We start from the raw sequence: 141036 nt of genomic DNA on the forward strand, positions 1-141036 counted from the left end.
AGGTGGTGAAGCAGAGCTGGTTGCAGATGCCAAGTCCCAAGGGTGAAGGTGCAGTTGTCCTTCCCCAGTGCCTCCCAGACTCCTGGAACTGGTGCTTGTGTCCCTTCTCCTGTGGCAGTGTATCCTGCTTCCCATGCCATATTGATGGGCAAGGGTTGCACAGGAGTCCCCTTGGAGTCAGGAAGCCCTGGCTGAGGAACGTTGGCAAGGTGCTGGGGCTTCCTCCTCTGCCACCTCTGCTTGCTGGTGTCTGTGCCCAAAGGCAGTGAAGAGCCCATCCTCACACTGGAGCAGATATCCCACAGCTCTCCTGAGCTTGATGTTATTCCTTCCCTCTTCTGCTGCCCTCCGAATCGTCCATCAGGACAAAGGCCACATCAAAGCATCAACTATACCATGAGTGTTTCTCTCTCACCCTTTGTGGTCCCCTCCAGGGCTGACAAAAGACCCAAAAGCTCCTGGATGCGAATTCCAGTTGCACAGCAAAACACCCCAGGTTGGAGCAGCAGCTCCTTGCACCCACCAAGAGCTGCATGGGATGGGAGGGGAGCAGGAGCCAGGCTCAGCTCCACTGCTCCTGCATTTGAACTCCTTTGCTGCTAACTTTCCAGCTGGAGGGAATGACTGACAGAGACTGATGGTGTCTTTGCCTGTGTGTAATCCTAGAGCCAGCTGGATTTGGGAAATCTTTCTTTGCTTTAAAAAAATAAGCAAGAGACTAGACTGAAGGGTCCCGATTAACTGGGAAAATGTGGGCAAAATGCAAGTGCCTTCTCAGATTCTCACTCCTGCAGGAGCCTGAGCCCCAGGGATGCACCAATCCTGACCACCCCACAGCCTCCCAACAGCTCCTCACTGCCCAGCCAGAGCTCTCCTCTGAGCCACGCAGCTCCAGAGAGGCCTCCGGGTGAGGAGCACTTCGTAGGGATGTGCTGCTGGTCCTGGAAGCCCTCCCCTGCCTGCTCCTGCCTGCCCTTCTCTGGGATGCTCTTGCCCTCCACTTTGCAACAGCTGCCTCTCTCCTGGACTTCTCACTCCTCAGGGAGTGAATACAGAGTTACAACCAGTCTGAGATGACATTATCACACTGAGTTATTCTCCACAGACAGGCTTTTTCAAACAGGGATTTTAGGGAGGATTTGGCACCCTTTGCCTGCTCCCTTCTCACGTGGTCCCTGAGTCACCCAGCCCCGTGCTTATTTCCTGACATCTCCACAGCAACTTAGGGACAAGTAAAGCTGGAACTGAATCGAGAGAAAACCGGTTCACTGGTAGAACACAGCTGAGAGAAGGCTGCATGGGTACAACATAAACTCCCTTAGGGGGTTGACCAAAGCCTACAGAAAGCTGGAAAGCTGGAGCTGCCACAGGTTTTGAACCAGGTAGCAGGGTTCCCAACCTGCACTCAGGAGAGGTAGGATGCTGCTGTGTGTCTTGTGTTAGAAAGATCTTTGTCAAACATTATAACCTTGTCTTCTGTAGCTGAAATAAATAGAATTAGCAGCCTGGAGTGAGAAATGCTGGGGGGGGAGGGGGCATCTGCAGCAGCGACTGTCCTGACTGCGTGGTGATAAGGCTGTGGGAGAAAACAGGGTTGAGAAGCTGGAGATTGCACCATCTCTGAGCTGCAGAGGATGCCCTGAGCATCCCCTGTTAGACCGTGCATGAAGGGTTCCAAGGTGAAAAGAAATCTCTTCCACAAGGAGAACCACCTGGACAGCAGCACCCTGCTCTGCACTTCCTGGTTTTGGGACAGTGCTAATCACTCCCAAGGGCTAAGCTCATCCCAGCGTTGGGTTCCCTGGGATTTAAAGACAAAATGAACTTGTCTGTCCTGCAGTTAGCGTGGAGCAGACTGTGGTCATGCTGTGGAGCAAGAGCTAGGGAAAAGAGGGAGAAGTGGATGGGATAGCTCCACAGCACAAGTGTCCTCCTATGAGCAAGCATGAGGCCACTTGCTGACATAAGATCCCATTTTCCATCCTGTGTCAGCCTGTGCCTCCTGCTGCCTTCCATTAGGTTCTCCTGGGAAGGGACACATGTCTGTGCAGTGAGAAATGTCCCTCCTGGAGCTACATGAAACAGGAGGAAGCAAACCCATGGAGCTTCTTTCTGACTGACCCTTGCCCCTTGTTGTCCAGGAGAGGCACCAGAAGTACCAGTTTAATTTACCAGAATTAAACCTTGCACACATGCTCCAAGGATTTCTCTGGCCTCCACAGACCCTGGCTTAGTGAGCAATGGGCCCAGCTCCTCAGAGGCACTGAGGTGATTTATGCTGTCTGAGCCCCCTAACCCTGCACTCCTCTGATGTACATGCCCTCCTAGGGCAGTGCCAGCAGGAAGAGATGCCTCTTGGGGGATGCTCTGAGATGATCAGGTCAAAGCAGCTCTCTAAGACCCAGAAGTTCTTTGCAGGGATGTGAGCTTGGAGGAGGTGTCTCCAAGACCCTGCAGTGTGCTGAGAAGAGGGCTGCAGGTGCAGTGTGGCAGGTCACCCAGGTCCCTTGGAACCTCAGCAAGGAGGAGTCCTGGTGCAGCACCAGTTCAGCCTCTGTGAAGCTCAATGTGGGTGACTGAACCACCCCACAGGGGTTGGCAGCCAGTGCTGAGCCCTGTCCTGGTTGTGAGCTGGAGTTCCCTTTGCTTCCTCTATCACACACCAGTTAGTTACAGCCACAACTTGATGCCCCTGGGACTATCACCACTATGGTGCTCCCTTGGACCTCAAGCTCACCATGGTGGGACATGGCCTGGCACCTGGATCTGGGGCACATTGACTTAGGGAAGGAGGCTTGAAAGCAGGCTGGGACCACTGGGATCCATCTTGCCAGGGGTCTATGGGAAGGAAAGCTTGAGTCAGTGCTTGGGGCAGGCTACAGGAGGCAGCAAAAGGACAGTGCTGTATCCTCCAGGAGTGTTTGCTGGGGGATGGATGTTTGCTCTGAGAGATGCATGGGGAGTGGGCTGGGAATAGGCTGTAGCTGGATATCTGGTCCGGCTGCAGATGGAGGGGATTCCTTGTAGCTGTGCTGGGCAATGGCTGGGTACATTGTGCAGGGCTGCAGCTTTTCCTGTGTGTCTGCATGTCCAGAGCTCTCATCACTGGCTACAAGGTCTTCCCACATTCCAGGGTGGCACAGGGCAGAAGGAAGGGCTTATCAGAGTAGGAAGGAAGGAAAAGTATGGCAAATGTTGCAAAGCCTTGTGTCACCTGAGACTGGTCATTTGGCTTTGGTTTACACTTGCAGCGATGTGCTTTCCCCAGAGAGTGGCTCTGGAGTCCCTGATCCAATCTGCTTCCCAGCGTGTCCATGGACCCAACGCATGTCCCAAAGGGAGGATCCAGTCCTTTTATTTGGGACATCTTCAAAAAATAGCTGCCCTGAGCAGTTCCCTCTGCCTTGGACTACTGCTGACAGCAACTGCCATGTACCATATGATGTGGCAGCATTGCTCCATGTCAACACATGTGACAGATGTATGCCAAGCGGGTAGAGATTTTGGAGCTCCATGTTGTTTTTTTACCACTGGCAGCTGTCCAGGCATTATTCCTGGTCTCTGCACAGAGGCACGTTCCTCAGGTCCCCTGGGAGAAGGGAGCTCACTCTGGTGAGGACCCTGTCCCAACATCCCGGCCAAGACCTCGGGCTCTGTGGTGAAGGCTTTCAGCTGGAGGGGCATCAGAAAGATCAAGCTGCTTCACTGGGGACTTTCCTTCCACAAATTCCCTCGCTGAAGGGTGAGGTCTCTTGCCCTGGGCCACAACGACTGATGCATGCGATGCAAAGTGCTGACATGTGCAGTGAAACAGCCCTCCTTCTGCCTTCCTGCAATGCTAGCACCTGCCCAGAGGACAGCAGCCCAGGCAGTATGGTCCATTCAGTGGAAAGTGTCATGGTCACTGTGCATGGATTGAGACCAACAAAACCTTTTGCTCAGGGCAGCCTTATCCATCAGCCCAGGCATCACCTGGTTGTGTAGGCCACAGCAAATGGGATGTAACTGACCTCAGGCTGTAAGGGAAGAGGAAGAAACCCCCCACTTAAACTTCTTCACATGTAATGGCAATAGAATAGGGTTTTTTTAAGCATTTAGGACATCTGGCACTACTGGAAATGTTCCAGAGTTTGGGAAAGACTGGAACCAGCAGAGCAATTGTTGGGCTCTTGGGACAGCAGGGAAATGGGGGACTGAAGGGGGTGAAAGAGAGTGTGGAATACCAAGGTGCTGCATCCAGCGTGCAGCCACAGTGCAGGCAATGAAGGATGAACTCCAGGCAGCTGATGGGCAACTGGAAAGTGCAGCTACACAGAGAACATGGAGATATGGGGCCAGGCCTATGCCAGGAAACCAGATGGGATCATAAATGGGTGAGGCAGTGATGGATGGGCCACAACACCATGATGCCAAGAGGAAGAAAGTGATAAGAAGCTTGAAAAACAGACAAATACTTCATGATAAGCACAAAAAAAAAGGATGCCATGAAGCTCAGAATAGTTAAACCACCCTACTTGGTATAGCAAAAATCTGTTTCTGAGGCACAAGTAATACCCTCCCTGGAGTTTCAGGTGTGTTTTCCTTCCCATCAGCTCTTTGGCACACCTGAACTTGGTGCAGTTGAGTGCCGAGGCGGTGCTGAGCTCCCAGGAGCATGAGGAGGTTCTATCAGCTCAGCTGCTCAGAGGAGACCTTTGCAAATGCACTTCCCACTGGGGCAGCACTGGGCAGCTGAGGGGGTTTGGTTGGAGCTGATGGCCTGTGGTGGTAGAGGAGGGAGCTGGGAGCAGAGTTTAAGTCCCTAAAGCAGAAGGTGGCTAGGGCCACCTTTCCTACCATCCCTTTTTCTCTTCCCATCCAATTCCTGAGCCTGTCCTGTTGGAATGGGAATAGGAACCTGTGAGCTGGTGAATAACTGCATTAACACTGGGACTACTGAACTACTTACAGAAATTAAATTTAAGTAGGTCTGTGATGAAAACAAGGAACACTGTGTGATTGTGTGTCCCATATGGGGTCAAATCCCCTCTGCTTCACAAGGCTTTGTGGCCATCCAGCCACCCGCAGGCTCAGAACTCTTTCTGCGCCCAGCAGACCGCACGGAAGCAACAAGCCCTGAGCTGCTGCAGGAGTGCGAGGCTGCTCTGTGGAGCCCTGCCAACCACTTGCCATGGCATACTTTGGGAACCATTCCTTTAGCCATACTGACGAGAGCAGGGTAATGTATTTCTACTGGAAAATAAACATATCTCTAATGAAAACCTGGTGTGCCATCATTTAGTCTTCCCCCCCCTTTTTTTTTTCTTTTTTTGTTCCTTAGGCGAAAATTAGGGATTCTGTCTTGTCAGACCCAAGCACCCAAGCTGTTCCTCATACTTGCTATGCCAACCCATCAGCATTATTTCTCAAGCATAAAGAGAGCTTGGAAAACTTAAGCAAAGAGAAAGCAAGAGAAAAACTCAAAAGAGCCAAAAAACGTTTGACTGGGAGCTCCTTTTCCTCTTCTCTTCTCTTCTCTTCTCTTCTCTTCTCTTCTCTTCTCTTCTCTTCTCTTCTCTTCTCTTCTCTTCTCTTCTCTTCTCTTCTCTTCTCTTCTCTTTTCTTTTCTCCTCCCTTCCCTTCCCTTCCCTTCCCTTCCCTTCCCTTCCCTTCCCTTCCCTTCCCTTCCCTTCCCTCCCCTTCCCTTCCTCCTTTCCCTTCCCTTCCCTTCCCTTCCCTTCCCTTCCCGTCCCTTCCCTTCCTCCCTTCCCTTCCCTTCCCTTCCCTTCCCATCCCTTCCCATCCCTTCCCATCCCATCCTATCCCATCCCTTCCCACCCCTCCCCTCCCCTCCCCTCCTTTCCCTTCCCTCCCCTTCCCTTCCCTTCCCTTCCCTTCCCTTCCCTTCCCTTCCCTTCCCTTCCCTTCCCTCCCCTCCCCTCCCCTCCCCTCCCCTCCCCTCCCCTCCCCTCCCCTCCCCTCCCCTCCCCTCCTCTCCTCTCCCTCTCCTCTCCTCTCCTCTCCTCTCCTCTCCTCTCTTTCTTTCTCTTCTCCTATCTCATTTTTAGATTTCCAAGCATGGGCTTCCTGCTCTCTATACTTTTCCATGGTCAAAGATGAAGGTGTAGATTTGAAGCTTTTGTGCCTACAGCTGAAGGAGTAAGAATGATTTTGTAACAAAGATCATTTTGTTCTGCATCTTCACCCCAGCTTTGACTTGAATTAGTGCTGCCCAAAGCAAGCTAAAGGATAAAAAACCCTGTCAGTTGAATAACTGTGTTGCTAGGACAGTACCGCTAATGTTTTGCTGTTACAAATTTCCTTGCTTGTGGAGCCTTACAGTGAAAACAGAGTAGGCACTGCCCAAGCTTCAAATGTAAAGTAGAAATGCCCTTTTTCTTTTGTTACAACACTTTTTGGGTCTTTAGATGGCAAAAGGATTCCAGATGAGAGAAAGGAGCAAAACTAAGCAGTTTGCAACCATTTTAGCCTTCAGAAGGTACCTTTAGCATCACACCTTTCTTCTTACATGGAATCATTTTGATAAGGTTTTTCTGTATGTGATATGTAAACTTTCCAACTTTAAATCCTCTAATGAAGGGCTAGATTGTGATATGGGCCCACAGAGGGGGAAGGTAGATGAACGCACCACTCAGCCTCTCAGTCCCTGCTCACAGCCATAAGCAGGATTTTGCCCCAGTGCTTCTGGTTCTGAGGAGAACAGGAAGGGGCTGCCATGGTGGATCCCACAGGCACAATTAAGCCTTATAATTCCTTCCTGGGGGCTTGCCTTTATTCCCTACCCCCCCCCCCCCCCCCGAGACGTTGAGAACACTACCAAAAGAAGTGCTTCACACTGACCAGCACAAGAGCAAAGGGTTAGCCCACCACGGGCTGCCTGACAGGGAGTCGGGGAGTATTCCAAGCCTGCTGCAGACCTGGTGCCTCCCCCTTCTGCTCTGGGGACATGACATGCACTATTTTCTTTGCCTCCGAAAGGGGAAACCTCCTCACCCCTCCCTTGAGAGCTTCTGCTCTACTATGGCGACCTGTCAAGTGAGGTGCCTGGAGGAAAGGCATTTTAACTGGCATGGGATGATTCCAAAACATGTTTAGAAAGTCCAAGAGACAGCTGAAGGAGTTGAGTTACTCCAACGGTTTGGGGTCCTCCAGGATGAAAAATGCTGTATATATGCTGGATTTTATTATACATAGAATCATAGAATGGTTTGGATTGGAAAGGACCTTAAGATTATCCAGTTTCAACCCCCTGCCACAGGCAGGGACACCTTCCACTAGACCAGGTCACTCCAAGCCCCATCCAACCTGGCCTTGAACACTGCCAGGGATGGGGCAGCCACAGCTTCTCTGGGCACCCTTGTGCCAGCGCCTCAGCACCCTCACAGGGAAGAACTTCCTCCTTATGTCTAGCCTAAACTTCCCCTATTTTGGTTTAAACCCATTACCCCTTGTCCTATCACTACAGGCCCTGATGAAGAGTTCCTCTCCAATATCCTTGTAGGCGCCCTTCAGATACTGGAAGGCTGCTACAAGGTCTCCATGCGGCTTCTTCAGGCTCAACAGCCCCAACTTTCTCAGCCTGTCTTCATTTGGGATGTGCTCCAGTCCTCATGGCCTCCTCTGGACTTGCTCTAACAGTTCCATCTTCTCCTTACGTTGAGGACATCAGAACTGCAGAGCACAAGTGAGGTCTCACGAGAGCAGAGGGGGAGAATCCCCTTCCTCAATCTGTTGCTCATGCTCTGGGGATGCAGCCCAACACACAGGGGTGTTCTGGGCTGTTAGCACACACTGAAGCTGGCTCATGTTCAGTTTCTCATTGACCAATGCTCCCAGGTCCTTCTCCGCAGGGCTGCTCTGAATCTCTTCCCTGCCCAACCTGTAGCTGTGCCTGGGATTGCCCTGACCCACGTGTAGGACCTTGCATTTTGCATTGTTGAACTTCAGGAGGTTATTCCAATGACAGTGAGATGTTAATCCGCTTGCCAGGGTTTAGGAAGGCAGCAGTGCCAGCAGCAGCACACCTTGCCGTGTGACTGCCCACTACTGACTCCCAGGTGTATCTGCCCTGAGCTGCTTGTTTGAATTTCAACACTGCCAAGACACCGGTGTATCCCACCCCAGTGCAGGGCTTTGCTTCAAGCATCACACTGGGGTCAGGAAGTTGGTCATGAGTGTGTTTTCCTGATAATACTAGGTATCAAGGCATGACAATACCCATCTCCTTTGCAAATTGCTTTGAGAGCTAATGTTATCAGGGCTGGGGAACAGTGTTGTTTCATGGCTCTGTTGCAGAGTATGATCCAAATGATTGAAGAAGTTCAACAGAAATCCCAAGCTGGGACCATGTCAGGAATACACAGCAAGGGAAGAAAGGCTGGATACATTTAAACCATGTGCTTTAATATCATAACTGGAATGCAGGGTGGCTGGCTCTGAGCAGCAGTTTTGTTTCCCTGAAGTCCAGGGAATGCTCTGGCTTTATGCGGACTCAGGACTGGATCATTGGCCTCGCCATTTTGGGAGGGGCTTGTTTTCTTTCCTAACATTTGGAATTTCTGGGGTGATGGAGAGGCCAAAGGCTGGGGGACATGCTCCGTTTGCTAGTTTGCTGGATGAAAGCTGGCTCTGCAAGTTCTAGGCATGCCTCAGTGGGGTGCTCTTGGCTGGTCTGGCACTGCAGCCCATTGCTTTGACTGGTGGTTAACCAGCACATTGTGGTGAGAAGTTGATCATGGTCTGTGTTGCTCCCTCCCCACACCCGGCCTCACCCTTAGTGGGTAGCTGGTTACCTCATGCCCCTGGGAGGGAGTGACTGGCATGGGCAGGAATGTTCTTACACACCGTCAGCCTGGAGAAACCAGCAGTGTGTCCAATTCCTGGACATTGTTCAAGTGTGAGCTCCGTGCCAAGCAATGTGGAGGTAAAGGAGGTGAGAAGGGTTGTAGTTTGTGCCGTGTGGACACACACCAGGCTCGACCCCCTATGACTCAAAGGTGGAGGGTCCAGCTCTCCAACAAGAGCTTTAGCACTACACCAAGGAGAAGAGGGTGAAAAAAAGATCCAGCGATGTCATACCACGTGCACGGCAGGATGCAGGAACACTCCCTCGAGTGAAACGGATGCTGCTGGAAGGCTGCAGCCTCCCACCCAGAGCATGCCGCGATGCTGGAATACACTCGTTGGTGACATCCGGATGTGCTGGTGCGACGCGGTGTCATGCTCTCCTTCTAGCTCTGCGTGGAGCTGGAAGAGGGCTCTGGAGGTGGCTTCTGTGGAGCAGCAGCAGTGGTGGACACCAGAGGTAGAGCGAAGGACGGGCTGCCGGCAGGTCCGTGCCGGTGACCAGAACCCTCCTGGCCGATGCAGACGGAGGATGCCGAGGGCAGGCAAGAGGAGGCGGCACCTCCTGCGTCGGGGGCCACCGCCAGCAGCGCAGCGCCTGCCCGCCGCTGGTGCCGTGTCCGGGGGGAGAGGGGAGGGCGGCTGGACCCTGCGGGCGCGGCTGTCACTGTGCGCGCGGCGAAAGTGACAGCGGGGGCGGGGCGGGCGCGCGCCGGGCGCGTATTTAACTTGGGCAGCGGGCGGCGCGCGGCAGAGCGCGGCGGGCGGGCGGAGGGCGCGGGAGGGCCGTGCCCAGCTGAGCCGAGCCGAGCCGAGCCGAGCCGAGCGGCGTTGAGCCCAGTCGAGCCCAGCTGAGCCGAGCCGAGCAGAGCGGCGCGGAGCCGCGGCTGGATTCGTTGAGCCCAGCGTAGCCGGCCGGGACCCCGAAGCAACGGCAGCACCGGGCACCGGCAGCGGCAGCAGCATGGGTCGCCGGGGCTGCTGAGCGACCGAGCCCGCCCCTGCCCGCCCTCGCCGAGGAGCCGCGCGGAGCGGCGGGCGCCGCCAAGGACCGCACCGGGAGCCGGTGCCGGGGATACCTCCTCCATACACACACTCCGTCGCGCCGAGGATGCTCCGGGGGCCCGCAGGCCCCCCCCCGCCGCTCGCCATGAGGAGAAGCCCGGCCGGGCCGCGGGCGCTGCCGCAGCTGGCAGCAGCCGCCTGAGCCCCGCGCCTTGACGGTGCCCGCGCAGGGGCCGCCCGAACGGTCCGCCGTGACCCTTCCCCCCGCCCCTTGCCCTGCCCGCCCGGCTATAAAGGAGGGTTTATGCTCGGGCTCCGGTCTCACGCCAAACCCTGTCACACCGTCTAGACAAGCTGTCGTGGGGCTCGGCCCAGCTGTCACCATGGCGATGGAGACGAGTCCGCTGTGAATTTTGGGGGGGAGCGAGCGAGAGCGGCGGCAGCGGAGGAGGAGGAGGAAGGCTCGGCCGCCGCCGTGCCCTGCCCTGCCCCGCGGAGGAGGCACGGACCCCCCGGCGCTCTCGGCCGCGGCTGGAGCCGGCCCGGCGGGGAGCCCCGGGGAGCCAGCGGCCGCGGAGCGAGCCTCAGATGCGTCTGTCACACAACCCCGGCAGAGCTATTTAAAGTAACGGGCCTCGCCGGACTTTTGTCTCTGCCTATTTATGAGTCCCCCAGAGTTGGCAGGCACCGCCGGGCAGCGCTAGGAGCCGAGCCCGCGGGGACGCCAGCGGGGGCCCGCCCGGAGCATGACGGCGATCCGGGCGCTGCTGCTCTGCTCCTGCCTGGGGCTGCTGCGCCCGGTGGGCGGGCAGCCCTTCCTGCGACTGCGACCCTCGCCCAGCGACAACCTGCCCGTCAAAGACATTGTGGAGCACCCGGATCCCGAGTACGACCCCAAGGAGCATGACTTGGACGAGAGGACTCTGCGGAAGAAGCTGGGCAGCCATTTCGACCCCGGCTTCATGGCCGTGGCCGTGCCGGGACCGGCCAACGCGTCGGGCGCCGAGGCGGCGGCGGGGCGGGCGCGGGCGGCGCTGCCGGCAGAGCTGCGGCGGCTGGAGCTGGGCCCGCCCCAGGGACCGCGGCTCAGGGTGGGCAAGAAGGCGCGGCGGAAGGTGCTGCAGTGGCTCTGGGCGTACACCTACTGCCCCGTCCTCTACACATGGAAGGACCTGGGCGTCCGGTTCTGGCCCCGCTACATCAAGGAGGGCAACTGCTTCGCCGAGAAGTCCTGCTCGCTGCCAGAGGGCATGTTTTGCAAGCCCGTCAAGTCGGTCACCAAGACCTTCCTGCGCTGGCATTGCCAGGGCTGGTCCAGCCAGAAGTACTGCACTTGGATCCCGGTGCAGTACCCGCTCATCTCCGAGTGCAAGTGCTCCTGCTAACCCCCTCTGGCCTCGCCCCACCGCCTGGCATCGCCCGCATGATTTTGGGAAAGGGGCTGTGAGTGTTTTCACACTGCCCAGCGCTGGGTGTTGGGGCGAGGAACCGGCTTGTATGGTTTTCTTTCTTTTGTTTTTCTGGACTTATTTTAATGTTATTTGAAAGGGGAAAAGCGAACCCAGGAACTGCAGGGCAGGCCAAAGGCACAGTAAAGCACTACAATCAGATGTCTATTTTTATACGTATATAGCCTTCTAACAAAAGGAAAATAAAAAAAAAAAATTACCAGCCGTGTAAATAGAGAGATTTTAAAGGAAAGGGAGGAAATCGCAGTTGTTGGGGTTTTTTATTATTATTATAATTATTGTTATTATTATTATTTTAAAGACATAGGACCACATTTTAAACCCATCCCCACAGAACCTGAGCACTTCTGTGCTGTAGGGAAGGGGAAAGATTTCCCATGAAGATGATTTTATCAAAAGGAGAAAGGGAGAGAAGGGGGGGTAAAAGAAAGCAAAGCAGGAACGGCAGCAGCCCCCAAGATGGTTGTTTCTCTGTGCTGTATTTTGTCTTCTTCAGACCTTGTCACTGATGTTTGAACTAATTTGCCACGCTCTCTAGGGTTGGTTTTTAAAGTGTATAACAATTCAGGAGTAAATTTTAAAGAAAAGTACAAATCTATGAAAGAGTGGAATCGTTTTGTTGTGTGGGAATGCATATAGTCATGTAGAGACGTTAAAGGAAATTTTCTGTGTACAGTTTATTTATTTTTAACGTTTGTGTATAGGAAAAAAAACCCCAAACAAGCTAGAGATTATGCCAGAAACTATTGGAAATGTTTACTTGAATATTCCTTTAAAAACATATCAATGTAAATATGAGCTATCACTGAGCAGAAAAAAAAAAAAAAAGAAAAAAAGAGCATTTTCAGCAATAAACTCTATCTTTGAAGGAACCCCCTCCCGTATGGTGCACCCCACTTCCCCACAGGAACTGCCAAGACCCCAGGTCTTGCTCGGAGCAGGTGATGAGTAAAGGGCTCTGGCCATGTGAATTGTGACACGCTCCTGAGTCTGGTGGAGCTCCACTGGCTTCTGTGCCTGGGATCACACTCTGAGCTCTCTATGTTTAACCTGATGGGGAGAGAGAAACAAAAAATGCGGAGAGAAATGGCTCATAACACGCAAAAAGAGTGCGATATCCCAGCCAGGAGGTGTCATCTGAAGTCCTTGGGAGATTCAGCTCTTCTCCCACTGGCAGAAGAAGTGATCGAGGTTATGGCCCCAGCCATCAAAGCGCCTGACACAGCTAGGCAGCCCCGCTTGTGTCATAACAAATGTTTTTTCCTTGGCTGCTGCTGCTAGCACAGAAGGGGAGGATACTGACAAGCCCCCGTGCCCAGCCCTGCTGCTGCCACGGAGCCCAGGGCCTGTTGTAAGCTAGGGTGAGGAGGAACTGCAGATCCCACCATGGATCTGCATGCCCTCAGTTTCCCATCCTGGTATGCCAGGGCCACTGGGACCCTTGCTGCTCTTCCACTGGAGCTCATGGAGCCAGGGACAGGGACAGACATCCTGGCAGGCTGTGGGCAACGGAACCACTTGGGAGGAGCCCAGCACTGGTGAGCAGGGACCTTGGCAGTGCAAATCCATTCCCGATGGACATCTGTCTGTCTGTCTGTCTGTCTGTCATAGAGCTTGGAGTGGGGCCCTGACAGGCTGCTAGGCCGTCCCCCTGTGTGCTCCACGTGGGCTGCTGGTGGTGGAAGGGAAGGTCTGGCCATTCCCTAGAGTGTCTGAAACGTGCCCAGCATCCCTGAGGAACAAACTGCTGTCGAAGGCCCTTGCCAGCAAGGAGCCAAGCTCCGCCAAGCTGTCTGCAGAGCAGCAGGGAGACCCCGTCCCCCTCTGGCCTGGCACACAGAGGAGAGCAGTGTGACACCAAGTCCGTATCCCATGGGAAGGAACCGAGACCCTCTGAGGGGTCTGGCTCGCTTCTCTCCATCATCCTCTGAGGGGATTGCAGTCCAGTGAGCCCCCCTGGAGCAGGCCTGCAGACTTTGGAGGTTTTGCATAGACTGAGGCTGAAACTGGGAAAGAACTTTTTTAGTGGGCACAGTGGAGACAAGGCCAGAGGGACAGTGACATTCTTCAGCCCATGTCCCTCTGAGGCCATCCACTCGGCTCCGTGCGAGGAGCAGGTTGGCCTTTCCATGCATTTGTCAGCGAGGGACCAGGGAAGGGGGAGATGCAGAGGGCAGTGTGAAAAGGAGAGCTCGGTGAAGGCAATGTGCAAAACATCAGGGGCATTTGGGAGAGGAAGGGGAAAGCTCATTTTGCAAGAGGAACAACATCTGTGGTGTGGGGGCTGAACATCTGTAGGAGGGAGCATGGGGGGAGGGCATTCTGGGAAAATATTTCTGACATAATCCCAACAGTATCTGGTGTGTTGGGATTTGGTTACAAATGGCCCTCTAACGTCTTTGTGCGTTTTGTTCTGCTGGTTCCAGGGGCACACAGAGACCCCTGCTTTGTGCTAACCTGGGAAATAAACCATTCGCTGGGCTCAATGGCTGAGTTCAGTTGCACAGGGAAGAGGGGGTGGGAATGGGGAAGGCGAGATTTGTGTGAACTCCAGCAAAAAATAGCCTAAAAGCCTCTGTGCCATGTGCTGGAGGGAGGAGGGGGGGTGCCTCCATCTCTGGGGAGGACTCAGTGGTCCCACTTGAGATGGCAGCTTGTTTGGAGGGGAAAGCATGAGACTCGGGAGTGGAGGTGCTTGGGGTGGGCAGGGGCCCGGGAGCTGAGGGCAGCCCTATGGGGTGTTTGCCAGCTCCCCAGGCTCTGGTGTGCGGTCACTTTGTGCTGAGGAACCTCCTGCTTGGCTGCCCCAGGAGGGGATGAGTCGGCCGTGTGACAGCCGGGCCATGGGCATGATGGCTGGCCTGTGCTGCTGAGCCTCAAAGGAGAGAAAGACAAAGGGGAACCAGCCTGGTTCTTTGGTGCGGTTATTTCATTGTCTCCCCAAGCTGCTTGTGATTAAGGGACAAGCGGGGGGGGGGGAGGGGGAGAAAGGGGGCAGAGCCGGCAGAACCCCAAGATGTGGTGGGTGCTGACTTCTGAATATATGGGTTCTTCCCTTGTTCTGGCCTGGGAGATGGGCCCAGAGCACCAAAGGCAGGTGTTGTCCCCTAGGTTGGGTCCTGCTTGTCATCACGTTGGCAAGAGACAGACTGTGGCCACACACTGACAGGAGTATGCACACCTGCTTCTGGGTACCCAGCCATTCCTCTATTCACCCAGGATTTTCAGGGGGAGTGTGGCCTCCCCAGTGAGCCACATGCTTTGTGGTCTCCCTTCTCTGTGCTGAGCTTCAGGGCTTAAGCAGAAGGTGGTTAGCGGGAGGACCAGCAGTTTGACACCTTCTTCCTTCAAGCAGGGCAGAGCACATGTGGTGGAGGTGGCTCCATGGGACCCATGGGACCTACCTGATGGCTGCCCCATGTTCTGAGGTCACATGTCAACTGGCAAAGCTTTCCTCTCCACAGAGCTGGCCTGCTCTGACACCACGTGCTGTGCTTGGGCAGCTCCCATGGCTGGATCATGTCTCATCTCTTCCTTGTAGTCCCTACAGAGCCTGGTTCAGAGCAGAGATCTCCTCTCTTGGGTCCACAGAGGTCTTCATCTCTTCTGCATGTCAAAGCCCTTCATTCACCCCATGAATTGCTTTCCCATGCACAAACCCTAGATTTAGACAATCTTGTTTGTCTTGGAAGGGAATGCAGGCACAGAATGGCTTCTGACATTTGACTCACTGGTATGGAGCACATTCCCGTTTGTCTTTCACGTCCCACTTTGGCTTTGACACCAGCAGTGGGTTAATTCTTTGTCTCTGCTGGCAGAGAGTATTTCATCCTGTTTCCCATGCCACCTTGCCCGGTTTAGCTCAGGTCCCCTCAGCTAAGGCCAGTCTCCAGGAATGAGGTTTCTGTTGGCATGCTGTCTCTGCCAGGATGACCCAGGATTCATAGGTCCAGAGCTCGCAGGTGTCTAATGCCAGCTCTTGAGATATCTGACTCAGGCCCACATGATGATCTAAGCCCATCACTCATCATTCCTAGAAAGACAGATAAACGGTCTGGATGCAGTAATTGCCTCCTCAAACATTCAGGCTCAGGCTAAGCTGAGATTTCTCTCAATGTGCAAAATTGTTCTCAGCTCCTCCTTCAGCGTGAGTGTTGGCTGTCACTCATCTTTGCAGCCCAGCATGGCCACCAGGAGCCCTCAGGTAAAGCCAGTCTCCCTGCATCTTGCTTAGTTCACCAGCAGGTCCCTGGTGAGCCTGGTTGACTGCTGCTGGCCAAGACCTCCAACCAAGCTGGACCTGCTTCCTCCAGGCACTCCAAGCTCCCCATTCATAACCATAATGAAAAACATGCACTGGTGTTTAGGTGACCAGCACCAGTGCCAGCCGGTGCTCACCATGCTGAGCACAGACATGCCTCGTGGCATGGGCAGAGGTGGACTCTTGTCTCACCATCTCTTCAGGGCTGCTGGGTGCAAGGACAAGGGCTCTGCTTCCTTCCTTCTCTTCTTTTCTAAGACTCACCTTAGGCTGCCTTTCTCCCCACTCCGTCACAGTTCTCCTTAGCTGCCTGTGTCTCCATGCACAACAAAGCCAACCACATGCCCAGTTGCTGCTTGGTAGAGCTGGGCCCTGACCCCTCGCCAGCATGTGCCTCATGTACCTTCCAGGGGTACCTTGGGCTCTACTCACTGTCACCCCCTTCCCCCTCGAGAATGAAACCCAAACATTAACAGCAGCACCATCCAGGAGACACGGCTGCTCTTCAGCGTTAGCTGCCTGGTATTCTGCTTAAAAATGTCACTCCATCAAGGAGAAGGGACCACATCATGTGGCTCCCGGGTACCCAATCAGAGAGGCAGAGACATGAAGAGCGAATCCCGGTGAGCTGGGAGGCAGCGCATGCAGGACAACCATTGGCTATAGTGGCCCTTTCAGGGTCTGGTGAATGAATCCATTCACAAAAACACAGGGCTAGTTTGCGAACAGCAAAACAGCCTGGAGGAGTCTGCCAGGGAGACACCCAAGCCCTGCAGCAGATGTGTGGGATGTGGCTAGTGCAGCTGTGCCCAAGCCCAAGCAAAGGTGCAGTGAATTTGGGAGGGCCGATTCCACCTCTCCCAGTTTTCAGGCCCCGCTGCTCCTCTCAAGGAGGTTCGTTGCCCTGCCCCAAGAATCTCATCCTCCCGCCAGATTCCCGGGCATGGGGCACAGACCACCAGGGGCACACACACCACCACTGGGGCATATTAGGAGAGAGACCCTGACTGATCTCCAGCATCACACAGATATCCTGTAAAGGGAGAGAAGCCCTCACAGAAGCCCATGGTCCCAGAGATATGATGGAGCATACAATGGGAAAAGCTTCTTCTTGGATCTGGAAGCTAGGAGTGAAGGGTGTTACACTGGGTAATGCCAGACATAGGGCATGGTTGCTCTCAGAGGGCCTGACTAGGTCAGCCACACCAGTGGAAGGGTGGGTAGACATTGGAACAGGCTGCCCAGGTAGAGTAAGTGTCCCTGGAAATAACAAGTCATGTAGATGAGGCCCTTAGTGACATGGTTTAGTGGTGGCCTTGGCACTGCTGTGGCAACAGCTGGACTTGAATGATCTTAAAGGTCTTTTCCAACATGGCTGATTCCATGATTCTGATTCTATGAGCCTTGTTACCACGTGGTCTAAGGACCACGAACATGGTCCTTCTAAACAAGTTATCTCCTCATGCTGGAGAGCAGAGAACAAGGTGACCAGACAAGCTCACTGCCCCCCCCCCCTTAGTTAAGATCTGAAACTTTCCCCCCCGAGAAGTCTTTAAAGCCACTACAAAAAGCCAGGGCTTTGGAGCCAGTGCTGCCAGAGCTGTGGGAGGTCCACAGTGAGGACCCTGGAGCTCCCAGAATGGTAATCCCACCCACTGAGCAGCAGCATATCCAGTGCATGCTGCATCGCAACTCCTCTGTTCCAGTGTTGGCTGCTTTGGGAAGTTAGAAGGGGCCAAAGCTGAGCAGCAGGTATGCTGCAGAGGGAAGTAAAAGCTGCACCTCTGGGTGCCAGGGCAGGACAGCCTTTGGAAACCAGGCTCTGAGTCTGGAATGGGAAAAGAGAACAATGGTGCTGGAGAAAGAGCTCCTTGTCACAGATGGTAACTCACTCTGAGGGATCATGTACAGGTGTTGAAGTCTATAGGCTTCTTGGAAGGTTGTGCAGAGCCATCAGATCTCCTCCGAGGCTGGCTGTGTCCTCAGGCATTGTCTGGTCTGCTTCCATCCCATTTACTGCCAAAAGACACTTTCACTCCAGGAGATGGTACTAACAAAGGACTGGGCCTCCATCCTTGGCTCAGTTTATCTACTTTATTGGGAAAGGGACCATATTTCATCCTGGAGCTGAGGTTAAGCACTGAAGTGGACGTGGTGTTCCACTCTGTTTTAGGAAAGAGCCTACTTTTGCCTCCTCCTTTCACACCAGGATTGCAGCTAGCAATCGCCTCGGCCACCTCTTTGAGGCAGAGAAGGCAGTGTCCAAGCCAATGCGTAGCAGTGTAGCTGGACTTTGCCACTAATAACGAAGGATGTCGGTGATGGTGTGTGTAGTGTGGTGGTACCCAACAGAGCCCTCGGCTGAAGGAGGTGCCTTCAGCCCGGGCAGCTCTGCTGTGCTGCTCTGTGGAACCAGACACAGGGCGCTCTGACCTCTCCTGCCAGACGTTGCCCTGGAGGTGCTCCCAGCAGGGCACCGGTCACCCCACAGCCAGCAGAGGCCCAGGGTGGTGCTGGGGGCTGCTGGGCTGCTCTGCAGCACTGGAGGAACGCTGACACTCAGCTCTCAGGGCTCCAGAGAGGCCGGGGACCCGCGGGGAGGGGTGTCGGATGCGGGCAGTGGGGCCGGGTAGCCTTCCCCCACCCCCGGGGCGCTCCGGGGCAGGCACTGGGAAGAAGGCGGCCCCTGCCCGGGGGTTGCTGTCCGCGGCCTGCTGCAGCTCCAGGGCATGCCACGACCCCGCGGCCTCCCGTCTCCTGGGCGCCGGTGCCGGTCGGGCCGCGCAGGACCCATCCGAGGCCGCCTCCGCCGCGGGCGCCGTTCAGCCGGGAAAAGGGCGCCACCTGGCGGTCCGCGGGGCCAGGCTGGACCCGCCGGGACCTGATGGACGTTCCGTGCCGCTGGGTCTCACCTCGCCGGCCCCTCGGAGAGCGCCTCACTCTCCGCCCGCCTCACCGGGCCCTCAGACACTCCACCGGGGCCCTCACCCCACCGCTCCCCTCTGCCCGCCCCACAGGGACTGTGGCAGTGCCCGGCCTGTCCCGTGTCACCGCGGACAGGGACCAGTGGAGGCGGGGCCTGGCAGAGCCCCAGCAGCCTTCTCTGGGTTCAGGGCCCCGAGGAGCAGCGGCCTGGGCCCCGATGTGCCGAAGGGAGCAGAGCCTTTGCCCAGGTCGGGCTGAGGCACAGTGTAGGGGCTCCCTCAGCCTGTGTTGGGTGACACTTGTTGGACAAGCAGCTCTGTCACAAACCCAGTTTGTGTACACTACTCCTGTGCCCAACACAAGAGGGACGTGGAGCTGTTGGAGGGAGTCCAGAGGAGGCCATGGAGATGCTGTGAGCGCTGGAGCAGCTCTGCTCTGGAGTCAGGCTGAGAGAGCTGGGCTGGTTCAGCCTGGAGAAGAGAAGGATCCTTAAGGGGAGACCTTAGAGCAGCTCCAGTGCCTAAAGGGGCTACAAGGATGCTGGAGAGGGATACTTCATCAGGGAGTGTAGGGACAGGACAAGGGGTAATGGGTTCAGACATAAACAGGGCAGATTTAAGTTGGACATTAGGCAGAAGCTCTTCCCTGTGAGGGTGCTGAGGCGCTGGCACAGGGTGCCCAGAGAAGCTGTGGCTGCCCCATCCCTGGCAGTGCTCAAGGCCAGGTTGGACGGGGCTTGAAGCAACCTGGTCTGGTGGAAGGTGTCCCTGCCTGTGGCAGGGGTGTTTGGTCTGGATGAGCTTTAGGGTCCTTTCCAACCCAAACCATTCTGTGATACTAAGATTCTAATTCCAGCTTCCTACCAGCCACCATTGACCTACTATGGGATGTCCCATGAAGCCACCCCAGAGCTGCATGAGCCTCGTTTCCCTCTGCAGCAGCAGTAGCAGCCACTGGCCAGCAAACAGACCCTGGAAGTCCAAAACCCTCTACAGCTTTCGTCTGAGCTGAGATAAATATGTTCTACATGAGGAACTTCAGCATGCCTTGCATATAAATGCTTCCCATGGTGACTGACAAAGCAGCCCTCCATCCTCCCAAAGGGAGTGGTGTAAGAGGCACCACCAAAGATACCCTGCATAGAAGAAAGAAGATATCCTCCATGAATGCTCTGAGTGAAGTGGGATTCATCTAACCCCTCCATCTCTGTTGCCTACGCGCCGAGTGTCTGCACACAGTTGTTGTCCTGGTTCAGGTCCAGCCCTGTTGTCCAGCTCAGTTACTTCAATAAGCCTTCAAATTGCTTAACAAATACCACACAAATGTTTAAACCCTGAGAATTTGTACTCTGGGCTCAAAATGTGATTTATCTTCATCTATGCCTGCAAGATTTATCAGCCCCAATTAAGGGAATGGCTGCACTCTTTAAAGTGTGGTTCTAGTCAGAAAAACCAAGTGGAGTCTTGTCTCACTGAGCAGGACACATGGCCAAACCAGAAGGGAAAAACTGAGAAACGTTTTTCTAAAACAATCTTTGTGTTTTTTGGTCAAAATTTTTGAAGCATGGATGAATTTAGAAACATTTGATTAGCTCAGTTGTGAGCCAGGAGCCAGGAAAGGAATGGTGAAAATTCAGTCAGGTTTTTTCCTCTGTTCTTCATCAGAATTTAATATTTTTATTCCATTTTTCATCCAAAAGTGCTGGCAAGCACTGCATGGCACATCTGTCTGCTAAAGGCCATCTGCAAACCTCCACCCCTTTGTAACGCAGGTGAGAGATGTCTCTGTTGGTGCATACACACAAGAGAATAAAAGCATGTGTTGGTGCACTCTGGGCACAGCCTGGGACATGAGGCTTTAATCCCGGCCACGGAGGAGTGCACTGGTAATATGTGGCAGCAATTCCTACTAACAAACCCTGCAGACTTGTGGTTCTGTTCATTGCTACCAGACTTCTTCCTTTCTTCTTGCTTCCTTTTTCCTCAAGAGGACATGGAGCTGTTGGAGCAAGTCCAGAGGAGGCCACGAGGATGATCAGGGGCTGGATTATCTCCTGTATGAAGACAGGCTGAGAAAATGTGGGCTGTTCAGCCTGGAGACGAGAAGCTGCATGGAGACCTCATAGCAGCCTTCCAGTATCTGAAGGGGGCCTATGAGGATGTTGGAGAGGGATTCTTCATCAGAAACTGTAGCAACAGGACAAGGGGTAACGGGTTTAAATTGAAACAGGGGAAATTCAGGTTAGATATAAGGAAGAAGTTGTTCCCTGTGAGGGTGCTGAGGCACTGGCACAGGGTGCCCAGAGAAGCTGTGGCTGCCCCATCCCTGGCAGTGTTCAAGGCCAGGTTGGATGGGGCTTGGAGTGACCTGGTCTAGTGGAAGGTGTCCCTGTCCATGGCAGGGGGTTGGAACTGCATGAGCTTTAAGGTCCCTTCCAACCCAAACCATTCTATGATTCTAAGATTCTTGCTGTGACACTGAGCTCCCAAAGTGGGAGGCTGGCTCTGCTGTGCCCTGAGAACCATTGGAGCAAGGCTGGGAAATGCCAATGCCATGGGCAGCTTCAGAGAATATGGAGTTCTTTCTCCTTTCAAAAGCTTTTCAAGTGGGTCTCCGAGGTGCAGGATGTGCTGGCAATGACAGGTCCAGAAAAACACCCACCCAACCTCTAACAGGGTGAAACCTCAAACCAGGCAGAGCAGATCAAGAAATACAAGAAGATGGGGAATGGGTCATTGAAGAACTGTCACTAGAATCTAGAGAGACTAGCTTTGGAGCCAGATGACATTAAGCCATACTGTTAAATGCACCTCGTCTGGAGGTGGGGAGGCATGGCAAATGCATGTGGAAACCCACACCAGAAAGGAACAGCCCCAGAAACTGGGTTTGCTAATTGGCAGGAATTTTTTTCAGATAAGACTTAACTTGAAACTTTGTTTCAAACGTTGTTTGTCTACCTGTGCAATTACCCATCAAATCAAGTTGTAGGGGAAAAAAAATGCATTCTAGAGGTTTCCTTCAGACAGCATGAAAGCCTTTTGATCCAGCTTGAGCCTCCAGACGCCATACATTCAGACTGCAGTGCTAGTGTGGTTGCAGTGACACAAGGCAAAAAGGAAACGAAAGGTCCTTTCAGGATAGTAGGTGTGATCCTTTCCCAGTAAGTGCAAGGAGAATGTTTTATTCCTCATCAACTTGCCTGGATCAGGATGTCCTTCTTGCCCTAAGAAAATCCTTTGTAATTAAGCTTTTTTCTTTTTTTTTTTTTCTGCAGTATGTCAGGGTGCATAACAAAAAGGATTTTCCTGCCTGGAAGTAGTGTGATCTTAGACATTTCTAGATATAGCTCAGGCTGGAGGTACAAACAGAAATATGACCGTTTATGCCCACCATCTTTGAAGCTGGGAGGGTCCCGATTTCAACCTCAGCAACAAAGGGCACGTGTAAGTCAGTCTTGATTTAAAAGGTCTGAAACGACTCTCATCATCTCCTCTGGCTGCCTGTCTCATCCAGCCAGTTTCACCTCATCCCACAGAAACAGGCAGCTGGATCCCATCCATGCTGCCATCCTGGCCATCCTGTAGCTGAGATCACGGGGCCCAGATGTCCTGAGGGGCACTGTCCCCTGTTGGTACCCCTGTCACATAGCACAGCTATGCAGCATCATAGGCTCACTCAGCCAAGAAGGCAAGAAGGCACACAGGGGAGGGAAGAAGCCCCAGGACTGACTCTTTTTGGAGGCTGAGCCAGACCCTAGATAAGAGAGGAACCCCAGGAGATGGCCTTGTTTCCCCTACCAGCAATGTGTTCTGCAGCCAAAGACTGAAAGCAACCCCATCCCACTCTGTGGTCCCCATGTGTCACCACTGACGCTCTGCTGTAGTCATCCCTTTGGCTGCATCATGGAGGATGCTGAGCCGCTGCCATCCTGCTGTCACTGTCTCTCACACAGTTTGGCACACAAGCAGCCAAGGGCTGAGGAGATGTGCAATGACTAGTCAACCTTGCCATTGCCTTTCTCAATGCTTTTAACTAAGAAGAGATGATAAACCACCAGCTGGCAGGTGGCTGCCAGTGAGTGGAGCCTTGCACAGTGCTTCTGGCAGTTGGAGCACAGAAGGCAATATGCTCTCCACCACAGAACATCAGCTGGTGATGTGTGGTGATTTTTCTCAGACAGGGGATGGATGTGAGATGCTCCTGATGCTGCCAGCACTTCTGAGACAGCAGGTGAAACAAAAGCAAAGTCCTGCTACCTGTTACCTCAAGATGTGTTCTGTGCAGGTGGGCATGTCTAGGGAGATTAAGTCATGCTAACAAATGTGGTTTTGTCCTTACAGGATGTATCAGCTTGGCTACTGCTTGACTTGCTCTGGGACTCACACTTCAGCATCATAGCCCTCTGCCTTCAGTCAGCAATCTAAGAACTGCAGTGAAGGCTGTGCAGGCACCTCCCCAGGACGCCCTGGGCTTCTCCTGGGGCTGTCCCTAGAGTGGCTCTTTACCCTTGGTTTTTGTTTGGCATCCTCAGGCCTTTCCTATAACAGCAGCTGCTGGAAGTGTGGATTTCCATGCCTGAGGACTGCTCACTGGAGCATGTGCAGTACAAGAACCAGTGGAGAAAAGCACCAGGTCCCATCCCTTGCTGTAGCTGCAAAACTTGCCTCATTCTCATTGTAGAGAGTCTCACTGTGGGAATCTGCAGCTCTCCCGTGCCTCCTGGTTAGGAGTAGAGCTGTGGGGCTGTGAAGATCCCTTGGCTTTCACCTGCATGCACGTGGGCAGGTTTTGCTCTTATCTGTGCTAGTTCTGCTTTTGGACAGGCCAAGGGACTGTCTGATGAGCTGTTCAGGTGTTTGAGTCCAGAGCCTCATCCAGGGCTACAACTGTCCCAGCTCTGAGCTGCTTTGAAGACATCTGCCATCCAAGGCTGAGAAGAGGTTCCCAGGCCTGCTCAGAAGAAAACCATTGCTGCCTGCTTGGCACCGGAGCTTGGATGGGAATTCTCTTGTTTTTCATGAGCAGGCTGAGCGGTCAGCACATGCCATGAGCAACAGTCAGAGGAGCAATAAATAGCCTACCCAGACCAGAAGGAGACAACCTGTTCAGACTGGACAACTCACCTTCTGTGCTGGACAGAATAACTATTGCTCTGCATCAAGGTGTCATGTGCTGAGGAGAGAAAGCCTCTGGCCAGGCCCAGCTTGCAGCTAGCGGGTTCTCCAAGAGCAGCCATGGTTACTGCTTCAACCGGCACGTCCCAAGGATGTGGTAGGCAGCCATCAGGATTGTCTTTGTTCCAGTGAGATGTTTCACTCCTGCTCCCGAAGGTATGCCAAGAGGCAGATGCCATTGCTGCAGGCTGGCTGTGGACTTCTCCTCCAGGGCTGGTTCCCATTTGGGATTGCACCCAACCATACTTCTCCATTCCAGTGAAAGACCCAGCTTTGCTCATTCTCCAGAAAAAGGAGCACTTCGAAAATGTTAAGGTTCCACAACTCATACCAGGAAAACCTTCCCTAATAAGATTTCTTTGTGGTCTTATACCATGCACAAGACTGTGGGGAGAAGAGAGGTCCCAAATAGCCAGTGCAAGCCCATCACTTAGCATTTCCACTTCTCCCCTTTAAAGTCTACAACAGGAGCAGGCATGAAAGGCATTCCTGCAGCTACAGGCCAGTGCTTCCTCCCAGTCACCTCTTGCTGAGCAACAAATCTGAAATAGCAAGGGGTTGTAAAGTCCTCTGAACCTGAAAAGTGCTAACCAAGAGAATAAAGCACAACAAGAGTGATATTAATAAATGCCAGCTGCTGTTATATAACTGCTAATCATGAGCTGTGTCTTTTGGCCCCCATTGTTCCATTGTCAGGCTCCATTATCTGGGAACTCTTACCCACGGACCACAAGAAATAGCCTGGGCTCTGCGGGTTTGCAAACTTTCTTGTTGGAAAGCTTTTCATGCAATTGTTTTTGCTTTGCGCTGTTGCCGTCTTTATTGTACAGATGTGGGTGTGTATCGCAGCCCACACCCTCTGTCTTTTGCCTCAGGATAACTTTGAAAATGAGCTGATGCATCTCAGTGAGTGTTTTCCCTAAGAATTTGCTTTAAAAACAACAACATTCAAACAAAAACACCTCATTTTCCTGAAGTGAAGCTTGTGCTGAGGAACGATGCTGGCCTGGAATCCCAGCAGGATAAAGACTGCACTTTATCCTCAGAAGAGACTCCCCACAGGACTGTCAGTGCCGTAGCCCAGGCCTTAAGGAAGAATGGAGTGTGGGGTAGCCAGGTCTCTGGGACTCATTTGGAGCAGGGCATCTCTGTGGTTGCAGGGCTGGGCTATCAGTCCTCCCCTACCAGCTTATGAGCTTTCAGCAGTCCTGCTTCAAGTGCATCTTCACAGAATCCCAGACTGGTTTGGGCTGGAAGGGACCTTAAAGCTCATCCAGTTCCAATCCCCTGCCATGGGCAGAGACACCTTCCACTAGACCAGGTTGCTCCAAGCCCCGTCCAACCTGGCCTTGAACACTGCGAGGGATGGGGCAGCCACAGCTTCTCTGGGCACCCTGTGCCAGCGCCTCAGCACCCTCACAGGGAAGAGCTTCTGCCTAAGAGCTCATCTCAGTCTCCCCTCTGTCAGGTTAAAGACATTCCTCCTTGTCCTGATGGACACCTCAAGGAAGGCTTCTTCATGGCATTTCTACCTGAAAATCAGCATGAAGGTTATCTGGCACCAGTGCAACCTTGTGAGTCTCAGCTGTACTTACAGGCTAATCACAGAATCAAAGAATCACAGAACAGTTTGGGTTCGAAGCTTTGGACCTTAAAGCTCTGCCCTGCCCTGCCCCAGGCAGGGACTTTCACTAGACCAGGTTGCTGTGCAAAAAGAGGAGAGTGTAGTTCTTCGTGGCATCTTCATGCTGGCCAGTGTAAGATACACCAGCATGGGAAGCTCTGAGTGCTGGGTTATGGCTGTTAGGTTGATCGGGTCATGGCTGTTCATGCTGGTTGGGTCATGACTGTTCAGGTTAGAGGTGCAGTCATTTCCCAGAGCTCAGAACTGACCACACCAAAAAAAAAAAAAAACAAAAAAACAAACGGTTTCTGGTCAAAATTAAAATTTTGATTGAACTTTGCCTAAGTTTGGAAGAGAAATTATAAATCAAAACCGAGAAATGCCAGGCTGTTTTGAGTTCCTGAGGCCTGTATTTTCTCTATTAACTGTACGCTTTAAACATCATAGTGTTTTTTCTTCCTTTCACTGGAAAACCTGAAATGACACAGGAAGCTAAAAATAGGAACAGTACCCAACCAAGTCATCGGTGCTTTTCAGTCAGCTTCAATGCAAACATCAATGTTGGTTGGGGCAGGATTTGTTATTTTTTTTGACAAGGCTCTGTATTAGATTCATTAATATATCTGACCAAAATGGTCTAGGAAAGCCACCAACCCATTCCTGAATGGTTTTGCCTGGAGTTCACCCAGTGCTTCACATCTTCAGGCAGCAACAACCAGTAAGCGCAGTGATGTTCTTGGGATAGGGATGGAGATGAGGAACACCTACAGCAGTGCTGCAGTGTGACCACAGTGTGGTCCCCAAGCCTGGGGCTGCAGCCCTAGGGTCACCCTCCCTCATGCTCAGGAGAGATGGGCTCTGAGACGCTGTTCCCCCAGGACCATCCTTGGTGGCTGCATCTCCTCCCTAGATGAGTCCAAGCTGTCCGCAGTGGCCATCCGCTGGCCCATCCTGTGTTTTGCACTGAAAAGCAGGTGCAGAACATGCATGGCCATCACCAGGCATCTTCTCACCTCCTTCTGCCCTTCCAGTACCTTTAATATAGGTACTTTAATATCTTTAATGCAAGACGCAAGGCACAGAGGTTGTGTGTGCTGTGCAGGGAGCTGGGGCAGCCCAGGAGACTACTCTCTGCATGGCACAGAGACATCTACCTAACAATTGAGGGAATATTTTCCACCCAAAGAATCCATCTCATGGTCCCATCTTCATTTGTGACACAAGGGAAAATGTGAAGCAGCCAAGACGTGTGAATCACTGTCCCAAACAACATATAATGAACTCATAAAATCAAAGGCAGGGTTTGTTTCAGCCCGTGCTGCCAGGGCTCCTTGGACATTGTCTGGAATGAATTTAGGTTGTTACAAAACTCTCTGTGTCTGTGTCTCTCTTTCCCTCAACCCTCCAACCCGTCTTCTCTTCCCCCACCTCATGCTTTGCTTTCCTATGAGATTCTTCCCCCTCCTTTCCCTCCCACTTTTCCTCTCCGTTTCCTGCCTTCATTCTCTCCCTGCTTGCCCTGGTCCCTCCTTCCCAATCCTTTGCCCCAGCCCTTCCCCTCGGATCCCTGCTCCCCCAGCCATCCCTGTGGCTGCCAGCCAGGTACCCCACCATTTCCAAACAGGCCCATTTTCAGGACAACTTCAAAGGTGCAGCCATGCCAATGGACCTGCTGTGCTCTGCTCTGGTGGGATCTCAGCCTCAGGGCCATCAGCAGAGGCTGGGTGGAAAGGTGACCTTCCCCAGTAGTACCTGGGGCTGGAGGAGTGCAGCCACAGAAGATCAGAGTCAACCCCACCACAAGCACTCCAGCCACATGTAGCCCCAGCAACTGCCATGGTGTGGCTGAGGGCAGGGACATGCTGGCCTAGGCCATGGGCCACAGTGAGAGGCTTTGGCAGCCATGCTTGGGAAATGCCTGCACACCTCATTTGTCCACTCTGTACTCTACTTCACCGCTGGGAGCAGGGGCATGCTCCATGGTTTCCGCTGGGTGTGATGGTGTTGTCAGCAGCACAGACTTGATGGCACATTGATTTCACCAGGTGATCCTGCTCCTTCTGCTGCCTCCTAGAAATTACCTCCATCCCTACAGGTCTGCCCATGTTCTGGTGCTCCCAAAGACAAGGAAGCAGGCACTTAAATCCCACCATGACTTCAAAAAGCCGGATTTAATTACATCACACGAGGTGCTAATGCGGACAACTGAGCAGGCTCTGGAGCCGGAGGCTGCTTGCAGAGACAGTGGGACACTGCCTAAGGCAAGCTTGGGCAATAGCAGGTCCTGCTGCTTTGGAGACTTGGGCTGGCATCGCCATGTTGCAACTCACAGTTCCAGCAGCAGGCTTGGAGCAAACCAAAGACCCCCTGTACCATGTCCAATTGAGTGGCAGCAGCATGGCTCACGCTGCTGAGGCTTTCTGAACTCCCAGCCCAGATCTACCCAAACACTAAAGGCTGTATTGGTTTGGAGCAAGCAAGACACAGGCCAAACCTCAAACCAACCATGCCAGAGCCATCCTAGCAAGCTGCTCCTGGCTCACACAGGGCAGCCTTCATCAGCCAGGCAGGTCTGTGGGCCTTTCCCTTGGTGTCCAGCTGGGAACACCCCTGCTGCACCCAGAGCTGTGCTCCTATTGCAGCATCAGCAGCCACCTTCTGTGGGGAACAACAGCTCCTTCAACGCTGTGGATGAGGTGCTGTCCACCAGCCAGCACAGCTCAGATTCCTCCAGTGCACCAAGATGTTGCCCAGCTCCTCCACACACCTACAGCAAGCACAGGGGTGGTGGGCACCTGACCGGAGCTTGTAAGTGAGGAGTAAGGTCCCCTGCAGATGCTGAGATACCTCGTGAGGTTTAAAATAAGAGCTGCTTGTGCCTGCTGGCTTCAGGCCTGTGGGCAGTGTTTGCAAAGCAGCTCCCAAAGGTCACATGGGATGTTGTCCTGGAAAAACCGTTGCTCTGCATCCACATAACCCATCTCCAGCAGAGCTGCTGTTGGACAGTCGATGTTCCAGGGAGATCCACCACACAGGGAGCGTGCTAGAGACCCCACGATCACAAGCGCGGACACCACACAACATCTTCCCACTGCTGACAACACAAACGTAGGTGCAAGCGCCTCAGGGGACTGGCTTTTCCCTTGCTCACCCGCTCCCAAGCTGCCGGAGAACCGGGGCTGGGCCTGCAGCGGCAGGGGAACGGCACCACCTCGCGGCTGTTCTGCGGGGATGTGTGCCCACCGCGGCCGCATCGGGCCTCTCACCATGCCACCGCTCGCCCACGGAGCCGGGGATTCCTGGCCCTGGGAAGAGCAGGATGAGGTGCCTGCGGAGCTGCAGCTGGCTGCGGGGATAGAGGGTGGCGGTTGGGAAGTGGTGCACATCTTGACTGTTCATTGCACCCTCTTCCCACAGCATCCTGCTCATCCAAGATAGGAGAGGGAATCACACCAGCCCCTCAGCATCCCTCCAGCTTCCCTCTGGTGAGCTGAAGCTTCTGTTCCGTGCCAGACTTGTGCAATGTTCACATACAGCATCCTCCGAGTGGGGTGAGCAGGGTCAGAGTGGGAAAAAAACATGTAACATCCATCTGTGGTGGGGTTAAGTGCTGGATGTTGCACTTTGTTTTCCCAAGGCATGTTCACTCACACCTTTCACACAACAATCCCTATCCCCACTGGGGTCTGCCTCTCCTGTCTGCTTCTGCTTGGAAATGGGTATTTATGTCAGTGAGGAAATAGATCATGTATAAACGATTCCTGAGCCCCAGATGCTCAGCTCTCCTCTGGGAGCTGAAGGCAATAGCGTGTGTCTGTCTGTGTCTCTGCCTGTGGCAACCTCGTGATGATTTTACACAGGCTCATAGGGGCACCCAGACCTGAGAACCTCACCATGAGCTGCCCCAATGCCCCTCCTGGGTGGCAGAGAAGTGTGGTTAAAGCACAGTGCAGCACTGCTGCTCCCCAGGGAAGCCCCACTGGGGCTGCCTCCATACCACCATGGTGCTCAAACCCTGGGTGCTGCCTGTGCCTAGAGACCATGGTCTCTGGCCATGTAGAGCAAGAGGAAGGAATCCTGCCAACTATACCAATTTGTCATTAAACAAGTGGTTTAGGGTCACTCCAAGCATGACCATCAAAGCAAGAGGGATTTTAATATGATTTCTAAAGGTACAACCTGTGACCTAACAGAATCTGACGGCAAGGTTTAGTCAATTACTTATTACATGGACCCAGATGTGCTACGGGGTTGGGTTGGCTAGTGGTGAGCAGGCGGCTGGAGAGGACAAGAAACCCAAAAGCTGGTGAGTCACAGGTGAATCCCGAGCCTCTGGTGTGATGCAGCAGTGGCAGGTTGCCTTCGGCAAAGCATACCCCATGGCATGGGATGTTTGTACTTCTCTGCATGCCCTGAGAAGTCCATGTTTCAGTTCTTGGGGACCTGCACTCCAGAAAACACCGGGTGTGAGGACAGGCTCTGAACAAAGCGTGGAAAGGGAGGTGTGTCTGCCTGGAGACTGCCAGCCCAGCACAGGTGGAGGTGAAGTGCTGTTCTGAGAGTAAATGGCACAGAAAGAAGAGAAATGCAGGAATTATAGAATCAGTCTGAAGATGACCCAGTGGTGAAAATTGGCTCCTCTTTTTCCCCTGCAGTGGGGCAGGGACCTGTGGGACCAGCCAAAGGAAAGAGTTTTCCCTTGTCATAGAATCAGACTGGTTTGGGTTGGAAGGGACCTTAAGGCTCATGCAGTTCCAACCCCCTGCCACAGGTAGGGACACCTTCCACCAGACCAGGTTACTCCAAGCCCCGTCCAACCTGGCCTTGAACACTGCCAGGGATGGGGCAGCCACAGCTTCTCTGGGCACCCTGTGCCAGCGCCTCAGCACCCTCACAGGGAAGAGCTTCTGCCTAAGAGCTCATCTCAGTCTCCCCTCTGTCAGGTTAAAGCCATTCCCCCTTGTCCTGTCCCTACAGGCCCTTGTCCAAAGCCCCTCTCCAGGCTTCTTGTAGCCCCTTTAGGCACTGGAGCTGCTCTAAGGTCTCCCCTTAAGGAGCCTTCTCCAGGCTGAAACAGCCCAGCTCTCTCAGCCTGGCTCCAGAGCAGAGCTGCTCCAGCCTCCTCCAGTGAAGGATTAAAGAAGGACTCTAGGAAGGTAGCACATGGGGTCTCTTCCCTGCCTGCCCGGCCAGGAGGAAGGAGCCTGGAAACACGAACCTCTATCTCTTGGAGCCTTTCGTACCGGAACACGGAGGATGCGAGGGGCTGATGCTGCCGGTACGGGACCTTCTCTTCCCTCCGACGGGGCGAGGCAGCCCGGCAGGGGGCGAGCGAGGGCCGAGAACCGCGCAGCGGCGGCACCGGGACCAGCACCGGCACCGGAACTGGTTGTGAGAGGCCGGCCGTGCGGTGGCGGGCAGGGGTGAGAGGCACGGACCGGGGGAAAGAGGGAGAGAGGGAGGGAGTGCTGGGGCGGTGCGGCCCGAAGGAGAGGGAGTCCGGGAAGACCTGCCCACGACATGTCGCTATGGAAAGAGGACTTATAAGAAGGATGGAGAGGGGCTTTAGACAAAGGCCTGCAGGGACAGGGCAAGGGGGAATGGCTTTAACCTGACAGAGGGGAGACTGAGATGAGCTCTTAGGCAGAAGTTCTTCCCTGTGAGGGTGCTGAGGCGCTGGCACAGGGTGCCCAGAGAAGCTGTGGCTGCCCCATCCCTGGCAGTGTTCAAGGCCAGGTTGGACGGGGCTTGGAGCAACCTGGTCTGGTGGAAGGTGTCCCTGCCTGTGGCAGGAGGTTGGAAGTGGATGAGGTTTAAGGTCCCTTTCAATCCAAACCAGTCTGGGATTCTGTATCTGCCTCTGCTGACTCAGTGCCAGAGACACAGCTTTTGCTCTGATAGCTTGTGCGTCCTGCGTCCTTCCAGCAATCCTCCATTAAATGAGCATCCTGGCTGGCACCAGATGTTGGGCCTTCATGTGGCATGAGAAGCAGGAGCAGATGTACATGTAGAATGGGAGCTTGCAGAGCTGCCTGCAGACACCAGCATGACAAAAACCACACAGTGTATTTGCCTTCTCCTCCTCCCAGTCCTTGCAATTCAGTTCAGGAATTCAGTGAGCACTGGGAACAGGGTTCCATTAATGTTGGCAAACCAAGAGACACCCAGCAGAGTCTTAGCAATCTGAGTCCTACCATAGTGAGTATTCCATCCCTGCTGATGTCCTCAGCAGCCCCCTATTTGCCAAACCCAGATTCACATTTTTCTCTTGGGCTCTCCACCCTACAAAGGGGATATGCAGCAAAGAGTGGAAATGAGGAATCAGGGAACAGCTTCTGCCCTTCTCGGGTGGGGTTTAACTGATGTGAGGCCTGTAGACATCAGTTCCAGGACTTCCCTGTATGATAGCCAGCACCTCTAATATCGTTTGGGATTCAGGATGGAGGTAGATGAGTGTAAAAAGAGCAGCTATGGGGCTGCGGTGAGACAGCACCACTGTGGAGCAGCCAGGCCCAGGCCAGGCCAGGCCAGGCCAGCTCAGCATCACAGCTCATATTTATAGTAGTCCTTGTTCTTTCTGGTGAGGAAAACGCCTTCAGGACCATCCATGGGACAATTCCTTCTTTGTGCCACCTCAGGATCTTGGAGCTGAGTACAATGGGGCTTTTGCCCTATTGCCTTGGTCATCCCAGCTGTTCCCAGCGCCATGCACAAAGTCACACTTTCCTGACAATCACTGCCCTCACTGTGGCCCTTCACAAACACACACTGGCCCTGCACTTGCTTTTCCACTGGTATCTGCATCTGGGCTGCTGGGGCTTTGCAGCTTGTGGCTTGGCCTTCTGACTCTCCAAATGCACAAGAACACTTGTGGCATCAGACTTACAGACCCCTAAGGTTCCCCTGTCCACAGTCCGGGTCTCCTCTGCCCTGTCACCCGGTGGCTTTGTGCTTGTTTATCCATACTGCTGCTCCTGGAATAGTGTGAAAATGTGTTTTGTGCAACACGGCTGACAGCAGCAAACATCATTTTCCCTGGGATTTGAGGCCAGCTGGGGTCTTGTCCTTCAGCAAGCATCTGCCAGACGGATGGAGAGAGGCTTCTTCTGCAACCTGCTGCACTGGAGCAACAGGATGTGGGGACCATGGGTCTCCTCCATAACTAGGGGTCCTCAGGTCTGGGGTGATGCTGGTGATGCCTTGAACATAATGGGTGAGCACTGTATGGGCACCTTGCTCTTCTCATCACCTCTGGTACCCTCCTCTGTCCTCAGAGCATCCATGGGAAGGATGTTCTCCAGGCCAAGCTAGAAGATGTGGGGGATTCACTGCTGTGAACACAACCCTAGTGAATGAGGGGATCCAGGTCCAGGTTTTCTGCTCTCCTCCACTGCCTCACACAAACGCTGATTAGATTAGTTTCACCTTTTTCCTGCCCCACTCACAGGTGGCCTGGGATGAATGGGGTGGTCAGACTTCCCCCTGGGGAAGCCTGGAGGCAGCAGGGATGAGTAGTCTGTCACAGTGGGTTCCCTATTTCTGTCTTCCCTGCGAGTGAAAACCAGAGGTTGAGATTGGTGTTGGTGTAGCAGCTCTGGCATTGCAAACTGGAGCAGAAACTCCATTCTCCTACTCCTTCGTAAGAGGAGGCTGCTCCGGCCTGGTAAATACCTCATTTCTTCTGCTTTGGGAAGCACGGGGAGGATTATCTGCGGCACCGGCTGAGCCCATGGCGTCCGGGGCCGCAGCAGCGATGGGCCCACTCCGGGCAGAACTCCCGGGTGGCGGCGGGGCTGGAGCGGGCAGCAGGTGGGAGCCCGCCCCGCAAGGTGCCCCGACGGGGAGGGTTGTCCGCCGACTAGGCGGCCCCTTCCTCCCGGCCTGGCCAGCTTCGATGCCGGCCCCTTCCCGCTCCGGTCCCGGCGGGGCGGCGGCGGAGGGCGGAGGCAGGGCGGGCAGCGCGGCGGCGGGCGGTGCGCACACACACACCTCCCTGCATGCGATTAAATGGCTCGAAATCTGCTTCTGATTTCCTCGGGGAGGTGACTTTTCCCTTCTTTTCAACCCGGGATTTATTAGAGCCTTTTTACTCCGCTCCCAGGCAGCGGTCGCAGCTCAGTTCCTCCACTTCTTGCTTTTCTTTTTATATATATCACTCTCTCTATATAGATATATTCACATATATATATATATGTATTAATTTTATTGGGTGTTTTTCCCTTTCCTCTCTCTTTCTCTCGCTCTCTCGCAGCCGGAGCAGCCGCGGGCGGTGCGGTGGAGCGGGCAGGAGCGCGGCCGGCTGCGGGCACGGCGCTGGGGACCCGCCCGCACTGCCGGGAGCAGCCCTCCCTCTTCGCATGATTTCGCTTTATTTTGCTTTCTCTTTATCCCACCTTCCTTGGCAATTTGTTATTATTGCTGGGTTTTGGTTTTCTGTTGTTTTTTGTTGTTGTTGTTGTTGTTGGGGTTTTTTTTGGTGGGGGGGTGGTCCTTCCTTTTTTTTTTTTTTTTTTTTTTTTTTGGGGGGGGTGGTGGGGGTGTTTCTTGGGTGGTTTTTGTTCCCCCCCCCGCCTTTTTTCCTGTGCTGCGATCAGCCAAGGGAAGGGGGAGCTGTCCCACGCCGCCTGCCCCGCTGCTGCTGCTGCCCCGGCTCCTCTCGCTCTTGGACCTGCTGCCCGGACTGACCCTGCTACCTGCCCGCCCGGGGTAAGCTGCTCTTCCAACTTCCCGGCCGAGCGGCTCCTGCTCTGCTCCCCACCGCTCCCTCCCTCGCTGCCTTTTATTCCTCTCTCTCCCCCCCCCCCCCCTTGTCCCCCCTCCCGCCCTTTATTTCCCTTTCCATGCTTTCACCGCTGCTAACGGGACCTCCCCGCGGTGGGGCTGGGGGTGCCGCCCGCCCACACGCCCGCAGCCGGGCACGGCCCCGGTATCTCCGGCTGCCGCCTCTCTGCGCGTTGACCCGGCTCGGCTCAGTTCGCAGCCGCCGCGCCGGCCGGTGGACGCGGGGCGCCCGGCGCTGCACGGAGGCCCGCGTTGTCTGATCCCCTTCCCGCTGCTGCGAGGCTGGCTGGGTACCCGGTGCGGGAGCGCTCCCATGTGCTGCCTGTAGTGCCCGGGCACGGGGCAGACACGTGCTGCCCGCAGCGCCTGCGCGAGGCCTTCAACCGCTCCAAAGGTCCCCACCAGCATAAAGCCACTGGGCACCTTGGTAGTGTGGTGTCCTCACCCTTGCCACCAGCCCAGGCTTGGGGTTATCGCTGGTCCCTTCCTGACACTGCTGCCCCGGGGAGACCTCTCTGCAGGGCAGCTCAGAACTGGACTTCCCTGTGGAAACAGCTCCTGCTGTGTTGCAGTCCTGGGGCCAAGCTGAGACCCCTTCAGCACTCCCAGCACCCTGCCCCACATGAGAGCACACAGCTCCAGCAAGGGCACGTGGAGGGGGTGCTGGTACAGGGAGAAGGGTAGCTGGGGTTTCTGCTTTTCTGTCTTGGAGCTGCTGAGCCCTCATTCCTTCAAAGTGCTGTCCCTCCCACAGCTTCCTGGCCCACTGGGGAGTGGGTGGGTGGAATAACTTTCCTGGGATAAGGAATAACGGGTGTGATGGGGAATGTGGTGCTCAGCAGTCTGCTGCCTCGCTTGGTTCTCACTGAGCAGGTAGGTGAGGAAGGCCCCGTGGGGAGGAGCCAGAGCTTGTGGGTCCTGCTGGCTGGACGCTCATCTAGGCAGTGTTTGTGCATGAGCTCTCTTCTACCTGATGAGGAGCTGAGCATTCCCACCTCTGACCATGCCATTTGTTTTGGACCTGAGATGATACTGAGCATAAACCTGGTGTGCCAACCCTGGGCATGGAAGTGACACAGAGCCTTCTTCCCCAGCCGGGTTCACTATTACCCCCTCTCAAAGCCATGAGAGACTGGAGCTCCCTGCAACCAGTGCAGCAGGAATGTGGCTTAAGCTGTGCTCCAAAACCACCCTCCAAGGCATTTGGATGGATGGATGGCAACTCTTTTTGTTGGGTTTTTGTTTGTTTGTTTGTTTGTTTGTTTTTCCCTAGCAATATCCCATTTATAGAACAGAGGGAGCCGGTGTGCTGCTCTGACCACCTGGCTGGAGCAAGCTGGTGAGGGGACAGGAGGTCCTGGGGTCCAAGTGCAGGGTGGGCTGTGGGGGTCCCAACATCCCTTCCTCCTCTGCCTGTACATGGGGCAAGGGCAAGTTGGTCCCTGCAGAGCAGAGGGCAGGTGTAATGCTGGGCTGGGAAGGAGCCAAGGTGAGTTTGCAGCCTAGAGAAGAAAGAAGCTGAGCACAGGGATGCAGCTGAGCATGCTGTGGCCTGAAGCGAGGAGCCCACCAAAACTGCAAGCTGCTAGGAGTGTGGGCTGAGGAACGTTGCTGCTGCTCCTTGGCACCAGAACATGGTGTCTTTAGCCTGAGCTGGCTGGAACAGAGGCCCCACCTTGGGTGGCAGCTGGTGGTGTGGGTCTGACCAGGGTTTCCCAGCCTGGAATGAGGTGAGCATCGGCACAGACGTTGGAGCACACACTGAGATGGCTTCAACTTCCTTCGGCGGAGAAGAGGCTGCCATGCTGAGGGTGTCCATTGCACCTCTGCCTTCTCTTACCCCACCCTGTTAGCCAGGCCCTGCTCCATAAGGAAGCAATTATTTTGTGCCCCCACAAGCCCCTCCCTGAGCCTGCGCAGGACACTTGCACTCTGTATGGAAACGCGACAGATTTTCCATATTCTGCTTTGCCCTGTGATGTTGAAAAATATACGTGACAGCCTCTTCCAAAGGCTGCAGACTTGGCTGGTACTCAAGCAACAAGGGGCTGTGGGACACCAGGGGCATGAAATATCCTACCAACAGCCAGAGAGGGAGTAAAACAAAAAAGCTAAAGCTGAGATGTCAAAGTGCAGCGTGTTTCCGGCCCCATTGTCGTGAGCCATATTCGACCCAATGTGAGAGATCTTTCAAAGCCAGCCAAATGCTGTCATCTCTGAATGCCATTTTAAATATTCATCCAGACTATTTTCAACATCTGTGCCCGGCATGTTGTGAAAAGGCAACAAGGGACGTTATGGAAACCAGATCACTGTATTCCCGTATGGAGGGGTGGAAAGGGATTGAAGCAATGAGGACTCTAGGCTGGGACCATGCAAGTCCTGTGCATCCGCTGGGAGCAGCAGGAGGAAAACCCTCTGCACCTCCAGGGATACTTCTGGGGAGCACATGGCATGGCAGGATTGTGCAATGGGTTCAGGGAGCTGGGGTGGGCTTAGAGTTGGGTGAAGCTACAAGTCAAGCAGTAATGGAGGTTAACAGGGTAGCAACAAGGCAGCTGTGTTTTCTGCTCCTGCAGGGCTCCAGATGTCTCCTTGAGCCAATGTTGTGTTGGGAGCACAAGGAGGAGATTCCCAGCCTGTGCTGGCTGAAGGATGCAAGAGTGTTTCAGCAAAAGGGATTCAGCTCCACAGCATGTAGATGATTCCAGGCTGAAATCTCTGCTCCCAGGAGCAGGACCGTCTGCCCCCAGGGCTGCTGGTGAGCAGAGCAGGAGCAGGGCACCCACGGGGGAGTCTCCTTCCCATGGCCAGTGTGACTTACGAGCTACCAAAATGGGTGAGCAGGGATGGATGTAAACATCCAGCCTTTGACAGCTCAGTGCACATGGTGGAGTAGTCTGGGGACTGTTTGCTTCGTGGTGGGTTTCTTTTTGGTTTTTTTTTTTTTCATTCTTTTTGGTTGTTTTAGATAACCCAGGAAATCTGGGCTCCGTTTCTGCCTTTTGTAATGTCAGGCTGCAGCTAATTCAAGCCAGGCCAGATTCTGACCACAGGTATGCCAGTGTAAATTTGAATGGAGTCGCTTACGTCTTGGTTTGGCGTGATGTGAATGGAGTTACTGCTGGATGATGCCAAAGGGCTGAGGTCAGAATCTGGCCCATCCTTTCCTGCGTGCAATGTAATTTGTGTGTGTCTCCTGGCACTGCTGAGGTATCATATGGCTTGTGTAATGCTGGTTCCAGCCTGCCAGAGAGCATCGTGATACCTAGTGCCGGGGGTGCCTGCTGCAGGAGGACGCTGCTGTGTAATTGCCCACGTGAGATGCACAGACTCTGGGGAGGAGGGGCTGAAAGCCCGAGGGGCTGTGCGTGGTGAATGGCTCTGTGGATGCGGATCCATATGCTGCTGGAAGCTTCTGATGTTTAAATATCAGAAGAGAGGAGGAGCCTGTAGAGCAAAGTGAGGCATCTTCTCAGTGCCATTAGCTGCGTCCCAAGTGGGCACTAGTTGCTCTATTAGCAGCTGGGAAGGCAATCAGCATTTTGTGCCGCATCTCTCTGGCCTCTCTCCACTATGTGTGCTCCCTCCTGCTGGAAAGCCAAGCCCAGTCCCAATGTCTTGGCTGCGTGAGGTTTTTCCTTTCGTTTTAAATATTTCTAAGTTGTGTTTTTTTTTTTTGTCCCAGCAACACATGGAATGATTTATCCATGGCCAGAGCACAGCTTGGTCCTGATGAGCTCTGCTGGTTGAGTGGGGGGATGTAGCATCCCCCAGCTAGCATCAGTGTGGTGGGTGGGGAACTGGTGTCTGTGGATGGGTTGGAAGTGGTGGGGACCTGGGGATCCCGGCAGCTTTCCAAGATGGGTTCTGTTTATGGGGCTGGAGCAGATCTGCAGTGGGTCACTCCAGTAGCACAGGTAGCAGGGATGCCCTCATTAGAAAGGGCTCATGACAAGGTGGGAATATGCAAGGTCTGGTAGCAGGTACATCCTGGTTAAGGCACATGCTCTGGTTGTTTGGGCTTGGCTACAGTTTCTCTGAGCACATAATTCTTCTTCTGCTTTGGGTCCCCTCCTGTCCCCTCATTGCCCTTCTGCTCAGAGCTGCTGGTGGGCTTTACTGGGGATGGCACCCTGCAGGGATGTGCAGTCCTCATCAGCCCTGTTTGGATACTTTGGATCTAGTTGCTGGATCCCCTCAAGTATGTGGGTGCTCTGCCCTTTGCCTGGGGGTTCCTCTGCCTGCTGCTCCCTGGCTGTGCCATGCCATGAGGAGTTTTTTGGTGCCCTGGGTGGATGGGTGGCTCTGTCCCTACCCTGTACTAGCACTAGGGACCTTGTCCCTGTGATGTGGCACCTCATAGATTCCAGGCGCCCCCATCTTGACTGTGTAAGACCACATGCTTTCCTTGTGTGCTGTCAACATCCCATGCACAAGAGGAGAAACCCAGCCCACTGTGCCATACCAGTGGTGTTGGGAAGGACCTGGGGGAACCATGCAGGACCCTGTCAGGAAGGAAGCACCATTTCCTGCCCTTTCTAAGGGCTTTCCCTTTCCCAATCCATGCTAGTTGCTCAGCTTTAGCCATCCCTGCTCTATAAGCCCAGGCTTTTGGGCAGCAGGGCTCAGCAGATGGCAGAGCACTGCTCAGGCTGCTCACACCTTCCCACTCAGCTTTAATTGGAGAAGGCTGTTCTCATGCCACAAAGGTCCTGGGATCAAATCTGCCTAATAACCCCCTTCCCTCCCCACCCAAAGTCATTCTACTTAATCGTGTAATTACCTCTGCAAAGCTGTCATGGCCCCTAGTCTGTTGGGTGGTGACCCTAGGCCTGCTGTAAGCACCAGCATCTGTATTTGGGGAATTCTGTTCTTTTTGCCCTGGCTCACCTGTATTTGTTCTCACACATTCCATTTTGGGGACCAAGCTCCCATTTGATGGGTAGGCATCCAGAGCCCTGGAACCTGGCATTGCTCTTGGCAGCACTGCTTCTGGGGAAGATGATGCGAAGGGGAACTCAAGGCGGGCTGGAGCAGCACCCTGACAAACTTCCCACAAGGCGGGGAAATGCTGAGCATGCTTGGGAAGCATGTTGCTGTAGGGAGCAGGGATGTGGAGGTGCTGGATGCAGTAGCTGATTCTTTCCTTTCTAAAGCGCTTGTGAAGCACTGCGACAGCATGACTTCCTTCCAAGCCGCATGGCTCTTAGCATTCCTGAGCGGAGGAGGGAGGAAATTTCCCACCTCAGAAATGAAGCCTCTTCTGGGGAGGAGTTGGGAGCGGAGTCGCTTCCTCAGGAAGGGTGAGCCCTGTGGTGCTGCTGTCGGCCACCTGAGAGCATTGCTGGGGACACCGCTGCGGTGCTGTCACTGGGAGCTGCACCCCCTCCTTGTGCTGGATTTGTGTCAACAGGCTTGTCCCATTTCATAGAATCCCAGACTGGTTTGGTTTGGAAAGGACCTTAAGCTCATCCAGTTCCAGCGCTCTGCCATGAGCACGGACACACCAGGTTGCTCCAAGCCCCATCCAAACTGGCCTTGAGCACTGCTAGGGATGGGACATTTCTCCTTCCTCAGTCAGCACCCTCCGTTTGCGCTGAACCCAGGGGCAGTGAAGATGGGAAGTGGAAGGCAGGGAAAGATAGGGGCTGGGGAGAGAAATCCCCACTGCAAGGCCTCCCCAGCAGCTTGCCAGCAGTGAGGGGTCATGCTGAATATGCGTAAGAGGAGCATGCTGCGGCTTCTCTCCAATACAAGGTGAGGCCCGCAGACACCAGTGGCCCTGGCTCTCTTTCAGCAGGATAATGGGGTGAGCCGGGTGCGGAGCGCGTGTGCCTGTGTGTGGTCTCACAGATGATAATGATTTCCATTCCTGCCCTGCCTCCACAGCACCAACGAGCCAGCACTGGCTCCCTGCAGGAGCAGAGCCCCCAGAGTTTGCCCACTGAACCTCTGAGGCTTGCACCATGCTACAGCAGGCAGGAGAGACTGAGCTTCCCATTGGATGGGGAGGATGGGTGGGAGATGCTTGTTCCCCTGAGAGCCCCAAAAGCAGTGGTAACCCTGGTCCAAGCCCTAGACCTGCTGCCCCAGCCCTGCTCGTAACACCTTCACCTCTGGGCTCTTCCCTTGCCACCACTGGGTGTGGGTGCTATCTCTCTCCTCTGGGCAGGGGTTTCGGGGTTTCTTTCTACCTTTGTGTCTTACCAGGAATTAGAAGGCGTTTGCAGGTGGCACACTGAGCATGGCCCTACTCCTGTCATCTTGCTACCATGTAGCATAGAGGAGATGGTGTGTGCCTCGTTTGATACACCCAAGTTCCCCTGGAGTGGATTGATGCAGATTCTATGGCATCTCAGGGGTTTTCTCCTCTTTTCTGATGGGGTTGTGCTGGTCCCATGTGCTGCGCTGGCACTGGTGGGATGGGAGGTGGTGGTGGCTGCACCCAGCCAGGTCCCCTCCGTGGGGTGTGCAGTTGGACTGCATGATGGGTGAGCTGCAGCATCACAAGACTGAAGGGCCATGCTGGCCTCTGCAGGCATTTGCATGGTCAGGTAGTACTGGCATTGCAGGGGGGGGTCCAGTGCTGGGTTGAGTGCAGGAACCCTGTGAGTTGGCAGGGGCTCTGGTTCACTGCCTGCTGCTCTGCACTAGGCTGGTGCTGAGGATGGTTCCATCAGGATTGTGTTTAGGGGTTAACCAGAGGCTGTCTTCACTCAGCAGTTCCCAGACAGGCAGATGCAGGGGAGCTTGGAGCAACCAGGGCTTCACCTCCTGCCCTGGAGGCAGCTGCCTGCAGTGGGGATGCTGTTCACTGCCTTGTGCTTGGGACACGATGCTTCCTCCGCTGTGCTGATAACCACATCCCTGATGCCCCCTCTGCTCCTGTGGAATAGGGGGTTGTCAGTGCTCTGGGCACCCCAGAGACAGCATCCCTCATCTTGGGCTGCTGTGTCCCCAAAGGGCTCTGTAGTACTGCCACACAGTGAGGGACATGCTGCCCGCATGATGCAGAGACCACCAAGGGAGCCACTGGCTTTTCAGCAGGCAGCATCTCCTTTTCCATCAGCAGATTACGCAGTGAGGAAACAGCGTGGAGGTGGCAGGGCAGGGATTTGTCCTGGGGAGATGTCTAGGTATGGGCTGAGACCCCTGTCCCTGCTCCCTTCTCACTGGGCATGCATGGGCTCTGGCACTGGCTGCCTGCCTGAGCGTGGCTGGGAAGGGAGGAACTTCCCCTATTAGTTGTTTGGCAGCTGGACAGAGGCAGCTTCCTTCCAAAGCCATGCTCCTTGGTGGTTTTTTTGTGAAAGGGAACAAAGCAAAAAACCCCAGGCCCCTGCATCATTTGGAATGGGCTGCCCCCTGCCAGACTCCTTAGGCCAAGTGGGCAGCTGGACAGGCCAGGGTTGTGTTGGGGGCTGTAGATGGGGAGCAGAACATCACTGTGCTTGGGTTGTGCTGTTGGTGCAGAGCTTTATTCTTTGAGTGAAGCACAAAATCCAAGTCATGCAGAATCCCAGGCTGGTTTGGGTTGGGAGCAACGTTAAAGCTCATCCAGTTCCAAGTCTAAAGCTCATCCAGTCCCAAACCCCTGCCATGGGCAGGGACACCTTCCACCAGACCAGGTTGCTTCAAGCCCCATCCAACCTGGCCTTGAACACTGCCAGGGATGAGGCAGCCACAGCTTCTCTGGGCACCCTGTGCCAGCACCTCAGCACCCTCACAGGGAAGAGCTTCTACCTAAGAGCTCATCTCAGTCTCCCCTCTGTCAGGTTAAAGCCGTTCCCCCTTGTCCTGTCCCTACAGGCCCTTGATAATTAACTTAATGAAGCAAGTGTAGGTTATGCTGTTTAAAACCTATTATGCTATTTCCCTGTTGATCAAAAATCCCCATCTGATCTGCACTGCTGTTTGGGTCTGAAATGTATTTTCATAGCAGCAGTCCAGTGATTGCAAAAGGTTATGGTGAAAGTGCAGATGGCCCTAAATCTCACCTGAGGAGCAGAGTCATGGGTGTGCTACACCAGTGCACCTCAAGATACGCTGTCAGGTGTTGACAAGCACCTTCAAGCTGATTTTAATCCAAAATTACGTCAAATGTTGCTGGTGGGCGTTGTCCAAGTTTATCAGCAACCACCAACTGAACATTCAAGTATTTACTCTTTGAGTTTCCTCTAGATTCTATCAGTCATTGCAAAACTTTTGAAGACACTTGAATGTGGACAATGATGGTCTTTACCTTCCCCTCCATTAACAGACAGGCCAGACTCAGAGTATCTGGGGGTGAGGCCAGAATAACCTTCTTTTGCCAGTGGGAATACTTGGCCAGTGTAGTGGTGGGATTTGGAAGTGATGTAGCATCTGGTTCAGGAAAGCTACCATGCCCAAGGCTACTGGGATGTTGCTTGGGCTATGTCACAGCAGGGAAAGTGGTGTTGGACCCAAAGCCTTCATCCTGGTGAGCTCCTGCCTGTTGTGAAATACCCCCACAAGGTGTTTTCACTGGTGCTCGTTTCTCCTGCGCCAGTAGGAGCTGTTTCGGGCTGTGGTTGGGTAACCTGGGTTTGCAGCTCCTGTCACAGCTGAAAGGTCTCCCCAGCTCTTACCTACCTCCCATCCTTGGTATTTTGCTCCCACTGATGAGCAGCAAGGGATAAGTGTGGATAAGTAATCATCTCCCTGCTGCACTCCCAGGAGGCTACATCAGTAAGTGTGGGGTGGGAAGGTGAGCACAGGTCGAGAGGTAGTCCCCATCCCTTACCAGCCTCCTGCATGCGCAGTGCTGCGGTTGTGCTGCTCATGGCAGAGCTGCAGAAGCCGTTCTCTCTCTTTGCTGTCCACCCAGGGAGGAGCCACTTCCCTCACCCGGGAGAATGGAAGTCCTATATCTCCTGCGCCTGCTCCTCACCACTGCCATGCTGGGCCTCTCTCAGACCGTGAACCCCTTCATGGCCCAGCAGACCCTTCCGGACCCTTGCTACGATGAGAGTGGTGCTCCTCGCCGCTGCATCCCTGAATTCGTCAATGCCGCCTTCGGGAAGGAGGTCCAAGCCTCCAGCACGTGTGGGAAGCCCCCAACGCGGCATTGCAACGCCTCGGACCCGCGCCGAGCCCACCCGCCTGCCTACCTGACCGACCTCAACACCGCATCCAATATGACATGCTGGCGCTCTGAGACCCTCCACCACTCACCCCAGAATGTCACCCTCACCCTCTCCCTCGGCAAGAAGTTTGAGGTGGTCTATGTCAGCCTCCAGTTCTGCTCTCCTCGGCCAGAATCCACCGCCATCCTCAAGTCCATGGACTACGGCAAGACCTGGGTGCCATACCAGTACTACTCTTCCCAGTGCCGTAAGATCTATGGCAAGCCCAGCAAAGCCACCGTCACCAAGCAGAATGAGCAGGAGGCCCTCTGCACTGATGGCCTCACCGACCTCTACCCGCTCACCGGCGGGCTCATCGCCTTCAGCACCCTTGATGGGCGACCCTCTGCCCAGGACTTCGACAGTAGCCCTGTGCTCCAGGACTGGGTGACAGCCACCGACATCCGTGTGGTCTTCAGCCGCCCGCACCTCTTCCGCGACCTGGGCAGCCGCGATGCTGGGGAGGACGAGGGGGGCACCAGCTCCACCCCGTATTACTACGCGGTAGGGGAGCTGCAGGTCGGTGGGCGCTGCAAGTGCAATGGGCATGCAGCGCGCTGTGTGAAGGACAAGGAGCAGAAGCTGGTGTGTGACTGCAAGCACAACACTGAGGGGCCCGAGTGCGACCGCTGCAAGCCCTTCCACTATGATCGACCCTGGCAGCGAGCCACAGCTCGTGAGGCCAATGAGTGTCTGGGTGAGTGAGATTTCATTTTTCACTTACATTTTTTACAGGGTTAAAACCCTTAAATGGGTTGTTGGGGGAGGATGGGATGGGTGCTGAGCCAAAGTGATAGAGTGCGCTTGTCCAGAGGTACTCGGGAGCATCCCCCTCCCTGGAGAGTTTGGAAAGGCTCAAGCATCTGCCCTGTCTCTGCTGAGCTGAGCCTTTCACAGCCCTCCAGCAAGTTGCCATTGGCCAAAGCACTGAAACACTCTAAAAAATTAGTGTTGTCTTCCAGCAGGTCAGCAAACCTTGGTGTGGGATACACAATGCCCATCTAGGGGTTTTCCCTTGGGCATCAAACAAGCTGTCCCTGGGCCAGGAGGGGGAATCACAGTGGTCTCCCATGAGATGTGCTGTGGGGTAGGGAGCAGGCAGCAAAACCCAGCAGAGATTGAGGAAATACCTGAGTCAACATTTTACCATTCATGGGGGGTTTGGCATGGCGCTTTGCATGGTGGTTTTAGATTGTCTGTCCTTGCAGAGGTTAAAAGTATTGTCATTGAAATGAAATGGTTCCAAAATATCACACTGGCTTTGCTCAACTCTCCCACTCCTGACTTTGTGAGATTTTGATGGAGGTTTTTTTCTTTTGTCCTAATTTGGGATGGGGTTGGGGAATGCCACAGCACTGCAAAGGTCTGGGAGAGGGAGGAACAGCCCCTCACTCCTCCTGTACTGAGGCCTGGGTCCCAGGGGTAGCGGGAAGATGGAGACGAGGGAAAGCCGTACCATTAATCAGCCTCTGAAAGGCTCAGTGGATGTGCCAGAGGTCAGGGGGACTTGTTAGTATTTGTGATCGATGTCCTGTTGAGATCCCAGCTGTCAGCTCATATATATATATGTTACAGTGGATTTATTCTGAGAATGGCTAAAAAGGCAGCAGGCTCAAAGCAAGTGCTGGAGTCAATGCTTTAAACCACCTCACTTCCTGTGGGAATGTGTCAGCCCTTGCATTCTCCCACTTGTCTCAGAAAGATGTTTTGGAGCAAATCTCAGAAAAAAAGCCATCAACTCTGCACCCTGCCCATGGCTGCTGCCTCCGGGGGAAGGGCTCTGAATGGAAGTGAACCCTTGGAAACCCCCTGGGATAAAAAGCAGGACCCCAACCTGAGGACCCTTGGAGCACCCCACAGCACATCTGCCTTGCCATTGAGTCCTCTGTTACAGCAGGTTGATGGCAGCGGCGATGGTTCTGCTGGCACAGAAGAAGTTAAACTGAGGGGAGCATCTACAGATCTCCTGTCCCTCTGCCCATCTTGGCCATCACAGGGTGAAGGTCCTGCACCACAGGGCTGTGCTCCTGAGCATACTGCCCTCAGCTGCACCACCCTTTCGGCAGATGGGGCTGAAAAGGTAAATGAGAGAGAGAAGAGAAGCGGGGGCACAGTGCAGTCCCTTCAAACCCCCCCCCCCCAACAAGCCCCCTGCACAAAGACCCTTCCCCAATCTGTGTGTGAAAGTAGTTTTTTCCTGTTGATTCGCTCCCCTTCTTTCTCCCTTTCCCCTCTCAGGCTTTGTGCCCTCTCTGAAGGGACCTGAAAAGAGCTTCTTCATCACCCGCCTCCAAAGGGTTTAGCAGCTGAAAGCTGGATTAGCTCCCCGAGCCTTCCCCTCTGTGCCTTTCAACAATGACATCTCCCCAGCCAGCATGAACAGATGCAGCAATTAGTACCAATTAAAAGGAGAGGCTGCTGGGGAAGTTCCCTTTGCTCAGCCTAGGGCTGCAGGCTTTCAGACTCCATCCTACAGCCGGGTACTGGTGATGCTGGCGTGTGGTGGTTGGTGATCATGTGTGGCTATTGAGGGGTGAGAAGGAGGAGGGTGGATGGATGCAGGAGCTTGGCAGCTCAGTGCCAGCCAAGGGGCAGGCCTGGGGGCTACAACACCTCAAAAGTGGATTTGGATGGAGCCATGGGGCTGGTACAGCTTCAGGTCGTGTTGGAGTGTAACCTCTTGGCTCTGTGCTCCCCAGCATCCTGCATGAGGGTTTGTCTCACTCCAGGAGTTTCTATCTGCTCTGGCATGGGGACAAATTTATGTCCCTCACCATGTCACGGTGCTGGGACATCCATCCACACAGCTGAGGACAAACTTTTTAATTCACAAGAATTTCTGCCTCTGGCTGGGGTGGGAAATGCAGAGGTGAAACAGGCAGGTGATGGCTGAGGTCTGAGCATGGGCAATGGGCATGACCCCACCACGCTGCCATGGGGTGGCTATGCTGTGCTGAGGCATTGGGGGGGGGGCGCAGCGTAGCTTTGGCAAGTAGGAAGTTTTGGGGATGTCACCAGCCAGGATGGTGACAGTGGATTTACCACACTGCTGGCTTGGCAAGAGGGCCCAGTGCCTGCTCCATGTCGCAGGGTGCATGGCCCTGTGCCTGGTGGTTAGAGAGTGGTGCCATTGGTCCATGGGCACAGGGGGCTCTCTGATACCCCAGAAGGGCTAAATGTTCTACTAGGTGTTTGCCCTGCCAATATTAGGATGCTTTGCTGTGCCCTCCCCAAAACGGGACAGAGGAGGGCAGGAAGGGCAGACACGTATCCTCATCCATGTGTCCCTCCAGCTTTTAGCCCTTCAGTGAAGGATAATCCCAGCAGAGTGGCCAGTGCGAGCAGGATCGCCAAAGTCCCGAGCTCCCCCCATGAGATGCATCAGCTTTATTCTTGTGCCTCCTCCTCCCCACCACTGCTTGCACATGCGGAGCTGCTCAGGGGCAGCCTATCACTGCTCCCCCGGCAGGCAACCCCCTAGCTCCCATCCTGGAGAAGAAGGGGAAGCGGATTAGCACAGGGCAGCCACTGGAAGTAATTGATGCAGTCGCTGGGGTTGCGGGAGCTCTTGTTCCCTTTGTGGCCGCCGCTGCGGGAGAGCTCCCGGAGCACTGGGATAAATGCACAGGGCTGGCTCGGATGCAGGGGGTTCCTTGAGGAAGGGGGGGCTGTGCCCTCCTGGGAGGACATTGCTGGCTGCTGCTCCCTCTGCTCTGTGCTGGAGGGCTCTGGAGATTGATCTGGGATGCCAGAGCCTGAAAACACTGATCATCAGAGCAGTGATGGGATTTAGAGGATACCGTGTGCTTCCCCCATGTCCTCTGCCCCTCCTTGTACATCTTTGCTTTCTTCCTCTCTCTCAGTACCTCCCATGCAAAAATCATCTCAGAAGCGCCCCCTTGAGCTGCCCTGGCCTGTTTTACTCGTGGAGCGGGATCTGTGCTGTTGGCAGCCCCTACCCTGGCAGGATGCTCCTTGCTTTCTCCCTATGGAAAACAGCAGCACCAAGCATGGTCCTTCCCTGGGAGCGCAGTGGGCAGTAATTCGGGGTTGGTGGTGGCTTTGGGAGGTGGCAAGCGAGCAGCATCCCCCTGAACCCCCAGTCTGCTGGGATGCTGCACCACATGGACAGCGGGTGCCAAGGCAGGAGTGCTGGGAGTAGGCAGCCACCACGATGGAGGGGATTCACACTTGTCTGAGCATCTTTGAGTCCTGCTCCTCCCTGGCTGGGGCTGGAGTGGCTCAGCCTTGCCCCTCGCATCCCCTCGCACCCCCTCAGGGAGGGCTCTCCACCACTTCTGCTTCCTCTCCTGCTTCTTGGCAGCAGAGGCATAAGCCCTGGCCCCTCTTTTCCCAAGCACATTCCGCATGAGGAGAGGCAGTGCGGATGGGAGAGTTCCCATCCCAGGGTGGAGGTGCAGCCTTATCCTTCCCCAGGCTCTCCTCCAGCCAAAGCAGGGGTGTAGCTCGAATCCACTGCGGGTTGGCAGCAGCAGCAGGTCTAGGGTTTCACTGAGCCGGCTGCCTTCCCTAATTATTCCCAGGGAACTTCCAGGGGCAGCAGCCATGCTCCTGCCCTGCAGGCTCCAACCATCGCCTGCCACACATGTGCCCTGCTGCACAGCGCTGCTGTCCTGTGCCGGGCTTCCTGCCCCAAACTGCCTTGTGCTAGCACCCTGCACTCTTCACCCACAGCAGCCTGGAGGAGGAGAGGTTGTGGGGTGGCCAGAGCCTGTGCAGGGGTTCAACCACCATCAAAAAAGGGGACAGAACGTTGCTCCTATGCAAGGTGTCAACATTTAATTAGTCTATTATTGCAAATTATTAGATGTTGTGATTGTTTAATTGATCATATGGTTGTTTAATTGGGCATACTGTATGAGGGCGGAAGCAAGCTACCATATAATTAGCCCCAAACTGTGCAATTAAATTCTTATTAATACCCCAAATGGCAGGGAACATTCAAGCCTTTAATTAGTGATTAACAGGAGACAGAGCTTGCAACGTAGCTGGCACTGAGGAACAGGGAACTATTTATCTGGGTAGGAGGGGGACCTGGCTGCCCCAATTAGTGCCAGATGGCTGCACTGTGGATCCTGTGCTGGTGTGATCCTGTCCCTGAGCAGGGGACAGCCACCCATCCCAGCCTGGCCACATCCCCACCTTGGCTGGCCAGGACCATGCCAAAATCCCAGGTTGGCTCCAGCTCAGCTGGAGACAGTTTCCTGACCCCCAACCCAGACTGGGAGCAGCAACCCAGAGTGGGCAGCAGTACCATCCCAGAGGGGATGATGCTGGGCAGCAAGAGGAAGTTTCTTCCCAAAAGCCAGCTCCTGGGAGGATCTGCACCATGTTCCCAGGGAAAGGTGCCACCCAGGAGGGCCCGTGCTCTGCAGCAGGTTTGGTGATGCTGTGAAACGTCCCACACACTTACTCTCTCACCAATTAAACTGGAAACAGGAAGGGACCTGTGCCAAGGGCAGCAAATCTTTCACCTGACCTTTCTCTGCTGCCCATAGACTCCCCTCTGGGCTGCCATCTGCCTTCTTTTCCCAGAGGAAAGCTGCTGGGATGACTAAGGCCTCCTTGGAATTAAAGCTGGCGAGAGGGGTCAAGGACAGCAGAAAGAGCTTTTTCAAATACATGGCAGGTAAAACTAACACCAGAGGCAATGTAGGCCCGCTGATGAACGGGACGGGTGCCCTGGTGACAGAAGATACAGAGATGGCAGAGTTACTGAATTACTTCTTTGTCTCTGTCTACTCTGCCGGAGGCAGTCCTGAAGAGCCCTGTACCGCTGAGACCTCAGATGAAGACAGGTCAATGGAGCGGTCTGCCTTAGTCAATGAGGAATGGGTTAAAGACCAGTTGAGCAATCTGGACATCCATAAATCCATGGGTCCAGATGGGATGCACCCGCGGGTGCTGAGGGAACTGGTGGAGGTCATTGCTAGACCGCTCTCCATCATCTTTACCAAGTCTTGGGAAACGGGAGAGGTGCCTGAGGACTGGAGGAAAGCAAATGTCACTCCCGTCTTCAAAAAGGGCAAGAAGGAGGACCCGGGTAACTATAGACCGGTCAGCCTCACCTCCATTCCTGGGAAAGTGATGGAACACCTTATCCTTGGTGCCATCTTAAGGCATATCAAGGATAAGAGGGTTATGAGGGGCAGTCAACATGGCTTCACCAAGGGGAAGTCATGCTTGACCAATCTCGTAGCCTTTTATGAGGAAATAACACGGTGGATGGATGATGGCAGAGCAGTGGATGTGGTCTACCTTGACTTCAGCAAAGCGTTTGACACGGTCTCCCACAGCATCCTTGCGGCTAAATTGAGGAAGTGTGGTCTGGATGATCGGGTAGTGAGGTGAACTGTGAACTGGCTGAAGGAGAGAAGCCAGAGAGTTGTAGTCTATGGGGCGGAGTCTAGTTGGAGGCCTGTATCTAGTGGAGTGCCTCAAGGGTCGGTACTGGGACCAGTATTATTTAATATATTCATCAACGATTTAGATGAGGGAATTGAGTGTACTATCAGCAAGTTTGCTGATGACACTAAGCTGGGAGGGGTGGCCGACACGCCAGAAGGCTGTGCTGCCATCCAGAGAGACCTGGACAGGCTGGAGAGTTGGGCGGGGAATAACTTGATGAAATATAACAAGGGAAAGTGTAGAGTCCTGCATCTGGGCAGGAACAACCCCAGGTTCCAGTATAGGCTGGGGAACGACCTGTTAGAGAGCAGTGTAGGGGAGAGGGACCTGGGGGTCCTGGTGGACGACAGGGTGACCATGAGCCGACACTGTGCCCTTGTGGCCAAGAAGGCCAATGGCATCCTGGGTTGTATTAGAAGGGGGGTGGTTAGTAGGTCGAGAGAGGTCCTCCTTCCCCTCTACTCTGCCCTGGTGAGACCTCATCTGGAATATTGTGTCCAGTTCTGGGCCCCTCAGTTTAAGAAGGACAGGGACCTGCTGGAGAGAGTCCAGCGCAGGGCAACTAAGATGATTAAGGGAGTGGAGCATCTCCCTTATGAGGAGAGGCTGAGGGAGCTGGGTCTCTATAGTTTGGAGAAGAGGAGATTAAGGGGTGACCTTATTAGTGTATATAAATATATAAAGGGGGAGTGTCACGAGGATGGAGCCAGGCTCTTCTCAGTGGCAAACAATGAAAGGACAAGGGGTAATGGGTACAAATTGGAGCACAAGAGGTTCCACTTAAACCTGAGAAGAAACTTCTTCTCAGTGAGGGTGACGGAACACTGGAACAGGCTGCCCAGGGAGGTTGTGGAATCTCCTTCTTTGGAGACATTCAAAACCCGCCTGGACACGTTCCTGTGTAACCTTATCTAGGTGTTCCTGCTCCGGCAGGGGGATTGGACTAGATGATCTTTTGAGGTCCCTTCCAATCTCTAACCTACTGTGATACTGTGAGAGGATGCTGGGGACAAACAGGGGTGGCCCCAAGCATTCCCAATGGGACAGCAGAGCTGCCCTTTGGGGTGACCCAGCTGGCCTTTCAGTGATGAAAGGGAATAGTGAGGCCCCTCCACCACCCAAAATTGCTCCTTTGCTGCAGTTCCATGCAGCTGCCTCAGTTCAGTGGCACAAACCACCTGGCTTGTCCCTGTCCTGCTATCTGGTGCGTGCAAGGACAGCCTGGATGTTGGGGTACTTTACCACCTCTCCTGGCCCTGGCAAAGCCTGGCCAAGTGTCAGCATCCCTGGCACAGAGCATCCCAGACTGTTTGGACCATAGGCAGTGTTTGCTGCTCTCCCTACAGGAGCTGCATCCCAGCATCCAGTTAGAATTTGCCTCAGAAGTCCCTGTTTTCACCATCACCAGGGAAACAAACAAAAAAGAGGTCAAAAAACAGAAGCCCCCGAGGCACCTACCGACACACCGAGTGTTATTTTGATGCCTGCCGTGTGATTTTTACAGTAATCTCAGCTTGGAGGAGCTCTGGGGGAGCTGAGGGTTTGAACGTGTGGTGCCAGCACCAGTCTTCACTCACTTAAGCCTCCAAAAGGCTCTTTTTGTTTTTAGGGGCAGGGTTTTCTCTTTTTCCTTCACCAGCATCCTTGCAACCAGGCGGGTGAGGGAGTGTTTGATCTGCAGGACTGAAGCTCCTGCCGGCTGTGGGGGAGACAATTTCACACACCCTCCAAGGCAGGCCTGAGCAGTTAAGTCTGGTCTGACACATTAATGAATTTCACAGGACGCCTGGAAAAGCTCTCACCCAACCTCAATTTACCGGCTCCGGGGGAAGGGCGCCGTGTTTCGCCAAAAGAAATCTTGTTCCCATTATCCTTGCAAGTGTTAAGCAGGAGCGGTTGTTGCTTTGCTTTTTATCTCGTACACTTGGAGCCGGGCAGGGGGAGCTGATGAAAGAACAGCATTCGTGTGGGTCTGCAGCAGCACACACATGTGTGCGTGTGCCAGCGTCTGTGCATGCATATTCATGCATGTGTGTGAGCATGCATTCATGCACATGTGTGTGCACATTTGTGTATGTACACATGTGCCCATAGCAGGGGGTTGGAACTGTATGAGCTTTAAGGTCCTTTCCAACCCAAAGCAGTCTGTGGTTCTGTGATTCTGTGTAATGGCATGTAGCTGTTTCTGTGTACATCTGTGTGTGTGCATGTGCATGTGTGCACATGTAATGGTATGGGGACATTTAGGTGCACATGGACACATGTATGTACACATGTATGTGGATATTTAGGGGCACGGTTTTTGTGTATACATGTTCACATATACATGATTGTGTGCACATGAGTTTGTGTGTGTCCTTGTGCACATTTGTTTGTGCACATGTGTGCACGCACACATGGGTTGCTGTGTGGGCTGCTATGTATGTGCGCACGTGCATACAGGGTAGAGCCTTAAATGTAAGGGGCTTGGGGGCTCCATTGTTGATGGTGAGGGTGGTGCCCTGTGAGGCAGCAGGAGCAAGGCCAGTGCACCCACCTATGAGGGTGGGAAGGGAGATGGGGGACAACGGGGCTGCGGGTGGCTGGGTGTGCTGCCAGACCCCATATCTGCACCCCTCCACCCTGTACTTGCCTCCACCTGAGCCATGCCCCAGCCCTACACATGCCCTTTCTCCTCCATCCTGACCCCCTTGCACTGGCTGATGCTGCACATCTGGATGGCACATTGGGGGCCAGCTGTGCCCTGCCTGTCCTGTTCATTGGCACTGGAGCAGCTCCAACTAACCTCAGAGGGTCCCAGGTTGCAACCCCAGCCCTCATCCTCTCCCCTTCCCTTGCAGCCTGTAACTGCAACCTGCACGCCCGGCGCTGCCGCTTCAACATGGAGCTGTACAAGCTCTCAGGCAGGAAGAGTGGCGGTGTGTGCCTCAACTGTCGGCACAACACCGCGGGGCGGCACTGCCACTACTGCAAGGAGGGCTTCTACCGGGACCTCAGCAAGTCCATCACAGACCGCAAGGCCTGCAAAGGTAAGCTGGGGCGGGTTCTCCATGCAGGCAGCATGGGTCATACAATCTTTCTTGCTCTCCCTCCCATCTTTACAACATGCTTTTGCTCAGAGCCTGGCTGCAGGTCACCTCCAGCCTCCATCATCCAGGTCACCTCTGCCATCCCAAGAGTACCAGGCAGGGACATCATTTCAAGCCTCAAGGCTTGAAATCCCTCACAGGATGGGGAGGACAATGAGCAGGGAATGAGCATGTTCCCTGAGCTCCATCCATCCTGGCAGGGTCCTGGTGTCTGGACCATGGAGGTGCTTGGAAGTGTTCAAGCTGCTTCACAAAATGACCCGCAATGGCTTCCCTGCCTTACAGGGCTGGGGATGCTGGCAGAGGTGTCCATCATCCTGTTGGGCTGTGGAGCAAGACCCCGGTGTGTGTTTTAGCTATGGGGTAGCTCTGGGGAGCTGTTTTGGAGAGGATGCTGAGCCCACAATGGCTTCCCTGCCTTACAGGGCTGGGGATGCTGGCAGAGGTGTCCATCATCCTGTTGGGCTGTGGAGCAGGACCCCGGTGTGTGTTTTAGCTATGGGGTAGCTCTGGGGAGCTGTTTTGGAGAGGATGCTGAGCACCATGGCTCATAGTGCCTGCAGGCAGGGTGGCTTGTCCCTGAGCTGGCCAAGAGATGCAATTGCTGCAAACCGTTGAGCCACAGCTTGACCTTAAAAGGTCCACAGCCTGTGCCAGACATCATGTGCTCTGAATTCATCCCTGATCCCTCTTTTTCCAGCTTAGAGTGCAAGTACTCCCCAGAATGGAGTGCAGTATCTCATGGGCACCAGGCACCTCTGCTGCTGTGAGGACATAAACATAGCATGTTTATGTAGGGTCCACAGGAACTGCTGAAGCTATTTTTGGACCATTAATGTTGTGGCTGCAGACATGAATTGAAGGATTTGACTTTTAGAGTTCCCGTCTGTGGTGCCCTAGTTTTGTTGGTTATTCTGGCTCATGTAATAGGTGACATCTGTCCCTTGCCCATGCTGTGTTCCATGGGAGCAGCTGAAGAGATAAAGGAAGAAACTTTCCATGTTTGGTGCAGCAGCAACAGCACGGCTGAGCACTGACAGGGGCAGCCTTGGCTGCAGCCACCTCCTTAGCTCATCAGTTGTAATCACCCAAGCAGCTGACAGATGGACAGATACCTCCTCAGCAGCCCGGCCCAACAGCATGGCCAAACCATGTCACTGCTATGGCTCTGGACATGGCAGCCCCCCAGCAGCAGCAAGAGTTTCCTGTTGCCGGGCTTCATGCCAGGCAGCAACCAGGTCCCAAAGCCATGCCAGGTACCACCGTCCTTGGGGTGACACTGGGAGAGAGGAAGAGGAGGAGGGAGGAAAAGGCATGGAGAAAAGGATCTGCATGGAGACTTGATAACAGCCTTCCAGTATCTGAAGGGGGCCTATAGGGATGCTGGAGAGGGACTTGTCACTAGGGACTGTAGCCACAGAACAAGGGGGAATGGGTTTAAACTGAAACAGGCGAAGTTCAGGTTAGATATAAGGAAGAAGTTCTTTACTGTGAGGGGGGTGAGACGTTGGCACAGGTTGCCCAGAGAAGCTGTGGCTGCCCCATCCCTGGCAGTGTTCAAGACCAGGTTGGACAAGGCTTTGGTGACATGGTCTAGTGGGAGGTGTCCCTGCCCATGGCAGGAGGAGGTTTGGAACTGGATGATCTTAAGCTCCTTTCCAACCCAAACCATTCTATGATTCCATGCATCCTGAAGGTCTATAGCCCAGCATCCTGGGCCCTGTCCCATTCCCGGAGGGGTCCTGACTCTGACTGAGGCCAGGGAGGGATGGCAGCATCCCCCAGCTCCTGCTGCAGCACTGCTGGACTTGGGCAGCTGCAGCAAAATTCCCTTTTCTGTGAGGATTGTCCTCAAGCACTGGGGGATCACAAGCAGTCCTGACTCACCCCAGCTGGCACCAGGGCTTGTGAGGCTACTGGGGTGGCTGTGCCACCTCCCCTTGCATTCTCTGCAGTCAGTATCCAGCCTCCCCAGTCTGCCCTGAATGAGGGGTTTCTGCTTCTCTTTGGTTCACCAGCTCCTTCTGCCTTTGTTACCAAAATTATCCCATGAGATCCCAAGCAAAGTGGAATCCTTGCAGGTGTTTCCTTCCCTGTGGCACACAGCATCCCCAGTGCTGCCTTTGTGCTGGGCACTGAGGTTTCTGTTTCTGCTCCAGCCAGGGAAGAGAGCAAAAACTAATGATAAATAAAGCAAGCAGTATTTGGCTGGGTGCTGGAACCAGGGAGGAGGATAGTTAAATATGAACGAGGGATACTCCAGGTGCAGCGTTTCCTACCCAGGCTCTGGCTCAGGTCCCCCCATTTTCAGGGCTGAGGGTGGAGGAAGCAGAGGGGCTATGGCTGCCTCCTTCTGCCTGTGCCTGGTCCTGCTTCACTGTCTTCCCAGGCCTGTAATGGTGGAGCATTAAGTTGATGGAAAGCATCTCAGATTGAAGGTGGCTGCTCTGGAGAGGATGGAGTGTGCAGAGCACCCAGGGGTGCTCAGGAGCTGGTAGGACAGGGCGAGGACTGATGCTGCTGTGCAGGACAAACACCAGTGCATGCTGCAGAGGAGTGGGGTGCTGCAGGGTCCCTCTCCTGCCCGTCCCTGTACCGAGCCAGGGCAGGTCTCTGCCAGCCAGGAGTGGGAGGTGCTGTTTCCAGAGGGCTGGCAGGGTTTGCCCCAGGTTTGGAAGTGCTGCAAAAGTTGAGCCTCACCAGATGAGCATGCACAAAGGCTGTTCCCTACCACAGTGCATATGTTGAGGAGGATCTGGCAGTAAAGGCGGTTCTTGGGTCTTGGGAGCCAGTTCCTGTCTCTGCCTCAGGGAACCAAGCTAATAATAAAATCCCTGATGCTTCTGTTCCTTTGGCTGTCCCTTCTTCAGTAAAGCAGAGCACATTTCCACCCATTCCTTGTACTTATTGAGTGGTGGATCTTGTTGGGATTGGTAGGTCTTTGGAGCAGGACCAGCACCTGAGAGCCTACCTGCCCAGTGCCATGAAGGGGATTTGTTGCTGCTAGAGATATGATCAGGGGTCTGGAGCACCTCTGCTCTGAGACAGGTCTCTCTGTGGGAGAGCTGGGCTTCTTCAGCCTGGAGAAGAGAAGGCTCTGGGAAGACCTTAGAGCAGCTCCCAGTGCCTGAAGGGGCTACAAGAAAGCTGGAGAGGGCTTTGGGCAAGGGCCTGTAGGGACAGGACAAGGGGGAATGGCTTTAACCTGACAGAGGGGAGACTGAGATGAGCTCTTAGGCAGAAGCTCTTCCCTGTGAGGGTGCTGAGGCACTGGCACAGGGTGCCCAGAGGAGCTGTGGCTGCCCCATCCCTGGCAGTGTTCAAGGCCAGGTTGGACGGGGCTTGGAGCAACCTGGTCTAGTGGAAGGTGTCCCTGCCTATGGCAGGGGGTTGGAACTGGGTCCCTTCCAACAAAAACCAGTCTGAGATTCTGTGACTAGAGAGTTTGTGCTTGTTTTTTCCAAAGATGTGTCGTGTACCTACAGCTCAGGTATCTACACTTCTGCAAGAAAACAAAAAGGAAAAGCACAGCTCATGACAACAGATGTTAAAAGCAATTGTGGATTAAGCTGCTGGGAACTGAGGGGTGCGGCTTTGGATGAAGACATTTGCATGTGCCACGGTGATGGTCCAGGGCAGAAGCTGAACATCCTAGCAAAGAGAGATACTGCAGGTACTAGGGATGAAGCTCAGTTCATATTCAGGAGATGAAAAGTCAGCCCAGAGGCCAGGAACTGTTTCGTTTTATTTAACAGACCCCAGTGCACATTACTGGGCTATCCATCCGTGGTTCATTTCTGCTTGGGATGCAACATCTTTGAAACAGGCACAGAAATATCAACCGTACATTGCAGAAGCCCGTGTCTCCTGCTGGCACCAGAATGTAGCCCTCAGTCACTAGGGCAAGCTCTTCCCTCCCAGATGGGCCTCCCTGTCCTGGTGTTACCACTGGGCACTGTGAGATGGAAAATCTAAGAGAATGGAAAAGGCAGAACAACCTGCAGGATTAATTCAGTGATGGTAATTGCAAAGTCAAATGAAGAATGGGTGTGCATTAATCCCTGTAGTTTAAACAAAGCTGTAAACCCTGAGCTTTCTGCAATGAAAACTGGGGAAGCAGTAGCAGCTAAGCCTTAAGATGCAAAAATACCCTCAATATTAGGTGCAAGACATGCTTGCTGGCAAGCACAGCTCAATGAGTTAAGCTCCAAGCTAGTGACTTAATCCACTATTCAAGCTCTGTGGGCCAGATCCTGGCACCTGGAAAGGCTGTGAGCAGCAGGGCTCAATGTGAGCACAGCGGACATGGATCTGGATCTGGGAATGAAGATGAGGATGGGGAATAGGGATGGAGCTGGAGCTGCAGCTGGGGATGGAGCTGTGGAGGTAGAGCTGGGGATGGAGCTGGAGTTCCCCAGTTCCTTCATCCCTGAGCCAGCTGCTACTGTTGGTCACCTCAGGTTGAGAAGGGATGGAGATGTTGAGGCAGAGTGGTGGGATGCGGCCATGCTGGGATGTGGGACTGGTCAGGGGAAGCACTGGGTGCTGCCTGGGATGCTCTTCCCATCCAAATGGGAAGGAGCAAAGGATTTCTGTGAGACTGTGGGAAATCCCACCATGGCAGGGAAAGGGGCTGGAGGTTGGTCTGGCAGAGACCAAGGTCATCTCCCAAAACCACATATCTGCTGTGGACTTAAGATGAACAAAGCTGTCTTAATGGCTGATTCAGGTAAAATGTCAAGAATCATTGAAAGCTTTCTTCTACTGCATGAAGAGAGATCTGCTCAGATGAGTTGGATCCTGATTGTGCTGAGATTTATGTCCCTTCTTAAAATTCACTCCAAGAATCCAGCACTGGTGCCCAAGAAAGCCTCCATGTTTCCAATGGCCCTGCATCATGCCAAGGCTCCCTGCTCACTGCCATTTGTTATCACAGCTGAGCCCCCAAAATATCCCTGTCAGAAAGATGTCCGCTTCCAGTCCCAGCCAAGATCTGATAAGGTGAAGCATCTGGTCCCCATTACAGGCTGCTTGCTCTGGTTTCTGGCAGTGTGGGAGGGGGCCTGAAGGAGCAGTGCCTTGGTGCTCCCACCAGCCCCATCTGTTGAGAATTAGGGAAATGATAACATCGGGGGGCTGTGAGGGAAAGCGAGGGGTGTTGGGTTTTTTTTTTTTTGCTTTGGAATCATGTTCAACTCTTTCTTACACTGGTGGGAGCCAAGATAACCTCTTCCAGCTCATAGCCAGCCCAGCCCCGGGCAGGAAGATGCTCCTGAGTGAACATCTCCTTCCTGCATCCCTCCATGTAGACAACCCTCAGTAGGTCTGTCATCCACTGATGGAGAATAACTTTGGGTCTGTTCTGAGGGTGAAGACCCAGCTTTCACCCACCTCATCTGTGGCTTGGCCCTGGGGAGGCTGCATTAGAAAGGCAATAAGAACATCCTTTGTTCATAGTCTCCAAGAGCCAGGATGAACACTGAAGCTCATGAGCTTGGGAAGCTTTGAGAAGACCCACTTCAGACTATCCTAAAATCAAGGGAAGGCCAGACTTTGTGTGAAATCTCAGTGTTGGTTCAGCTTCATGGACTGAAAAGCTCACAGGTGGGGGAGCGAGTGGAGAGAATTCCTTTTACTGCTGCAGCAGGAGCATTGCCCTTCGGTTGAGGTGGGGGAAAAGCAGACCTGGGCATGTATCTGTTTACTTTCTGTCCCTGCAGTGGCCCCAATTCCATGCTGGCCATAAACCAGGGTTTGCAGAGCCCCACGTGGGCCTTTTGGTTGCACAGGAAAAGGTTACACAGGAAAGGGCTGCCTGTGGAAATCCCTCCTCTTTCCTGTGTGCACAATGGACTATCCCCAGAGCAGTGGGCAGGAAGAAACTGTTCTCCTGGTGTCTGGACTTTAGATGTGAGCTGGTATCAGCAGGTGCCTGTGTGACCTCCAGGTTTTCCAGGGGCTCATCCTGAGCATCCCGGTCAGTGGAGCTGTACTCTGGCCAAGCCTTTTGTCTGCTTGCCCTCCTGCCCATGCTGCTCGCAGCATACATGGAGCCACAGTCTGGACCCGCAGGTCTTGGTTATGCCAGCCCTGGCAGCTCCTTTCCACTAGTGTGCTGGCCCACCTCTTCCTCACCTCTCCAGGGGGGGACACATTGGGTCCAGTTTGAGGTCTGTGTTGTGCATCACCTTTAATGAAACCTCTTCTCTCTCCCTCTCACCCAGCTTGTGACTGCCACCCTGTTGGCGCAGCCGGCAAGACCTGCAACCAGACGACGGGGCAGTGCCCATGCAAGGACGGCGTGACAGGTCTCACCTGCAACCGCTGTGCTAAGGGCTACCAGCAGAGCCGCTCACCAGTGGCCCCCTGCATCAGTGAGTGCCCCCACCAGCACCCGCGGCTGCTGTCCTTGAGCTGGCTCCACTGGCTGACTCTTTGTCCCCAACCCATGTGTGTGCAATTTGTGGTGGATGGGAGGCTGAGATGAGAGCATCTTTATGTATGTTCTCCAGGAGGTGATCAAGTTAGGATGGTTGGGTCACCTTCTGGTGGCACAGAAGGCTCTGAAAAGACCCTTTGGGTTAGTGCTTCCAGGTGGCTGGAACAGCTGTACTGGGTCACATCTTCAGCTGCAGCAAGGTGCACCCCTCACCCAGCTGAGCCCCGAGCATGGTCAGGGCTGGAGCAAGGCCAGATCCTGTGGTCAGCATAAAAACCATGTTATTGTTGCAGTGACTGTGACTTTCTCACAAGTGGCAGAGGAACAACTTCCTGCCCTGAGCACTGCTGGAGCTGGCGGGGGTGGATCCTCTCCCCCTCTTCTTCCCCAAATTTAGGGTTAGGACAGAATTTCCCCCAAGGTTTTGTCACAGGAAGTCCTGATAAAATTTTTTTGCCCATGCAGCCTGGATGGAATATGCTCAGATCAGCCAAGCATCCATCCAGTGCCCAAACTGAATTCAGATGAGCTGAGCATCCAAGGAGCGTTCTTCCCTGGAGCACATGTCCTTTGCAGCAGTGCCTTAGGGCTCATGGGGCATGCAATATCTCAGTCTGTCCCAGTTCACTGAGCTCAGTTTGGGCATCTTTGGGCCTATTTAGTGGCCTGTGCTGTTGTGGTCAGACTCGTTTTGTTTCCTTTCTTAGAGAGCTGATGGAGAAGACCCAAAAGATCCCCTCTGCACCCTGCTTGCAGGAGGCTTTTGCCCAAGTGACACCACCACAGCTGGGGACCCCTTTCCTTAAAACATCTCTCTTTTTCTCTTCCAGAGATCCCTGCCATCAACCCCACCTCCCTGGTCACCAGCACAGAGGCGCCTGCGGGTAAGTGCTTCATGTCCCAGGCTGTGCCCATGGCCCCAGCCCTGCCCAGAGACATCCCATCCCATCTCCCCTCTACCCAGCACACAGGCGAGAAGGCCTGAGCCCTGCCAAACCCATGGGCAAAAAGATTAATGGCAAAAAACAAAGCGGTGAAAGTGATGACTGAGATTTGAAATCCTGTGTATTTCTGGAAAGGGACCAACAAAGCTTGACAGGGCCTTGGGGAAAGAGTTGATCCATCCCCTCCAGGGAGGAAAGCAGGTATGCAACCCCCAGGGCCTTGCCACCCCTCAGCAGGTTATGGCTGGGGTTGTGGTGTGGGTGCTTCTGAGGTGGCTTTTTATTACTCTCCTTTTGTTATTGCCAGTGCCAGAGGTTTCTCCTCAGTGCCCTCTGCCCCTGAGGGCTCTGGCTCTCTGAGCAGTGCTGGGGAGAGCAGGGGGGTCTGGCAGGCTCAGGAGCCCCTGTGCCAAGGCACTGCTGCCAGGTTTACCCTGGGAGATCAGTGGGTACAGGTCTGGAGGAGTGAAGTGTTTGGGTATGAGCTGCTTATCCCGGCTGCGCAGGGTGATAGGACCATGGAAGGATCAGTGTCCCTGCTGCTGTCACCCAGAAAAGGAGGGACAGCTTCAGCAGCAGGCTGCAAACCTTGCTCTTCCCTCCTCTCCTTCTGCAGTCCTGTTGGCACTGAAGCATGGCTGCTCCTGGCCATACCACTGTAGGGATCCCAAGCCAGGACAAGAGGTTGAAGTTAGGGAAAGAAGCAGCCACTTACATCCTCAGGTCACCCTTCACCCTGCTTTCCCCAGGACCTTGGTGTTCTTCCACATGCCAGTGTGGGGGAATAGACATCCTGCACCATCCTTCACTTCATCCCATGGCATGTGGTCCTGGGAAAAGAGCAGGAGCACCTCCAGCTCCCCACACCCATATGCACTGAGGAACTTCCCCATGCCTCATTTCATAGAATCATGAAATCCCAGACTGGTTTGGGTTGAAGGGACCTTAAAGCTCATCCAGTCCCAAACCCCTGCCATGGGCAGGGACACCTTCCACTAGACCAGGTTGCTCCAAGCCCCGTCCAACCTGGCCTTGAACACTGCCAGGGATGGGGCAGCCACAGCTCCTCTGGGCACCCTGTGCCAGTGCCTCAGCACCCTCACAGGGAAGAGCTTCTGCCTAAGAGCTCATCTCAGTCTCCCCTCTGTCAAGTTAAAGCCATTCCCCCTTCTCCTGTCCCTACAGGCCCTTGTCCAAAACCCGTCTCCAAGTTCTTTGTATCTCCTTCAGGCATTGGAAGCTGCTCTAAGGTCTCCCTCAGAGCCCTCTTCTTGAAGTTTGGAGTACATCTATCCCAGGGGCAGCCTAATCCCTCCTTGGAGAACCAATGCACTGTGAACATCCTTCTCCCTATCTCTCCTTCCTGCAGCCACCTTGTCTTGGGAGTGGAAAATGCTAACAGGCCCTCCCCAGGCTATTGTGTGCCTGGGACGTGCTTTCCATCATTTTGGGAATGTTTTCCAGCATGGTGCCTGTGACACATACATGTACTCAGCGGCTGTAGGAGGAGAATGGATGCGCACAAGGGATGTGGAACATACGGACCTATGGCAGGATTAAAGCATGAGGATGGGGGACGGAGAGGGGAGATGCACAGGAGGAAGCTAGTAGCTCAGCTCCTTGCAGAATTATGCTGGCCCCATACACATGCAGGCCACATGTATTGATGCAGAGAGTGGCAGCACTGCACATCTTGTGTGATAGGACGAATGTAAGAGCTGAGCTGCCTGGGATGGTAACACTGCTGGGACAGAGCAGACCACCTCTTTTGCTCCTGCATGCCCTGCCTGCTGAAAGGGAGGGAGTTGGGAACACCAGGCTTTGTGAAAAGGAAACAAATGGGAAGAGGGAAAGGGGATTTGGATGGTTTTATTGCAAACAGAGAGCAACGCATGGAGCCGAGTTAAGGTGACTCCTCTCCAGTGCTTTATAAATAGGAGCAGTCTTTGAGTGATGTTTAGTCTTTTCAGCTGCATAAAAATAAATGGCACTAGCTGGAGATCCGGGTGTTTACTTTGTTTTAGCAGGGCAGGTCTGCCTTAAACTGTTTTAGTTTTATCTGTGACTTTGTGGTGTCAAGAATTCTGGCTTCTAGTTTGAATATCCTTAATGCAAAGTTGCTCACTTCTGCCCAGAGCCTGCACCGGGGGAGCAGGGGATCCCCTTGGAGTCCTGCTGCCCCCTTGGCCAGCAGGGATCAGAGATGGGGTGGGTGATGCTGCCTTGCCCAGCTCTGCCTCAGTTTCTCTGTCTCCAGTGTGCTGGTGCTGCGGGCAGGGCTGGCCACAGTGGTGCAGTCTGCCTGCTTCCTGCATCCTGCCTGCTCCCTTCCTGCACCCTCCTGCACCCTGATGCCCCTCGGGCTGCTTTTCTGTGCTGCAGGACCTCCAAGCTCCCCCATAAGCAGGGCACTCCCCAAGAGGACACTCAGCACTCAGCCTCTCAATCCCCACAGTCCTCCCAACCGAGGCAGCCTCCAAGCCCCTTCCCCCATTTCCCCACATCCCTCCCTGCCGCTGGCAGCAGGTGCTGGGCTGCAGGAACAGGGGGACATTGTTTGGGGCCGTCGTGCTCAGGTGCTGGACTTCCCCCCTCTCTCCATCCTCCTCCTTGCAGGGTCCTGTCCCCGGGTGCGTCCGGGCTTTTTGCTGACTTTGCCATCTACTGCACCACTCTTCCCAGCTTTCTCCTGCCTTTCCCACCCGCTGGAGCCTTTGAGGTCTGACTTTGATCTCTCTGCCCAAGCAGCTGACCGTCTCAAAGCTGAAACGTCCTAGGTCCACTTCTTGTAATATTTATTATTATTATCTTAAAATATTTTCCAATAAGTGAAAAAAAATAATAACACCTAGAAAATCCCATTCCCCATTAGCAGAATTAACAAAAACCGTGGCACACAAAACAGGGCTTTAAAGGAATTCTAAGTCAGCAGTAAAAGATTTGCAGCCATAACACCTAATTAAGTTACATCTCTCTTAAAACAAAATATTCCTCTTTTTTTTTTTTTTTCCAAGGTGAGGAGAAGTAAACCAGATGTGCAAAGCAAACTCACTGCCTCTTGCAAATGCTGCACCACAGACTGGGGATGCCTGCACCAGCCGGTGGCTCTCTGGTCACCGGCCACCTCCTCCCATGTGCATGCAGCATCAACCTTCTTTGTCCATCCATCCAGCCATCCATCCATCCACCTTCCCATGTGCTGGCTCCCCACCAGCAGCAGAGGTGTTGCCTGTTTGCAGGGCATCATAGAATCGCAGAATCCCAGATCGGTTTGGGTTGGAAGGGACCTTAAAGCTCAACCAGTACCAGCCCCCTCCCATGGGCAGGGACACCTTCCACTAGACCAGGTTGCTCCAAGCCCTGTCCAACCTGGCCTTGAACACTGCCAGGGATGGGGCAGCCACAGCTTCTCTGGGCACCCTGTGCCAGCGCCTCAGCACCCTCACACAGAAGAACTTCTGCCTAAGAGCTCATCTCAGTCTCCCCTCTGTCAGGTTAAAGCCGTTCCCCCTTGTCCTGTCCCTACAGGCCCTTGTCCAAAGCCCCTCTCAGCTTCCATCACTCTGCATGGGGAGGAAAAGGTTGTCCATCCTGCTGGGCAAGCCACAGAACAAGGTGGGAGCTCCTTTTTAGAGTCCCTTTCTTATAGCAGGAAAGGGTGGAGCAGGGTGTCAGGGACAGGCCTGTAGCACGTCTCGGAGGATGCAGTGGGGTCCAGGATGAGGCTGAGGCAGCTCCCTGGGTTGCAGCAGATGGGGGCACCTTTAGTGCCACAGCTGAGCATTTCAGTGCACTCAGCAGCATCCCAGCATGGGGAGGCCCCACACCAGCTCCACAGCCACCACTGCAGTCCTGGGGGATGCAGTAGGGCTGGGGCACATCTGCCAGCCAGGGCAGAGGAGCTGAGCTGGGAACTGGGGCTCATCCCCCTCTTCTAAGAATTAGCTTCGTGCTGCACTGCTTTTCTCCAGGACAGATTTGGGACATGTGGCACAAAGTCCCAGATAAAGGAGAGCCAGGCAGAAAGGAGAGCAGCAGAGTCTGTGCTCCTGTTTTTTTCCCTCTTCTCTCCTCCTCCCTTTGGCACAGGGCACTGTTATTCCCCCAGCCCCTGGTCTCTGTCACCAGTAATCACTGTGGCAACCTGCAAACAAAGACAACTTCAGAGGCTGCTGGCTCTGTCCTGGTATGTGGGGCCAACCCAGAGAGAACCTGCAAGAGGGAGAGAAAAGAAGAAAGATGGGCTTAGAAAAAAAACAAAAACACAACCATGCCATTTGGAAAGAGACAAATTGAGATGTTCAAAGGAAAATGGCAGGGAGAAAGAAAGGAGAACAGGGCTGCTTCAGGCAATTGTTGGGATCAAAGCCTTTGGGGAGAAGGAAAGAGGCATTCCCTGCCCTCCCTCTGCTTGAGATGCAAAGTTGGGGTAGAAATGCACAGAAAAGACAGGACATGAGCTTTAGGACATGAGCCTTGCCTGAAGCTGGGACTGCAGGGAGAGGATGCTGTGGTGTTGACAGCATGGTGGCCTCCCCAGCCCATCTGAGCAGGGGATGCTTGGTCAGGAGGAGCAGTGGCAGAGCAGAGCCGTGTCCTTCACCCACCAGTTTTCCATGGCCCAAGTCCCCTTCCCCACTTCTGGGCCACTGGCAAGGCGCAGGTCCCTGGAGGGGCTGCCCCATGAGGATGCTTTCCACCACCCTGGCCCCTGAGGGCTGAGGATCACAACCCCATTGGTCTACGGTCAGACCGTCCTTTGGGCCTCCTCCCTGTGGGTGGTAGGGTTGGTGCTGAGTCCACTCTTTCTCACATTGCCCTGGTTTGCAGGGCCACAGCCATTCTGGTTGCCTTGGTCATGGCCCCTACCTGCTCTCCATGGTGGCCTCCATTAGCTCACCTACATTTCTCCCACACATCACCTTTTTGCATCCCAGAGGAGAGTCCCCAGGCTCCCTCTACTACTCCTGTGCTGACTTATCTTGCAGGACACCATCAGCACAGGAGGTGACACAGTCTGCTGGATAGGCCCAAAGCCACTTGATTTCTCTTCCTGGCTGATGTGGTGTTGGTATTTGTGCTGGGATTTGAGTTCCCAGCCCCTGTGAGCTGCCATCCACTCCACCGTCTTCTCTTGTGGTGGTACGGGACCCATGTCCTTCAAGCATCTTCATGCTCAACCCTCTGCTCTTCCTCCACAGACTGTGACTCCTACTGCAAGCCAGCCAAGGGCAACTACAAGATTAACATGAAAAAGTACTGCAAGAAGGACTATGGTAAGGACCTCCTCCCTCACTGGACCATGCTGGGCTTTGCTATAGGGGGCTGGCCACAGGCTGGCTGTGGGTAGGTGAGATGCAGATGTTCCAGGGCATGGGGAGCACCCAGCATGGAGATGGGTCCCCATATCAGTCCCCCAAAGGGTGCAATAGATGAGGTAGCTGGGGCTGCTGGTGATGGGCAGTTCCTATCACCAGAACTTCCATTGGGAAGCAAGGCAAAGCACCACCATGTCTCCTGCTCCTTTCCCTCAGTGGTCCAGGTGAACATCCTCGAAATGGAGACGGTGGCCAACTGGGCCAAGTTCACCATCAACATCCTCTCTGTCTACAAGTGCCGTGACGAGCGGGTCAAGCGTGGTGACAACATCTTGTGGATCCACCTGAAAGACCTGTCCTGCAAGTGCCCCAGGATCCAGATCAGCAAAAAGTACCTGGTCATGGGGATCAGTGAAAACTCCACTGACAGGCCGGGACTGATGGCTGACAAGAACAGCCTTGTCATCCAGTGGCGGGACGCCTGGACACGCCGCCTTCGGAAACTGCAGCGGCGGGAGAAGAAGGGAAAGTGTGTGAAGCCCTGAGGGGTTTCCACACTTCCATCCCACCCCCTGCTCAGTCCCAGCCTGGCTGTGCGCTGCCAAACTGCACCCAGAGACTCTGTACATATATATAGTGTGAACAGACTCTTCTGTCTATAGTGTATATTTTGGCAATGGTTTCCCCTCGTGTGCACGTGTGGTGCGCATGTGGGCCTCTTCCTCTAAGTGTGTATTAAAAATAACACAGTAATGACAAACCTTTAATGAGGAGCAAAACAGAGTGAGATTCCATGGTGCCTGAGGGAGCTTGAAGGGGATTGATGTGCTTCTCTGGGCGTGCTGTTGGTAGCACTTGTTTCTAGGCTTTTATTTTCCCGTTAGTCTTCTTCTGCCTGGTGGTGACATTTGAGTTGACAGTTCTCCCTTCTCCATCATCCAGGCCCTGCTTCTTCCTCGCTCTCTAAAAATGTGCTGCTGTTAGATCTCTCTCTGCCCCTTCTCCTTGCCCAGTAGAAGCAGGTCTGAGTCTTCTTCCATCGTACTGATGTGTGTACGGGCAGGATGAGTGGAAACCATCCTAATGCTGAAGAGGGACCAGCCCCAGGTTCTCCACCGGGAAGAACAAATGAACTTTGAATCATTCAGGCCTAATTGTCTAGTCACGTTGGGTTTACATGGACCAGTGCTGCCGCCTGTGGCAGGACCCGTGTGATGCTGCAGTGCCTTAGGGAAAAGACAGGCACTGGTTGGTGGCCATTAGCAGGAAGAGCTGTGTCCACCAAGGAGAAAGGGACAGACTTCACACCCCCACTGGCCATTACCTATGCTGGTGTATAGTCCAAGCAACCCAGTGGGAAAGACCTAGAGACACCCATTTTGCCCATCCATGTCCTCCAAGTCTGTGGCCTGCCAGCAGGACCGGTGGCGAACAGGGTGACCACAGCCATCATGTGTCATCATCCATCCACCCAGGTCTATGCCCCTGTATTCTTGGCTGGTACCAACTGATAATTCCACCCATTTCTGTTGAGCCGACGCCAAGTGACCGTCTGCCTTGGTGTGTATCCTTCAGAGCTGGCTTGGCTGCATAGTCCCCTGAAGGTGTTGCTGTGGCCAAGGTTGTCTGAAGAGATGCACAAGGCAGGGGTGGCAGGAAGAAAGAAGAGCTTTCAGTGACTCACCTCTAGTCTTTTATATCTTCTTCACCATGTATTAGCCTCCAGTTCAAGCAGACATCAGTTGAGATTGTAGCAGTCTTGGCATAATAAATATGAGTAGAAATACTAGGTGCTCTGACAGTAGATATTCCTTTGTCTACAAAAGTTGCCTTGCTTACTGAATGGCTCAGCGAGGTATTGCAGGATACATCACAATTTTCCAGTGCTTTAGGATGATGCTTTGCCCCTCGGAGCCCGCGGCAGTTTACGTGGACTCCCCATCCCATGGCTGGTCCAGTGCTTCTGGGCTCCATCATCCCAGCATAGTGCTGGAGTCTGCAGCTGAACAGACAGGTTCGGGACAGGGGAGTTTGGGAGTGAGGGTGCAGGGGGATGTCTGTGTGGACATGCAGATGCCCTACCCAGGGAGCTCAGTCCATTGGTGAAGTTGCTGGAGGTGGTGGAAGTGGCTTTTCAGAGATGTGGAGAGCCTGCAGTGCCATCTTTCAGGTCTTGTGGATGTTGGGGTGCCTACAGAGGGCATGAGCAGAGCTGAGAGGAGGGCAGAAGCTGAAGGGCAAAGGGTATGTGCAACCACTTGGCCTTGAATGAGCTCATCTTATGCCACACTCCTGACATAAAATCCACTTTCTCTCAGTTGAGCAGAGGGCATTCTCCCATCCCTGGTTCCTCTTGTTCTGGTTCTCCCAGGCTATTGGTTTCTGCCATGAGATGGCCCTTGAAGTATTAAGAGTATGGAACTCTGTCTGGGGACAGGTGAGGAGTTAACAGAGTTTGTGGGTCAGGGTTAAAGGCAAAACAGCAATTGGAGACATTACTGTGGGGATCTGTTACAGAACGCCAGATCAAGGAGAACCTGTGGATGAAGCGCTCTATAGACAGACAGGAAAAGAAAGCCTCACACTCACAGGCCCTCATTCTCATGGGTGACTTCAACCACCCTGACATCTGTTGGAATGACGGTAGGGCCCGTCACAAGCAATCCAGGAGGTTCCTCAGTTGTGTGGAAGACAACTTCCTTCTGCAAGTGAGAGAGGAGTCGACAAGGAGAGATGCCATGCTTGATTTCGTATTCACTAACAGGGAAGGGCTCATTGGAAATGTGGTGCTCCAGGGCAGCCTTGGATGCAGTGACCACAAGATGGTCGAATTTGAGATCCTCAGGACAGTGAGAAGAGCGTGCAGCAAGCTCACTGCCCTGGACTTCAAGAGAGCAGACTTCGGCCTCTTCAGGAACCTGCTTAGTAAGGTTCCATGGGATATAGCCCTAGAGGGAAGGGGGGCTCAAGACTCTTGGTTGGTCTTCAAGGATCACCTGCTACAAGCTCAGGAGTGTTGCATCCCAACTAGAAGGAAGTGCAGCAGGAGGGCCAGGAGACCTCCTCGGATGGATAAGGAGCTGCTGAGGAAAATTCAAATGAAAAGAGAGTCTTATGGAAAGTGGAAGCAAGGACAGGCAGCCTGGGAAGAGTACAGGGGTGTTGTCCGGGAAGCTAGGGACCAGGTTAGGAAAGCTAAGGCCCAGTTAGAATTAAACTTGGGTAGGGATATTAAGGATAACAGGAAGGGATTCTACGGGTACATAGCAAATAAAAAACAGACTAGGGAGAACATAGGCCCCCTCAGGAAGCTCTTGGGAGAACTAGCTACACAGGATTTGGAGAAGGCTGAGGTTCTGAATGACTTCTTTACCTTGGTCTTCCTGGCAAAGGCTCTGACCACACCACCCAAGTTTTGGAAGGCAGACGCAGGGACTGTGAGAATGAAGACCTTGGGCCCACTGGAGGAGAGGAACAGGTTTGAGACCATCTTAAAAATCTGAACGTGCACCAGTCCATGGGTCCTGATGAAATCCATCCGCGGGTCCTGAAGGAGCTGTTGAATGAAGTTGCTAAGCTGCTGGCCATCCCATTTGAAAAATCATGGCAGTCAGGTGAAGTTCCCGATGACTGGAAAAAGGGAAATATAACCCCCATTTTCAAGAAGGGGAAAGTGGATGACCCAGGGAATTACAGACCAGTCAGTCTCACCTCTGTGCCTGGCAAAATCTTGGAGCAGATTCTCCTGGAAGGCATGCTAAGGCTCATGAAAATCAACAAGGTGCTTGGTGACAGCCAGCATGGCTTCACTAAGGGGAAATCCTGCCTGACCAATTTGGTGGCCTTCCATGATGGGGCTACAGAACTGATGGACAGTGGTAGAGCAGTTGATGTCATCCACCTGGATTTGTGTAAAGTGTTCGACACTGTCCCACACGACATCCTTGTCTCTAAACTGGAGAGACATCAGTTTGATGAATGGACCACTCGGTGGATAAAGAACTGGCTGGATGGCCGCAGGCAAAGAGTTGTGGTCAATGGCTCAATGTCCAGCTGGAGACCAGTAATGAGTGGTGTCCCTCAGGGATCAGTGTTGGTACCAGTCTTGTTCAACATCTTCTTCACTGACATGGACAGTGGGATTGCGTGCACCCTCAGCAAATTTGCCAATGACACCAAGCTGTGTGGTTCGGTTGATACGCTGGAGGGAAGGGATGCCATCCAGAGGGACCTTGACACGCTTGTGAGGTGGGCTGATGCCAACCTCATGAAGTTTAACCATGCCAGGTGCAAGGTCCTACACCTGGGTCAGAGCAACCCCAGGCACAGCCACAGGCTGGGCAGAGAAGAGATTCAGAGCAGCCCTGCCGAGAAGGACTTGGGGGTGTTGGCTGGTGAGAAAATGAACATGAGCTGGCTTCAGTGTGCGCCTGCAGCCCAGAAAGGCAACCGTATCCTGGGCTGCATTAAGAGGAGCGTGACCAGCAGGTCGAAGGAGGTGATCCTGCCCCTTTATTCTGCTCTTGTGAGACCTCGCCTGGAGTATTGTGTGCAGTTCTGGTGTCCTCAACATAAAAAGGACATGGATCTGTTGGAACAAGTCCAGAGGAGGGCCACGAAGATGATCAGGGGACTGGAGCACCTCCCGTATGAAGATCGGCTGAGAAAGTTGGTGCTGTTCAGCCTGGAGAAGAGAAGGCTGCGTGAGGACCTCATAGCAGCCTTCCGGTATCTGAAGGGGGCCTATAGGGGTGCTGGGGATGGACTCTTCATTAGGGACTGTAGTGATAGGACAAGGGGTAATGGGTTGAAACTTAAACAGGGGATGTTTAGATTGGATATAAGGAGGAAATTCTTTCCTGTTAGGGTGGTGAGGCACTGGAATAGGTTGCCCAAGGAGGTTGTGAATGCTCCATCCCTGGCAGTGTTCAAGGCCAGGTTGGACGAGGCCTTGGGTGATACGGTTTATTGTGAGGTGTCCCTGCCCATGGCAGGGATTTGGAACTTGATGATCTTATGGTCCTTTCCAACCCTAACTATTCTATGATTCTATGAAGTATGTAGCCCACCCACCCCTCCTCTTCCACTTGCGGCTGCTTGCACTCCAGAAGCGGAGTGGCTGCCTTTGCCCCAGGTTCACGCTGACCCCATGATCCCTACAGTCCTCATGCAAGGGTCAGAGGTGGAACAGCCTTTGGTTGAGCACAGCCAGAATGATGATCCCATTAGGGTTATCCCCACAGCCCCAGAGGCTGCTCGGCATCACCGCATGGGATGTGGGGGCTCTTGAGGCCCTCTTAGCAGCTCAGCCCACGAAAGAGCAGGGCAGCACCACTGCATGGATGCTCATCAGTGTTTTCTCCAAGGCTACAAGGCATGTGTTTTCTCCAAGTGGCTACAGCCTTCAGAAGAGGTATAATGTGTCTGTGCTACCCAAAAAGTACTTACAGCCTGCTGGGGCAGGAGGATCCAGGGTTTCCTTTGGCACCTGATTTCTCCTCCCTTAAAACAGAGAACCTAAAACTTTGAGGACTTTGGTGTTGGTGGTTGACATTCTCGGTTTACCCTCCCATACAGCTCATCCCTCTTGTTTCAGCTCCGCCACTTGGGACTGCTGATGAGCAGGGGTGGCTCCCAGGTGGTGTCCCAGTACATATGTGTGTTCTGCTGGGGCAGATTGGAGACACTAGAGCAGGACCACCACATGTGCCACAGGCTGCTGCTGAGGAGAGGAGCTTACTCTTTCCTGGGGGATATCCTAAAGTCCTGGCTGAAGGACTGGAATAGGCCACTTTGCATCTTTACTAAGGCTGCTGCTGTTGTCCTGACTTCCCCTGCTTGTGTCACTCCAAAGACTGAAGCAAGAATTCATCTGTCATTCACCAGCCTGGAGAAGAGAAGGCTCCTTAAGGGGAGACCTTAGAGCAGTCTTCCAGTACCTAAAGTAGCCAACAAGAAACCTGGAGAGGGGCTTTGGGCAAGGGCCTGTAGGGACGGAACAAGGGGGAATGGCTTCAACCTGACAGAGGAGAGCTTGAGATGAGCTCTTAGGCAGAAGTTCTTCCCTGTGAGGGTGCTGAGGCGCTGGCACAGGGTGCCCAGAGAAGCTGTGGCTTCCCCATCCCTGGCAGTGTTCAAGGCCAGGTTGGACGGGGCTTGGAGCAACCTGGTCTGGTGGAAGGTGTCCCTGCCTGTGGCAGGGGGTTGGAAGTGAGTGATCTTTAAGGTCTCTTCCAACCCAAACCTGTCTGTGGTACTATGGCTCTATGGCTTGGGTGGCAGTCATGCAGTCCTGGTGGCCATGGCCAAAAGCAATAGCCTTTGCAAAGCCAAGAGACATTGCAGCATAAACAAACTTGACACAATGAAGATGAACATTTTCCAAACCAGCTCTCTGAGGTGAAAAAAAGTAAATGAATTTAACAAAGGATCTGAAAAGATTCAGCATACTCCGGTGTACTCTTATTCCCGGAGTGCAGACCCCGGCCCATGAGCATCAGGCTGAGCTCATGTGTGCTGAGGAATGCCATGCAGGGACCCTCTGCTCCAGCCTGCGAATGTCTTTTCCTAGTATTCAGCTGGGGCAAAATGATTGAGATTCAATCATTTTGAAGGAGAGGTCACTTTTGCAAGTTCGCCGTCGCTTTGGGACTGAATTTTGCAGCTGTTTGAAATTTTTCTCATTTCAAAAGGCCAGTGGATATTTTTCATGAAAACATGGAATTTGGACAAATAAAGAAGCAAAATGTGAGAATACTACAGGAAACTTGATGCTCTTTTTCCATGTAGTCCAGCCAGCTCCACTCACAAGATATCACAGGAGCTTGGACAGTGGTACCCAAACCTTAGTGGACAGAGAGATGGGTAGATGAGTAGACAGATGGATGCATATACATCTTATTTCCCACCACTTTTCTCTTGGTAACTGAAGTCCCTAAAAATCCCACAGGAAAACACCTCCAGCACAGTCAAGCAAAGAGCATTTTGCTTGGCCAATATGGCACAGCTCAGTGCTGGACTCTGGGACATGCTGCCTGGTAAGTAGCAAGATATACTTAGAAAGGCAAGACCTACTTGCTTGGCCCCTTGTCATGGCCTGATGTGGTCTCCTTAGTCCCTTGATGCTCCCTGGTATACAGAGCAACCCCTATCCATCCTGCAATGCAGATCAACATGGATCTTAGTAGTGGCTCCAGCTGCCATAGAGCAGTGATGGTGGCCCTGTCAGCCCAACCTTTCCATGCTTTTAGGGTTAACAGCATGGCACTTTGTCTCCTGTGGACATAGTGCACTAAGCATCAGTGTCCTGCTGGTATCCCTCAGCTGTGGTGACCTGTTGAACTGCCCCAGTCAATGCCACATCCTCCATTCTGGCTCTGCCAGGATTCTGGTATGGCAGCACTCTGCCCACCACCCCTTACCCCAGCACAGGGCTTTACTTGGCGCTTTACAACCCTCACAAGCCTCGTTAACCTCCCAAATTTTACTTCCTAAGCAAACCTCAGCTTCTCCTTTTCCCAGCTCTCCTCCTGCCCTCCCAACCCCGACCCTTCCACCCTAACCCAGGCACCCGAGGGGTTGTAGGACCAGGGCAGGATGCACTTTTTCTACTCATGACCCTGTCAGCCAAGTGTTCAGAGGGTTGAGCTGCTCCAGGCTACTCTTGTCCTTGCAAAACGGTGAGAAATGTGCCATTTTTCAAAATGTCAAGTGTATTTTTACAAGCCTTGGGGGCATTTATTACATCAGAGTTAACCACCACGTCATTCATTCATTTTTTCATTTATTCCTTCACCTGATCTATCTGTTTTGGGGGGTTGGAAATAGATGATCATTAAGTTCCCTTCCAACCCAAACCATTCCATGATTCTATGATCCCTCATCTTTATGAGAGCACAGTTCACTGGTTTAACACATTCTCCCCGTGTGTACAGGGTACCCGGGCTTATGCAGGGTGCAGGGACATGGGGAGGCAGGGGAAGTTCAGGGGATCCTGGGGAGCAGGGAAGCAACTTTCCAGTTCAGTTGTGCAGGGGGAACATGAAGAAACCATTAATCGATGGGCTGGCCTGTGCCATGTTTTCATAAGGAAGAGCCAAAAATGGGGAACCGCTGTGGTCAAGGGGGCACCATCTGGAGAAATCTGTTGTCTCCCTCCTGCTGAGTTTTTCCGACCTCAGTGGTGATGGAGAGGATGAGGCAGAAGAGAATAGTGGTCCCTACCAGCACCCAGGGGATGGGATGACCCTCCTGCAACTCCTGTAACCTCCACACCCCACAACCTGCACCTGCATTACACCAGCCCTAAAATACCTCTGTGATGCTGTGCCAGGAGGTTTGCCAGTGGCACATGGGTCATGGCACCTAAAAAGCATCCTACCCAGGGGTCCTGCTGCCCTGGAAGAGCCATGCTGGTCCCCCTGTGACTCGGTATTTTGCCTCCTTCCAGTTTTTTGCTGCTCAGCTGCTACCACAACCTCATTCTTCCCCATTCTTCCTCTGCTATTCACGTCCCCATAGAGGCACAGGACCCAGCAGGACTGCTATTTCAGAGAGATGCCATGTCTCCATTAAGTCAATGACAGGCTGGGGGCCTCTTCATGGGGCAGGATCAGGCCCCCACTGCCAAGCCACCGGCCAGCATCCATTAAAATGAGCCCTCTATTTACACAGCCACTGTGACACTCAAACAAACGCTGGTGTTTTCATCTTGGGCAAGATGTACTATCCATAAAGCCTGGAGAAAGGGCCTCTCCACTGTCCCACCACTTCCCCCCAGCACACCCATGTGATGGAAAATCATTGGGTGAAGCAGAGAGAGGTGTCACTCTCAGAAGATGGCTGGTGGTGGGGGAGCTCCACCAGATGATCACTGGGTTTGTCACAGCAAGGACCATGGTCCTGCTCACGGTGAGAGGAGAAAGGGGACGGAGATGGGGTAGAGCAGACCCAGCTCCGCACACCCAAGGCATCAGGAGGGTCGCATCTCTCCCAGCACCAGCTGACCTCTGAAGCAGCAGTGCAGAGCCAGGTGCTGTATCCTGCCTGTCCCCTGCCTGTGCCCTGACATACAGATGACAGTAGGAGCAAAGCTTTCCTGATGCTTGCAGCTCCATGGCTGTGCAATGAGTCACTAACCTGACCTCATGGCCACTTGAGGCCTTTGGTATGTGGTGATTCTTAAGTGTTCCTTCCCAGTGCTGCTGGCCACCCACACCGTGATCCCTGCAGCCTCGGGGCCAGTTGGAACGGGATTGGAGTTGATCGGGTCAGTGCCCCAGGAAGAGTGCTCTCCGCGTCATGGCAGACAGGGTTTGCTCATCCATCAGCAAGCCTAGCAAAGCCTGGCAAGCTCTGGGGTGGCTTTGGCCAGCACACTCATACAGAGCTTCACACTGACCCTTTTCCAGCAAAGCCAGACAGTACTGGATCTGGGAGGGAGATAGGGTAGCTGGAGAGGGTCAGTGGGGTAGCCAGGCAGCACTGTCCTCATCGCTAGCAATGCTCAGCCATTCCTCTTGCCCTGCCCCTGCTCCTCAGGTGCTGATCACAACCCTCATTCCCATCCCTCACTCCAGTGCTCAGCTCCTCACCTTCAATAGCAATCCCTTCCCATCAACCTGCTGGATCTTGTGAGAAAACTCCCAGTCTCGTCCATTATGCAAAATCAGCTCCCGGGGAGTGCCTGGTGAAATCGTGGGGCCTTCGTCTGCTCCAGGCACTTTCAGACTTTTCCCTGGCATTCAGTGGGATGACCATAAATCTCTGCTACTGCCTCCGAGTTGAACATTTCCTCCGAGCCTCATTATTAATTTTCTGAAAGATCCCATAAACCCCCAGATGGAAAAATATGGAGGTATTTGCACATGTGCCGTAAAACACATTGCCCATCTATTTCAAATGGATGTGGCAATATATAAAACATACTTAGGGCATGAGCCAGGTTTCATGGTATTTAAACAAGGCAGCATGATGTAATTGGAATTTACAGTATAGGAGCAGATTGAAGCTGGGATGTGGTTGCATACCATATATCTTCGATCTCCTGAAGATTTGGCCTGCTTTATAATGCCAAATGCCTTTTGTACTTGTCACCTATATTTTAAGTGGATGAACAGCTCCATTTGTGAAATATAATGGTTGGAAAATATGCATATTTTTTCCATCTGAATTTCACAGCCTCTCCAGAGAGATCTGTCTGATTTCCCCACAAACAGCATGTATTCCAGGGGATGCAGGTGGCCCAGGGCTTCGCTTCCTTCACCATCCTGCCCAGCCAGCTCCTGTCCCTGAGCAGCACAGTGCCACTGCTGCATGGCCTTATGCCACTCAATGCACTGTGGAGTGGGGGTGAGGACCTGTTGCCTGCAACCACTTCACCCTGGGGCAGGAGAAGGTGATGAGCCCAGATGCTGCTGCATGATGCTGGAAAGAGTAGCGAAAGCTCCAGGTGCTGCTGGCAGGGACGCAGGCAGGAGATGCTCCAAGCAGAGAGATCAATCCCTGGAAGAAATGTCACCATCAAGTGCTCAGAAAAGATAGATTCACAGAACCATAGAAGAGTTTGGGTTGGAAAGGACCATCCAGTTGGAAAGCTCATTCAGTCCCAAACGCCATGCCATGGGCAGGGGCACCTTCCACTAGACCAGGTTGCTCCAAGCCCAACCTGGCCTTGAACACTGCCAGGGATGGGGCAGCCACAGCTTCTCTGGGCACCCTGTGCCAGTGCCTCAGCACCCTCACAGGGAAGAACTTCTCCCTAAGAGCTCATCTCAGTCTCCCCTCTGTCAGGTTAAAGCCATTCCCCCTTGGCCTGTCCCTACAGGCCCTTGTCCAAAGCCTCTCTCCAGGTTTCCTGTAGCCCCTTTAGGCACTGGAGCTGCTCTAAGGTCTCCCCTTAAGGAGCCTTCTCTTCTCCAGGCTGAACCAGCCCAGCTCTCTCAGCCTGGCTCCAGGGCAGAGCTGCTCCAGCTCTCGCAGCATCTCTGTCTCCCTCTGATGCTCTGATAAAACCTGTTGGGTGTGCCTCATCTCCTTGTGGAACCCTGAAGCCAGCATGAGGGGCAGTGCAGAGTATCACTCCACAGCCAGGTGATGGGAGAGCTGGGGGTGCTCACAGGTCAACAAAAAGGTGCTGTAGGGCTCTGGGGTGGCTCTGGGCAGGATCTGGTCACTCAGGGTAGCCCATCTGCAAGCCTGGCACAGTGAGGAGGAGACAGGAGCTGGAGCCTGGCAGGGCTGGTGGACCTGGTATGGCCAAACTCACTAGCCCTCTCTCCACCCTCCTCCGAGTGACCAGGGAGTTCGGGATTAGGAATTTTTGAAAAATCAATAAACCAAGTTGCTCCCTTCCAGCAGAAGGAGGAAAACCCTCCAAAAAAAAAATATGTCAGAAATAATCCAAGTGATTTGTTTGGAAAATCTTGAAGCACAGGTCCTCCCAAGAGCCTGGATCGCCCCTCAGCCTCAGTCTCCAGAGCCAGAAACCTAGGTCCAAGACCCTGTCTCCAGAGCAGGAAGCCTAGAAACTCCCATAGCCACAGCTCGAGCTGGAGCCCAACGAAGCTTCAGGCCACCTGCAGCTGAGTCAGGACCAGGATCAACAACCCCACCTAGAGCCAGAACGGAGCCTTCCCAAGAGTGCCTGGACATGAGGGTCAAGCTGGGCTGAATGCTGAGGAGAGTCTAGTCAGCTGGCTCAGTTCAACAAACTGGCTTTTTCAGAGGGTAAAACCAGTTTGATTGAGAATTTTCTGACTAGCTCTGGCCCTTGATCATCAAGCATGGTGCTGGACATGGATAAGACATGGGGCAAACCCTGAGATTGCTGTCCCTCATCATGCTGTTCCTGATCCACAGTGCCAGACTTAATTTCTGCTCATGAAAGAGCAGAATTGCTCTGCAGAACTGTTAGCAGGCATTTGTTAGCTGTACAGTATTTGTGGTTTCTCAAGACCTCATCTATCATTTTCTGAAGGGCTTTTACTGCCAGACAGAAGGTCTCTGAGGGCTTCTCATGAGCTTCAAGTGTGTACAGCACAGTGAAAATTCAACAAGGTTGTGTGTGTGCATTTCCAGCTCTCAGGCCTCTTGGATACACAGCTATCATAGGATGTTGAGCATCAGCTCTGTGAAAGTCAGAAGCTTCTCTGTCATTGCCACAGGGGAGGCTAAACAGGCAATCATCTGCCTGTGCTTGAAAGTCTGGATGTCATAGAATCATAGAATCATAGAATAGTTAGGGTTGGAAAGGACCTTAAGATCATCAAGTTCCAAACCCCTGCCATGGGCAGGGACACCTCGCTCTAAACCATATCACCCAAGGCCTCGTCCGACCTGGCCTTGAACACTGCCAGGGATGGAGCATTCACAACCTCCCTGGGCAACCTATTCCAGTGCCTCACCACCCTAACAGGAAACAATTTCCTCCTTATATCCAATCTAAACTTCCCCTGTTTAAGTTTTAACCCATTACCCCTTGTCCTATCACTACAGTCCCTAATGAAGAGTCCATCCCCAGCATCCCTATAGGCCCCCTTCAGATACTGGAAGGCTGCTATGAGGTCCTCACGCAGCCTTCTCTTCTCCAGGCTGAACAGCACCAACTTTCTCAGCCGATCTTCATATGGGAGGTGCTCCAGTCCCCTGATCATCTTCGTGGCCCTCCTCTGGACTTGTTCCAACAGATCCATGTCCTTTTTATGTTGAGGACACCAGAACTGCACACAATACTCCAGGCGAGGTCTCACAAGAGCAGAATAAAGGGGCAGGATCACCTCCTTCGACCTGCTGGTCACGCTCCTCTTAATGCAGCCCAGGATACGGTTGGCTTTCTGGGCTGCAGGCGCACACTGAAGCCAGCTCATGTTCATTTTCTCACCAGCCAACACCCCCAAGTCCTTCTCGGCAGGGCTGCTCTGAATCTCTTCTCTGCCCAGCCTGTAGCTGTGCCTGGGATTGCTCCGACCCAGGTGTAGGACCTTGCACCTGGCATGGTTAAACTTCATGAGGTTGGCATCAGCCCACCTCACAAGCGTGTCAAGGTCCCTCTGGATGGCATCCCTTCCCTCCAGCGTATCAACCGAACCACACAGCTTGGTGTCATTGGCAAATTTGCTGAGGGTGCACGCAATCCCACTGTCCATGTCAGTGAAGAAGATGTTGAACAAGACTGGTACCAACACTGATCCCTGAGGGACACCACTCATTACTGGTCTCCAGCTGGACATTGAGCCATTGACCACAACTCTTTGCCTGCGGCCATCCAGCCAGTTCTTTATCCACTGAGTGGTCCATTCATCAAATTGATGTCTCTTTAATTTAGAGACAAGGATGTCGTGTGGGACAGTGTCGAATGCTTTACACAAGTCCAGGTAGATGACATCAACTGCTCTACCACTGTCCATCAGTTCTGTAGCCCCATCATGGAAGGCCACCAAATTGGTCAGGCAGGATTTGCCCTTAGTGAAGCCATGCTGGCTGTCACCAAGCACCTTGTTGATTTTCATGAGCCTTAGCATGCCTTCCAGGAGAATCTGCTCCAAGATTTTGCCAGGCACAGAGGTGAGACTGACTGGTCTGTAATTCCCTGGGTCATCCACTTTCCCCTTCTTGAAAATGGGGGTTATATTTCCCTTTTTCCAGTCGTCGGGAACTTCACCTGACTGCCATGATTTTTCAAATGGGATGGCCAGCAGCTTAGCAACTTCATTCAACAGCTCCTTCAGGCCCTGCGGATGGATTTCATCAGGACCCATGGACTGGTGCACGTTCAGATTTTTAAGATGGTCTCAAACCTGTTCCTCTCCTCCAGTGGGCCCAAGGTCTTCATTCTCACAGTCCCTGCGTCTGCCTTCCAAAACTTGGGTGGTGTGGTCAGAGCCTTTTTTAGAGAAGACCAAGGTAAAGAAGTCATTCAGAACCTCAGCCTTCTCCAAATCCTGTGTAGCTAGTTCTCCCAAGAGCTTCCTGAGGGGGCCTGTGTTCTCCCTAGTCTGTTTTTTATTTGCTATGTACCCGTAGAATCCCTTCCTGTTATCCTTAATATCCCTACCCAAGTTTAATTCTAACTGGGCCTTAGCTTTCCTAACCTGGTCCCTAGCTTCCCGGACAACACCCCTGTACTCTTCCCAGGCTGCCTGTCCTTGCTTCCACTTTCCATAAGACTCTCTTTTCATTTGAATTTTCCTCAGCAGCTCCTTATCCATCCAAGGAGGTCTCCTGGCCCTCCTGCTGCACTTCCTTCTAGTTGGGATGCAACACTCCTGAGCTTGTAGCAGGTGATCCTTGAAGACCAACCAAGAGTCTTGAGCCCCCCTTCCCTCTAGGGCTATATCCCATGGAACCTTACTAAGCAGGCTCCAGAAGAGGCCAGAGTCTGCTCTCTTGAAGTCCAGGGCAGTGAGCTTGCTGCACGCTCTTCTCACTGTCCTGAGGATCTCAAATTCGACCATCTTGTGGTCACTGCATCCAAGGCTGCCCTGGAGCACCACATTTCCAGCCAGCCCTTCCCTGTTGGTGAGCACAAGGTCAAGCATGGCAAGGTCACCAGGCCAAAGAATCAGTCTCAGTTACTGATGAAGTTTTGGCATTTGGATAACCCTCATGAGATGTGTCCTGTGAGTGTTGGCATGAGCACATTGGCACCACGTGGCAAGTTTGAAATCCTGGTGGAAGTGGTTGGCTCCTCGGTTGCTCCAGCATTCAGTGGCAGGGTTCTGGTGTGAGTGAAATGAAATAGAGCTGTGTTCTGTCATCCTAACTGCCTCTTAATGGCATGTTTCTCTGAGACAAACTCTGCCAGGCTTGTTGGTAGCCATCCACAGTGTGCCATCAGGTTTCTTCTCTAGGCTGACTACAGTGGTCATCCAGTATTTTGATGCATTAAGGACAAGGAAACAAATAGAGATTTTCTTGTGCTATCCCCATGGTGCTGTTTGTCAGGGTACCATTACAGATGTAGGAAGAGAAAAAAGCAGATGATTTAAGCCCCAAGGCTTTACTAAAAGGCCTACAATCCACCCCACTACCCTCCCATCCCCTCCCGCCAGGGAAGGAGTGAGATTCCCAAAGGCTGGGACCCTTCAAACCCAGGCAAAGCAGCTCTGACAAATGGGTGGAGCTGGAGGTGATGGCTCAGGATGGGATAGCGTAGATAATGGGAGACAGGCCTGAAGAGGTTGCAGATGGAGCGGCTCTAGGACATCAGAGAGACATGAGGCCTTTGTCTGTATGGCACATAGTGGGTACTGATACTGCGGGACTGACCGGCACAGAACAAGTCTTTCACAGGGGTCAAGAAACATGACATACAAAACATGTGTCTATACCTTTGGTCCTTCCTTTCATTTTATTGCCACCCTCCTCCATCTTCTTATTCATCTCTCTTGCCTTTGACCTCTCCCCTCCTCCTGTCAAACTTTCCCTTTTCCCAAGTTTCTTGCTGTTTGGATACTTGTTCTTCCATTCCCGTCAGGGATGATAAATCACCTCTTTGGATGAGCGTCAACATACCAGACCCATCCTTCTTTTGACCTCCTTGACTCTGAACCACTTACAGGGGGTAAGGACTGAACCCTTGTAATGCTGGAGAGGAAAGAGATCACCAGCTGATCCAGTGGAACAGGAACCAGTCCATTCCCCTTTATCTGTCCAGTCACAAGTCCTGCTTTCAGTGGAGACTGCACATCCCTCTGGCCATCAAGCTGTGCATCCAGCTGGGGCACTTCATGCTAAAAAGATGGACATGTACATGTGCTCCTTGCTTTCTCTTGAGTTCCCTTACCTTGCTCTCCCCTTTCCCTCCCCCAACACACATCTGCTGTCACAGTTCCAGAGAATTCGTTTCATATCACCATTGAGCCGTTTATTTCCTTCCAGAGTTAAAAGCCTGTCTCCCTTGATTTAGTGAGTCAGGAGTGGCTGGGAGGGAAGGGGGAGAAGAAAAGAATGAAAGAAAGAAATAAAATAATGAGAAAAAGGTCTCAGGAACATCTGGAGTTGCTCTTAAGCAAGATGCAATATTCTTGGCCAGATGTTGAGTGACTGACTTCTACTTGGGAAAAGTCAACATGGCAGATGTTGAAACCCCCCCCGACACTACCTTCCCTTGCCTCCTTCCCCTCTTCATCTCCTTCTTGTCCTGCTTTGGTTGTGCTCCTCACATGATCCCCCTGGGATGGCACCGAGAGGATGGGGTGGTTTATGTGGGACCTTGAAGGGTGTCACTGGGAGGCATCAATAGCTTGTCATTTGGAAACAACTGCTTTACCCAGCAGAGGGATATGGAGCTGCTGGGTGACCTCACAGTGGTGCTGCCTGTGTGGATGAGGCAGAGCCAGGCAGCTGAGAAGGCATCTACAAGGGGTTTCAAAGAGCTGAGAGCAGGGCTGCAGCAGGACAGTGTGGGTGGTGAAGCCATCTGAGATCTCTAGCGGCAAGGATTTCCCAGCAAGGCAAAGAAAAGACCTTTCTCAATCCCAGGGTGAGCATAGCTGAGCAGGCAGCTGCCAGTGAGGCAGAAAGGGCACAGGCAGGCTGGAGCTCTTTAACAGACCAGTCATACCCCTCTGCAGTGCCCTGGTCATGACCCATCACCTCCTACATTATGGTGCCCATACGTCACTGAGCCAGCACATCCAGCAGTGCCACCCGAGGACGCTCAGGAATGAAATATTCCTTCTTCCCACCAGTGATTTATAAATGACAAACCGTGACATGAAAAAGCAGAACTGAGGGTTAATCAGGGGAAAATCCCCATAGGCTGCTCAGGAGGAGGACAGGCACCCCGGGACAAGAGCAGTGCTGAGAGACACCCACCATGCCAGGCCAGCTCCTTCCCCATGCTGGATGCCCTGCAGAGCCTGAGGTCTATTCACTTCAGCCTGGCCACCTCTTCTACACCTCTGCCCTTAGCTCTCAGTGCTGTTACTCCAAGCCATGGCCTCCTCTAACCTGCATCTCTTCAGCTTCCTACATCCCAGGGTGTAGGATTGGCTGGTCCAGAGGAAAACCCATGGCCAGGACCATCCACCGCCCTTCACTGGTGCTGTCCTGAGGATCAATAAGGAAAAGGACCAGTACTGCTTCCAATCAAACCCAAGCACTGTCTATGGCCTTGTACACAGCTCCCACATCCCATTATAATGGGTGTCAGAAGCCCGAAGTTTATGGCCAGCCATATCGAGTTTTGGGGAGCTGGAATCTATCCTCATGCCTCAGTGATGTCCAAGTACCAGGACAAGCCTTCCAGGGCTCTTCTGGGACCTCCCACACATCAAAGATTACTCTGCAGAAAGCACCACCAATGTCTTCCCACCTCACTGAGCTGGACCAGATTAAGCAGAGACCTCCCTCCCTCCCTTCCCAGTGAAAATGGGAAATGAAAGGCAGAGAAGTAAAGGACAGCTGAGACACCCCTCCCATCACCAGACCCTGCCTCCACGTGGTCATCTCAGCAAGCACTGCTCCATGTCACACGGCTGCCATGGTTAGGACGTGCCCACAAGAGGCTCCGAATCACGCCAGTGGTGACCATGCCCAGATGAACCCTCCTGCTCAAGAGGCATCCCTCTGAGTGCTGCTCTCCCCATCTTGCCAATAGCTGCAGCTCCCAAAGCCCACTCACACCTTTCGGTTATTGTCTGAAGAGCTGAGGAGCCACAGTCAGAATGAGCATCTTCTGCCTTTGCAGGGCAGGGATGGAGCCACCTTAGCTGGCGTGTGAAAGAAACACACAGGACCAGGATGCGTGTCTGAGTCTGCCTGCAGCCTGCCCTGCACTTCTTTCCTTATCCTGGACTGAAAAAAATAACTGGAAGACATCTGCACAGGAGCAACATCCTCAGGGGCTTCCCATCTCCCTGTGCCCCAATCGCCTCCTCTCCCCCAGAACAGGCTGTGCTGCAGAAGGACACACTGTCTTCCCACCACTGCTGGTCTCAGTCCTGCATGTCCTTGGCTGGCCTCCCCATGGCCAAGAGAGGAGGGACCTGTTGAGGGGGTGTCATCTGTCCCAGTTGCACGCTGAAGGTCTGCAGTAGGAAGGCTTGGTCCTTGCCATGACATGGTACATTGGCAGGGGAGGGCTGGGGGTCACCACTCTACAGTGACCATCTCTGGGTACCCAGTCTTCATCCCCATGTGGCATCAAAGCTCTGTGCTCCCTTCTGCTATGGAGGGGGGATGGGGGATACATCTACGGTCCTTAAGCCAGGGGAGGGTTACTAGGATAAGATCTGTATGGAAACAAAAGCATATCTGAGCAACGAATCAAGCTCTGGTCCTCTTTCTGCAGGAGAATCCCTCTCTCCCCATGCTGCCTATAGAAGCCCCTGAGCCTCTACTCATCCACAGGGTTGGGATAGAGATCCGTCTCTCTCAGACCAAGCTGCCCTCCAGAGATGGAGGCAGGTGAATTGGGATGACAAGAGCAGGCACCAAAAGCAGGATCTTTCATGAAACACCAGGGACATCCCCATTCCCGCATGCCCACCCCGCGGCTGTGGAGCAGGATACCCAGTGGAAGTGGAAGGCCAGGGAGGGGCCGTGGTAATGACAACCAGGCAAGTGGGTGGTGATAAGGCCCCAGGAATGCGGCTGCGGCAGCTCATACCTTGGATGGGACGATTAAGTAAATAGAAAATTTGGAGTGCAGGATCAAAGCTGGAGTGCATGAGCTTTATTTATTTGGAAAAGGTCAGATTATATTGGCAGATGTGTTAAAGGAGAGAGGAGGGGAAAAAAAAAAAAAACCTTTCAAAAACACTGGCCCTGATTTGAGGTTTCCTGACAGGCGGGTTGGAGTTTTCCCTTTCTTCGGAACACGGGTGGGCAGGAGCGCTGGCAGCAAGAGACAGGCACGTCTGGCAGGCCACCCGCCCCATGGCCACTCTGCCAGCAGCAGCAGCCCCACAGATGGGGTCCCTCTGGCTTGGAGCCCAAGGCCCATCATGCCACACTGGCCACACTGGTCCTCTGCAGCTGGTCCCAGCTCTGCTGTCCATTAGGTGGTCTCCACAGTTGGACCTGGCTGGCTCTGCCCATCACTTCCCTTCCTGGCCCCCACAGCAGCTCTGGTAGTGCACCTCAAAGTGATGCTGCTGTCCACCCAGTGCCGCCCTTGTTGTCCCTGGCCATCCCAATTCACTGTTCCACCACTGCTCTTCTGCCCTTCTGGTTTTCCCAGCTTATAGAGGTGCAAAACCTGCTCCAGTGGTAAGCCCGGCACTGTCTCACTGTGCCCATCCTGTTTGTAGGCTCACTGCCCCAGGGGGCAGGAAGACCCCAAGATTGCCTCTCATTGATGAACCTGTGGGCATTCCCACTGCTTCCCTTGTTTCCAGGCTGATGCCCAGGCTGGGGCTGGACTGGGTGTCCCCAGCTTCTGTTCCAGATCACCACCTCCCCATGACAGGGTAGCCCCCACCACTGCAAATGGGGAAAGATATCACCTCCTTTAGAAACCCAAAACTGTGGGAGGGTCATGCAAACCTCAGCGTCCCACATCCCTGCTTCCCAGAAGCAGTGTAGGGGGGTCCCAGCTGGGGAAACTGAGGCAGAGAGGACAGGAGGGGAGCAGGGGGACCTGGTGTGGGCAGCAGAAAGGGGCAGCATCCACCACCTAAGGCAGGGAGGCTGCAGGAGGGATCTGCAATGGGGGAGAGGAATGTATTTGCCCAGGCAGGAAATTGTTGGGCTCATGAGTGTGGGACCCGCCTGCTAAGAAAACAAGCGGAGGCTGGGAGGCAGCAGGGGTGAGGGCCAGCAGGGGGGAAGGAAGAGGGGTCTGGGCAGGAATGCAGGCCGTGTTCCCACTCCGGGCAGGTGTGCCAGAGCTGCAGCTCAGTTGCAGGAGCCCTATTTCCTCCTCAGCTAGACTTGGCCTGGCCCTGCCTCAGTTTCCCCAAACCTAAACACACCCTTTACATCGCACACGCAGCGACAAGCCCCATCCCAGCAGTGCTGGTGCAGGCACAAGCTGTCAGTGAAGCTGAGAGCTGCAGGGCTTGCTATACTTCACCCAGAGCCATGGCCATGGGAGCTTCTGATCTCCCATGTCCATAGTTATAGAGAAGACAGTCTCTGCATCACCACTGATAACCCTGCACACAGGGTGCCACAGGGGTGATGGGGTGTGGAGCAGAGCTCACAGGAATGGGTGTGGGTCAGACCAGAAGCAGGGGAAGGAGCCAGGGAAGGTCCTGCTGGAAAGGGGCAGGGGGGTATGGCCACATTGTTGGCCAGGGGCAGGTTGTTGACAGCTGCCCAAAGCCTGGGCCCCCATGGTGCTGCCACTGCATGACTACCACAACTTGTCTGCACCAAGGGATGCTTGGTGCAGTCCCAAGATGGGTTTACAGCTGTGGAGACGTTTCTCAGTCCTTTCTCTTCCCTTTATGTGACAGTATGCCACAAAATGCCACCTGGATCATGGCACCATTTGGAAACTCTGCTGGCACGTAATACAATATCTGGCAGAGGTGCCTAAGACTTTATCTGCAACAGATCAGGTTGGAGCAAAGCCTTCTGAGACAGCATCTGGAAGTGGTTTAACTTTTGCCAAGTTTTGCATGAAATACCAGTTTTCCACCCCTTTCATTTAGTTTATTGAAATTAGGAGGGAACCTCCCCCCCCCCCCCCCCATCTTCTGCCACTCTCCTCACCCCTGGATTCTCCTCTGGGGCAGCTCGGCTTCTCACAGCTCTTCTGGAAAAGCTGAAGACATCATGAAGTTGCGGCTCAGGCCTGGGAGCACTTCCCTGTGCTGTGACAGGCAGGCATCTGAGTTGGGTTGAACCAGGTTGTGGGCAGCAAAGGGAGTAGGATGGTGGATGGGGAACCCATGCTAGCCAGCACAGAGAGTGCTGGAGCAGGGATGGCTGCAGCACCCCAGGGAGATATCCTGGGGGATGTCCCACCATGCTGAGTAGGGGCAGAACTCATCACACAGCATCACAAGCTGGCTGTGACAAGCTGTGCTCAATGCCAAGATTTCAGAGGATGAGATGTTTTAACCAGACCTGGTGTTTTCACCCCAAGCTCCATCCCGCTTGCTGCAGAAAGGGGGGGACACACGAGGTGCTTGAGGAAAGCACCTCACATGCTAGAAAATCAGGCCATGTTCTGTGCCCAGGTTTAAACTGCTCAAGCAGCTGCCAGGCTCTGCACCCTCTCTCTGGAACTGTCATGTAAGAGTTACCACCTGAGGCAGGGCGACAGAAGGGGACAGCCCTGGGAAGGGCAGCACCAGCTCTGCCGCCAGCTCTGCCTGCTGCCAGTGGGTGCCAGGGGCTACCATGTGCTGTGTTTGCAGCTTCCTTGCAGGTGTTTTTAGGATGGAGATGGGTCTAGGGACAGATTTGTCCATGTGAGGTGGTGGACAGTGTCCTTCCTGGCATAGGGGAGCAGCAGTATATTGTCCTGAAGGAGAGCTGGCAGGGGGCAAGGACCTGGCTCTCCCTCCACCGCGGGGATGAAGCGTAGGGGACAGGAGACCCCCGGCCAGGAGAGTTGTGCTGGAAAACTGGGAGGGGCTCTGCCTCAGCAAGAAATTCGGGTGTTAAACTAATTTCCATCTTCCAGGTTGGAAACACATCCCAGCTCTCGCTGAGTGAGAGGCACTGTGGGCAGAAGCCCAGATGCCTGCAGCTCCCACTGGCACCGCTCCATTGCTCCATGGGGACAGTCCTTGCAAGCTCTTTCTTGACCATCCAAGGAGCATGGGGAGCGTGTGTGGAGATGGCACCTGCCCAGGCTGCATGACACAGCGTGGGCAGCCCCCGACAGGGGTTATGAGGCTGCTCAACCCCTGGCTGGCCCTGGCACAGCCCAAGTGCCTGCCGAGGCTGGGGCTCTGTGCTGGTTCCCCCTCACCCTGCAGCTCCAGCCCCGGCCGTGTCGCAGCTCCCTGTGGGTCTGCAGCTTGGCCAGGACCATATGTCCCTGCAATGCCATCGTGGTGCTGCTTCCAAGTCTGAGCATCGCTTCCCGCCACTCCCACTCTTGCAAAAGGGGGATGAAGGGACAAGGGACCCCGTATGCACATCCTTCAGGGGGTGGAGGAGTCTTTAAACCCCTGAGGCCAAGACTGCACTTCCACCCTGCCTGAGGACCTGCTGCAGAAGGGGTGGAGGAGGCTTTAAGGGGTCCTCCTCTCCCACTTAGCCCCACATCCCTTAACCTCTGTTCCTTCATCCTCCTACCTCTCTGCCCCTCCACGGGGGCTGGAGGGGCATTTGTTTTTCACTGGCATAGGTCCATGTGGAGCCCGGCTGCCAGGCAGGGAGGGGAGGTGAGGCTGAGCCAAAAACTATAGAGCAAGGCACGTGAAACTCAAGATTTAGCTGTGCTCATCCTTCTCCTCCCACCCCCTGCCCCCCACAGCACTTGTGCTTTTCCCATACACTGGCAGGGCCAGGCTGGCCAGGGGCAGGGCCAGAAGGAAGCAGCAGATGCCCCCGGCTGCAGCAGCCTCATCCTCAGGGGCTGCATCAAATCCCCTCTGCTCCATGGAGAAAGGCGGGGGGGGGTGCTCTGGCCACTCCAGAAGCCTCCCCAGACCCATCCATTCCCCAGCATATGCTTCTGTGTTCGCATCCTCCCAGTGTCCCCATCCAGCCATGGGCCTGCAAGGGGTGGGCGCAGGTTGGGACTGAGCCACGATGCACAATGTGACCCATGCGGGTGAGTCCACCCTGGGTACCCATAATGGGCATCATCCATCACCACTACAAGAATATCATCAGGGCAGCACCATCCCCACTGCTGACCTTCTTGTAGGGTAGGGAGCAGAAGAACCTGTAGGGACCCCTTGGAAACCCAATCCCACTGGGATTGGTGGGCAGGTTATAAGAGCCAGATTCCTGGTCCAGCTTGATTTCTGCCTCCTCACAGCCCTCCTCCGTGGTGCTAGCCTGCACTTCACAGCTGAGGAAACTGAGACTCATCAGGTAGGTACATGTCCCAGCCAGGCTTCATCCAGGACCTCAGGCTGTCTTCCCTGTGGGGTATCCATCCATGTCTGACATCAGTGCAGAGGTGGGATGTGACAGTTCTCTAGACACGAACAGCTTCTCAGGGGTTTCTTCTGGCACTCTGTGATGGCTCCATCCCTTTCCACAGATTTGAAGACAGTCACCAGCCCTGCTCCTCATCCCTGGGCTCCTCCATCCTGCAAAACCCCAGGGGTGTCCCCACCTCCTCCCTGAGCAGAATTGTACCTATTTAATTAAATGTGTGAAATGATCTCATTAAATCAGTGCTGGGCTTTTTGTCCAAACCGATCCTACAGCTAATGAATGGCTCACTTCCATTGTTTCATCTTTTTCTTTTGTTTCCCTCCTCTTTTTGGCTTGGTTTCCAAAGGTTTCTGCAGTCCTGGTATGTGTGGGTATGTCTCTCTGTCCATCTCTATAACTTTCAAGCCAGCAGACAGTTTCAACTAGAGTCAATGGAGAGATAGAGAGTTCAGAGATCCCCATGTGTCCTGTGGGAAGGATGGAACATGCTGTGTCACCAACTTTGCCTTCACTGGAAACTGGAGAAGCCAGATTGGAAAAAAACTTTGAGACACAAATCGTCAAGGCAGGGCTCACATACACCAGCCCCCAAAATAATTTGCTCTTTCCTACTGGAAATCTTGCCTGAACCAGCTGCTGAGGCTGATTCACTGCAGGAGCCATTTTGACCAAACCCCCTGTATTATAGTACTGAAGAAGCGCAAAGGAAAAGCAAGAGCTGAGCAGTGCAAAATGTGGCCAGGGCACTGCTGGGGAGCTGTGACAGTATGTATAGCTCAGCCAGCTAGGAGTCATCCGTATGGATTAATATTAAACCCTGCCAGAAAATCAATGTGGAGATGCTTTCTATCCTGGATCTCTCCCTTGGGAACTGGCAGGCTGAGGGATGCTGTTGCATGGCAGCGAAGACGACCTGACCCCAGCCTCTCCCCCGTACCACCCTGCATCAGGCAGGGTCTGCCTGGCACAACTGGCTGGCAGTAGTGATGCCACGGGTTCCCAGAGATGCTGGTCTGTCCCTGCCTTGCTCTTCCAGTAAGACTGCAGTGCCTTCACCCCCTCCTCACTCCCTCACTACCCCCTTTCTTGGCCGGGTGTTTGCTGCTGCAGGTGCACTCTGGTCCCCATCACCACTGCCCTGTTTTTAATTAGCCGATAAAGAAAGCATCCTTTTGAAGCAGGTAGGGGATTCCTCTCATCCCTGGCATTGCTGGGCTGCCTGGCTGTAACCCTATTCCAGTTAAAAGCTTTCTGCACCCAGCCAGGGCCCACCGGGCCTCTGGCTTGCCCCACACCTGCAGGCAAATTCCCACAGGCTGGCTGCTTGGCCACTGGTGCAATTACCCAATGTGATGATTAACTGGGGAGCACAAGGGTGGATGGGTGCTTTGCTTTGCCAGAAGCCACTGTTTTACACCCGGAGAGGGGCTGCTGGCCTCCCTCACCCTTGGGCAGCTCATCCCCAAAGCCAGGACTGGTGGGGGGGGTGCTAGGGGTACCTGGCCCTCAGCATGGATGTCCCCTTCCTGACATCCCCATACCCATCTCAGAAACCATGTGCTGTTGTGCATAGGGCTGTGAAGCCCAAAGCTGGGCTGATTCCTCTCCTCCTCCCAGCCCACAGGCAATAGGTTCATGACCTGGGGAGAGAAAACCAAGCAGTGGGGCCTGGTGTCCTCTTTGGGACAGGGTCTCTGCTGCCTGGCCTCCAGCTGCCCAGAAGAAGGTCAGGGCTGCGAAGGCCAGTGCACATTCCCCTGCTGCAGGCACATCCCACACCATGGCATACCGAGGGCTCCCGGCCCCACGTGCTGCCCATTACACTGCGGAAACACTAAAAGCCTGTTTGGGTGTGTGCCTGTGTGGTCTGCAGCAATGCCTCAGCCTGACATAATCCAACCAGAGAAAGCCCCGGGCTGAGCTTTACGTCTTCCTGCCCTTTGCCAGCAACCCCGATGTGTGATCCCCCGTCCCATGGCCAACATCTCTTCTCCATACCAGAGAGATGGCTCGGGGATCCCAGCAGCAACCCCTGGCAGGGTGAGCCCAGCACACCACAGCACTGACAGCATTCAGATCCTGCTTTAAATCAGTTGCTGCACCCTGGCAGCTCTTTCTCCAGGGTCCCATGTTATTCTTTTACTCAGTCATGAGGAGAATGACTCTGTTTTCCTTCAGCAGTTTTGGTTCTTTTTCTTCTTTTCTTTCTTTCTTCCTTTCTTTCTCTGGGCAAAGGATGAGGTCGGAGCAAATATTCGTTTCCACGGTTCCAGCTCATTGAGAACAATAAGGGCAGTAAACAGAGGGCAGCATTGCTCAGGAATGCAAAGCATTTGCCTGAGGTTTAAAATTACTAATTTTTTTTACAGGCAAGAATATATATTCTTTTAGAGACCTTTAAGGAAGGCCAAATTCTGCTCCCCCATATAGCTCCCCCCCAGCACCCCTAAATCCTTCCCCTTCACTGTGTTTGTTGCAAACTGGCACTAACAGTGAGAAGTGATGGACGGCTTGGTGAGTGGGGGGATGCTACAGGGCAGGGGGACCTGCCGGGTCACATGTGCCCTCCCCTGGTGCTGCAGGACAAGGCCAGGCTGACACCACACAGGAGTCACATGCTGCCCATCAGCACTGAGGACAGAGGAGAGCAGGGCCAGTCTGCAGGGAGGCAGGACAGCTCCCCCCCTTCCTGGCCACCAAAGACCTTCCCAGTCCAGCCAGGACAATTCCCACCTCTGGCAGTGGAGCAGGCACTCACAGGTTGCTGTGCCCTACCACTGCCGTGCTCCAGTCTGGAGGGGCTGCCCATCCAGCACAGGTACCATCCCACGCCACAACCCCGCATTCCCACCAGCTCAGAGCATTTCCTTCCCCCTTTTGCAATGCAAGCCCTATTGCTGCTTCTTCTGCAAACAAGAGTTGGTCTGGGAAGACTGAAGGGATGCAGTAAGGCAGGGATGTCACTTCCCAATCTCAGCTGCCCCGTGCCACAGCCACATCTGGCACCGGGTGATGTGAAAGTACATGGGCTCCTGCTCAGCTGCAGTGATCCCCAAGTCTCTATCAAGTCCTCCTTCTTGGAGGAGGCAGAAAGACCAGTAGAGTCAGCTGAGGATGTTCAGGCTCACAGCTTCACTTCCGAAAGAAACGGAGGAGGGAAGCACTGTTTTATTGAGAGCAATTGCTCTCACAGCCCTGCCCCAGTAGACATACATGCATCCTGTCTCGGGTCTGATTAGCTCCAGATCTGCACACGCTGGATGTGTGGGGATGGCTTCCCCCCACTCCTGCAGCCCCCTCACCCTGGGGCTACCCCCTGCCGACCTTCCCTCCCATGTCCCCAAGGACATCCCAGCACCACTTGCAGGGAGCAGCTGCAGGGATCCCATCTGGTTCCTCTTTGCAGATCCAGCTCCCAAACATTTTGTCACTCATGCAGAGGCTGAATGGAAACATTTGGGCCCTTTCTCTTTGCTCTCCTCTTCCTCTCCATGGCTGTGAAACCTTCACTGTGGTGGCATGGGTGCAGCCTAGGGGCATCGGGCTCATTCCAACCACTCTCCCCTGCAGGACATCAGGCAAAGGCCACATGCAAGACCCTGCAGCGGGACCAGCGTGAGCTGAGGGATGGATTTGGAGACCAGATGAGCCCCCAGCTGATGCAGTTTTCTTCCATGGGCCTTTTAAAACAGCCAAACAGCTTGAAGAGTCACAAACCATGAAGGAGTATAGCAAAAACTCCATAAATCAAGCAAAAAGGCATAGACATAAAGCTGGAAACACATTTCCATTTTATTGTCTCTTTGGACAGGCTTAGCATTTAAAGGCTTCTATCTCCTTTTTCACGGCTTTCAGGTGGGCTCCAAGGCAATAGGTACCTCTTGTCCTTACTCTGCATTACATTACATCACAAGGAAAAGAGGCTGGGAACAGATCATGAGGAGAATGCAACCAATGCATCTGTACCCACTGGTGAGGAAGACTCACCTCTGCCAGAGCTGCCCTCACTGTGCCTGTGGGGGAGCTTTTCTGCCCTCAACACCTCAGCCTGTTGTCCAGCCTTAGCTGGTGGGAGAAACTGCCCTGTCTAGGATGTAGCTGATACTTTGCAACAAGCCAAAGGAACCAGAACCCCTCTGGGTGTTGGTCTGGCTCACAGCCATGCCCACTCTAAAAGCCTGGATCCCGATGCTCAGAAGATGGAGAGGAGTCTGGAAATGTCAAGGGTCTGTGCAAACAGCTAGGAAAATCCCATCTTCCTTCCTAACAGACCCTTAGCGCATCCTCTCTATTCCCATGTGCCAACAGAGACACCAAACCTGCCCCTTCTGAGGTGCAGCAAGCCAGAAGCTCCCAATGATGGTGCAGTCACCCCCAGGAGCCCTGACCCCTGGTAGATTTGGGATGGGGGATGATGCCAGGGTGGAGGAGTAGGGTTATTTTGGAAGAATTCCAGGGGGAAAGCTGCCTTGGCCAAATCAGCCCTTGGAGGCAGGTGGGAGCTCAGGGTGAGCTCGCTGGTGCAGCGAAGGCAGCGACGGGGGTGCAGGACATCCCCACTCCAGTGAGCAGACCCCTCTACAGGGTGACTGGCCCAGCTGCAGTGACCCACAGTTTCAGGACAGGCTGTTCGTGCCACAGAGCTGGATTTGCTTAATAACAGGCATTGAATTGGATGTGCTTTTTGTGCAGTTCCCTGCTGACACCAGACATCGCCTGCATGAAGACCTCTGCTCCCTTCAGGCCATCACCCCACAGCTTCCTCCCTAGACCTTCTGCTGGAAAGGCTCCCATCCCCCCACGGGAGCTCCTGGGGGATATTGGGCACAGGGCACTGGGCTAAGGTGGCCTCTGGACCCCATCTTACCTCTCCCTGCAAGAGTTCTCCCCAGAATGGAGTCATGGTCCCCACAGGATTACAGCATTATGATGGGGTGTCACCATGCAAGGAGTGGGGCTGTGGGCTCACAGTTGGCTGTGTCCCAGCAGCCCCTGCTCCCACATCCCCTCCAGCCAGGCTCGGTGGAGGATGGATGGGCATGTCTGCATCTGCAGGTGGCTGCCCCCCTCTGCTCCTCTGCTCCCCCAGCTCTCCATCACCCATGGTCTCTCCTATACCAGCTGAGAGAGCTGGGGATGGGCTGTACAGAGGTCAAGGCTCCTTCTGCAGGACTTCCATTCCCTAGGGACACAGGGTGACCAAAGCCTGTGGCAAGCAGCTGTGCCCCTGCCCTGCTTAACATCCTAGCCCAGACCCAGTGCCCAGCAGCAACTGGGCAAAGCGGTTTCTCCCAGTGGGACTCCAACCTTTGCTGAAACCCAGAGGCTGTTGGGGCTGGAAGATGTCTTAGATGCCCAAAGTTTGTCTTGGTAGTTGTGCAAGCGGGTGGAGGGGTCCAGGCATAGCTGTATGCAGCAGGCCAGAATGGGGGATCACAGCAGAGTTGTGCTCCCAGTGCTCCCTTAAGCAAGAACCTTGTGGTCATGTGGAAGAACAAGCCCCACTTCCCCATTCAAACCAAGCATCTTCTGCCTGGTCATCAGACTGGAAGGACAGCCATGGGCTGGCAAGGAGGTGTTGTGGAGAGGACACACAGAAGGGAAGAATGCGGAAGAGATACAGCACGCAAAGAGTTAAAGGTATTCTTCCCAGCCAGCATATGCTGTGTGCCAATCCTTCCAGCCATGTGTTTGAAATCCTTTCTGCTATCTCCTGAAAATATTTACAGTACACGCAGATAAATTAGCTGTAGTGCATATTATGTTTCCCTGGAAATATATACAGCAGTTAAAGATGTTTAAAAAGAATCGCCGAAAGCCGTCTCTTTACTATATCTGGAAGATATTCCACATGCAGGGAATTTACAAGGCTGGGTGGTGGGGAAATCACATTTATTTTCACTCAAGTAGAGAAAGTTAAAGGACCCTTCACTGGAGTTTATTTTCATCTCTACTTGTGAGACAAGGAGGCAAGATTGGATTGGAGCAAGCCTGCATACTGAAGCTGGGGCTCTGGGCAGGTTGGGGTAGAGTGGGGATAGAGACCAGGAGCTTGGTGGCACCATGAGCTTCCAGACACGCATGGGTATAGACTAGCAGTGCAGATGCAAGCTCTTCATACTGCCGCTGTAGGACATGCTGGCTGATGGACCTGGGCTGTGCCTCCAGGGAAAACAGGTGATGTGGAAGTTGGGAACACCATCGTTGAGTACCCATGAGATTCAGAGGGTGGGACATCTCTAGCAGTTCAGGCTGCCTGGTCCAGGGTGAAGGGCTTTCCTCCTACTGGGGAGATCCTGGCTGACCCCACTCCTCTCAGACCTTCTCCCCCAAAAAGGCATGTCTGTCCCCTTGCTCCCCCCACATTTCTGGGGACACTGAAAGTGTCCAGAGGCCACACTGTTCCATCGGAAGAACAATGTCCTCCACACACACATCTCCTCAGCCAAAGCAGCCTTAGAGGTTGCCCCCATTCCCAGTGCCAGCCCAAGTCCTGACCTTCTGCCAGGACAAGGTGATAGAGCATGGTCACAGCCATTGACTGCTTTGTGGGTTCTTGTCTGCCAGAGAAAAGCAAAAGCTGGTATCTCCATGCACAATTTTCTTAATAGCTTCCAGGTGAAAATCAAAGTGATCTTTAAACCCAGAGCAGAGGCACCAGCTGTCATAGATTCTCCCCATCTCCAGGCTTCAAGTCTGACTCTCCTCAAATGTCTTTTACAGAAGTCCCCAGATCTCCATGCTGGGGTGAAAAGGCTTTGGTGGGTATCCACTTCTCAGTCAGTTCCTATAGCCAGTGTTGTCATGTCCATTGAAAGCTTATTGATTGAATCATTCTCTTCCACAGAGGCCTCTCCTTTGGCTGAGGTTTCCATGGTAAAGACACCTGCCAGCTAGAAGTCAAACACCTAGGTCCTCAAATGCCTCACGTTCACTGACCCTACATTAGATGACAGTATCTTCTGGGCCACTGGCATCAGGATCTGGAATTGAGCTGCTGGCCTTGACGTAAAAGGCTTTAGGAAGCCATTTGCTAATTCCCCTGAGTCACTTGCTCCCTCTGGCTGTTTTGAAATTCATATCTAATGAGTGGTATGGGTGAAGGAATCCTGCAAAGATGCAAACAATTCCTTTTCCAAAATAAATGGAGCTAGATCCAGGCTTATAAACAGATAAATCATTTCTAGTTTTTAGCCTGCAAACAAGATACATGTTTTTTCGTAAAGATTTGGGGGAGAGCAGAAGGCAGGAGGGGAAACAGGGGGAGCCAATAAAGCTCCCTCCAAAGGCACCTTATGCCTTCCTTAAGTGCAATATGGGGCACCAGTCACCCTCCAGAAAGTCTCCAGGAGGGGGGAGCTCCAGAAAGTTCTCCAATAGTCTCATGGGGTCTCCAGGAGAGAGGAAGTTGGGCTCCCCACCAGCTTTTTTGGTTATCTGCACCTCCAAAAACAATCTGCAGCAAATTAACCAATTCACTTTTGCTTCAAGTGAGGGATGCCATGTCCTGGGCCAGGCAAGGAGGAGAGACAACCTTGGAGTTAAAGGGAGTGCCCAGAGGACAACTTAACCACGCTGCACAGGGCTGGCCAAACATGCACGCTTTGCTCTACATGTGCTTCATGCAGGATTGCGATGGGACAGCAGAAGAATGCTGTCAGTTACCAGTGCTGGGACATGGGTGGCCCTTCACTTTGGCATCCATTTGCCTAGGGACTGGGAGGTAGCACACCTGTGCCCTGGGACAGGAACTGCTCCCATGGAAGCATTTTGAACCAAATTTGTGCTAACCACATGTTTTTCCCAAATAAAGTGTTCCAGCTTGGTCAAATTTGAATATATTCCAAGGACACAAGACAAATCCCAGCCTCTCTTCATTCCCTACTTGCCAAATTGCTTCAAAGGCAGAATTTTAAAACAAAGTAAGGACAAATGCTTTATTTTCCTTATCTTCTTTCTTGGAAAGAGCGAAGCTCTTCAGCTGAAATTCCTACCCCCCAGCCCCCCAGATTTAACTGGAGGCTGCAATCCACCCTGCAAAAACAAAAAGAACTGCCACCCAGCCTGGGATGGTTCGGCAAAGCCAGCAGCAACTGCAGACAGGATTTTACAGAAGGAAGCCCCAAGCATCCTTAGAAATAGGGAGCACCTCCAGCTCCCCACCCAAGCACATGGAGCCTGTCTGTGGCAAGCTCAGAGCGCAGTCACTTTATTTATAGGATGTGCCTCTGTCTGTCAGGGGCTCTTTCCCTTTTTCTTCTTTTTCCCAAGCCTGCTGAACCCAGCCAGATAACCAAAGCCGTTCCTCACTTTCACAGCAGATAAGCTAATTGTCGGATGTGCCCTTTGAGATAAGTAGAGCCTGGGTTTAGGAGGGAACATGTGTTCTTGGGAAACACCATGAACCAGTGCAATGTGTGTGATAACCCTGGGAAGTGCACACTCCCTCCCTGGAGAACTGGGGCAACCCTCAGCAGCAGGGGCTCAGGGGCAGCTGCCTGGGACCACAGTGGTGTGTTTGGTGAGGGGATGTTCCCCTGCTTCCCTGCTCCTTTGCTGCTGAGCAAGGAAATGTAATGCAGAGCACCGCCAGCTCCTCCCAGAGAGAGATCCAGCACTTTGGAGGCTTTGAAATTAAGCAGAAAGATTAACATTTATTGAAACCTCAAAAAACTTGCAGTGAGTTTAGGACATGTTAGGCGAGGCTGGTGGTGACGAGGATTCCCCAGCAGCACCAATGGGTGCTGAATCCCTGCCCAGAGCATGAACACAAGCAGGAGGGTATTTCCCTCCAGTCCCTGCAGAACCATATGGCTCCATCAGTGGTGTGACAATGGTGGAGCAACTGATCTGTGACTGGGGAAGCCAAGGCACCAAGGGCTGAGGATCAGTCTTGACAGAGCTGAGCAGGGGAAAGCCATGAATGACCCTTCAAGATGGGTCACTGATGGGCTCCTCTCCTCCATCCAAAAATCTCCAGAGGGCCCATCACCCATGCACAGCCTCCAGACGAAGGCTGCCGCCAGGTTTCCCAGGGAAGAACTTCTTCCTAATGTCTCATCTCAGTCTCCCCTCTGTCTGTCAGGTTAAAGCCATTCCCCCTTGTCCTGTCCCTACAGGCCCTTGCCCAAAGCCCCTCTCCAGGTTTCCTGCAGCCCCTTTAGGCACTGGAGCTGCTCTAAGGTCTCCCCTTAAGGAGCCTTCTCTTCTCCAGGCTGAACCAGCCCAGCTCTCTCAGCCTGGTTCCAGAGCAGAGCTGCTCCAGCCCTCACAGCATCTCCATGGCCTCCTCTGGACTCTCTCCAACAGCTCCACATCCCTCTTGTGCTGTTGCCCCAGAGCTGGATCTGGACTGCAGGGGGGTCTCACCAGAGAACAACAGAGGGGGAGAATCCCCTCCCTCGACCTGCTGCTCATGCTCTGGGGATGCAGCCCAGTGGGGTCAAGTGCTCACTAAATCTGGGTCATGGGGAGCCTCTCAGCACACTCAAGTGCAGGTCTGAGCACTGGGGATGCTCAGCCCAGGATGGCTTCCAGTGTTGAAGATGCTCCTTTCATTCCAGCTCATGATGCTACCACCCACAGCCATACCTGCAGGAGCTGCACCACAGCTGTAATCTCACAATCCCCATCTGAGCAGATCTCCGGGGCTGTGGCAAGGCTCCCTTACCACCCCCAGCAGGCGAGCCACCCTTGCTCGTCTGTCCCTTCCCTCCCTCCCCCTGAACAGCCATCACTCACCAGGCTTTGATTACTGCCACAAAGGAACCTTGGAGGAACCACAGGAAAGCTGGAGGGAAGCAGGCAGATGATGAAAGAGCTGTCAAATGGGATTAAACAGTAACCATCTCCCCTACTGCTGGGCAGTGGGAAGGGGGACAGATTGTACTGGATTGTAATGCAGGAGCCCTCCCGCTGCTGAAGCCTGCCAGCCCCATCCTCTCGTGGGCCATGGCACAGCCGGCCAGTGGGCCCCGAGCCGAAGTGGCAGTAGGCAGTGCTCAGCAGCCCTTCTTACATGCACCCATATCCCACAGCATCATCCCAAGCCCTGGGGGAGACCCCTGCATCTGCTGAGGGAGCTATCCCCGAGGTTCCCAGGCACCCACAGGGCATGTGGCACATGTGGGCATGGCAGCCTTGGGAGCCCTCTGGGGATGCTGTTGTCCAACATCCCAACAAGCCACTTCTACAGGCTCTAAAGACCAGCATTGCTGGTGTGCATCCCAGCGTGTGATTAAACCCCAGGCAAGGACCCCCTACCACCAAAAATGGAGCTGCGTGGCATAGCCAGGCATCTCGTTCTTCCTTGTTCATCTCCCACCTTTTAGATATTCTGACATCCCCTCCCGGGGTCAGTTGTCACCGCAATGGGTGAAACAACAGGGTAGACCTTTCCCCATGGCCGAATACAGCCAGAGGATGGGAGCACTGGGATGTGGCTCCCCACAGTCAGGGGGACAAGCAGGAGACAGGCATGGGGACCCTTGGCTTTCCAAGCACCTAGCCCACTGAGGAGCCCTGATCACCCACCACCTCCCCATGCCCGCACCATGCGGGAGACCCCAGCTGGGTGCTGGTGAGCAGGACCCTCCCAGACCCCTGAGCGCCAAGTCCTCACTATCCACTCTGCCAGTGTCACCTCCAGTTTCTCACAGCACCCTCTTTTCTGAGCCATTCGTCACGGCCCCCAGCACAAAAGCCAGGGAGAGAAAGAAACAGGGGGTAGGAAAAGGAAGGAAGATAAAAAAAAAAAAAAGAATAGTGAGAGAAAGGGAGCAAGAAGGGGAGAAAGAGGGAGGACAAGGCATGAAAAGAGCCCGCTCTCTGCCGAGAGGGGAGGAAGGGAAATTATGAAGTAAATGAAGCACCTCGGTGGTTCGGGGGGCACTGGAAGACAGCCCTACCACAGCTGAATTTTAAACGCCTGCTGCACAATCAGTCCCATTTTGCAAAGAGAGGAAGCTGTGTCCAAAGACCCTCATGTTTATTCATGAGGTGCCTCGCTGGCCCCTCCCACACTATTGTCTGGGGGTATTTATCTGGGGGCATCTGTCTGGCTCGATGAATGGTGGAGGGGTAATAAATGGGATGGTGGGGCCGGGCAGGGGAGCTGGCGACCCAAGCCAGGCAGTGGGCTGCGCTGTCTCCTGACCCCCTTCCCACTCCTCATCTCAGCCACATGCAACATGGGGGGTGTCACTGCCCCCCAGGCTGTCCACAAGGGACTGCAGGCAGGGATCCCTGAAGACCTATGGCAGCCCAGACTTGGGAGGGTGAGGGGAACAGGGACAGGTCTGGAGGGGCAAAGCTGGGTGGTGAGGGGACTGGGTACTGCTGGAGGCCAGGAGAGCAAAGAGTGGGTGTCCCCAGGGTGCCAGTGGCAGCAAATCCAGGACAGGATGAAGAACATGGCATGCCACCGGGAGCAGCAGCATGGGACAGGGCTCACTCAGGTCTGGGAGCAGCAACTGGGCCCTCCATGGGCAGCAAGGAGGGGCAGACAGAGCTGTTTCAGGAAAAGGAGGACCTGATAGAACCACACAGAAGGGCAGGAGGCTCACTGGGGCAGGGTGGGCAGTGTGCAGTGGAAGCCTGCATGGGAAGCAGGATAACTGCTTCTCATGTCAGCTGGGCCAGGCCATTGCTCTCCTGCCTCTCTTGCTGGAGAGGAGCAGCTTCCTCTGGTGGAAACTCTTCTTCATCCTCCCTTAGTGGGACACAGTCCTCATGGGGAGCCAGGAGGAGCTCCACGTCAAAACCAACCTTGGACATGACAAGGGGCTCAGACACTTCACAGCACAGAAGCAAACTGCTGGGGAGTCCTGGGAACAGGGGAACCCATGGGAAACAGAATTTGCTGTGTCCCATGGGCCCCCCCTAGCTCTGTGGGCAGCAGAGACACCCAGCAGCTCTCCTGGCCATGGGGCTGGCGGAGGTGTGCAAACAGGGTGGTTGAGCTGATGCAGGCAGCTTGGCTCTCCATACCAGCCTTTCCTTCACTTTGCGCTGAAGGGAGCCAGACTCCATCCCAACCCTCACCCAGAAAATACCTGCTGGATGCAAGAGCGATGTGCGTTTGTATTCAAAGTCATTACAAGATCACCCTGCTGGAAGCTGAAGCTCATCAAATTTAACCTTGATATAGGTTAAAGCTACAGCCTTGCAGCTGCCAAGAAGAGGACCAAAGGAAAGAGGTGGCTCTCGATGGTGCAGCCACACCTCCCCAAGCACACACTGTCACCCAGATACTGGCAGAGGTGACATGATGCAGGGAGGGGACCAGGACTGCCAGGCAACCACCTACATGACAGATGCTGGGATGCTCCTGTCTGGGCACCGGGCACTTGAGGAGGGTTGGGAGCACTGGGCAGGGAGAGCAGCCAGGAAGAGCCATGCTAGCCGGCAGCTCAGGGAGCAGATGGTGCCGTGAGCAGGGGAGCACAGGCACCTCTTGCACAGGCCAGGATCCAGAGTGATGGTGCAGCTCCCCACCAAAACCCACCGGTTCTGCTGGGATGGAGACAGCTGAGAGAGCGGGGTCCCTGTGCCCCAGCTCCCCCCATAAAACAAGGGTGTCCTCACTCCTGATGCAGTGAGCATCACATTGTCGCATGTGCACCCCACTTGCACTGGTCACTAGAAGCTGTTGGAGCCACGCCTGCACACTGGTTACTGTCAGAAGCAGCTCAGCACTTTGCTTTCAAGCTCTACAGGAAAGTATATTTGGAAGGGCATTAGATTATTGGCATAAACATCACCTCATAGCCATATAAGCCCAAGAGCAGCTGCCAGCCGCACTTCCCTGATTGCTTCTGTTCCCAGACCTTGGCAGAAACCTCTCTGTAGTCACAGCCGGCAGTGCCCAGGCCCCTTCTCCCTCTGTCCCTCTGCTGGAAGGCTCCTGCCTTGACCCTTCCAAAGCCCAGACCCCTGTGCAAGTTTATATTCCACCTGAATCAGGGTATGAAGCACGTTTTGGGACTGCACACAGGTCCCTGTAGGAAAGCCATGCTGGGGAGCAGATCTCCAGAATGCCAGGGGAGGGACGTCCCCTGGCCACCAGCCTCTTGGGACAACAGTTGAGATGGACTAGCCCAGTGGTGCTGCTGAGGATTCTGGTTTCAGTGAGGCTATTAAATACTTGTAACCACCATCCCCATAACTCTGCCACTAGAGCTTCACCTTCCCCTGGTTTGGGTGACACCACACTCCCTGGAAAGAAAGCCAGGAGGAGGTGGTGGGAAATAAATCGGTAGAAAAACCAGCTTATGCCTCAGCCTTGCAAAATCAAATACATCCTGAGCCAAAGTGATAACAGGGAGGTGATGTGGTAAGTTGGCAGCCTCCAAAACCCTATCTCCTCTCTGCTCAGGTGCCATGGCAGAGGGCATGCATGGGGAAGATTACCATGGGCAAGAGAAGATGGTGACCAGATAAGCTCCTCATCCACTTGCATGCTACCAGCCTGCATCCCTACACCGCTGGCAAATGTTTTGGAGACCTCACTTCCCACTAATGAGATGCTTCCTAGGTTGTAATTTGGACAAGTTGGCTTCTGTTGAGAGAAAACCAGAAGGAAAATCCTCCCAGTCCTTCTGGCTTCTGTAATTGAATGCAAATTGCTTGGTAAATATCTGCAGCCAAAGACCCTGCTGCCACAGAGCAGAGCAGGGAGTGCCGTGCTCCAGCCAGGATAGTTTCTGCCACGGGGTGATTTTTCCAGCATGCATGCTTGGCTCTTCATGACAAAGGGAGAGAGCGGGGGGACACATCCCCAGCCAGCATCAGCTTTGCTTCACAGGTCTGATGGCAGGGTGGACAGCACATTTGCAGGAGGCTGTGGTACTCCTGCAGTCCGTGATTGCCAGCCCTGCCTTCCTGCCGGCACCATGCCTCGTGCAGGGAGGTGCTGTGGTGAGGAAGGGCAGTGCCCTGGCAGGAGCACTCCTCAGGATAGGAAACGAGCTGAGAGGAGCAGGGAGGGCAGCAGGGAAGAAAGATGGGAACAGAGACACAGAAACAGCCTTACCTGTCATGATGAACCATTGGGCAAGGAGGGACATCTTGAACCCCAGAGTCACTTGGGGTAAAGGAGCCATAGCCAGGCTTAGGACACTGTCCTGCCCAGGGCCACAGCAGCTGCCAGCAGTCCCTCACAGGGGCACCTCACTGCAGGCAGGGGATCATGTCTGACGCTGCATCCAAGCCTCCAGGATGCCTTGTGCCCTGCTCCATGTCTGTGGAGTGCAGGACACTATCCTCCAGGCTCTACCTGCCCTTGGGGAGAGAGGGAATGGCCCCAGAGCAGCACTGGTGCCCACCACCCATGGGGAAACCCACATCAATCTGCACTGTTCCATCCAAGCCTTGGATTCAGGCCGGCCACCCACCCGTCCCACATCACTCAGCACATTCTGAGAGTGAAAGAAGCATCTTCAAGAGCCCAGTGTGACCCACTAGCACTGGCGCAAATACTGTGTGCATGCAGAGCTGTGAACACCTCTTTGGGCAGACACAGACACATGCGATAAGATCCATGGATACACAAACATGCTCCCATGGGGATATTTAATAAGGCTAGGAGAACAGCCCCAGATGCTCAAACTCACTAACAGGCAGATGCAAACTTTGAAGGAGACACCCGGAGCCCACGACATGTGCATACACACAGCCAGACACATCCGTACACAATACCTCATTAAACACGGGCACTGCATAGCCCCGGATTAGGTCTGGCTGGGCTGTGGGCACCCAGCCAGGCTGAGATCCGGGTTCACCTTCAGCTCTCACAAGTCCTGAAGTCTCACAAGCTGTTCTCATGGGGTTCACATCACCCTGGACTGTCAGTGGGTATGGAGGAGCAGCCCTGGACTGAACAGGGGACAAAAATGCTAAGGCTCATCTGATACTAAAAGCAGGTTTGGATCTGCTCAACCTGTTGTGGCTGCTCCTGCGAATGCCCCACCATTGGAAGTGCTCAGGGTCAGACAGGCCAAGGAGGAATGACTTCAACCTGACAGAGGGGAGACTGAGATGAGCTCTTAGGCAGAAGCTCTTCCCTGTGAGGGTGCTGAGGTGCTGGCACAGGGTGCCCAGAGAAGCTGTGGCTGCCCCATCCCCGGCAGTGTTCAAGGCCAGGTTGGATGGGATTTTGAGCATCCTGGTCTAGTGGAAGGTTTCCTTGCCCATGGCAGAAACCTGGAACTGGATGAGCTTTAAGGCCCCTTCTAAACAAAACCATTCCATGATTCTATGATTCTAAAGCTTGAACAGGGCTTTGAGAGACCTCTTCTAGCGAAAGATGACTAGGGAGGATCGACTAGGTGTGTGGACCATCCTCTGATGTGATGTAGGAATGGAGTTGGCTTCACCCCGCAGGTCCCGCTGGTGGCACCGCGCTGGGACTTGCTCGGCCGGCTCCAGGCCTCTGCTGCCACCTCCCCGCGCTGCGGGGAAGCACAGCGCGGCCCCGGCCCCGCTCCCGCAGCCCCGAGGGTGTGCTCGGGGCCGGAAGGGCACTGCAGGGCAGGTACAGCCTCCCGGAGACTGCAGCCTCTGCTGTCGGCTCTTTATAAACACATAAGGTCAAGAAATACCCGACTCTCTGCTTTGCTGTTTCAAAGAGCCATGGAATGGTTTTGGTTGCAAGTGTCTCCAAAGGAGTGCCCAGGATGGAGTGTTGTCAGGGCCCTCGGCTTTTCCCACCTCACTCTTGCTGCCAGAGAGGCAAATTGCCCATCAGTAGCTAAAATGCTCCCCAAACCCTCCTGCTTTCAAAGGTCTCTCCTGCCCCTCACTTCCAGACCACCCCATATCAGTGATGTTGCCTGATGGGCTCCAGCAAGGTTTCCCTGTGAAACACGCCCCTGCTCCTCACGTGTCCTTCTTGCTTTCTCTCACTCCCAGCCCTGCTCTGGCAACATGCCCTAGACCCCTATGCCCAGCCCTTCTTCCTAGTGTAAAGAAGTGCCCAACCTCAAACTGGGAGAACCTCTGCACCACCCCAGCCCCTTGCCTTGGGCAGGATGCACTGGCTGTACATCCCACCTCCAAGGACTGATGGGTGCAACAGTGAGTGGCAGGTCCCCCCAGAGGACAGAGCAGGGGAGATCGGGCATGGGCAGTGCACCCCATGAGTGCAGTTGCAAGCAGCAGCCTCCGCCTGTGGTGCAGCTCTTGTAGTCAACCCCACATGGGACACCACAGCTGTATGAAAGCAGCCCAGCCAGCAGCTGGTAGGAAAGAGTTTAGGACAGGCCCTTAAGTGGTTGTTTGGGGATGGAGGCCAACAAGCCCAGCAGAACTTTACAGCATGGGTGCGGGGCATTCTTGTGGGTGAAGACAGTCCATCCTCCATGGACATGGGTGATCATCCCTACTTTCCTATTGGGACAGACAATGGACTTGAGCAAGGAATTCTTAGATGTACCACAGGTATGGAGCAGTACTTCCTTCTCCCCATCACTTCTGAGTGATGGTGGAGCAGTACTCTACCAATCTTCGATGCTCCATCAGCTCTAAGTAACGTATCTCCCGACTCTGGCATACTCCATACGGGCATCCCAGAGACAAGGGAGGCTAAAGCATCCCCAAAATCAAACCTTCTGAGCCATGCCTCGGAAAGAGGAACACCACATCTTCATTGTGTCACCAAGTCCTCAGCAGTACATAGCAACAGGGAAACACAATTGTTGGGACAAATGCAGCTGCCTCCCACATGAAGGAAGCAGAACTGGTCAGAGTCGGGAAGCTCAGGATGGGGGAAGGAGAAAATTTTCATAAAGCAGAGGTTTTTGCTGTCAGCAGGGCTAAAATGCACATTGCACACGCACACATATCCCCCCAAAGCAAACAAACAAACACACTGAGGTCCTAACACACACTGAGGTCCTCCAAGAATGCCTTCAAATGGTTTGTGGGAGGGCCTCCCGACAATGCCACTACCTCAATGGCCACTCCACTCCTGCACTGACAAAAGGCAGCGTCACACATGCCTGAAGAAGATGGTCCCAGAGCCTGTCTGCTGTTCTTTGTTTCAGAGTTGCTAGTGAGGGATGACCTTTCCCTCTCCCTCCTCAACAAAGAAACAAATAAATTTCTCAAAATCACAGGGGAAAAGAAAACATGTCAGAAAATACGGTGGCTGCAGGGCTATCAAATGTGCCATTGACAAAGACCTAGGGAACTGGAACGAGCCGTCATGGCTGAAGAGTTGCAATGACCAGGGGGCATCAGGAGGGCTTCAGGAGGAGGGGACGCTCCTGAGAGCATCTGGGGTTGCAGGTGCAAAGTGCTCTGGGATCTCAGACTTTCACCAAGACCTGCACAAATCCCATCCCAAAGAGATCCTCTAGGAGCTCTTTGCCAGGCAGCAGGGAGATTTAAACCTGTCCTGAAGAGCTGGAACCCCACGAAGGAGCAGGACCTGCCCATATTCACACATCAAAGCTGAAGCTCATGGCCTCCGAGACTACTTAGGTCCCATGTCCTCATCACCCTAACACCCCCCTTGGGCAGCAAAGGGCTTGTTCCTTATTGCCCCCAGCAGAGGGAAGCTCCATCAGCACAACCAGGTCCCTGACCACCCCTGTGCCAGTGATACGGCAAAATCATTAAAGGTTGAGGTCAACACAGCCTTAAATATGTGCTTCAGCTGGAGTTCTCCTGCTTAACATCTCTGCAGTTAATGGAGGAAAGCAGAAGACTGAAGAGAGTGCCTGAACCAAGGACCGAACACACAGACCTCTGAAGGTGCCTTCAACACTACAGAGGAGATGCTGCTCCTCATTTTGGCACAGTGTGCACCACTACTTCAGCTCTAGGACAACAGCTCTGAAGCACAAAGTCTTCTGCTGACCCAGGGAGACTAATGCAAGCCTGTGTCCCTTTGAGCTTCAGGAGGAGAGACAGTCCCAGTCATGCACTTGCCCAGGACACCTCCACCACACAGCACCCATGAGCTTTAGAGAAGGGGCAGGTTTTTCCCTGGCACTTCCCCCCCTTCATCCTTCTGCAAACCACGTTGCGTATCAGCAGCTCCACCCAGATCCCTGCCGAAGTCCAAACATCCGCAGCTCCTTAGCAAGCAGCATTGCCTTTCCTTATTCCCCTGGTGTAGCTGGAGTTAAGCTTCCCGCTCCCCTGCTGCAGCATTGCATCCACCAGCCAGCATCTGGCCTAGATGTGCTGCCTTCCAACTATGCAGGCATTAGAGGACCTGCAGCCACACCAGCATCTGTGCCTGCCTTTTCCTCACACGGTGCTGTCCCTTTTGTATAGTGAGCTGGTTTTCCATGGGTATGGGAGCTCTTGCAGAATGTTTAAGCTGCTGCTGCTCCTCAGCATGGAGAAGTAAAACTTCCATCAAAACCTTGTGAAAACAGTCAGAGGACCTTCTGCCTGTCTTCTGTACTTCTGCTTGCAGCAGTCTGTTCTTCCTCCCATCTTGCTGGTAAGATTGCTTCCAGCCATCTTTCTGGGAGGGTTACTTCCACCCATCCCATGCAGGCTAGACATCTCCCTGCCATACTTAGCATAGATTCAGACTGGTTTGGGCTGAAAGAAACCTTAAAGTTCACCCAGTTCCAACCCCCTGCCACAGGCAGGGACACCTTCCACCAGACCAGGTTGCTCCAAGCCCCGTCCAACCTGGCCTTGAACACTGCCAGGGATGGGGCAGCCACAGCTTCTCTGGGCACCCTGTGCCAGCGCCTCAGCACCCTCACAGGGAAGAACTTCTGCCTAAGAGTTCATCTCAGTCTCCCCTCTGTCAGGTTAAAGCCATTCCCCCTTGTCCTGTCCCTACAGGCCCTTGTCCAAAGCCCCTCTCCAGGTTTCCTGTAGCCCCTTAAGCACTGGAGGTGCTCTAAGGTCTCCCCTTAAGGAGCCTTCTCTTCTCCAGGCTGAACCATCCCAGCTCTCTCAGCCTGGCTCCAGAGCAGAGCTGCTCCAGCCCTCGCAGCATCTCCATGGCCTCCTCTGGACTCTCTCCAACAGCTCCACGTCCCTCTTGTGTTGTTGCCCAGAGCAGGATGCAGGACTGCAGCGGAGGTCTCCCCAGAGCGCAGCACTTGCACGAAGGCACCTCTCCTTTGCCCCACACACTGTGCCATGCCGTGCTATGTTGTGCCCATAGCTAACCCATTCCTCTCTTTTCCCTCACTGCATTTCCTTCACTAAGCAAATTTTCTTTAAAATCCCTTTTTCCCTGTTTACACCTGTAGAAAGGCAGAGATTAGCTGCTGCAGGCCACGAGCTGGAGCATGGCTAAACACAAGGACCAGCATCTGCTCTCCAGCAAGAGCAGGGAATCAGAAAAAGTGATGTGTGAGGTTTTCCATTGGAGGACACTCCTTCCCTGTGCAGGACTTAAGGCTGATAAGCTCTTGGAAAGTGAAAGAGGTTGACACTTCTGCTGGCAGTGAGGTTCAGCAGGGGTCAGGGCTAATCCAAGCAGAGCTGATGGGAAGGGGGTTACAGGGGAGGAGTCAAGCACTGATGTGCTGAGAGGTAAAAGCTGTGTCAGACACTCCCAGGAGGGAGGAAACAAATGTATAATCAAAACAAAACCGGCTGGGGCTTGCATGGTTGATGATGGGTCTCCAGGGTGCTTGAATCTTATGTTCAGCTGCTGCAGGCGGCATAGAGGGAGAGTGGGGCTGGGGTTGCTGCTGTTGGGGGCCTCAGCTGGTGCACTCATCTTGCAGGCAGACAGGAATTGACTTGGTCTCAAAAACATCAAGATGCCCAAGAGTCCCTCAGATCAGCCTGCAGATGCTCAAGGCTCATCTTAGGTCCCATCTCCAAGGGGTAGTTGGGCAGCTGTCACCCTGCCAATCATACTACACAGCTCCCATCCTGGCTGGAGACAGCTTTGGAGCAGCCCTGGGGGGTCCTGGAGGTCCCAGGAGAACCACAGCACTCAGTGCTCGGTCAGCACAGGATCAGCACTGCACACCACCAGCATGCCTCTGGAGCAAAGGGGAGATCTTTGCCGGCCAGTACATGATTCACTAGACGTTGAGCATTAGGCATGAGTCCAAGGCATGTGATGATTCTAAGCAGTGTCTGATAATAAAATTAGCACCAGACAGCAGAGCCCATTTGTTTCAGATCAAGGGGATTACTGAGATTTTTACAGGTTTGCTAACATACAGTGGGGTATTTGCATGGAGTTGTCTGGGTCAGATCCATCTCTCATCCAGAAGTCTCCCCACGGCTCTCACAATGGGAGCTGGGGGAGCTGACCATCTCTTTTTTTTTCAGCTATGCCTTTTGTTAATCTAAGCAGGGCGCAGGACTGAAAAAGACATTGAAACCTCTCCTCAAAAGCTGGACAAAATGCATTTTTCTAGCACACTGGAATGGGGTTTGGTTTTGTCAATTTTTTTCTTTTTAATATGGGGAGATCAAAATTTCCCATTATCCATTTCCATAGGAAACAGTAGCACATAGCAACATGATGTTAGGAGCATGCAGGTACAGAAGGGCACGTGTGTGTCCTGTTCCTCCAGACAGCCAGGTCACAGCCTTGGGCAGTCCCCTGGGATGAGGTCTGCATCTGCAGTGTTGTAATTGATGTTCTCACCAAGCTTCCAGGCCTGACCCATCCATTACACAGGTCCCCAGCCTTGAGACAGGACTGGGAACCCCAGGAGCCGAAACCCCAGAGGCAGGATCGCCTTCAGCAGCACCCCTTCATGGGAAACCAGCTGTTTGTGCAGGAAGAAAATCTGCAAAAGAAATCAGTCTGGGGCATTTAATTTTAAGGTATCTTGAAATTTCTGAGTCTTCCAGTCATTTTCAGGTTTTCTCCATGGTGGTGGCAGCTCAAGCCCTCCTTTTCCTTGCCAAATCCTTAACCAAGCAAAATGGAAGTCCCCCCCTCAACCCCCCAAGCACTGTGACTCCAAGAAGTTGGCCCTCAGGAGGGACATCTGGGACTCAGGACTGACAATTTGGCACAGCCACAGTGCAAAGTCGTGGCATCCAGCTGTCTGATGGATCAATTGGAGGAGACGTGGGATGCACCAAGAGCTGAGTCATGCTACCATCCTTTAAATCACTTCTTCCAGTCTCCCCAGTGTCACTGATAAACCCAAGAGGAGATGCAGTGTTGATGGGTATATTGTCTGGGAGCAGCTCTGAGCCCAGGGACTGCATGATGCTGCAGACGGGAGAAGATTTAGAAGTACAATTTCTGCACCCAGATTTCCCCTGGACTTTTCTTGCAGAGAGCAGCACAGCTTCTCCCATTTGTGCCCTAGAATGCTGGTGTGGGGTGCTTGGTATCCCTGTCCCCTCATGCCCAAACTGGGAGAGGCCCCTCCCAGCACAGTCCCTGGGGAGCCCCCAGAGTCAGCACAACCCTGTTCTCCCTGAAGAACATGGCAGAGCCAAGGCTGCCAACTGCACAGCATCTGAAGGGTTAAGAAAACCAACCTGCCACAAGAGATTTGAGCAGAAACTCCACTAGAGACCTTGAAATCCTGTTAACTGATGCCACACGTGTGCTGCGTTTAACCTCTGCCCTTTGCTGTAATAGTTTACACAAGTGGCACGAAGGCTGCTGTCTCCTCATGTGCAGGGCCGTCAGCGTAAGCCTGAACCTGCTATGATCATGCTGGGCATCCTCCGCCAAGGGTCACCTCCTTGGCTCCGAGCTCCTCCATCCCAAAGGCACTCATGAGCCCTTGTGCAGGAATCAGCCGCTGTGTGCTGGCAAGTCTTGAGCAAAGGAAGAGTTCATGTGTAATTATTCAGTTATTTGCAATAAAAGCCTTGCCGTAGTCTCTGGGGTGACCACGGTCCTTCCAGCGGGTGCCTGGGTCAAGCAGTGTACCCATCTTTCTGGGTCTCACCCAAGGGTGAAGAGAGGAGCTACTGATGTTGTGGTTAATACGAAGGCTGTGGGACCAGCATCTTCCCAGCCCTGACAATGTGAGGTTTGTTCTTTGTCACTCAGAGTCAAAACTGAAAAAGAGGAAAAGATCAGATGAGTTATGGCCATTGTTAACCTCTACTATAGCCAGGCAAAGGACAGAGTAAACGAGTCCTCCTGGGCTTATCCATCTTAAAAACACTCATGCAGGAGAAAAGTTGAAAAAGAACCTTGCAACTCCTACCCAATACAGGTCATGTTTCAAATCAGCTTGTTTCTTCTGATGCCAAAGCTTGAGGGCTGGACACAAGAGAGGTTTTCTCTAGCAGTGGGGCACCAGGAGGAACAAAGAGAAGGTCTCCATGACAAGGCAGGAGACACCAGGACTTGGTGCCACCAGGGAAGGTCCCAGGGCCTTGGAGACTTGCAGTTATCAATGGTGATGCTCTGCATGCTTGCTCCTCAGCCTCAGGAGCTGATAGCTCACCCAGGATGACAGTGCCCAGTCAATACATGAGCCATTGCAGTGAGAGCCAAATCAGGTCTACGGTGGATCCTCTGGACTCCCCAGGCTGGGTTTGTCAAGACGCAGCCCTCTTGGGTCACCAGGGCCATGCCAGAACCAAGAGCAGCTCATCAGCCTTCCATCCATGAAGTATACTTCTTATACTATTACTGCACAGTATCACAGTATCACAGTATGTTAGAGATTGGAAGGGACCTCAAAAGATCATCTAGTCCAATCCCCCTGCCGGAGCAGGAACACCTAGATAAGGTTACACAGGAACGTGTCCAGGTGGGCTTTGAATGTCTCCAAAGAAGGAGATTCCACAACCTCCCTGGGCAGCCTGTTCCAGTGTTCCGTCACCCTCACTGAGAAGAAGTTTCTTCTCAGGTTTAAGTGGAACCTCTTGTGTTCCAATTTATACCCATTTCCCCTTGTCCTTTCATTGTTTGCCACTGAGAAGAGCCTGGCTCCATCCTCGTGACACTCCCCCTTTATATATTTATATACACTAATAAGGTCACCCCTCAATCTCCTCTTCTCCAAACTATAGAGACCCAGCTCCCTCAGCCTCTCCTCATAAGGGAGATGCTCCACTCCCTTAATCATCTTAGTTGCCCTGCGCTGGACTCTCTCCAGCAGGTCCCTGTCCTTCTTAAACTGAGGGGCCCAGAACTGGACACAGTATTCCAGATGAGGTCTCACCAGGGCTGAGTAGAGGGGAAGGAGAACCTCTCTCGACCTACTAACCACCCCCCTTCTAATACACCCCAGGATGCCATTGGCCTTCTTGGCCACAAGGGCACAGTGTCGGCTCATGATCATCCTGTCGTCCACTAGGACAGTATAGTTAACCATGAAATAGGTGATCTGCTCTTGGACAACCCAGAGGTGGATTTATACCATGTCTTTATTCATTGCCATTGTTATTATCCTAGCTTCACAGGCCAAGTGGTTCAGGGCCATGACCAAGGTCTCAGATGAAGAAGGAACTGACATAGCTCCATACATTCAAGTGCAACAGCTGCCCTCATCATCTGTCAATAGCTGCCCTCAGCATTAGACATAGATTGCCCTCAGCACTGCAGAAGTCAGAGTTTCTGAATGCAGGAGAGTAAGTATTGCCACCTCTTCCCATTCCTACTTGTCCAACAACTCCCAGGAAAATCCCCTGTGGTAGAGCCATAGGACAGGGAAAAGCTGCACCCCACAATAAGCATCTGGCTGCCAAGGCTGAGATTCACTCCAACCCTCACTCACAAACAGCTCTATCAAAGACAACCCCTAAAGGTTCCCCTTCAAATTCATACCAAAAGATGCAAACCAAAACATTGGTGCAAAAGCATTCATTTTTCTTCCTCTTGGTAAGATTAAAAAGAGATGTCAGATCTCCTTTCACTGTCTCTGTCTTCCCTTCACAGACTGGCATGGGAAACCCTTACAGTGGTGGAAAGATATGCTTCAGAAGAGAGGTCAGTTGAGCCCTCCATGGTCTTCCAACCAGCTATAATTCTGAACCCAGCAATGCTGAAGGTCTTACTGTATTCCAGAATATCTGTGATCAACCAAGCGCCTGTCAATCAAAACATTTCTGGGGACAGGAAGACCATCTCAAGTGAAGCAGTAGATGTGAGGCAAGGTGTGATAACATGAGGTGGTTTATCAGAGCTGCTCTGAACCAGCTCATCACCTCTGACAAAACCAGACCTTCCAAGGGACCAGCATCAACCAAATTAAAGGCTGTATATTCAGTAGCTCCTGCTTGGAAGTGTGTTACCATAGCTTTGGGAAGCAGTGATGCAGGGGGCAGGCGGGGTCCTGTGGATATGGAACCCCTCACCAGCAGGTGGGAAACCATCTGCCAGCATTGCTTGTCCTGACATCACGAGAGGGAGACTAAGCAGAGAACCTGACTCCGTGCTAATCAGCCAGGCCCTGTTTTTATCTTCAATTGTTCCTGCACGCAGCCATTAAAGCTGCCCAGCAAGCATCCAGAGATGGTTCTCTTTGAACAGCCGCTTTGTCTGGTAACTTTATTTACACTTTTGATGACAATGTTTATCCACTCTTTAAAAAGCTATTCAGAGCGTCTCTCAAATTAACTTCAGATGTGAGAGCAATGGGAACATTCCTTACATCATATTTCATACACTTTTGTGTTATTTAATTCTTGGAAACTTTTTTTTAATATAAAAATATTTTTTAAGAAATCTCCAAGGTTTTGGAGAGTATAAACCTCTCCCTGTGTGGGCTGCAAAATCTGGCTGTAAAGCTCTTTCAGAAAGTTCACAAACTCTATTATAAATCTCCTTATCTTGCTCACTGGGTTTCTGTTTTCACTGACATGTATCCTGGACAAGAAAGTGCTCCAAAAGTGGCCTCCACCAATGGGCCTGCTCCATTGGCAAGAGGAACTCCATCTGGAGATGGCTGGCATGGATGCCCAGAGGACATGCAGATGGATTGGGATGGGATGAAATGGGATCAGATGGGATAGGATGGGATAGGAAGGATGGTATACGGGGTGGGATGGAATGAGTGGAATGGGATGGGTGATGGGATGGGGTGGGATGGGATAAAAGTCAAGATGGTGAGATGATGAGATGAGGTGAGATGATTGATGAGATGAAATGAGATGACGATGAGGTGAGATGAGACCAGACCAGAGGAGCACACTTGCTTTTACCCCTTTCACCAGAAAGCTTCCCTCAAATTTCAATATTTTTCTTCAAAATGGCTTAGAAAAAGGAAAATGACATTCTGCACAGGAAGAAGCAGGCCAGGGCAGGCTGGTGCTTGCAGGGCTCACCGGAGACCCATGGCAGAGCCCCTGCAGGTTTGGGGCAAGCCACCAGGTCTGCACTGCATAGAAGCCGCTACAGTGGCCCATCAGACCTGAGCCCCATCCACCAGACCTGCAGCATGTGGCCACACCATCAGTTTCTGGAACCAATCAATGTGCCTGTGACAGTTTCTGCGTTGACTTCCTGCAGTGGTGACCAGATGGAGATGGAAGAAGGCATCACTTACAGCCAGGATTAGTCTTTCCTTCTCCCATTCCTGTACCCATCTGGTACAGATCAGGCTACAGGTAAGCAGGATGCTCTCTTCTCTGGTGAAGACCCTTTGCAGCCACCATTGTGTAGACTGCAATGGTCGCCCAAGAGGCTATTGACTGCTGGTTCCCAGAGAGAAGGTGTCACTGCCTCCAGCTGAGTCTTGGGCTGTGGCTTTCCGGCTGTGAGAGAAGTTAAAAGGCGTATTCCCAGTGGCATAATTTTCATAAGAAATCAGTAGGCAGCTGGAGGCAGCGTCCAAAACCATCCAACAGAGCCAAAAATTCTGCTCAAATGCAGGTATTTCATCAGCAGCCTGCTATGGTCCCTATGGCAGACAGCTCCTCCCTGCCCATAGCCCAGTATGTCCAGCAGAGGAAGCCAGGCAGCTGGAGGACCCAGAGCAGATTCGGAAAGGCAGGCTGCTCCTGCTGCCAGGCCAAGTCAGAGCAGAGTCCAATGAAAACCAACCACTGCATCTTCTGGGACACTAGAGCTGCAAACAAACCTCAGGACAAGACCAAGAAGGACCTGATAACAGCAAAGGGCTTGGACAGGAAAGAGGGAATCTGAGACAGTGTGTTATTTGAACTTATTAACAAGCAAGACTTCCATGCAGTTAACACCTGCCCTGCTCCAGCACCAGGACCCAGTGTGTCAGACAACTCCAACCCTGGCCAACAGAAAAGTGGGATCTGGGCAGAAAGAGGGTGGTTTTCCCACTGGTCCTGCAGCCATGGCAGGGGATGGCTGTGCCAGCGCCCTGGCAGGGGCTTCCTGAGGTCCCCCTGGGAAGAGGTAAGACTGCACATCATGTGCAGGGCAGCATCCTGCCAGCTGCAGACCAGTGCTGCTTCTACCTTGAGCACCTCACCCCAGGAATCCAGCAGGGTCAGAGATGTCCCTGGTGGGATGGGACAATGCAGAGGAGGCTCCTGTGCTAAGCCCAGCAGAGTCAGACATTCAGGTGAGACCATGGAAAGGGTTATCACCTTCCCTGGGTGGCAGGGGTGCAGAGGGGATGGTTCTGTGTCCTCCTGGCAGGCTCAGAGACATCCATTATTTACAGAGTACTTGGGAATGCTCAGAAGTGAGGCGCCACACAAGCATGAACTGTCAATACAAAGGATATGATTTAATGCCAGGCAGGGCCAGAAGGGGAGGGGGATCCAGTTTGTATGGAAGACTATACAAAATAAATCCTGTCCGAAGGGCTTCCCGTCTCTGCAGCAGAATGCAGAGCTGTATCAGCTGGCTTGTCTCTGCCATGCTCTTCTTCTTCTTTTACAGGCATAAAGAGATTTTTTTCACTTACCTTTGCTGCAAGACTTGTTGGGTGCCACCAGCAAATCCATGGCCAAGGGCAACATCAAGGGATGAGGGAAAAATGTGATACAGCCCTCTTCCGAGGTGTGACACCCACAGCAATATTTGCCCTCAGCCAGTCAACCTGCAGGGTCCCCGGGGGGATGTGGGCATCAGAGGGATGCAGCACTGGTGCTGCGAACCACATGCACTGGTTGGGACAGGCTGCAGAAAGAAAGCTGGTGAGCTAGAAGTCACATCTTGTGTGGCCACCACTTCGCTCCTTGCAGCTCAGGGCTCCACTGCCCAGCCCCAGGTGCCCGTGGCTGTACATCTCCTGACACTGTTGATCTCTGCCTGGACATCTGCTCAGAAAGTAAGAAAAGTTGGGAAGGACCAAGCTGTCAGAGAGCATCCTGTGAGCTACCAGTGATGAGAAGACCGAGGCTAGTGCCTTACTCTTCTGCCCACAGCCGATGCTCAGGCAGACCTTTGCCACCTCTGCATCCCCAGAGCGTGAGCAGCAGGTCATGGGAGGGGATTACCCCACTGCTGCGCTCTGGGGGGACATCTCCTGCAGTCCTGATCCAGCCCTGGGACAACAGCACAAGAGGGATGTGGAGCTGTTGGAGAGAGTCCAGAGGAGGCCATGGAGATGCTGCAAGGGCTGGAGCAGCTCTGCTCTGGAGCCAGGCTGAGAGAGCTGGGCTGGTTCAGCCTGGAGAAGAGAAGGCTCCTTAAGGGGAGACCTTAGAGCAGCTCCCAGTGCCTAAAGGGGCTACAAGAAACCTGGAGAGGGGATTTGGACAAGGGCCTGTAGGGACAGGACAAGGGGGAATGGCTTTAACCTGACAGAGGGGAGACTAAGATGAGCTCTTAGGCAGAAGTTCTTCCCTGTGAGGGTGCTGAGGCACTGGCACAGGGTGCCCAGAGAAGCTGTGGCTGCCCCATCCCTGGCAGTGTTCAAGGCCAGGTTGGACAGGGCTTGGAGCAACCTGGTCTAGTGGAAGGTGCCCCTGCCTGTGGCAGGGGGTTGGAACTGGGTGTGCTTTAAGGTCTCCACCAACTCAAACCAGTCTGGAATTCTGGGATTCTATGCACTTGCTAGTGCAGCTGAGGATGCACCCTGATACTCTTCTAGAGGTTGGGAGGCCCAACCTGCAGCAGACCATATCCATCCCTCACCAGGGCTCCATGGTGTTCAGGCGGGATCCCAGGACAGCAGCAGGTTGCTCAGAGTCACCAGCCCATGCCCATGCCCAAGCTTCGTCAGAGGCTGCAGGTCCCCAGATTCAGGGCTTGGCCCCACACTGCCACAGTGGTGCTCCAGTCAGCAGGAATCCCTGCCCCGAGACCTCTCTCCTTGCCTGGAAATGGGACAAAAGGAAATTGTGGTCAGAAAGGTTTGCCAAAAGTGTTACTTCTTTATTTTAAAAGAAATTTCAAAGTGAAAAATCCTCGGTTTTAGCTTTCCCATGAATTCTTCTATCTCCCCGATTCCTTCAGCAGCTAAGTGCCATTTCCAGGGGAAAGGAAATCTCCTCCTCTCCTCTTTCCCTTGTATTTTCTAGGAAGAAGAAACTCAAGATAAAGCTAGAGGGGAAGCCCATTGAAATAAATTATTCAGCAGCAAGGTCATTGGGAAATGTTAAATGATCAAACAATGCTTTGCTGCTCTTAAATTTCAAACCAAACTGGCTCTGCAGAGGATGGGGATCTCCAACCCCAATGAAAATCAGGCAGAAGAAGAGGAGATCCTTTCTGACTTGTCTTGGTGACACCACTTAATGAGCCTTTATGGCTCCTTCCCACAGCCACCTGGTTTCCACCTTTTGGCATGGAGAAGCAGAACCCTTTTTCCAGGATAGCATCCCTGAGGTCTGGATTCCTTTCTCTGCTGGCTCTGAAGGAGGGTGAGGAGCTGCGTGCTCCAAACCAGGATACCTCAGTGATTTGGCCTTAAGTCAAGCTAGACAAACCCTGGCCTACAGGCAGCTTTAACAAGCAATTTGCGACCCTAATTAGAAAAATAAGGGCATAGTCACACAACATAAATATAAAACAAAGGTTAAGTTTAAACATTCAAGATCTAGAGCGGAGCAAAACCAAAGAGGCTCCGAAGTTCCTGAGTTTCTGTTGGCTTTGGAGAGAGGTCCATGCCTGGGGATGTTCAAGCTTCTCAGATCTCCAGGGTTTGCAAAACCTGTGCTGATGCTCTTCAATGAGCAGGCTTGCTCCCATGGTTTCTAGCACTTCCTAGTGTGGGAAGGTCTGGGAAAAACTGCAAGAACAGTCTTTCATGGAAGTTTTTGGCACCTTTGCTTCCAAAAGGGATGCAGAAAGTACAAAGGCTGCAAAACCTGTAGGGGGGGGGGAGAGCTAACCAAAGGTTTTTAAGCATTATCAAGTTTTACTTGGGGGTGGTTCAAGTTGGAGGTGAAAGTTCAGGTGAGGTGCTCATTCTCCATGAATCACAGCATTTTGTATTTATTCTAAAGATCACATGATGGAGCTGCAGGAAGCTGGGGATCAGGAGGCGGCTGTCGAGGGGAAGGGACTCGTACTAGAGCCAGGGCTGAGTGCTCTCTCCAACCAGGACAGGCTGGGATTGGGAGCTGAGCTTAGCAAGACATTGGAGCATAGATGGGGAGTGACAGCTCAGGCAGCACATGAGAGACACCCTGGTGTGGGCAAGTCGCTCAGGCACCCCCACCAAGAGTGCCATCTCTCCAGTTCAGCAGCTGGAGATGGTCCCAGGATGCCCTGGTTTCCCTCTGAATCCCTAATAACGTGCTTCCACCCACCGTGGAGACCAACGTGCTCACTGAGATGTGGCACCATGTGGCTGATGCCTCCACACAACCTTGTAGTGTTGCCCAGTCAAGTCAGTGGAGGTACTTGAGCCCCAGCCATGGTGCTCAGACTCAACTATAGCATGGCACCAGATCAGTGTGAAGGATGGTTCTCACCGCTGGCACTGTCCACCTTCAAGTGGCTCAGGAATTTTGAAATTTTCCAACAATGGAAAATTACTGTCTCAAAAAAACCACAAACCCAAGCCCAGAAAAAACCTAAAAAAAAAAAACCCACCAAAAATCCCAAACTCACTTTGGGCAAGCTGAAACAGTTTTGCTCCACTTTTGACTTCCCTTGATTTTGACTTTTCCACGTTGCCTTAGACAACATGATGCAACAGCAAATTAAAGTGTTTTTTTTCTCCTGAACCTGCACTGAGAATGGCTTGTCCTGAATCCACTGAATGAAGATGTGCTGACACTGCCAGAGCAAACAAACAAAAAAAAAAAAAAGAAAAAAAAAAAAAAGAGGGAAATAGGTTCCAAACTGAAATCTGTGCAGCTTCCCAGAGTTCAGCTGCACTGTCTTGCTCCACACCGCATGCTCCCATCAGGATCTTGCTGATCGTCTGCACTTCTTTTCTGCTGCAACACCACATCGTCATCTCTTATTCTGCTGCTTAGCTAGAGTCCATCCTCCAACCTTCTCTACATGCCCTAATTATTTTATTGGGTGTCTTATGCTTTGTGCTCACAAGGTGTTGAGAAACAGGCTTACATATGTGTAGAGACGCTTGACAGAGCTCAGAGCCTCTGCCAGCAGCATCTTTGCTTTGCAGACAGCTAGTAAAGAATAAAGGCTGATCATGGCTGACCTGGCTGCCCCAGCACCACCATCACACCTCAATGGAAATGACTAGAAACATGACTCAAGGGTTTCTTGGGTCCAGGGAAAGCTGCGTGTGAGCCTGGTCAAGGATTTGACCTCAGGTCCCAGTGTGGCCCCAGGGCCTCCAGGATGGTCTAGCCTGAACCCCCCAGCCCATCCTGAATCCATGCTTCCCACCAGGGCCAAGATGCCCCAGCTGGAGCCCACTGCAAGCAGGAGCATCCCTAAAAAGACCTGTAGACTGGGAAGAGCCTCACCCAGCCCTCTCTGCTCAGTGAACCCAGTGCCAGTCCCTCCCTGTACAGTAGCACCCATTTCTTCAGAAGACTTTGAATAGGGAAGAAAATAACATATGTGATCCAAATTACAAAAACAAAGCCCAAAGGCTCCAAAATTTAATAATTAACAGAACAAGTGAGCTGAACACCCATTAGGTTGCACATATTAGGTAATGACAAGTAGCTTGCAATAACCACTTGTGAATGGACTTCACCCAATATGCGTTTAATTAGGGTTTAATAATGCAACAGCATGTTCTTAAAGGCCAATTAGAAACATATTCATTGAGGTTTAGAAGCTGTGTAATAAGATGCCTGTAGGAACTAGATATGTGCTGATTACATAGCTATTAATCCTCAATAAAGGGTCTACTAATCATGTTGTGCTTCAGGAGTAGGCAGCTGCTTTATTAAATCTTAATGAAATGCATACTTGGGAGCTCTCCTTCAAAGCCAGCCCGAGTTAGGAAGATGGGCTTCGATGTGGGAGTCTGCTGAGAGAAAAGACCACCTCCTCATCACCATCCCTGCCACCACTGCAGAGGGCTTGAAGCCAACCCTCTCCCTGGAGCATGAAAGGTGGCAGCAGCTGGTTCCTGCTCCAACAGGAGCAAGAGCTCTCTGGGTCTGGGAGAGCCAGAGCACATTTCACCCTGTGCTGAACATTTGCAGATGTGGGGAAACTTCTCCATGAATCGCAGCATCCATCCCATTAATAGCTCCATATCTGGAGCTCACACCAGCACTCCAGGCAGGAGGGAAGCAAAGTCTTGAGCATGGTGAGGTGGTACTACTTGCCATGAGGAGCAGCTCAGCCACTTCTTCAGGAATTTATCTGCTGCTGGGATTCATGGCTGCTCAAAAAGGATCCAGACTGAAGCGAGCGAGCTCCCACCATCACCCAAAGAGGACATGGTCTGAGGTAGTGGCTGCTTGCCATGGAATCTGCAGGATCAGAGGTTGGTCCAATACCTGCTAAGCTATTACTGAGTCCCCATGGGAACACTGGGACAAGCTGTGCCTGCACCTTTCTACCACAACTACGTCGGAAAGCCCACAGACCGGTGGGTGGGTTTAAAATCTGTCAGATTGCACAAACTATTCATAAACACCCATCTCTTTCTTCACCTTCTGGTTTCCCAGGCCTCTGACTCATGGGTTCGCATTTTCTACAGTGGCTGGAAACTTCAGCAACTGCAGTTGCAATGCAGCCACACTTCACCCCTACACTGCCCTGGAGGTGACGTGCCTGATCCTCACCCCGAAATAGCCAGGAGCAGGGCCAACCCCAACCCAGGTCCAAGCTCAGTGGGTTCCCAATGATGAATTTCACAGGGCAGCAGCCAAATGCTAGGACAAGCTCCCCGTGCGCTGGGCTGTATCCCCAGAGCCTGAGCAGCAGGTCAAGGGAGGGGACTGTCCCCCTCTGCTGCGCTCTGGGGAGAACCCCCCCTGCAGACCTGATCCAGCTCTGGGGCAGCAGCACAAGAGGGATGTGGAGCTGTTGGAGAGAGTCCAGAGGAGGCCACGGAGATGCTGTGAGGGCTGGAGCAGCTCTGCTCTGGAGCCAGGCTGAGAGAGCTGGGCTGGTTCAGCCTGGAGAAGAGAAGGCTCCTTAAGGGGAGACCTTAGAGCAGCTCCCAGTGCCTAAAGGGGCTACAGGAAACCTGGAGAGGGGCTTTGGGCAAGGGCCTGTAGGGACAGGACAAGGGGGAATGGCTTTAACCTGACAGAGGGGAGATTGGGATGAGCTGTTAAGCAGAAGTTCTTCCCTGTGAGGGTGCTGAGGCGCTGGCACAGGGTGCCCAGAGAAGCTGTGGCTGCCCCATCCCTGGCAGTGTTCAAGGCCTGGTTGGATGGGGCTTGGAGCAAGCCGGTCTAGTGGAAGGTGTCCCTGCCCATGGCAGGGGGTTGGAACTGGGTGAGCTTTAAGGTCCCTTCCAACCCAAACCATTCTAATATCAAAAATAAAGCCATAGGAAAGTATCAGAGGCCACAGACATGAGCAGTCCAGGGACAAGAGGTGATGGAGATCAGTGAGAGTGGGGCATGGTGTGGCCCCCGCAGCACTAAGCTTCCGCACTCTCCTTGTGCCCCACTGGCAGCGGGGATGGGTAAACAAGAAATATACTCAGGATACTCATGTGACATCTCAAATACTTTGCCTTCTTGAGAGCTCTCTGTGGTGTTACTCTCTAAGTACCCCAATTACACAGAGCTCTGCCCTGTAGGGCTGGCTGCTTACTGGCTCCTATGCTGTGCAGGGCATTTGGCTTGCCTCACCGAGACAAAGTACCTTCAAGTCCTCCTCCCAGCCAAAGGGCTTTGTGTCTGAGTGTCGTGGTTTAACCCCAGCCAGACAGCTTGTTCACTCACTCCCCACCTTCTTTCCCTCCTCCTACTCCCAGAGGGATGGAGAGGAGAATCAAAAAGAATGCAACTCGCATGGGTTGAGATAAGAACAGTTTAGTAACTAAGGTATAACATAAATCAGTACTGCTACCACCAATAGTAACAATAAGGGAAATAGCAAGGGAAGAGAATACAACAACTCAGCATCAGCTGACCGATAACTCACCCCCTCCAGCCCGACCAAGCACCGACCAATACCTCCTCCAACCCTGCAGTCCCTAGCCCTTCTGGGTAACTCGGTTACACCCCAGGCATGACGTGCTGTGGTATGGAATACCTCTTTGGTCAGTTTGGGTCAGGTGTCCTGTCTCTGCTTCCTCCTGGCTTCCCCTCCTCCCTGGCAGAGCATGAGGCTCACCAAGTGCTTGGCCAAACCTAAACATCATTGTTATCAGCTCTGTTCCCAGGCTGAAAGTCAAAACACAGCACTGCACCAGCTACCAAGAAAGAGAAAAATGACTGCTACTGCTGAACCCAGAACACTGGGGAAGCAGTGAGGAGGGGCAGTGCCCCATGTGGCCACAGCCATGGGGCTGAGGAGAGCACCCCCAGGGACTGCCTGGCTCTACAGTGGGACTGCCTCCGCCTGCCTCTTTTGCCCCAAGCATCACTCACTCCCCTCACCTGCAGAGCCCCCACCCTAGCTTGTGCACAGCGCACTCCACCCCAGGCCACCCTCATTCCCTCTTCACTCTGACCCATGCCACCATCCCAGCCTCATGCAGGCATCACTCCTGTAGATGCAGACACCTTCATTTTATCACCTGTGCCAGCCACGCCCACCCTCATGGGTGCCTGAACCCACAGGATCCATGTTTCCCAAAATGGGGAGAACATCCTCTCCCACTCCAACAGCTTCCCTGGCCAAAAGTCTCTCACAAAAGAGTCAAAACAGGCCATAAACAGGGTGCTGGGGAGGGGTCCTGTGGGGAGCTCTGACCTGGGAGCATCTGGTTTACGTTAGGTGCTTTAAGGCCTTATCTTGCTGCAGAAGGACAAAATCACAACATCTCCTGTGTTATCAATCAATGTGTTTTCACAGAAAATGGAAACTTCTCTTCCAGCCTCACAGAGGAGTTAATCTGCTGCACAGACTCACCCTACCAACAATGCAACTGGGGAAAGGCGCCTGTGGGGACAGCCAGCTCTGGAGGAAATAAAAGGGCAAGGCATTTTGTTAGTATTTTTCCACCCAGTGAAGAAGAAGCTGGGCCTGGCCAACATGCAGATCAGTCCCATCTGCCATCTGTCCCTCTGCATGCCCCTCGGCTCAGTATCCCTGGTGAGACCCCACATATGAGATGAAGATCTGGGGGCTCCCCTCTTCTCACTGGTAAAATACCCACTTATCCTCAGACAGTCAATTTAAAGCATCTTCTCTGCATTGGGGAACCAGTCTGGAGAAGGATACTCCATGTGATCATCACAGACTCTCGTTAGCTCCATTAGCAGCCTTTGGTGGTTGGATGGGTGCTCCTTTCCATCCAGCCTCAGGCAGCTGAAGTCTGCACTGCTCCGCTGTGTTGCTGGTCAGCAGTTTCCTGGGGGAAAATGCAGCTTCTGCAAAAATAATGTTCTCCCCACAAGAAAGTCTTGGTTTTATCCCAGAGGCTAAACCTCAGGCTTGGTTAACTGAAACAGAAGGTCAGCTTGACACTAAACCTCCCGTGATGCATCACAGGTCGCTGTTGTGTGCCCTAAATCTCACCACAAGAGCCCAGGCCCCCTTGAATCTTGGTTCAGGCAGAAGAGCAGGGCATGAGCTGGCACACAGAAGCTGAAAATGAACTTTGCTGAATTGAGTGTTTCTGCCTTCATTTGTTGGGGTTTTGTTTTGATTTGTTTTTTTCTTTTTGGAACTTTCCATCCCACAGAAAATTTCAGCAAGTTGATTTTTCCATCCTCTTGAGGACAAAGACAAATAGTGAAGGGCAAAACTCCTGATTTCCAGCCATTTTCTCCCAAGACCTTAACCCTTGCAGGGCTGCCAGCCACCCACACGGGAGATATCTGGCTCTTGGGTGTTCAGTGTGGCACAAGCCCACAGCATCTCATCAGGGCCATTGCATGGTCCTGTCTCCTAGCCCAGACATGGCATTGGACCTGAACTGGTGCAATTTCCACCAGCTTTTGCTGAACCATGGAGGAGGGAAAATCATGGGAATCAGAGTGTGCACAAGGTAGGGCAAGGACAATCAAGCATGTTTGGGACATCCTGAAGATTGTGACCTCAGAAAAGATCTGGAGGCAACAGTACTATATTTACTGATCATGCTTGAAGGAAGGGTATTTTCTTACATAGAAGAGCCATCAGAACACCTGCCTGGAAGTCAAGCTTGGGCCCAGCAGAGGGCACAAGTCCAGTATCTTCAGCAAGGGTGCCTATCTTCTACTTGGTTGGGTCCTACATTCAGGAAGGACAGTATCAAAAAAAGGCAAGAAAAGAGATTAACTTTACTGGGAGCCCACAGGGATGCATGTAGGGACCCCCCATAAGGTTACACCAAAAAGCTCTGGAGCCATGGCTGGGGTTGCGTGGCCAGCACAGGCTGACCATGGATGTTTAGAACTCAAGAGAGACCTTCCCAGGAGCACTCAGATGCTTTGGGATATCCAGATCACTGTCTGCAACAGCCACCAACACCCCAAAACTTCCCTGACCCCTTTTTGAATCCAACATGGTCAACTGAAAGTGTAAAACAAGATTGTCCGTTGACTAGCTCTGAACAAAAACCACAGCTGAGACACTGCGGATCATCACAAGCTGTGTGGGGGCTGCTTGCAGCAATGACCAGGGTTTGTCATATGGCAATTAGCTGCAAGGAATCCCCAAGCCCCTCCAAAGCTGCTGCTCTCTGCCTCTGGCCCTTGCAATAAACCTGCTGCAGCTCTCCATTTCGAATGGCCAGCTGTTCCTTATTTCTAGACCTGCTTCCTTTCTACTAATTAATCAGCTCTAAATGTCTCTCTGCATGGCATGCCTGCACATGAAGCCAGAAACACCACGTTGGGACACACTCACATAGGTGAGGGGTGGTGAGTGCCAGCAGCAGAGCTGGGATGACCCTGCATGGCTACGTCTCTGGCGACCACACTGCTCCACGTAGCCAGACCCTGCACTGCTCCAGGTCCAGGACACAGGACAGCGCTGCCTGTTTGGCAGAGGATGGTGGACAGAGTGGACAGTATTGATGCTGCTCATCCCATTGTGCTTTCTCCTGACTCCAGAATCCTGCACAGGGAGGCAAGCGTTGGCCCCATCATGTGTGACTGCAGCTCACCTCCAGACAGAGCTGGGGCTGAAGTCTTAGGGGGAAAAAAGGGTTCACAAATCAAAAATAAAAGCAAAGGGGATGCAGAGAAGAGCAGGACACACGAGGGTCAGCCAGACTTACCTGTAGCTGACATAAACTAAGCAGAGCTGTCCATGCACAGAGCCAGCCATGGGGGACACAAAAAGAGGGACTTGTGTACAGGTCACCAGCACTAGCAGCCCATCCCTGCATGGAGGAGCTGGGACTGGAGATGTGCCAACAACAGCCTGGGCTCTGCTGCTTCAGCTCATGGTCAGTCTCTTTTCCTCTTAGGAAAGCTGGAAGGAACCAAAATTTTTCTGTTATTATCTTGGATCTGACTTGCACAGAGAAGGTGCTCCAAGGCTGCCTGTACCAGAACATTCACAAAGTTTCCCAGCAGGAGAATAAAGCAAAACAAGGGGAAGCTCTTTGATCTTTATGGACCTGATGCTTTGAGCTAAGGAAGCACTGAACACGAAGCTGCATTTCCTGTCCAGGTTTGTGATCATTTCTCCTGGTCATGGCCTCAGACAGCAGCACCAAGCCTCTTCCCACCACTGGAGAGGCAGCAGGGCTGACCACTGAGGGTTGCTGGGACCAGAGCTCTGACCTTGACTCTGCTACTCACCTCAGTGCTTTGTTTTCATGGGACAGAAGGGACATCTCCTGGTAAGCCTCTTCCAGGTTTTAGAGAAGAAAGCATATTTAATTGTGAGGTTTCCCCATGCATACAGTACATCTATAACAGACAGCACAGGCAGCTTCACTGCAGAAAAGCTCTGCAGATGGAGGATGTCAACTAACAGGCTTTTTGCCATTTAGACCTTTCTGAGCCAGAAGCATCACTTCAGAAATTCAAATTGAAATTTGGATTTTGAAGGTTTCATTGTAACAAGGAGAATTTTGGTCCTGCATTCATCCAACCCTGATTCAAACCCCATCTCCCCCGAAGGTCTGTAGTGGCCAACCTCCAGAAAGTAAAAGATTTCAATACCCAGCCTGATGGCCTGTTCCAAAGGTGGTGAGTCCTTGGTACAAGGCTGTAAAATGTAATGTACCTTCCTGCAAGTAAGAGGACCATAGGGAGGCAGGACTGCCACCATGCTAGGAATTTGAGTCCTTCTTTAGGGTCTCGGATGCCCTGTTGTAGCTGTCTCAAGCCTTCAGCACTGGCCTGGAAACTGGGTGGTAAATAGATATGAGTGAGACTCCCAGCCCACTCCACCTCATCCACAGGCATGATGGGGATGTGGGGATCTTCCTGAGAGGGCAGAAACAGCAGCAAGACAGGGCCAAAATAACATCCACAGCAAAACAGGAAGACCGGAGTTTTTTGAGTTGGCCAAGTCATGAGAGCCAGGTCTTCTTTTTGTTGGGACAGTGGTGATTCACATTCTACCTCATGACTGAAGCCAAACGTCCCCTCAGCAAAATGTACCTTCTTATTCAGGTCCCAGAGGTCACACTATGCAAGGACAGTTTTCTTTGTGCTGCTGAAGGAAGAGGAAACATACAGAGTTTTCAAACACCACCACGAAGATCCCTTCCATCACTTGTGCCACTGCATGGGTTAGATCACCCAAAGAAAGCAAGGGCTTCAATCCAGAAAGCCAGCAGCTCTTGACATGTCCAAAGAAACTGAATCTTGGCAGATCATACAACACAGGGGCTGCAAGTCCTGAAGCCTCTCTATAAACCCCCAGGTGGACAGCAGGGCTCTGCTAAATGGAGAGGACATGGCAGCTACAGCACGAGGGCAAACAGCTCACTGGAGCCATCCAACAGAGCCTCTGGCTTCTCCTCCTGCTCATGGCATAGCCTTGCTGAGATTCACCTCACCAACATCATCAGACCCTCCAGCCTGGAGCATCCCCTCGCCACATGCTCCATACCATTCTGCACCGTGGCCTCACTGCCAGCTTTGTTCCAGCATTGGCTGCATATAGGTTTCCAGGACCCCCTCCCACAGACAGATTTGTCTGTGCCACCCAAGTTGCTCAACAGGGTATTGGCTGCCTGGGCAGCAGATGCCCAGCACACAAACCTTGCCAGAGCATTGATGCTCTGCAGGCATGGGGCTGGCAGTGCGTATCTTCCAGTCCCATTCCCCCAGGGCTGTGCAAACTCTTCATCAGCCTCCAGCCCTTCATGGTGTGTTAAAAGCCCTCATCTTCTCTAGGACATGAAAGGACCCATTCAAAGTTATACCAAATGTGTTCCCACATTGATGCCCAGAGAAAGGGCCAGAAGCTGAGCCATTTGGGGTTGTTGCAGCAGCAACTGCAGAACAGGCAGTAAGGTGGGTGCAGGGAGCAGGCAGAGCGTGACCAGCAGTGGAATTCTGAAATCCTGGCTCTTCCCAGCCCTCTCTAGCACACTGTAGGGAATGTAGGAGCCCTGGGCAGAGGTGAGGGGTGGCTGATGAATAAGGTGATAATACCTCAGCAGATAGCTCCAAAGGCTGCTCTGTGCTTGTGGTTCATAGACAAAACACAGAGGTGTTTTGTCCAGATGTTTAACTTCAGCATCTGGATGTGATTTCTAGACAGAGATGCTCTCATCTGACCACTGTGTCTGAAAATAAATGGTTTGCTTGACTTTCACCATAGCCTGCTCCAGTATTTTCTGAGTCTCTCCCAAACAGACAGCAGCGGCTCCCACCTCACCAGGACACAGCTCCAGGTGATGAAGGGCAGGGCACAACTTAGAGTGGTGCTGGGAGCCAAGAGGAAAGCCCACCAAGGAGTAAAATATCCTTCTGCATTGCACTTGCCCTGTACTGAGGTTCTGCTGAGCACATTTCAAAGCAGGATACAAACCCTGGGTACCCAGCTCTGCTCATGACCTCCACCTGACACCAGGTGCCCAAAAATCCTGTGGGAAAGGACACAGACTGGTCTGCAACCATGTCCCACCTTCACCCCATGCAGTCCCCACCAGAGACCCTCCAGAGCAGTTCCCTCGACTCACCCAAGCTCTCTAGGACTCGGCAAAACCTCAGTCTCATTTCTTTGCAGCAGCATCCCATCACAAGCAGCAGAGACTGGCTTCCTGTGCCAAGAAGGGACAAACCTCCTCAACACCTTGGGAGCACTGGAAGAGCCTTCCCAGGAGCCAGGTCCCCAGGACATGCTGAAGTCAGGCATTCCCCTTCAGAAAAGATATCTGATATTGGACTCTACACACTGGAGAATCCACCACGCTCTTAATAAGTGGAAATTGTAGGCACTGGGTAGTGCTAAAGCTGACAATGAGGACAGTGATTAGTGATGACGTGCAGTCCCAATTAAGGCTAATCTGCCTAATGGCCAAGTCTGAGGGTAGTGTGTGTGACTGATGGTGACAAGTGATGGCAGCTGGAGGAGGCCACAGTGACCACAGAGATCTGAGACAATGCTGGTGGCAGGCAGAGAGAACGAGTGGTGACACAGTAATCTGTTACTGGGGTTATTTACAATCCTGTGGACAAATCTGGCACTGAGCATGCTGCAGTCCTGCGCTCCTCCTGAAGGATCGAACAGGCAGCACTGGAGGTGAGCCCACTCTCCATGGCTTCCTGCAGGCAATGTGGGATGTGAAGGAGCAGTGGCACTGTCTGGAGGGGCACATCAACAGCCAGTATCTCGGTCTGCTCCAACCAGCTCCACTAGCGCCCTTCAACTTGGCAAGAGGAGGGCAGGGTGCTTTGAGAGGCACTGGATGCCACAGCACAAGGTGTCACGGAGCACCAGCAACTGCCTGCCTACCACTGGCCGCCGACTGGAGGAGCAGGGCCGTGCCAGCTGTACACAGCTTCACAAGCCACACTCCAGGACAACCAGCCAAGAGCAAGGAGCTGGTGCATGGTCCTCTGTGCTCCATGCCCACTGCCCAAGTCCCTGTCCCATCCCATGCTGCCTTTAAGCATCAGGCACCAGCACGACAGAGATGCCTCAGGAACATCCGTGTGTTGCAGCGCCTTAGCAGCCAGGCTGGCTGCTGGGGACTGGGGCAGTACTGCACAGATGTGAAAAGGAAAGAGCAAAACACATCAGCCTGCCATGATAAGAGCAGTCACACAAAGCAGGTGCCATTCACAGAGCAATATGTTAAATGTCACCAAAACTGGCAGCAGGACAAGGGCCAGTACCTCATGTCCATCAGATTTATTCTCTGCCTGAAGTTAAAGCAGGACTCTAGTCCAAATTAAGCTGGTGCAGATCAGTTGCCCAAGTATGACCAAAGAATAACTAGCACTTGTAGGGTGGAAGCCAGCTCCAAGACTGCTGCTAAAGGCTGAAGCTCTGCAACCCAAGAACTGCTCACTGAGCCTGCCAGTTTGGGGTTTAAAAGGCTGGTTTTGTGGCATCTACCTGGGAAGGGTCTCCTCCCACCAGGAGCAGGACAGGAGCTCTGCTCACACCAGGCAACATTCTCCAGCACCTTTACTCTGGGTCCTTCCCAGCCACCATGGTGAATAAGTTCAGCCCTAGCAGGGCTGTTCTGCAGCAGACACTGTCCTTGTACTTCTCCCACACAATCCAGGGGATGCAGTTGATGGAGCTAGAGTAACCTGATGTTCCCATGAAAATATATCTGGACCCCAAGTCCGAAGAGCTCACAAGCAGCATGCTGACAGCCAAGGACTATAAAGGAAGACAGCAGTGCTGGTACAAGTTCAGAGCCAAGCCGGCAGCCCACACAATGGTCCTTGCAGGAAGCACCAGTGAAGGAGGCAAGCACCAGTTGCAGCTGCAGCCCCCAAAGCACTCTGTCCAGAGAAACCCCAGGTCCCTCAGCCTGCCTCCCTGGGGATGCTGGGTGAGGAGAGGCTCCCCTGAGCTTCTGAGCACTGAGACCTGTCTTCAGTGAGTGCTTAAGCCCAGAATCCCCAGGTATGCCGGGCTGCATCCCCAGAGTGTGAGCAGCAGGTCATGGGAGGGGACTGTCCCCCTCTGATGTGCTCTGGGGAGACCCCCCTGCAGTCCTGATCCAGCTCTGGGGCAGCAGCACAAGAGGGATGTGGAGCTGTTGGGGAGAGTCCAGAGGAGGCCATGGAGATGCTGCGAGGGCTGGAGCAGCTCTGCTCTGGAGCCAGGCTGAGAGAGCTGGGCTGGGTCAGCCTGGAGAAGAGAAGGCTCCTTAAGGGGAGACCTTAGAGCAGCTCCAGTGCCTAAAGGGGCTACAAGAAAGCTGGAGAGGGGCTTTGGGCAAGGGCCTGTAGGGACAGGACAAGGGGGAATGGCTTTAACCTGACAGACAGAGGGGAGACTGAGATGAGCTCTTAGGCAGAAGTTCTTCCCTGTGAGGGTGTTGAGGTGCTGGCACAGGGTGCCCAGCGAAGCTGTGGCTGCCCCATCCCTGGCAGTGTTCAAGGCCAGGCTGGATGGGGCTTGGAGCAACCTGGTCTGGTGGAAGGTGTCCCTGCCCATGGCAGTGGGCTGGAACTGGGTGAGCTTTAAGGTCCCTTCCAACCCAAACCTGAGGGATCATAGAATCACAGAATTCTGTGATTTATGATCTGTACAGCTTGGGTTGCTTTCCACCAGCAGTCCTGGGGATGGATGGTTTGGCACAGCAGCACAGTGCCTCTCCCAGCTGGGATGATGTATTCCCATTTGTGCTCCCAATGAAGGCACAGTGAGGTTCTCCTATCTCTCATCCCACACACACTGATCTTATCACCAGCCCCCAGACTTGGGAGAACTATTGTCTTGATTTTACATCTGCTCTGGTTTTAATCTGGGGGATGATGCCATATCTAGCACTGCAGCCGTTGATTAGCACATGCATGGTGTGCACACACATGACATTGCCAGACTCAATCACACATTTGCTCAAGACCTCTTGGAAATTTTTGGACTCAGACCATTTTTTCTTTACTTACATGCATCTGTTTAGTTCGATATTTATAGTTTACTTAAAATAAATGGCTCCTTATGTTTCCTGCTTCCTGCTCCCTAAGGCAGGGTCTCATGGGTTTGAAGTCTGTCCTCTTCTCCCTTTCCTCAACCTACTGCTATTTTTTACCTCTTCCATAAGCATTTTTTGAGCAGATCCTACATTTGCCAGGTGATGCTGAGCCTTGTCCCAGGTTCTTTCAGTGGTTCTGGTGAGCAAGACCCTGGAGCAGACAATGCAGTGTACCTGTGGGGCAGCTGTGCTGCGGGGCCTTCATGGAGCAAAATGCTGGAGGAGGAGGAGGATGAAGATGAGGAGCGGGAGAAAGGGTGTTCTCCAGGACATGAGAACCAAGCACAGATCCAGGCCATGATTCAGACATGCAAGCTTGCAGCACTGGGGTGTGAAAATGTAGCACTCAGACATGGGCAGGAAGGGGTGGCAAGAGCCCCCTGGCCACTCCTGCTCTGCTTGGGTTGAGCATGGGGCTCCCACCTGCACCCCCCCACTCTCCCTACAGCAGGGTGCAGTGCCAGGTAGTGGAGCCTCATGAAGTTCTCTGCTCACACCTAAGCCAGCTCCAAGCAGGATGATCTCAGGAGCAGCTGCTCCAGTCAAGCTCTGCGTATTGTTGAGAAAAGAGATTCTGATCCCTCTCCAGACCCCTATCACAGTATTTGAGCACCATCATGTTGGCATCAGGATTTGTCCTTGCATACACAGGGAATTTCCCTAGTTCCAGATCCTGATGCTGCCTCTCACTTGTCTCTCTGTGCACCTTCAAGAAGGTAGACTGAGCTGAGCTCTTAGGCAGAAGTTCTTCCCTGTGAGGGTGCTGAGGTGCTGGCACAGGGTGCCCAGAGAAGCTGTGGCTGCCCCATCCCTGGCAGTGTTCAAGGCCAGGTTGGATGGGGCTTGCAGCAGCCTGGTCTAATGGAAAGTGTCCCTGACATGGCAGAGGGTTGGAACTGGATGAGCTTTAAGGTCCCTTCCAGCCCAAACCTGTCTGGGATTCTGCGATTCAAAAAGCCCCAGCTGCATCTTCCCTGCACCCTCCCATTTGGTCTTGTGTGACCAAACTGCCCATGCCCTACATTAAAGGGAGCAGAAACCCTCAGCAGAGGATGAAGACATCCTGGGAACCCCACTGCTCAGCAGGGCAGTTCTGGAGGAGCTTGAGAGGGGACCCAGGAGCCTCCCTGAATTAGGAGCAATCCCCAGGCAGCTCCCTGTTGCCTTGCAGCATCTTGGGGCGCAAGAGGCAGAGACACTGCTAGAGCATCCCTGCAGACAGCAGGAGGATGGAGGAGTTAAACCAATGGTTGTGTGGCCTTTCCCACCCAGCAGCCTCCTGGCTGCTCTCTCCATCACTAGAGCTGATGAGCCCCATTTGTTTTGGAAAGGACATTTGTTTTTTCTAACCCTCTGTTGCAAAGGGAACATTTTCACAGCAGAAATTATCCTCCCTTCTTATTTCAAGCACTGGAGTTCCATTTGTCCCTGTCTCCCCAGGGACACACCTGCACACACACGTGCAAAATCCCACTCCGTCCCTGTGCACACACTGCAAGCTCACACACCCACCTTTGCAGGCAGCTGCCATGGCCCCAGGAGAGCAGCCTGAGGACCATTCTCCCATTTCCAAAACACCACTGTGGTGTATGGAAGAGCCCAGGCAAGCTTGGAGGAGAACTAGTCACATGCTGGTTGCCCTCTCAGTCTGCTAAGTATGATGCCAGTGGCTTTATGGGCAAGGTGGTGGCCAGCACTGCTCTGATCACAAGTAGGATGGCACCCACCACCCTCACCAGAGCAGCAGCACCCCACCACCTCCCTGCTCCCAGGAAACACCCTGCATACAAAAAAAAAAAAAAAAAAAAAAAAAAATATCCCAGCCTGGTTTGGGTTGGAAGGGACCTCAAAGCTCATCCAGTTCCAGCCCCCTGCCACAGGCAGGGACACCTTCCACTAGACCAGGTTGCTCCAAGCCCCATCCAACCTGGCCTTGAACACTGCCAGGGATGGGGCAGCCACAGCTTCTCTGGGCACCCTGTGCCAGCGCCTCAGCACCCTCAGAGGGAAGAGCTTCTGCCTAAGAGCTCATCTCAGTCTCCCCTCTGTCAGGTTAAAGCCATTCCCCCTTGTCCTGTCCCTACAGGCCCTTGCCCAAAGCCCTTCTCCAGGTTTCCTGTAGCCCCTTTAGGCACTGGAGCTGCTCTAAGGTCTCCCCTTCATGATCCTTCTCTTCTCCAGGCTGAATCAGCCCAGCTCTCTCAGCCTGGCTCCAGAGCACAGCCACTCCAACCATCTGATCATTTTTGGTCCCAAAGACTTCAACCAGGAGGAAGCCTAGATCTAAAAGCAGGATTAAAGCCTAGCTTTCTCCTCCAGACAGCCCTGCAGTCGTGCTGTCCCACTGGGAAGCTGATGGCACCACACATGCCTGGGCTGGTTCCCTATGGCACTCTCTCATTGCAGTTGCTTTTCCTTTTTTTTTTTCTTTTGTCTTTCTTGTCTCTCTTTACTTCTGTTCTTTATGGTTTTCTTTTTCCTGTTTTTAAATATTACTATTTTTCTTTTTCCCTTTCTTTCCCCTTTTCCCTTTTCTTTTTTTTTTTCTCTTTCCTGTCCTTTTCCTTTCCTTTTCCTTTTCTGTTTCCCTTTCCCTTTCTCTTTTCCTTTTCTTTTCCCTTTCCCCTTTTCATTCCCCTTTCTTTCCCTCCTCTCTGCTCCAGCTGCATGCAGTCCACGCAAAGAACATTTGAGTTTTCCACACCCGTTAATCATTTGCCAGCTCTGCTTGCCAGCAGGGCTGAGACACATGTGCAGCACCCTAGGGCTGGGTGATTAGGATTCGGGAGGGGGACATGGCAGCACAATCCAGAGTCCCCAGTGCCTCACAGCACACCCACGGGTGTGGGGCAGGGGGACCTGGGGCTGGGAAAAGCCTGCCGATGTAATGAGCAGAAGCCCTCCGCAGGAGTGCCCCTGCAGATAGCATGACAATAGGCTGGACAGAGCTGCCTCCTCCAAGCTCTCCTCTCTGCTGGGAGCCGGGCCACCAGCAGCCGCTGCCCTGGCAGAGCGGCCTAGGCAATACCCAGCAGGCAGCTCTGCCCACCCTGCACTGCCTGGCTCACCCAGCATCTGCAGACCTCTGTGCATGAAAAGTCATCAGAGAAAAGGGCATCTACCTGGGCAAGGGGTGGCCTTGGCTCTGCAGCGAGAAGATAAAATTCTGCTTCCTTGTGCCAAGTGACATGAGGCTAAAGGTCGTCCCTGCCCTGGTTGTCTTAGAGCAGGCAGGAGGCCCCAGGGATGGACAGCCATTGGAGTGTGCAAAAGGAGCAACTTCAGACACCAAACCCTGACCAAAAGAGGAGCACAGCAAGAGCCAAGCAGTGTTTTCTAGAGCATTTCTGAGCAGAAGTTCCTGGACTTACAATGGAGGAGGGCACTGTATCACCCAAATGGCTGCATTAGGCAAAGGCCAAACCCCATGGCAAATCAGCTCCAGTGGTTGCAGGGTTTATACCCAGGAGATTAAATAAGCATCCAGGTGCCTTTCTCCTGGTCTTTGGAAAGCCCATGGGCTTCACCAAAATGCCCTGAGCTCCCCAGGCTGCCCACAGCAGGCTGAAGACCACATCTCCTGAGCATGAGCATGAGTTCCTTGGCCATCCTCCATGCCCCTGGAGGCCTCACACATCCCAGAAGCACCAAGGGCACTTGCTCTCCTGAAGCAAACCAAGACCAGTATAGGACAGGGTCTGGGTGTCCCATGGGGATGGAGAGCAGAGCCAAACAATCCAGCTCACAGATGAAATCCCCGAACCCCACAGGGTCACATAATCTCTGGCTGTTATGGGCAGTCCCATGGGGACATTGCCAAGAGTGGCCACAGTCACCCTGCCACCCTGGGAAGTGTCCCTGACGCACAGACCAAGGCAAGGACAAAGGCAAGGTCTTGGTTTCCCTGCAGGGAGCAAAGCACCTTGGTGCTTCTGGAGTTCGTGAGGCCAGCAGGATCATGGAGGATGGTCAAGGAATTCATGCTCATGCTTGGGAGATGTGGTCTTCAGCCTGCTGTGAGCAGCCTGGGGAGCTCAGGGCATTTTTTACTGTAGTGATAGGACAAGGGGTAATGGGTTAAAACTTAAACAGGGGAAGTTTAAATTGGATATAAGGAGCAAATTCTTTCCTGTTAGGGTGGTGAGGCACTGGAATGTGTTGCCCAGGGAGGTTGTGAATGCTCCATCCCTGGCAGTGTTCAAGGCCAGGTTGGACGAGGCCTTGGGTGATACGGTTTAGAGTGAGGTGTCCCTGCCCATGGCAGGGGGGTTGGAACTTGATGATCTTAAGGTCCTTTCCAACCCTAACTATTCTATGATTCATTTTGGTTCTCTGGGTCCTGTTTCTTCCTGTGGATGACACAGCCCCAGAGATGGGCACAACACTGCCATTCCCCTTGGACCACAGCCCTCCCTGACTTGACAGCTCCCAGCCTTTTTTCTCCCAGAACAAGGGGTCCTCAGAAAAGGTCCAGGACATCCAGTTTGGAGGGGAGCTACAGCCAAGTGCCTCGGGCAGGCCACAAGGATGCTGGAGCATTCTGGAGTGTGATACCAGGCCAGCAGGACCTGGCAGGCAATGCGACAGGAAAACAACACAACGACCCATTTGTGCTCCCAGCTCCAAGATCCCCCCTGGCCTGCCCTATGCCATAGTAAGGCTGGAAATGAGAAATTAATTGATATAATTAAAGTGTGGCATGACTTTGCCATGGCCTCTGAAGCCAGTGGCTGCAGGCCAGGGTCTGCAGGTGGAGAAGCCCCTTGCATGCTATTCTCCCTATAGAAAAAGGGCAGATCATGAGCAGATCCAAGGCATGAAGTTGGTATAAGATGTCAGGAAGGTGTAGGAGAGCTGGTTTTGCCACCATCAGCAGCTGCAGGGTGACCATTCATTCTGGCAAGCTGCTGCCTCCTGTCCCACCACAGCAGGACCATTGGCAGGAGATGCCAAACCTGACACCTAGCAGTGTCAAGGAATGTTTCAACCCGGCTGAGCTCCGTCGCTGCTCAGGTTCAGTTCTGCACCGTGGCTCCTGAGCGTGGACAGGGCCTGGACACGGGGCTGGAGGCTGTGCTGGCAGGCTGCAGTCTCCTTGCCTCAGCCCAGATCATGCACTGAAGTACAGGGATCTCTCCAGCCTCCTCCCTTCCCCTGTTCCTGCTCTCAAAGGCAGCACGATTCATGCAGTGACAGTAACAATACCCCAACACAGAGAGCACACAGGGAGAGCCTGGCCCCGATTTCTCACCACTTGCCTGGGTGGGAATAATTTTCTCCTGGGATTGTTGTGTGAGAGGGCTGGAGAGTCTGGGGCTGACTGCAGCATGCCAGCTGGAGCACTCCCCACTCACTGCTAGTTATCAGAGCCCTGAGCAAACCCCCTGGTGCTTTCAGCTGGGGAGAATGGACAGCACAGCCAGAGAGGAGCGAAATTCCCCATGGGGCTCTGCAGAGAGCTGGTGACACAGGACGCCTCGTTGATAATGTGGTGCAAAAGAGGATGCAGACATCCTCCACAGCTGCCCCAGCATCTTTCTCTGGGTACTGGAGCAGCAGTGGGCTGACCCTGCACTCCTCCATGTCTCCCCACCCAAGACCGAGCACATCTGTGCCTGCAGGAAGGAATGCAGGGTACAGGTTAGGGTGCTGGGCCCCAGGAAACCAGTATGACCTATAGCACCAGGGTCTGGTTACTGCAGGATGGAGGAGTCCACCCCAGTCCCAGCAGCATCAGAACTGACCTCTGTCCCCTCCTGAGTCCTCTGAGGCTCCTTGCACTGCATTGTCCCCTCCATCCACCCTCCTCAGCATGGTCCAGGAAACAGCCCGACCTGATGACCAGGAGGAAGTACAAACCAGGGAGGTGGGAGATGAACAACTCTGTCATAAGCATCTCTCCTGGGTCTCCATCCAAACACCATCACTGCAGTCCCTGGCAATGGGCTGTGCTTTGCTTTCCCTTGGGAAAGGGAGAAATGAGCCATGTGACAGCTTATTTCATAGAATCACAGAATCCCTTACTGGTTTGGGTTGAAGGAACCTTAAAGCTCATCCAGTTCCAATCCCCTGCCATGGGCAGGGACACCTTCCACCAGACCAGGTTGCTCCAAGCCCCGTCCAACCTGGCCTTGAACACTGCCAGGGATGGGGCAGCCACAGCTTCTCTGGGCACCCTGTGCTAGGGCCAACCTGTGTGTCATGGTTTAAGCCCAGCTTGCAACCCAGAACCATGCAGCCGCTCGCTCACTCCCCTCCTTCTTCCTCCCGCTGTTCTCAGAGGGATAGGGAGGAGAATCGAAAGAATGCAACTCCCATGGATTGAGATAAGAACAGTCCAGTAACTAAGGTATAACACAAATCACTACTGCTACCACCAATAATAGTAATGATAAGCAAGATAACAAGAGAAGAGAATACAACCTCTCACCACCCACCGACCAATACCCAGCCTGACCTAACCAGTGATCTGGGCCTTCTGGGTAACTGCCCCCAGTTTATATACTGGGCATGACGTGCTATGGTATGGAATACCCCTTTGGCTAGTTTGGGTCAGGTGTCCTGTCTCTGCTTCCTCCCAGCTTCCCCTCCTCCCTGGCAGAGCATGAGACTCAGAAAGTCCTTGGTCAGAGTAAACATTACTAAGCAGGAGCTAAAACATTGATGTTAGCATCGCTGTTCCCAGGCTGAAAGTCAAAAATACAGCACTGCACCAGCTACTAAGAAGGAGAAAAATGACTGCAACTGCAGGACACTGTTCCAGCACTTCACCTCCCTCACAGGGAAGAGCTTCTGCCTAAGATCTCATCTCAGTCTCCCCTCTGGCAGGTTATAGCCATTGCCCCTTGTCCTGTCCATACAGGCCCTTTCCAAAGCCCCTCTCCAGATTTCTTGTTGGCCCCTTTGCATATTGCAAGAATGTTACAAGGTCACCCCTGAGACCTTATAATATTTCAGATGGCCAGAGTGGTGATGGTTGTCCCTGTGCCAGAGTGGCATCTCCATCCAGATACCCATACTGCGTGTGCCCTGAGATGCAGAGCAGGGTCACGGAGCAGGCAGGGCACCCACACGGCTGCAGCTAAGGCTCACTGGGCTGGCGATGAGCTGCGAGAGCAGCACCTCTGGGGTCCTCCCAGCCCCTTGTGCGGAGCAGCAGGAGGAGCCATTGGCTTCCCACCATGCTCCATCAGTGTGGAGCAGGAGGGAGAACAGATGTGAGAGCAATCTCCACAGCAGTCACTAGAAACCCAAGCAGAGCAGCCCAGCCGCACCGCAGAGAGCCAAAGCCTTCCCCATCCCTCCTTTCCAAACCCAGACGTTGATTCTCCTATGACCCAATGCCAAAGCCATGCACCAGCTCCTCTGCTGGCAGAAACCACAGCTCCATCCTTTCACGGTCTCTCGCGAGACCCTGCAGCTTGACCCATGCCCTGCAGACTGTGGCTCAGGGTAAACAAACAGCCTCTCCTCCAGGGCTGGTGTCTTTCATCACCACAGCTGCCTTCTGCTGGCCGGGCTGTGGTGGCAGCACGGCTCAGAGCTTCAGCGAGGCCCACCCCTGCAGTCACTGTGGGCTCCGCTGCTGGCATGGCTGCAACAACAAACAAACAAGAAACATGTCTGTCTTGGCTGGGCATGCACATTGGAAACAGAGATAAGCTGCTCTGAGAGCCAAATCCCAGTGAGGTGGTGGAGCAGCTGTGTGTTTCCCAGGTTGCAGACAGCCCCGGGCATGCAGCTCTCACCTCTGGGTGCTAGGGAAGGAAAACACCCCAAGATGTGAGCAGGAGCAACCAGCCACAGGCCCTGGTGTGCAGCACCCACTGCAGCCGTGGGAGCAGGGGGTCAGGATGGGCTGAGGAGCGCAGTTCCCCTGCACCACAGCCAGCCTTGCGATAGGCTGTGTGGCCAGGTACACATGGCGATGGCAGCAAGATGAAGGGCCATTAAGCAGCCTGGTTTAGTGGGAGGTGTCCCTGCCCATGGCAGGGGTTGGAACTGGATGAGTTTTAAGGACCCTCCAAACCAAACCAGCCTGTGATTCCATAAATAAGCTGCTGTGGCTGCCCTGTTAGCCTGTACTGGAAGCCCCTGGACACCACAACTTGCCTGTAACTGCACAAGGGCTGGACTCAGGGTCCCCGCATCCAGCTCACAACCCTTCCACTATGCAAAGCCCGTTGTGCTCCACCCTGGCAGAAGCAAGAGCCTCTTGGGCTAAACAACCAATACTGAAAGTGCAGTTTGGAGCAGAGTTATTTCAGCAGGGTTATTTCCGCAGCCCTGATGCCTTGGAAACTGATGAAGGGGGAAAGAGAATAGCTCATGGTCCCCTTGAATGCACACGACCTCCCCGGAGGAGCTGTCTGAGTTAGTGGTTTGAGCAGAAGACTTGTGCTTTATTCCCAGCTCTGCCACTGACTCACTGGGTGCTTTGAGTGAATCACTTCCCTCTGAGTGTGTTTTCAGCTGCGAACTGCCAGCTGCTGCTCCCCAGGATGTACCTTGTTGCCTGCAGGACAGGCAGCAAGGGCGCAACACCATGGAGAAGGGCAGCTCTCAGCTCTGCCAGGACCAGCATCTGCCCTGAGGACCAGGTCACCCCCATTAACAAGCACCAGGTAAAGCAGCCTGCTACCCTGAGCTGTATCCAGCGTGCCTGAATCACAGAATCACAGGCAGGTTTGAATTGGAGGGATCTCCTTGGCCTCCTCTGGACTTGCTCCAGCAGCTCCATGTCCCTCTTCTGTTGTTGACCCCAGAGCTGGGTGCAATCAATCCCAGTCGCTGGGAGGACTCTCCCCAGGGATACTCCCACATTCCAGCCCAGCTCTCTGCCTGGCACAGCCAGATCACAGAGAACCGGGAGGAGGCATCAGGGGGTTCCTTTCCTGCCACCGCCAGCAGATCCACTCCTGAAGGCTTAGTTAGCACTTTGTTCCCTTCCTCTTCCAGATGGCTCCAGGCAAGGCAAGGCTCTGTTTCGGGCAGCTCTGGCCGGAGGAAGAGCACCCTCTGCCGCGCCTCCGGCCGGCGCTGCTGCACACCCAGCACACCAGCCCGAAAAATGAGAGAAGCTCCAGCTTGTCACTAGTGTAATAGGCACAGCAAAAGGAAGTTTATAAATCCGGTTCACTTCTCTAAATGGATTTGCATTTGGCATCTCTTTTAACAAGGGCAATGAAAACAGGCTTTGATATCATATGCTATCATTTTACTAATAAAAACAGACCACAGTTGCCAAATGCATCTGAGCATCTTAAAACTGCTCTTTGAATTAAAGAGGCATTGCCAAATTTAAAGTGCATGTGCTTAGTTTAGAAACTAGACTGCATCAGACACAAGCACACCAGCAGCGATGAAGGGCACAGGCTTAGTGCACCCAGCATCTTCTTACCCAGATCTGCACATGCATGGTGCTGCTCCATGTGTGTCTGCCCTCTGCTTTGCTCCTCCAGCAGTAGCATCCCTGGTGTGGAGTGGTCGTCCTGGTCCTGCTTCCTTGCACACACCTGCCTGTGACAGCTGGGTTCCCACAGCAATGGTAGAGCAGTGCTGCTGGAAGCAGGAATGCTGATCAGAGTATGGGGCCCTGCTTCTGAGGGAGGAGACCAGCTGCTGGCATGGTCACAAGTCTGTCCCTGCAGATCTCTGTCTTTGAGTCACTGGCTGGTGCAGGCTAACAATGCAGGGAGTTATGAAAACAGCAGCTGTCAAAAGTGTTAAGTCTCACTATTCTTGTCCCTGTCTGCTTAGACCTGTCTGCATACCTTCATGCCATGCTGACACAGTCCCCAAGGTTCGGAAAGATTCCCACTTCCCAAGAGTCAGCAGCTCAGAGAGCTGCTTTGAAGAGTCCCAGCCTGCACTCAGCATGCAGGATGATGCAGAGGGACCAGCATGAGGACCATGGACCCTTGGGAGATGGAAACTCTGTGCCAGCTCCCCTCTGGAGATGCCCAACTCTCTCCCTCCTAAGGCTCCCAATCTCAGCTCCTCACAAAGGGGGGCCTAAAACTGGGGGACATGAACTCCCCCCTTCCTCACCACTAGGGCAGGTCAGGAATTTTCTGTCATTGTAACTTTCCTAAAGGAAAATCCACTTGTACCCACCCACGCTTCTCAGCTCTGTGACCTTTAAGAATGACTGTCTGCTGGGAAAGCAGGAAACAAACAGATTTGTTTGGTTCAG

At 53.4% G+C, this 141036-nt stretch overlaps 2 protein-coding genes and 1 long non-coding RNA gene across 5 annotated transcripts; all 3 read left to right on the top strand.

The window, feature by feature from the left end:
• Positions 1 to 9772: 9772 nt before the first annotated feature.
• LOC133210864 (noggin-2-like) lies at positions 9773 to 12039 on the top strand. The gene has a single exon (XM_061350630.1). The coding sequence runs from the start codon at positions 10596 to 10598 to the stop codon at positions 11232 to 11234; it is 639 nt and encodes a 212-aa protein (XP_061206614.1). The 5' UTR covers positions 9773 to 10595; the 3' UTR covers positions 11235 to 12039.
• Positions 12040 to 21537: 9498 nt separating this feature from the next.
• On the top strand, positions 21538 to 24333 carry LOC133210865 (uncharacterized). Its single transcript, XR_009725051.1, has 2 exons — positions 21538 to 22734; positions 22845 to 24333. It is a non-coding gene; the product is annotated as an uncharacterized LOC133210865 (long non-coding RNA).
• A 9538-nt stretch (positions 24334 to 33871) lies between these two features.
• On the top strand, positions 33872 to 66218 carry NTN3 (netrin 3). 3 transcript variants are annotated; one of them, XM_061350793.1, is made up of 8 exons: positions 33886 to 34008; positions 42660 to 42814; positions 42935 to 43929; positions 52502 to 52690; positions 58975 to 59124; positions 60020 to 60073; positions 65335 to 65409; positions 65668 to 66218. In XM_061350793.1, exons 3-8 carry the CDS (start codon positions 42963 to 42965, stop codon positions 65994 to 65996), a joined length of 1764 nt encoding a protein of 587 aa, XP_061206777.1. In that variant the 5' UTR covers positions 33886 to 34008; positions 42660 to 42814; positions 42935 to 42962; the 3' UTR covers positions 65997 to 66218. The 3 variants fall into 3 exon arrangements, with proteins under 3 accessions (XP_061206778.1, XP_061206777.1, XP_061206776.1); XM_061350794.1 differs by lacking the exon at positions 42660 to 42814 and having other exon boundaries at positions 33872 to 34008; XM_061350792.1 differs by lacking the exon at positions 33886 to 34008 and having other exon boundaries at positions 41947 to 42814.
• The last annotated feature ends 74818 nt before the right edge of the window (positions 66219 to 141036 follow it).

Source organism: Neopsephotus bourkii, unplaced genomic scaffold (assembly GCF_033783945.1).
Source record: "Neopsephotus bourkii isolate Nb327-2 ecotype Australia unplaced genomic scaffold, CSIRO-AGI_Nbou_v1 NB_533, whole genome shotgun sequence".
NCBI lineage: Eukaryota > Metazoa > Chordata > Aves > Psittaciformes > Psittacidae > Neopsephotus > Neopsephotus bourkii.

Bases quoted from the DNA above. Each gene is read 5' to 3' on its own strand.
- NTN3 (XM_061350794.1), top strand. From the start codon at position 42,963: ATGGAAGTCCTATATCTCCTGCGCCTGCTCCTCACCACTGCCATGCTG. The intron at 52,691-58,974 runs GTAAGCTGGGGC...CCTCTCACCCAG, and splicing joins AGACCGCAAGGCCTGCAAAG to CTTGTGACTGCCACCCTGTT. The intron at 65,410-65,667 runs GTAAGGACCTCC...CCTTTCCCTCAG, and splicing joins GTACTGCAAGAAGGACTATG to TGGTCCAGGTGAACATCCTC.
- LOC133210864 (XM_061350630.1), top strand. From the start codon at position 10,596: ATGACGGCGATCCGGGCGCTGCTGCTCTGCTCCTGCCTGGGGCTGCTG.